Below are 129,076 nucleotides of genomic sequence, written 5' to 3' on the forward strand. Positions count from 1 at the left end.
ACAGTCATTAGATTTTAGCTAAATGTGATAATGCATCTTTCTCTGTTTGGGCCTACCATGCACACAGTGCCTGTGCTTTTTGATCATGGTCTCCCCAAAGGGTATAAATCTGAAAACAAAGGCTGCCTGTTTAAGCTTCGATGATGAGGAATTTCAGGAAAACAATAATCCAAGTCTGTCGAGATACGGCCAGGGGGTGTGTAGCAGAACTTCTCAAAGTCTGAGCAGCAATTTTAAATGCTAAACGACAAATGGATCATGAGTTAGGCTGTTTTTAAACTCAGCAAAGGTGATCACAAATAGCAGGAGGAGGCAGAGCAGATGATATAAGCCTCTTTCAGACATGCACTGAACTATGGATATTTTACTGAAAGAGGGTTGTATGTTAGAACGCAAATGTCTGAGTCAGTTGCACCTGACAATTTCCAGAACGTTTCCTGCCAGTAAAAATGTAAATGTCCAGAAATTTCTCAGCGAGTAAGTGGCCGTGTTGATGACGTTTGTAACACGTGGCGGGCGCAAAACTGATAGAAACAAAAAAATTCAAATATCTCAGGGTGAAAAAGGGGTGCCATACACATCGAAGACACAGATGAGGATGCAAACAGAAATAATGAGATTTTAGAGGTTTTAGTGATACAGGCCAACGGCCCTCTCAATATTCTGTAAACAAAAATACGTGACTTCTGCAGTGAAATTTATACTCGATGTCCTGCCTCCTTGATGCTCTACCTACATTATTGATTGGTTTTGTTTTTGCAAGTAAGCAGCAATTTCAAGTTTAGCCGGCTTAGTGTGGACGTTGTTTGAAGAGAAAACATGAAATCACTTATATTTTAATGGAGATGTGTGAAATAACAGGCCAAGCCTTGAGGCAAACTTCCAGGGATGGGTGTGAGTACATTGGGGGTGGAACACAGAAGTGCTGCCAGATCCTACTTAACATGCAAGTGCCAACGTTCAAGATAGGCCCAGTCTCCAGTCCTGTTCCCTGCCATTTCACACTGCTGTGCTGTGGATGGTGACAGCAGCGTCATTCACATGACAGCTGGCTGCCTGGCTCGTCACAAGTGGCAAAGAGCGAATGGCAGGGTCTGTGTCACTGCTGCGGTGTGCTCCTAGCAGTCCAGTTAACAAGATGGTGACAATAAGTACACACACAGAGGAGATAAAGGTCTGACATTAGAAGGGAGCTGCTGTCTGCTCCAAAACTACTAAATTACCACTAAAACCATTTACATAACCTGTACATACTGTATCACACTGTACCAACCCAGGTCTGCATGAGGGCAGAGAATCAAAAGTAAAGTGAAGCGGCTTTCAGTCGTGTACTTAAGTCTGGTCATTTTCCTTAAGTTATTCTGGAAGACTTTATAGCAGTTTTCAGACATGACCTACAGGTAAAATTCTGGAGAATAAACAGAGTAAATTTACTGGCTAATGGTGCAGGTGGCAAGAAAATAAATGACAGGACTGTATTTGAGCAAAAACCCAGGAATTGATCCCAAGTAGCTGTGAGCTGATCAATGATGAACATGAAGCACTGAGGCAGAGTCTGAGATAAGTTTCAACACCTGCAACCACCCAGGCAAAACACACACATCCCACACAATACCTGTAGTCAAATTACACATCCAGTGTTTTAGGTTTGAAGCACATTACTGCAGACACAGCAACTAAAACGTACAAATACTATATCACAACGATCCCCAGCAGGTAATGTCTATGTTGACTTCATAAGACATAACTGTGCATCAACAACAGCTTCTCTTTAAACTCTGATAGCAATTAACGATTAAAAAGAGCAGCCATTTCTAAATGATGAGCCCCTTCATGAATCCAAACATGCGTCTGAGAGAGAAAAATCTATCAGACCAGATGGAGAGTGACAGTATGAGCAAACAACAGTTGTGTGCTCTATTTTTAAACGAGGATGCATTTTGTGCTATGTGTAGAGTGTGTAGGTAACATTTGTCACTCAAGAGTGATTAGTGCAGGTATGGGAGGGGGGAGCAAGGAAGTCCTGTTCTATGCGGACAGAAAGTTCTACACATACGTCAGGACAGGATAAGAAATCATCGCAGACCCTTTGCTGTCCTGGCTCCTAAATGGTGGAACGAGCTCCCAATTGATACAGGACAGCAGGAAGTCTACACATCGTCCGCCACAGACTAAAGACATGTCTTCAGACTACACCTTGTATTTAAAAAAATAAAATGTATATTTTGTTTTAAATTTGGTTGCTGTCCTGGCTCCTAAATGGTGGAACTTGTAGCAGTTTAGCTTTTTTTTAAAAGCAAATTGTACTTACTTGATTCTTGTTGTTCTGGGTTTGTACCCTCATGGTTGAATGCACTTATTGCAAGTCGCTTTGGATAAAAACATCAGCTCAATGAAATGTAATGTAACATAAGGCCCCATTTATGAACCATGTCATTGTTATATAGTTTATATGGAGTAGCTGTTTGACCGATGCTGGAGAAAAGTCTGTTGACAGTGAAGAGAAGGCCCAATCAAGTTTTACTTTAAAATCATTTAAAGTATCCCACTGCAACAGAAAAGTAATGATATTTTCAAACTTACTTTCATTACATACACTTATATGACAGCTGACGTTATCATTCGACATCTAATGATGTTAACTATGCTTTATTTAATATTTTTATTTTGTTCCCAATAAGAAAAAAAGAGGTAAGATGACCTCTGATACTTTTTAATTTCCACTCCCTTGACCCTATTGGCTCCTAGAATCCAGTACCAGTCTGCCTCTAGCACAAACCGTACTGACCCCTAGGTTTTCAAAGCCTTTGCGCAACCTCCACTCTAAAAGCTTTGCTTATCAGTTGGTAACTTGGTTGACAGCCACAACACATAACATTTCATGGGTCACAGAGCCTCTAATATCCTAGTGCCAAGTGGGCCTTGGGTCTGATGACACGAGACAGAGCTGCAACGAGGCTAAAGTGTAGAGTCGTTTGCAGGATAAACACTTATTGATGTTAAGGAATTATCTGCACTGCAAGAGGTAGGGTTTACCATATTTGTACACAAAGTTATAGCTAATTAGAGGTAGAAGTAGTAGTAGAAGAGTAGTGTAGTAGTAATACTATTTGTATTCCTGAACATGTAAAAATTACTGAGCACAAGTTTGCAGAATGATCCAGTGCTTTTGTACATATAAGCTTTGAACTGCACCTAGAGTGTAGCCAAGGAGAGGAAACAGGGGAAGAGGGGAAGCTACACAGCATGTTGGGAAGTTCAGGAATCTCAGGATATGATGTAGTATTTGTCCAGGCCTGGAGGGGAAAAAACAAGAGTCCCAGTGGTCTAGACAGGGAGAGGGTAAAGAAATAAAACAGCTCTAAAAACCGATTTTGTCTAACTCAGAACCAAATAACATTCAATATTTTACCTTTTCTCTAATGGTGTTCAGGACTATGTCAGCAAAATTAAATACTACACAGGTATTTCCAGGACACTGCTGGTTATCTTTGGCTTAGTATCAGTGTCATACACTGTTTACTGTGCTGAAAGCAATAAAATGGACAATGACAATTTGAGGAAGCAGTACTGCAGTAACTCATGCTGAGCATGGATGAAGCTCCAGGCTCTGTAAGCTCACAGCCACTTCACTGTTTTGTCTTTGACACAGGACATTAAAGAGGGACCCAGAGAGCTTGACACGAGATCTGCAGATAAAGGGTCTGGAAGGATCATGGATCTACTGTGGGGCAGTGCTCACTCTTTAAGAAGAATGAGGAGCCCTTGGGGTTGAGATTCAGATAAATTTCATTTCCTCTACTAAAACTCAGAAACACACTCATTCAGCCTGTCCCATGTGCAAGCATGTCCTTATGACGCATGGCAGAAACTGGACTTAGGAAAAGATTTCCAAGTGAAGGTCAAACAAGTTCACCACTGTTAGACAAGCAGAGAAATTGAACACATTTTGAAAACACAGTACTAGAAAAAAATCCCAAAAGGTGCAATTACTTCTTACACCTTGAACCATAGTAATTATTAGGCTTCATTAGTAGTAAAACATAAAATACTGAAAAGTAAAAAATTCAGTAACTACTTTGATGCAACACTAAGGGTGCTTTTTACAACTATCTTGATTGGTCCGCACCTGCAGACTTTTCAGGTTATTCGGATAAAACTGAACCCTGATTTGATATATTTGCAGTGTAGAAAACTGCGGCCACTAATTCAAATGTCTGGAAACAGGAAAACAAAATTAAATAAATAATGAGAAATAAGGACAAAGTCAGGTATTAAATGCTTCAAAGTGTTAAGATGATTTAAATCTGACCCTACTGCAACCAATTCGGTCAAATTGAGAGAATTTGAGGTTTTGTGGTTTCTGACCAAGTGGACTACAAATGTTGATAGATTTGGCACAGTGTTATCGTCATGTGTTAAATACAGAACGCCCCGTATCATGTGATTAACTTCACCGCCGTAAACTGTCTGTGCGCCTCTACATCAACTGCACAACCAGCTGGACCTTTGGAACTTAAATAAACTACGTGCTGAATAATCTGAGCCAACACTACAGTCACCAAGATACTTAACTGTTCCCAGTGTTTCATATGGGCTCAGAGCACTTGGCGGAAAGGTTCAGACTTTGCCCCCAAAAGAGTGTGGCTTAAGATATTTCATGTCAAATTAATTATTATTAATTATGTAAAGCAGGTAGAATAAAATTGACAGTTACAAGCAGCTAAATGTGTCAGGATGAATGGCTGAAAACAGGGGACTTCCTGGGTGTTAATAGAACAATTTCTATTCAGCTGAACATGAGGCGGTATTGGTCATGCATATCAATCTCATCTCACTGCTTTATTTCTCCTTTCTACTCTTCCTCCCCCACCTGGACCTTTCGCACCGCTGACCCTTGCCTTGGTCTGGCCTACATTTTTGGTTTTATACCCCAGAGAAACACTGGCTCAGACCTAAAACATCACAGATCACACAGACACAAGACTGAAAGGCCTGGCTGAGACTTCAACTTAAATTAATGTGATTCTGTCATTTTCTAAGACCGCCATCAGCCGTGTAACTATGTCTACTGCCGTCACAGAACTGTAAGCAAACACCGGCTTTCACACTGTGAGTGTAGGTCTGTTTATTCAATGATGTCCATTGTCCACGCCAGATGAAGGAGCGGGTGAGTCATGGTCAGATCACAGACAAATTCCCAGCTTATGAATCTACTGTATAATGAAGCAGCAGAACTCTACATGAAAAGGACTAGACTACAAAAACATGCACAAATATTAACAGCAAATCATTTTCATTATCAGTCCTAAAATCAGGATTAGAGGAAAAGAAATGTAACTGAGACATTCCCACAATTTTTCGATGTACATTTATGTACAATACTGCAAGTAGAGTGGCACTCAGGAGAATGCTTTCCTCCACCAAGGACCAACAGTCGCCTTGAATTCAATCAAGCCGCATCAAATTGCACACACACTTGTCGATATCAAGGTGCAATATGTCTGAATTTTTTAAAATCTAAATTAGATTAGATACATAATTATCTGAGAAATTAAAGAAAATGTTGAAAAATGCTGAATCTCGCAATGTTAAAGAGAGTAAGAAAATATTCCTGGATCTGCACCAAAGTTTGATGGGATCTTCCCTGATCCATACTGAAACCTTACACTAAGATTCATGGTAATACATCTGGTAGTTTTTGCGTAATGCTGCAAACAAGCAAACAAATGTGGATGAAAACAATGTCCTTGGTGAAAGTAGTATGTCATTTAACTAGATTGGCAGAAAAAGCTATGGGTTTTGCACCCATTACATTCATGTGCTCGGGTTTAATGCAGCTGTACGTGTACTGTATTGTGTATATTGATTTATACTTATACAAATTTTATCTACTTATCTGAATCCTGTTCCTATTTAACATTCTGCTCTGTTCCGCTGCTAAATGTATTGCTGGGGATCCGTTTTATTTCATCCTAAATATTTGGCATTTATTGTAAATTAAATGCACATTATTACAGGGAAAATTCACTTTACATGTGAAAAGTGACCTCTCGTTTCGTTGAGCCTCTAAAGATTGGGCTCCTTGTATCAACACAATGAAGGCAGTTCCACATCCTGCATGAGCTCCCGTTAGACGTGTTTTCACTGAACAAACAGGAACCTTCTGTGGTAAAAATGGCACACCTCAAGAAGGAGTGGTGGGATCTTCTCACAAAGCTGCACACAACACAGGGCCGTGGACTATATTTAGACACATAGGTGGATTTGACTGTTGGTAAATTAAAAGCTAACTTAGACCAAGCTATTGTTATATCTACTTGAGTATTACAAGTAAGACCTGAACTTGTGTTTGGAAAAGGGGCAGGGCCCAGGAGCCGCCGTAGGACTGAAGACCGTAGTGTCATCTCGCAGTGGTGGACACAGACACAAAACAATACACCTAGCACTTCGAAAAAACTGTCATGCATCAGTGTCAACATCCGTACACCATTCCCCATGGAATATGGAACATGACACGGCACATTTTAAACTTGAGCTACAGAGTGCACAACTATTTTCAATATGGAGCTTGAGAAAAATTCTGTTTAAAGTCCTGTGAGAGTAAATTCTGGCAAAAACATGTTGATCTCACTCGTTCTTACTGGAACAACGGACAAGTAGGATAAACAGGACGTCATTCACAAACACAGAAACATACACACAGTATTACCATGTCTCCAGGGGTCCTTGGGCTCCACTGCTCCAGAGACAATGTCCTCATCTGACGGAAACGTCACCCTTTTGCCACTTGGTTTGTGTTTATCATCCGCCTCCTCCACAGAGGGGTACAGTCCAACCTGGTCCGGGGCAGGCGACTCTGTGCTGCTCGGCTGGCTATCATTGGACAGGCTTTCTGCTGTGCTGCCAGCCGGGACATCCTGAGACGGAGACTCCGACTCTAAATCGTTGTCTAACAACGAGGTGGCGTTTGTCGAATCAGCCTCCAACTCCGCACTCTTGTCCAGACTCAGAGCCACACCTGTGTCCGGGTCCCCTCTATCATGCCTCCCACCAACAACATCATTGTCTTTATCCTCCTTCATTTCCTCCACCCCGATATCACCCTTGTGCTCCTCATTAGAGAAGATGAAGTCAGTGGGGTTAGCTATCACAGGGGTGTTTTGGGCAGTGCTCGTCCCATTTCCATTGAGCTCATCAATTTCCAGTGTGTCTTGTACCTGGTGGTTATTCTCCTCAGCTGCCTGCAGGTTGTCGGTGAGCTCAGGCATCACGTACGTGTCCGAGGCCTCTGTGGGAACAATGCTTTGCTTTTCAGTGTTGCTATCAGTCATCAGTTCAGAGATCCGAGGGGTGACTCCTTCTGTGTTGTTGGTGGTGTTGTGATCATCATCCACGTTGCTTCTTGTCTTTGCATTGCATAAATCTAGACGCTGCTCTTCGATATTCATGGTGTCATTTCCAGTGAACCTCAATCTTTAACTGTGCCAGACAGCCTGTATATTATATTAAACAGTAACTAGGTGCTGGCTGATAAGGACAAGCCCGTCTCCGTCTGACAATGTGTGTGTGTATAGGCACCTTTAAGGGTCCTTAACTCACCGAGTTATATTCAAGTGCAATCTGATTATTTAACCTATATCTTGACTGGTTTATTGTACTTGGGGTGATTTACATTACAGTTTTTCACAAACCCCAATTCACATGTGACTTCTGTGCATCCTTGACAAAAAATTGGCTAATTAAAGTGCAGTTTTACACAAATGTCAATACAAAAAGAAAAATATATATGAGATACCTGTGCGAAACAGAAACTGTGTCAGTAATTATATATTAGCCAAACTTTCCTCAACTATCGCCCAGCAGGGCAACCACCACTCAATAATGTCTGCCAACAGAGTCCTATCACTCGGAGAGAACCGACCGAAGGCTGGTCAGCACATAGTCGACAGTGTTAAAGTGGACAAATGAAACGAACAAGTCGCTCAGGGTGCCTCCATTACCGCTAGCAAAGTGAGCTCCCTGCCCTCCACCGAACCCGACTCGTTTGCATGAATTTGAGCGAGCTAACGTTAGCTAGCTTGCTAAAGTTGTTGCCCAACAATGACATCCAGGCCCGTGTGCGGTTGCGTGCCTGCGTCCCCGACTGAGCCCGTCTGTTTACCCGCGACAAAGTCCATTCTCCCGTGCGGAGAGCTGTGTTTTCCGGCTGGAGCCCTCGTCGCTCCCTCTGTCGCGCTGCGGCTCGGTTCGCATCACAACCGTCGACCAACGGCAGCCAGACGAAAAACAGGCGTCACACTCCGAGCAGCGGGCATGTTTCGGTGGCTAGCGTCGGCGCTGGGGGGGAGCCGAGCCGGAGCGTGAGTTCCCGGCCCAAACAGCGGGGACTCCTCGGCGCTAAATCCTTGAGATATCGCGGGCGGTCAGGTGTCTCGAGTCTCTGTCTGTCCGGGACAAGTCCGCTGAACCTGCTTCTGTCCGGCGCTGCCACTCGTTAGCTTGTTCAACAACTGTTTGTTGTTCTCACGTCCTACGTCAGCGCGCAGTCACCCGCCGGGCTGCGTTCAACGGACGCACTGTTACAGCGGGTTGCAGAAAAACACACAGGTATGCAGGAGTATTTCCGTTAGATTTGGCTGTGTTCAATACCTTTGACGCAATCCTGCAAGTTATATAACTTTTTTTAGTTATATTGCTGAAAAAAAATTATGGATATAAACTGTCCTGTTTAAAAAGTTTGTATCAATAGCACATACCTCATCCTAAACTTAGCATTGTACTCTCTCTTAATGTTTACATCTTTTAAAATGAGTTTTCATAGAGGACTGTCATTGCTTTTAACATGTTCCTTTTATTTTCCATAATTCATTATAGCCACTGATTTCTATATGTTTTCATGTATGTAATTTGTCTTTAACCTGCTTGTTGTTTTATTATGTATATTAGATCTTTTATTCAGATGCTGCCCATCATGACCAAGACTCCCTGGCAGAAGAGATATTGTACCTCAATGGGACTTTTAGTTAAATAAAGGAAAAATATGTGTGGGTATTAAAGTGAAGAGAAACTAAATCTGCTGAACTCAGCTTTATTTGTGTGGCACCTACACAAATCACTGTTGTTCAAAGTCCTTTGCAGGGCACACTGAAGAAAACAGCCAAAAATAAAGTAATGATGCTAAAGTTGAATGGCACTAAGAATGAACCTTTGACAAGGCTCAACAGTCACCTTGATAATCAAGCTGCAGCAAATTTCACACAAATATACATCCGACCCCTAAACCAGCCTGATCTTTTCATCAAGATCCATGAATTACTCCCTGGGAAAAAGGCAAAAAAAACCCCCATCTCAATGTTAAAAGAAAACCCTTTACGTAAACCAAAATTGTAATGGCTCTTCCCAGACACAGATCACATCCTTCCAAGTTTCATGGAAATCTGGTCAGTGGTTTTTGTGTGGTCTTGCGTATAAACCAGGGGTAAAAATATAACCTCCTTGGCAGAAGTAACATTTTTAATGTTACTATAAAAAGGCATAGTCAGTGTACAGAGACATGTGGAGGCTTCAGAATACCCAAGCTGGTTAGTAAAGTTGATTAGTAAAAGAGCTAGTCAAGTTGAAATGTTCAATTGGTTGAGAATTGTATCCCACAAGGTAGAGCAGCCCTAGTTTAGCAGGCAACTGGTTCCTCATGCATCTTGGGAGAACATGACCAGGTTCAATGTATTTTGTCTCTTCATGTGATCCCAGACTTGACTCCATGATTGTTGAGATTAGGGCTCGGTGTGGGGGGGGGGGGGGGGGGGTCACACTTGTTTGCAGGATTTGTTGCAGGACTCAGCTGTATGTTTGGAGTCCTCGTCATGCTGCAGTATGAAATTGGGCCCAATCACATCACACTGGTGGCATTTTGTGATAAGAATTTAAACATTTACAGTTTCTGCCCCAAGACACACGTCTCTATAAGTACTGTTGTAGAGATTTCACCGGAAAAAGCTAAAAAACAACTACTAACACAAGCGTAAAAACATAATAGTTTAATAATAGTAAAACTTTGTACATTCACAATTAAAAATCTTGAGACTGAACGTCTTTGGCAGTGCTGTCATCTTTGGAGATCTTGGTTTTCTTGGGGAGAAGGGTTGCCTGGATGTTGGGGATGACGCCACCCTCGGAGATAGTGACCCCTGCCAGCAGTATGTTGAGCTCCTCATCATTTTTCACCGCCAGCAAGATGTGGCGAGGAGCGATGCGGTGCTTCTTGTTGTCACGGCTGGCATTTCCTGCCAGCTCCAGGATTTCAGCGCAGAGGTACTCCAGGACGGCGGCGAGGTACACTGCAGCACCATTGGCCACACGCTGGGCATATCGGCCCTTCTTGAGCAGCCTGTGGATGCGGCCCACTGGGAAAGTGATCCCTGCTCTGGAAGACCGGGACACTGAGGTCTTTTGTTTGGGTGCAACTTTCTTACCACGGCCAGACATCTTTAATCAGAGTTCAGGGAAGTACTTCAGTCTAGATTACACAGAAAGGAAAGAGATAGAAATTCAAAAAGGGTAATTTCAAGTCAATTAAATGCATTTTCACCAAAAACAAGTTACTGAAACAGTTACTGTGTTTGAGAATTTGGCCTCAGAGGGTTAAATAGCTTTATGAGCAGCTTCCTGTAGTATCTACATAATTAAAAAAGGACAAGTTAATAAATAAACTCAGTTCTCTTAAAGTATAACTTAAATCAACACTCACCAGTGTTCTGCGCTTCCTGGAAACTGAGACAGCATCTAACCAATGAACCACAAACTGGGACTTTTAAACAAGTCAGGTGGTAACGTGTTGATCAATGACACCTGGTTTCTCTGCTGCATAATGACGTCTCATTGGCCAGCTTTTTACAATTTAGCAGAACGTCCGACATGTGCAGGAGCCCAACTCCCCTCTCACATACATCGTAATGAATTCAAGTAGACATGGAGACGCTTCTCTTTCTGATCCGTTTGATTTGAATGTAGATGTTTCACTTCTTATCAAATGAGCCCAAAACCAAACACCTGTGTGAGCTGAGTCTGCAGAATTGTGAGGGAGGAACCAAACAAAAAATTTGTACGACAAGTTTGACTTTTTGTTCCTAGATTTTTACAATGAGAGCAGCAGTATTAGATGAAAACACTGGTGTTTAAAGTGTAGATTAGGTGAGACACTTCAATTTTAAAATGGGAAAATGGAGAGAGATTTCAACTTGTTTTAGTGGAAGTAAACAACAAAGCTAGAAGTGCAACCTTACAATCAATCAAGTGTTTTTAGCATCACAGTAGTGACTGCAGTAGATTACATTTGTACGCTTTGGTTGTATATGTAACTAAGAATAACAAATGCTGCACTTAATTACAATTTTGAGGTACATGTACTTGACTATTCCCATTTTACGCAACTTTACACCAACACAACATTCCACTCAACATTGCAGAGGCATGTTGTATCGCACATTTCTTATGAACTCAAAACTAATTGCAGATTAAGACTTTACATTAAAAAAAAACCTCTGCAAACCTTTTGTAAGCAGCAGCTCACATTTCAAGCACACACACACACACACACACACACACACACACACACACACACAAACACACACAGTTTACATTTGACTTTTTTTTTAAATAGTAATCAGTCAAAATAATAAAACAAGTAATACAACAGGGGCATTCTGTGGCATGATGAGCACATTGTCTTTTGACAACTGGAGAATATTTATTTAAAACATTTGTGTGAAGACAAAACACTATGGCACAATTACACCAGTTCATTTCTTTCAGTGTGCGAAGGTGAACATAAATTCTAAATTACAGCATAATAACGATTATAATAATTGAAAAATATGGTAATTTCCTAGTGAAACCTTCTTACGCGTGCACATGTCTACTTTAAGATTAACATTAACCTTAACATTCTGAGAGAGGTCTATTTCTTTTGTCACCTCCCAGTCATTTTGTATATCTCTTTTGGTAGTTTTGCATACACATCCTATTGTTTTGTGTCTCTCTGTGGTCATTTGACTGACTTCCTGACAAGAAATGTCACAACCGATCAGCCCCTGATCCTTTGGTCGCCATAGGCCTGTGCCCAGTGAGACCAGTCAGTAATCCCTCCATGAGTTCACCTGAATGGAAGATACATTTCTCCTCTTGGTCAATAAACTTAAAACTCACTCCACCAGCACCAGTGTGATAACAAAGATTTTATGTTTTAGGTATACGTCTGTCTCAGCATGCTACTTACAATATGTTAAATGAAGGCTGCCATTACTCATTATCAGTGTGTTGCAATAAAACCTGGACAGACACATTCATAGTCATGTTAACTAATTTTAGAGAGTTAGTTTTAAATCTACCATCGACATGGAGTAGCAGTATGGAAACGTGTCAGCAGCAGGTGGCAGCACAGACCTCAGATTTAACCTCCAGCCTGCAGCAGACTGTTTTATTTCTTTAATCAAATGAGAGATTCTTGATTATATAGCACTTATAAAACACACTAAGTGGTGTCGTGATGCTTCACTTTATGATTTGTTGCTTGGCTGTCTGTGTCTCACAGCGCCTGCTGTGCTTACCAAGGAACTGCTCTGGGGAGTGATGACTCATCTCCTACCAGTGTGGACAATTCAGTATCAAGTGTTTCATTCCAACACACTCAGAGATAAACACACATCATTCATGTTTATAGGTCTATAAGGAAACTCATTACCAGGAAGCCTAACTTGATTGCCCATGTTTTTATACCAGTGTTTGTGGAGGCACATGAGTCACTTGCATAAAAAAGTAATGTTAAGTGTTTATAATAATGACTTCTTACAACATATCTGTGAACTATAGTTGTATTATCTTAATATTATACATAATACCGACGCAGTGCCTACAGTGTATTATAAAAAAATTGAATGTGTACTATTATATCTTCCACCACCTCACTTTGCTTGGGGAAGCTGCACCATTAATTAAAATATTATTTTTTTGCAAACGATATTTATATACACTGGCCTTTGGGCTTAATTAATTGGACAGTCTTTACTATAACCTATTACCAGTATCGGCATTAGCTCTCTAAATGTGGTTTACAGCTTTTTATTTATCAAATATTTGGTCTATATTGGCCTATATAGAAATGTCCATAATGCCACATTGACTATCTTATAAAGAGGACATTTTAGTTCAAAATTAGTTTAATTACATAATTAAAACAATTTGTTTTTTTTAAAACAACGAATATTACCCCAAAATACAATTTGCTTAATATTTGATACATTTTCAACTTGATATGACAGCAAAATAAAGTAGATAATTTTAAGTTATATTCAGTCCAGTTGATAAAAGGCTCTGAAAGCTGCTGTTATACATGGATTCAGCTGCAGCACCACCCTGGAAATGTCCTCACACCACATTTATTTCAACTTGTTTTCTCAGTTTCTTTTTACTTTAATGCAATGACAGGTTGCTCTGTCATTGTCAGTATCCTCATTGCCAAATTTAAAGGCAACAAGCTTCGCCCTTTACACCGTTTGCCTTCTCCGCCATGTACCAGCAGTGAGAGATAGAGGAGAGGAAGAGAGAGGGAGAGACAGTGAGAGAGTGAGAGAGGGAGACGTTTTGACCGTTTGGATTCACTTTAAAATATGGCAAAGGGCCAACGGCAGAACAGCGGGAAGACAAATTAATCGGGGACCTTCCCATCAGGTCGTCCTTGGACAGATTGGATGTGGTTCTGTTCAACCCCTTGACATCCTCCCAACACTAGGAGGACAGGACGGGATTCACAAACTGTCATGGAGCAGACCCCAACACCCATCTCTGCAGCCTGACTCTCGAGTGCACGCAGTGTACTGCCAGGGTACACACTGAGCTGATGTGTGTCCGAAATTTGGTCTGATTTCTCAGTGTGTTAGACCGTAAGCTGTAGTTTTTCATCATGCGAGATGTCATCATTGAGACAAGCCATTTGTTTCTCCGAGTTTCTCCCGAGAGTTTTCATCTGGATAAAGCCTGAAGGCCTTCTGTATTTATTAGCAACTGTAGCTACTAACACTGAGATTTGCAGTCGGCTGCCGAGTGAGGAGAGCAGATGAAAGAGAGAGCGGAGGAAGCCGAGAAATGATCCAAACGTACGATTAAACTCAGAGATTGAACACAAAACCAGATCCTGAAGCCCCCAACAAGGTTTTTTTGTGTCTGTTAACTTATAATAAGATAAGATAGTATCACTCCCTTGTAAGGTATATATGGTATTTGTATGGTAGTAGATCTTTTTATTTATGCAAATGTAGCTTTCGGACGTTTATGCTCTTACCTAGACGTCAGTGGCAGACTACGAATATGGGGCCTGATTACTTTCAGTCATAAACATGCTCACACATGGAAGGAGTGGTGTTGATAGTTGAATTCCTGCAAACAACCCCACTGAAAATGATTGATTCTCTTGGTTTGTACCTCAACCAAGGGCAGTTATGTTCTCACCTGTGTCTGTTTGTTTGTTTATTGGATTATAAACCCCCAAATCTGAAAAATGAACACTGGAACAAACATCAGTGTGATAAGAACTGCCTTAAATGACAGAAACGATTTTTGAGAAACATTTATTTTATGTGTACTTTGATTTTTTGTTTGTTTGGACTATTTCTGCTATAATGGAGTAGGCAGGATTTAAAACCTATTCCACCAGGTGGCGATCAGGATGCTTTGGCTTCACTTTTGGGGAGCAGTCCAGTCATCCATCTGTATATACAGTCTATGAAGGGGCCCGGGCGTGGGAAGAACCCATTCAGTTTTTTTGCAGTTGTGAATTTAGAGGTCAAAGATCAAATAATTATTTCTCACTTTCTTTGAACAAGTTTTATGAAAAATAAATGATTTGGGTTATTGGACAACTTCCTGTAAAACCTAGACAATCATTTGAGGGGCTGTTCTGTTCAGCTCTTTCAACAGATAATAGCCTTTTTCATCCTCATTCATCCTTTTTCCTTCCACTCATTCATAAAGATGACAGGGAAATTGGAGCTTTGACAAAAGTGTTGAATAGGTGTGTCCACTCTAATCAGAAGTTAATACAGACTAAGTTAATGTGAGGTGTCCACACAGTAACTGCAGAGTGAGTCATGAGTGGACCCACTGTAATTATGAAACCTTATGGACACCCACAATGCAGCCTGGTGTCCCGAGGTCCCAGAATCCTGTCGGTCGCCTCCTGAAAAATATGCCTTTGAGGCTGTGATTATTTTTCCATTGCTTCTTCTGCAACAGCCCAGGCTCACTCTAGTTCCTGAGTCAAATGTCACACATTCTGTGTTTTTGAGTTTTATGTGCAGGTTTTCATTCATGTGAACATCAATCGTGTTGTTGAGCGGCTTTTAGAGGACATTTTGAACAGCAATAATCATCTCCTCTAACTCTCTCCATCCATCCATCAATTCATCCATCCATCTGGCAAGTGAGCCCCTGCCCCTGAGGGCAGTGTTGACCTTGTTGTTCAGCTGGATGCTACTGGCTCTCCTCACCTCCTGACGAATGCTCGGACGTTACCTTCCTCCACATTTAGTCTTCATCCTGCTGTGGTAAAGTCATAACATTAGGCCAGGTCCGTTTCCAAAAGTAACCCTTCCTGTTATTTCTATTTTTGGTCATGAAATTTTGTACCATCCTCTCCTCTCCTCTCCTCTCCTCTCCTCTCCTCTCCTCTCCTCTCCTCTCCTCTCCTCCTTCCTCTTGCATCACCCATAGGCATCTTTTATTCTCCTCAGGTCCTAAGGCAGCTGTGATGGCTACCATATGTCCATACCACATGTCACTGGTTTCCCAATAAAAAAACACTTCCCTTTTTAAACATTAGGAAAACACAGGGTGGACCTTGGGAGATATAAAGTGGAGGCAGGATTTGGTTTGGCACCGAATACCTGTGTGTGGGGATCAACCAGAAGAAGACAGGCACCGCAGATCCACTGCCACGTAATTAGACGAAGGCGGAAGAGCGAAGGACAAAGAGATTTTCCATCGTCCACCCTGCAGCCACCCATCCGTCCATCCCACCTGTGCACAACTCCCCGTTCCTCCCTGCTTTTAATTCCTCCATCTGTTTTTCTCTCTTTCCTTTCTGTCTCTCTTTCTTTTCAGCCATAACTTCTTCTGGCTCTCTTTCACACTATTCTCCGCTGTATAACTCTTTTTAAAAAAAAATGTAATTCTCTTCCTGTCCTCTCTCTCTCCTCCTTCCACCCATGGTACCTCATCATCCAACACACACACAGAGGCACTTACACATGAACGCACACACACAGAGGCATTCACACACTTCATTGCTTTAAATATTCATTTCCGTCGGTCTGTGATGTGTTTTGTGAAGTTTCCTGTTCCCAGCCCTCCCGCTTCCCTGAGAACCGCCATGTAGGAAGTGGCAGTCCTGGCACTGCTTACAGAGATGGAAAGAGAGGGATGGAGCGCCGCCATTGAGGTTACTCTCCATTTAATGTTACTGCGTTCTGGATTCTGTTTCAAAAACTGTTGTTGCAATACCATTTTCCCAGACAATATATCGCCCTCCTTACTGGACACCCCGCACAACCCTGCTCACTAATAAACTCAGAATATTACTCTATTTCACAGCTGGAGGTTTCTCAGAATTTCTCTAATTCTTTTGACAGAAACAATTCCCACGTCGTTACTCAGGAAGTTATAGCATGTTTTCCACAACATTAGCATGAGAACCTAAAACTTACTTGTGCATTTCATTTAAGACTGGAAAATATCACATTCTTTTGTGTGACAGGGTAAAGAATACTTCCATTTTATTTTTAGGTCAGATTTTAATGATTTAAACATTGACACCAAGGTATGGTTCGGGGGCGGCAGTGGCTCAGGAGATATTGCGTGCAAAAGGCCCGTGGAGACTCGACAAAACCTCAACATGAACATCTGACACATTCCAATGCTTCAAAGTTGAAATATTCAACACAGTCAGTAATTGCAGCAATAACTCAATTCAGTGTTTGTTAAATTGTACCAGAATGTAAGTAAAAATACCAAATATCATTTTATTTTGCTCAAGTCTATACTGCTGCTGCTAAAGGCGAGTTATCTTCACAAATGAATGTTTACAGTGTTTATTAATCATTGAACAAATTATTCATCTAACAATTTAACTGGAATATAACAGGTATCATAATGTTATTAAAACTCACTTTATCCTCACAGATGTTCAAAAGAAAGAAAGAAAAGAACTAGTTTCCATTTCAGTTTGGTCATTCTCCAAAGTTAACTTAATTTTGAAGCAATTCCATTGGAACTAATTGATTTTGCCAACTTGGAAACTCATTCAGACAAATTTCCATCTACTGGGAAACTTGTTGGGCCAATCACAATCCTTTACTGAGTTTGATAAAGTGACTGACATAGAACGACTACTGAGGCATTTTCATTAATAACCAATGGTTGATGTCAAGGTTTGCAGAATCGAATATGGAGCCAATATTAACCGTAACGGTATATTTTCTCTATTCTCTGTAGTTTGTTTACATTTTAGTAGCACATAATAAAGTACAATTCAGGGGAACAAATGTAAATTGTTACACCCCGAGGCTATGATTTTGTTGTAAAATTTGTTGTTTTACTTTAAATGTTGACCTCTGCTACACATCTGCTCTGTTCTGGGTCATAATCTGGGTCATAATCTGGGTCATAATCATCCTTTCCTCCAAACTGGCCCACATGAGGCTTTAGTCTTTCTCTACCAGTCAATATGTAATACATCGGTTGCAGGATTCAGGCCTGTGTGCTGACAGTTCAAGGCTATTGTAATGGCTTGTGTTTGTTTACGTGCATTTCTTTGTATGTTTGTGTGTTTTCGATGGAATAACAGATGCTCCTGTAGCTTCAGGCTTGCTTTTCTCATTCTGGCCACAAACAGACCTGTGATTTACGTTATTTTGCTGCTGCTTTGGCAAAAAAACAAGACTCGGGGAGGGATGAGGGCACAGAGGGATGGATGCAGAAGCCACTGGACAGAGGAAAGAGTTGATTGCGCAATTGTTTGCTTGGCGAGGAGCTGAGTGGTTAACCGCTGGTGCAGGCTTGATCACTGCTGGCGCACATTACTGATGTAAATGTGGTTTGGCTGTATTACATTGTTTGTGTGTAAAGAAATGACTCAACACCATGTGCTTGAATGTTCCTTGGAAGAAAGTGCGATCTGTTTGCTATTCAAAAACAATTTTGGAGGAAAAGATGACTTTCAGCTGTTAATCACGATGATTCACTCCATCTTATAGCATCACATAACTAATTAAAACCAAACTTACTGGAAAAAATTAACACTTGAACAAACATCAGCGTCATAAGAACTACCAAACGTACTGCCTTTGATGTTTTAGTTAGGCACATGCTAGATACAGGGTGGTGATCAAGAAGCTTTGGCTTCCCTTTTTCATGTCACCGATCTCTGTATATAGACTATGGGGAGAACATCCAAAATAAAATAAAATTAAACATGGATAAAAACAATTATCTGTCATTACCTGTCCAGCTTCTTTCAGAGATGATTCATCCTTCCGAACAGCTGTTGCATGAATTATTGGACTGTGGCTGTTTCAAACATTTGTTCCTCTTTGATTGACGTTTAAATAGAACCATAGTTGAGTGATTTTTATGAACGTTAATACCAACAGCAGTAGTTGCACATTAGCCTGAAAATGATATTCTTAAGTATAGAGAAATGTGTGATTTCTCTATACTTTATAACACGTGTGTAATGGATACATTCGCACTTCCTCCTGCTGTGGCTGCGATTGTCTGAGACTTCACGGAGCTAACCCTCCCAACCTACGGTTCCTGAACAGCTTCCTAAATATATGAATTCAAATGGAGTGTGAAGGATGTTTATATGACATGTTTTTGGTGTTTTCATGCTGTGATCTAACCACTATTTGGATGTCTCTCTCTCTCTCTTGCAATAAAACTTAATACTATCTCACATTAAGTCAGAATTTCTCAATGATGTTCACTCTGTTTTATTGCCAGGCATCCTTAGAAACAAACACAATTTGGACACCTGCTATAGCGCTCATTGTTATTACAACAGGCTTTGCTGATGTCCCGTAAGTAAGTGCTCACATGGAAATGCTCCATGGCCTCTTGGCTGGCTTCTCTTCTCTTCCTTCCTAGTTGCTGCTGTCGCAAACTGCCAAATGTGAGGTACATAGCATCCCAACATAATTACACTATCACTCACACACACACACACACACACACACACACACACACACACACACACACACACACACACACACACACACACACACACACACACACACACACACACACACACACACACACACACACACACACATACACACCTGATCTTGACTCAGACCAAGTTTTTTGGGGAATCTGTGGGATCATGCGGCATGTGGCGGTACATGCTTCCAGTAAACCAGTGATCTCGGCTGGACATCTGGTTGGTGGTGGAAAGCTGGATTTTGAATTAAGGTGAAGGTAGACCTTAAAAAACAGAGAGTAGGGGAAACACAACTGTTAAAGAAATGAGTGGAGCGTCAGCAGACCGTGAAGAATATTGTGTTTCAACAACAACGTTATTTTTAGAGCAGCCACCTAGCTAACTCCTTTGGGTACTGTTGCTAAGCACATCAGACTCCTAATTCTTTATGGCATTTAAACAATAGGTCTTTGATTTCAGACAAAAGTCATACATCTTTTGTGTAACTTTAGCTAAACTAACATTACCTCAATTATTTGGTCAAAGACACAAAGCCTTTCTCTGGAGAAGGTAGTAGAGTAAGTTGGCCGCGGCTGATTAACCTCCTAAATGGCAGTGCCCTGGGGAAAACATTTGTTGTTGGAATTTGTTGCATCATAGGGCTCAAATAATTGACTCAGAGACACAGATGAAAAGTTCAGACACTTGCCCTTCATTTAAAGATTCTGAAAGTGCAGGTAGGAGCGAGTGCTCAGGTGAGGAACAAAGTCAGCAGGCAGGCAGCGATCTTTACAAGTCAGGTAGAAACACCAGACAAAAACACCAGACAAAAACTAAGGTGGGCAGACAATTAATGACAGCATTTCCCTCACGTGTGGATCTCTCCGAGGTTTCTACCTTCTTTTTACCCGGTTAAAAGGTTTTTTTAGTAGTTTTTCCTTACTCTTGTTGAGGGTTAAGGGCAGAGGATGTCACACCCTGTTAAAGCCCTATGAGACAAACTGTGATTTGTGAATATGGGCTATACAAATAAAATTTGATTGATTGATTGATTGATACCACATTTATCATTTAAGCTATGAGTCAAGTCTTCTTCTCAAACTAAATTAGCGATGTTAATATGGGTTTTATGAGTAGTATATGTTCAAACCTCACGGCCTCCTGGGGTCTTTCTGTGTTTGCTGCTTCTCTCTTTGTGGGTTTTTTCTCCACGTACTCTAGCTTTGTCTCACAGTCCAAAGATAAAATATAAAGAAATGAAGCCAAAATATCCTGAATACAAACGCCACCAGCTTGTGCATTTGGATCCAGAGTCTGCACAGTAGCGATTGCGGGACGGAGGTGCAGCAGTGAGATCTCGCTGATACACACTCTTTACCAATCATGAGTCAGTGTCAGCTGCCAATCATAAACTGTTTGAATAGCATAGAATTAGCACTTTTATTACTATTATGGAGCTGTCATGTCTTCCATTTGTATATACAGGCAATGGTCACAACTGATGAAGATGTCATGTGAAAATTCAGCTGTGTTTTTTTTTTTCTTTATACAAATACCACACAGAGATTCAAAGATCTTGTGATTCCTGTGGTCTTTTACATAGTTGCAGCTGATCTCTTCATTTCCAGACACAATAATTGAATAATTGAGTCTCCACCAGCCCACCACTGTAGATTAGACGGTAAATATCTTTTCATCACTTTGTCCTCACACTGTTCCCACCCTTCCTCCCTTTGGAGTTACTGCTGCTGGAAACAAGCTCATAGCTGAAGGGGAAGGGAATGGAGGAAAACCTTTTCCTCCAAAACCAGGCCAATGCTCTCTTCCCAATGGGTGCATAATGGTGATGTGAACAGTTAGGAGGCATGTCGTCCCTCACTTTCGCTTGCAGGGATGAACAGACTGGAAGAGGGTGTTTAATGTAACACACATTATCAAGCCTTAAAAGATGAACCCTCTGGGAAGATGGGCGTGTGGATGCTGTAGCTTTTCATAGAAAGCCTGTGTGAGCTGACATACCAGCGTTTCGTGCTGTGAATTCACGATCAAGCTCAAATTCATGTGTGGGATTCAATCCCAGTTTTGTTCAAGATATGGGATTTTGAAATCCCTTTTCGCCTCAGCGCTTGGGTCAGGCCAGTTTTATGGTTGTCCATCCGTCCCATTGTTGTGAACACAATATCTTAAGAATATCTGGCTGTTGGGAATTTCTTCAAATTTTTACCAGTCGTCACTTGGACTCAAAGATGAACTGATTAGCACTCAAAGGTCATGGGGACCTCATATGGAAAGACAATTTATGGAGACTGAAACTGCACTGAGGTCTTTCTTTTGTTTTTAATCTGTCATACTTATTCAATTTGAATCATTAATTTCTTCTATTCCACACCATTTATATGAATGAGGATGAGCTAAACAACAGAAACACTCTATTTACAGAGTCAGTTCAACAGCAAAAAAAAACAAAACTCTAAAATGACCATGAAGTCGAATCAACACTTCTTTCTTAATCAGTTTTGACAAAAACTGGACATTAAAATCTTTATGACAGGACTGTATTTGTTTTCTGTTTAAGTCATTGAGGGGATTTCATTGAAGGTTTTTGGATAACTTTATCCTTCATTGGTTTCTGTTCAGGGGGTTTTTGCTACTAAAAATAAAAATGCGTGTAATAATGCACTACTACAATAGCCTTACCGTTAAACCAAAAGGTCATTAATGGAACAAAACCGAGCAGACTAACCACAAGAAAGGGGACGAGGGTGGACGAGAGAGAAGTGAAGAGCAGGGGAGGGGAGATGGAGTAAAAGAAAATGTGAGATCAGGCCCAAATCTGTGGGGAAGCGGTAGCTTGGGCCGGACGAGTTCACAGATGTTTTAAAGTGCTAATCTAATCTTTATGCCAGGCCTCCCCTCCCTCGTCTCTCTTTTTCTTTCCCCTCTCCCTGTCTCAGTTTTTCTTTCTTTTCTCTTCCTTTTTGTACTTCTTTTTTTGCAGGGAGGGAGTTTGGAAAAGCTGCGGCCTGTGTTAATGCATCTCAGGAGCATCATGTACTGCTGCTGCTCAGTGATGGGCCCTTGTTATTCATGCGTCTGTTATCAGCTCTGCTTTCAGACACATGTGCAATTGCAATGAAGGGGTTTAGAACTGAGAGACGGTATAATGAAAAATGACCTCGCACAAAGCCGCGTATACGAAAGGATGGAAGGGAGGTAAAGTAGCAAGAGGGGAGGAGGTTGTCTTTTCTATTTTAAGAATATCACCCATGGTGATCGTTCATCAAGTTCAATGACCTTTCCTTTATTTTACACTCTGACACCGTGTTGGTTCACAGACTTTTCCTGTTATTTAGGCTCATACAGAAGTGTATTGCGCTGGGATGAAAGGGGATTACACATGACCTCTCATGTTAGTGAAACTAATAAACTTCAGGCTCCACTTTGAGTTTTAACCTCTTCTCACTTTCTTTCCCTTTTGCTTTTACCCTCCTCCCCCCTCTTGCTGCCCGATTGGAAGGAGACTTTGGTGTCAGACACAGAAACACACCGACAGCTCCCTCCGATTCAGCAGATGTACTTGCACAGGAGTAAATTTCACCCTGCAGAATTTAACAGCAAATCCCAAATCCTGCGGTTTAAGCCTCTTTCTCCCGACACCCTGGATGAGATGGCCATGAGTTGGTTGACAGATGATATCCACATTGGGATTAACATTTATCCATTTAACTTTACTTTTCGACGTAGTGTTTGAGGTGATTTCAGGGGGAGTCAGTGGAGTCCTTGTTGTCAAGCCTGTGGTTTGGGTTTCTTGTGTTTTTCCGTCACAGGGCATTTTTGCCGCTCACTCCCGCTAGCTGACCATGTAGCACCTACAATGTGCAAGTCATAAAATACGCCACGATGAGTCCGACCTGGCAGCCGTCACTGGACCTCCAATCACTCACATCCCCGTGTCGCTCTCTCCCCAATGCTCTCTCTCTCCCTTTTCCTGTGTGTGCTGCTAAACATCTGGAGAAGAGTGATATTCTCCAAGTAAACAGACCAGCAGCTGTTCACCAGCTCCTCGGTTTCCCCTCGCCATCTCTCTTTTCCTTCACCACTTGATTCCTCCTCCTTACATCTCTCTCCCCTTTGCTTTACGGGCCTTTTGGCAGTTTCTGTTTCGGTCATTCTATCCCTTTATCTCTGTTTGTTTGTTTTCTTTTCGCTCATCAACGGTTCAGCATCAGTGATAGATGTGTTTATGCTGCTGTTACCCTGCTGCTATGGGATTTATAATACGAGTGACTGAGGCCACTGAGGACACAGGTTTAGCAATGGTTCCAGTTTAATGATGATTTCTTCAGACTACTTTCAAACAGCTTTCTACGGCAGCAAATTTTAAAGAATGATTCCAAGTTTTCGCAAAATTGAATCTATGTTTTACATCAGATATGTCAGAATCCAACCATGACAAGAGAGGGAGATGGGAGGCTTCTAATGTGTGGCAACCATTTGTGCCAACTAGCTCAGGCCAACCCCTAAACAAACTCTATGTGGTCAAAGGGAACCTTTAACGATGACTGTTCCAGGGGAGGTAAATATCCAGATCTCTGCCTCCGTCCTTAACATCTATCCCAGTAGAAATAAGCTTGAGAATATCTGCTCCCTTTTCTTGTTTCCAGACGAATAGTTCCTTCGATCCTCGAGTCTCAAAAGCAAATCAGAGGCGGTGAGAGAAAGCAGGAATAGCAGAGAGGAGGAAAGGAATGCATGCAATTTCCATTCAAGCAGGGACAGCATCCATATTGTGAAGCACCTGTAAAAACACAATTTTCATCCATGAGCTGTAAGGAAATACGAGGAGGGAAGATAGAGATGAGTTGAAGACATAAATGAAGAGATGGACAGATGACAGAGGACAGAACAGGAAGAAAAAGAGCCGCTGTTGATTCGTTCACTGTTCAAACTGGTATTGATTAAGTTGCTGTCTGGGGTTTGGATACATTCTGATTCACAAACTGAAAAGGATGAATCTGGGACCACAGCTGGTCTTTGAGCAACCTCTCGATCACGACATCAGAAGAACACACAGTTGGAGAAAGAGAGAAAGTTCAGACAGAAGGACAGACACAGCCGCCCTCCTCCCTGGCTTCGGGGGTCACTGCTCTGGCTCATGAAAGGCCTGCTTCCGGCCTGCTTGCGTGGCGTTTTGACGTGCTGCACCTGCCTCATTCTGCGACCCAGAGGTCCAGTTTCGCTCACTCACTTTCAGCATGACTCTGTCTTTGTAGCTCGGAGTTGAAACCCAAAACCCTCGCTATCTGTTTTATGTTTTCCAGACTGAAACCACCAACTCAGCAGCAGCAGCAGCAGCACAACTGGTGGATGCATCTACATCTGCTACAGTGATTTGGGACACTATCATTTTATTGTGTGACACACTATATGGATCAAACTGCAATTTAGTGTACTTAAGGGGTTAGCATGATTGAAAACTGTTTCTGATGTCCAAAAGGGAATCTTCTGGAGCCATTAAGGGTCCGTGACCTCGGCAGTATAAGTGATGTGCTGGTTCTCCTGCTGCTGCTGTATCACTGTCATCTTGGCTTTTATTTATCATTGCTGTTCAAAAAGCCAGCAGGCACACACTGTTTGTAGCTGGGCCTCTTTGCCAAGTCCACCATTTTTCACAAGTAGCGCCGATGTTCTCCCAGGAAACGTGGATAAAGATTAGGAGCAAAAAAAAACATTTATGGCGCAGAATAGTCAAAAGCGTTTCCAATTTTCGAAGCCTTTCAGTATTTTTGTGTATAAATTTATTCATCTGGCAAATAGCTTCTGACCGTATGACTGGTAGTGATCCAAAATACACTTCAGACAGGTGTCATTAAAGGTCTCATAGGTACATTGGGTGGGCTATGCTCAGCCGACCAAGCAGTTAGTCCTACAGTCTAACAAGGAGGAGAGAGTACGGTTGCTTCAACTGTTGTTGATGATATATGATACTAAATAACTGGGACGTGTTTCAAAGTTCAACTGTAGCACTTCTTCTTTGTTCGATTTATTGGCAGGTGGCAACCAACGTCAAGCTGCATTAACCGGCATCTACTGTTTTCTTCCTCTTCTTCTCTGCTCGGCCCACCAGCCACCGCCATCTCCAAACTGTAGCACTGCTGACATACTTTAAAATCATGACTCTACAGTTTAGGAGAGCTGTTTTTTTTCCAGTCAGTCTATTTACATCTTTAAAAATATGGTTATTTGATGAAAAGACAAAGTTAGAAGCCAGTGTGCCGGTACTGGTGTCATTAAAAACATATGTGAATGTTACATGTGGAACCTTTAGACCGACTGCTCACACAGACATTCATTGCAGACAAGCCTCTTTTTCATTTATGCTTTCGAAGCTATAAGAGTCAATTCTTCATTTGATTTTTGAAAGAACTTAGTGTTGCAGCTATTGAAGCCATTTCTTTACAGTCAGTCCAAAGACAGCATACACGTCTGCTCCATCTGACTGTTAAATTATAAATGTGTGGGGGTAGGAACCAATGAAACAACAGGGAATTGCCTGTGTGGGATCACGCAGCATGTTTACATCATAGCTGTGTCCCAATTCAGGGGCTGCAGCCTTTGGAAGCTGCATTTGAAGATCAAAGTCATCACAACAGCGTAAATGGCTGTCCCATTTCAAAGGCTCCTTCAAATGCAACTGAGAAATGCGTCCTCCCATTCCAGAGAAATGAAAGATTCAATGGATTTTTCCTTTTCAGGCCAACCTATCGGGTATTCATTGCACAATGGGGACAAAGCTGTCAATTTAACATAGCTACAGTAAGTGCAGCAGCTCAAAGTAGCTAACGATGCAATGTTAACGGTGGGTTAAACAGCAAACACACTTTCTTGAGCGTTTTAACTCTAAAACAATGCGTGCTGGGAAATCTTATGATATGCCAGTTGTGTTTCTTTAAAAATCAAATTTTATGAGTAGAGTGAACTCATCCATTCAAGTCAGAAGAAGTGAAGATAAAATAACAAATGTTCAATTTTTGTTTGAAAATTATTATTAAAATTTTACAATAAATAAAACTACACAAATTGAATTAACTTGAAATTTACAAAATGTTATATTATATAATATTGACGAGTTGATGGGAGAAAGCTGTTGTTCCTGTGCGATGTTTTGCAGTGTGCCAGCACTCTGGTTGTAATTAACTAATAACCCTCAAAGAGCACGACCACTCCTTGAATAACTCCCTGTAATGCGAGGCATCTGTACTCCCTCCTGCTCTCCCTCTGCTTATCTGGGGTACATCACAGATAAATCCAGACACCTGGTGAGAAGTGTGGCCATGGGTCCTTGCAGCCCAGTCACAGGGTGTAGCCCTCAACATGTGGCTCCTCTGCATGATTTATGGACTGAGGGGAGCTGCTGCTCAGGGTTGACTGGGTCAAGGCCGCTGCTACCCAGCCTCAAACAGACTCCACACCTGACAAGATAAGCCTGGTCATATCCTGTGTTTGTGATCCACAACCTCACCGTTAAGAATACACGACCAGAGCACCTGTGAGAGGAAGAAGACGAAACGTGTTTGAAACATAGATATGAGACAGAGACATCTGTCAACATGCAGACTCAATATCTAGGTATCTATCTCTCTTTATCTTCCTCTGCACAATATGCAAATTTAAAAAAAGTAAGAATAGAGGAAATACTTTACTTGCCCTTTAATCCCCTTAATGTTCATTTCCTTTTAATTTCAAAGCTACTCTATTGTTGGAAAAGTTCCAGATCATCTGACAATGTCAAACATATATTCCTTATAGTTTTAGTTCTCCTCCTGGTTGGACTAACCTGGTAAATCTCAGATGAACGGTGCCCAGGAGTGAATCTGGTAAGTTGCCCGAACCACCTCAACTGTCCCTTTTCGACGTGAAGGAGTAACAGTTCTACTTCCAAACTCTGGTGCCCAGCCAAACGTAGGAGAAAACAAATTTCAACCATTTTTATTCGTGATATCTGTTTTTTTGGTCACTACTCAGAGCTTTTGGATCATAGGTGAGGGTTGGAACGTAGACCAGCAAATCATAAGCTTTGCCCTGCGACTCATCTCCCTCTTCACCACAGAGGTCTGGCACAACACCAACATTAATGCTGATGCCGGATTCGCCTGTCCATCTCGTGCGAGAGTCAAAAATAAACCATAACACTTCAAGACCAAGAATCAAGTTTCCTTTTCAATAAGCTAACAAAACAGAAAAGGTTTAGAGTTGGGTTTTATTTGCTTTACCTTAATTTGTTTGTCTAAAAATATCTAATAAGTTGCATATACAAGTGTATGAACCAAGAGGTCAGGGTTTATCAATAATCTCTAGTCTCACTTCATCATATGGGACAAACACCTGCTTCTGATCTAGCTCCTGGGAAAAGAAGGACTCATCGGGTCAGGTTGAAAGAGGAAAAGTTTTGAGAGCGAAACCTGTGTGAGGATGGACAGGTGATTGACAAATAGGCTGAGATAAAAGTGATGATTTACAAAGGGGATGCTGAAGGATAAGAGAGATAGGAACGTCGGGAAATGTAGAATAAAGAATGAGTTAGGTGAAAGAGTGAGCAGGGGTCACGGAGGAAAAGGGTCAGAGGTCATTGCTCAACCATTCAGTGAAGCACGATGTGCTACAGCCCATGAGATCAGTTGTACTGGTTCCAAACCGGGAGACGCACCAAACATGATTAATGACACATGTGATGTACGCATCTTTATCTCCACACACACACACTCACACACAGAGACACACACACTCACACACAGAGACACACACACTCACACACACACACACACACACACACACACACACACACACACACACACACACACACACACACACACACACACACACACACACACACACACACACACTCCTCTGCTGAGATGCCAAGAACTACTAAATTTTTATTGAAGGTCTTCTTTCATAATGTAGCTGCAAAGCTGGTTTTGTGATTTTCTTGTAAATATTGTCAGGAGGGAACTTTGATAGATTGACCTTGTTTGATGTCGACCTATCACAGAGGAGAGCTCTGCAGCAGTGGAACTGTTGTTGGTGAACACAGGCTGGGACATGAAAACATTCAAAGGCCTTTTTTTGATTTCAGGAAACTCAGTGTCAGGACAAGACAGTCTCCGGTCTGCCTGCATGAGCAGCACTGAGACATATGTAATAAAATCTCATTTTTCAATATATACACAGACATTCCTCTCACTTCTATCTGGAGGTTTGGAGAGGACGCAGCACCCTTCCTGAACATCTGTGGCGGAATTGGTTTTGATTGGACAGGATTCAGACCAGACACTGCACCACTGGCACCGTATAGTCACAAACAATGTCTGGTTTATCGAGTATACCTTGCAGGCTACCTGAAAACTGGTAATGTTCAGGGAATATAAAGGCTCAAACATCTCAATATTTTATTTCCCACCTTAAATCTCGCGGAATCCTAAGATTTAAGTTCCAGGGTTTAGGTAAAAAATATCACCTTTAGCAGAAAATGTCGGAAACCGCCTGTTGCCTGCGATAAAATAAGGAATGTGGAGCATCTTGTTCAGTTTTCTATACTTAATATTTTTCTATAGGTTTCACAAGTAACAATATAATGTTACATCAGCAACACATTATCATAAATATCAGGACTAAAAATTGAGTCTATTCTGAAACAAGAACCGGACTTGGAGGAAATTACCTCTTTTGTTGAGGAGGAAATGCCTACAGAGGCTGCCATGCTTTTTACAGTAGCCCAGTCTGGACAAATTAAACACCTTTTGAGTTTTTGTGCTGAAGGTGACCACAGGTTATCTTTAAAGTTTGGAAGGGGAGGGTGAGGTGAGGGGTATTCAGCTGCAACATGCAAATCCACCACTAGGTGTCTCTAAATTTTACACACTGTACCTTTAAATGATGACTTTATTCTTGTAATATTATGACTTTCTTCTCAAAATCTCAGAATTTTTTCTTATTTTTTTATATGTTTCATTCTCTGCAGCTTGCACCTTATTTTTGGTGTGAAATCAAATCCCGAGCTTGTCCATCTGGTGGCAGTGGTGGTGGCTGAGATGTCAGCGTCCACTTCTCAATCATGCAGGAATGTGGAGGCAGAAGACACAGCTGAGTTTGTTTGACCTCTCCGTTCATAGAAAGAGGAATTGCAGAGGAGTGACCGCACATCCCTTCATCTACCTTTCCTCTTGCTCTCTCTGACTCTCTCGCTCTCTGCCTCCATGAGATATCTGCGATCAGGAAGTGTGTGTGTGCGGCTCGTGGGCGGTGGAGTGAACTGATACGGCGGTTCGCTGGTTTTGCCAGAGAGGAAGTGCAGCGGAGAGAGGACATTTCCTCCTGCATTTAAACCTTGATCTCAAACTTGCAGCTGTATCGATGTGAGAAATTGAAGCTACTTCCTCAGATAAACTATCATTTTAACAAACCTGCTCTGATCTGTGCTCAATGTGGGACATATGGCGAGGGGCGTTGCAGCAAGGGCAGGCCATTACATGGGGCCACTGAGAAAGGCTGATTACATTAGTCCACAGCAACAACGAGAACCCTCTTAAATTCCGTCATTTAGAGGTTTTGTGTAACAATAAAGTCTAAATGCAAGAGCCTGTCGGGACTTCTCTGGACCTGTCGTGACCTATTGGAACCCGTCAAGACCCAACCGGATTTGGAGAGAAATTACAGTTCATGTTCTTTTCACGATGGCCGGGCTATCTTCTTGATTTTTTATGCTGCAGTTACCTGTTATCAGGGAATACATCGGGCTCATGTGGAAATCGGACACACAAAACTAAATGCCTGTCGGGTTCGGGACGGGCTGGACTAATTCTCACTCAGGCTCGGTCAGGTTTGGACAGAAAATTGCAAAACATTAATATGTGTGCACAGAATGCACTAAGTTTGTTTATAATTTTGATAATCAAAGAATCGTTTTTTTGGTAGGGAGGTTATTTTGGGGCCCCCCAGGTACATCACTTTTGGCTGGGGCTTCCAAAGTCCTTTGAAACGCTCCTGCATACGACTTCCTTAATCATCCAGAACATAGTAATAAATCCACAATGTATATATGTAATATACTGAATGTGTTTTTTCACGCACTTGTAGGCTGCAGCAAAGAATTGCAAACATTGCATGAAGGATAAAACACAAAGGAAAAACCTTGTGACAGTTGGTGCTGTTTGCTTTGTTTATTAGAGGTATATTGTCAAACATTTTACAAGCTTTTGCTTAAATGTTTCCATTTAGAGAGAAAAATGCGACACTGAAAAAACAATTACTAAAGCTCAGCAGAGAACACGTTTACAGCCCCTGTTTGAAAGGCACTAAAGTCCCAGGTTCAATATCAGTCTTCCGTTTTTTTATCTTGACACATGCAGACACAACTAACAAAGACACCTGCTGTTACACACTTCAGTAGCTACAATACACAGAGCTTTCAGTTGACTTGTTAGTTGAGCTTTTGATGCCTGCTACCATGTGTTGGACACCAAAATATGTGCAATGGTAAAATGGTGAGGTTGAAGGAACTGTTAATTCAACACACTGAACATTTGTACGGATGTAAAGCTTCCATAACTTACTCCATGTCGACCGCGGTCTCTCCGTTTGCTGTAGGCTTTGTTGAGTGCAGGTATCTTAAATACTTTCAAGATTAAATACACCATATTGCTGCTATTTAAATACATATTGTGTCTTTTAAGTTAGAATTGCCATTCATGTTCATGAATTACGTATAATCACAAGACAACCGTCACTTGGATTTTCTTCACGTCTGCAAAAGAAATGTACAAAAAAAGTCTCTTTTTTTAAATAATAGTGATAGTAGTACATTCAAACAAATAGCATAATAGTTCCTCAGCATTATTGTTGTGGTTTTAAATAGCTTGTGATGTAGGGGTGCTTGTGAGCGACAGTCTGTGCCCTTACTTCTTGGTTCAAATACTGCAGAAACAACGCTGTCACACAAAGTTTAGATGCCATGCTGGTGCCATTGTCGTATTGCTAATTACAGTTCATCATCAGTGAGTCCATCAGGAAGACACAGAATTGTTTAAACTCTGCCTCAGAGCTTAAAATGCATTTCCACAACGGCCTCCGTTTGTCATCTCGTCCGCCCTCCACTGCAGCTACGCACACGCATGCCTGTCAGACACTGATGTGGGAGTGATGTGTGTCAAACACTGGAATATAGAATAGACAGCTTCTGATGTTAAAGCGCTGGTTTCTCGTGAGAGAAGAAATAGCTTGTCGGTTGATGGTGCACACAGCTGTATTGTTGCTAAATGGGAAAACAAGAAAAGTAATTCCTGGCAGTTTATCTGTGTTTTTCTTTCTCCTCTTCCACTGACTAATCGTCTTATCTCTGTGTGGTCGATCGTGTCTGTTTCTCTTCCTCGTCTATCTATGACACTTTTTCTTGCACCTGATAATGAGGATTTAGCTGCTATATCCATTATCTCCCTCCTGCTGCTACATTTGTCTCTATCAGTCTGTTTACAGTTATCAGGCTTTTGCACCATCTTCTTCCACCATCTGCCTTTTCGCGCTTCTGTCTTCTCCTTCGATTACAAATCTGTCCATGTCCCGACTCCCCCTGCTGAGTCTCTGCAGCCTACTACCGGCAGCCGCAGCCCTCCACCACCATGTCCTGGTAATTCTTCAGCACCACCCGGTCTTGAGGGTCCAGGTAGAGCAGGGCGATGGGGCTGAGGGAGGTGGGGACGCAGCAGGCCCGCGGCACTGCTCCATTCACTGAGTTTACCAGAGTTTGCACCATGGCGTGGCTCGAGGAGTTCATGTGGTCGGCCAGGGGGAAGCGACACTCTCCCAGGCAGAAGAAGGCGTCGTAGCCGCTGGGTGCAATGATCCACTTGTGCCAGCCAACATCGTTGAAATCTACGTACAAAGGATGGCGGCGGCATCTGTTACGAGAAAGGCGTTTCAGTTTCGCAGCACGCCCGCCATTTCTTTTCACCCTCCCTCGTTCGCTCCAACCAACCCCATCCTTATCATCCCCCCAACCCGGCACGGTGTAAACTGTTTTTTTGGCCCTTGCCCAGGCTTGGTCCCTACTGCGGCCCTTGCTGTTGCTCCTCGCCCTCTCTTTTGTCCCTTTTCTCCCTCTCATCCTTTGGCCGCCACTTGGGGTCCTCCTGCCATGTTTGACCAAAGGCTCTCCGCGCCCGTCATGACTATAAGTCACCAAGAGGGGTCTCTCCTGGGCCCAGCTATGCTCGTCTTGACCCACAGACCTGCATACCCTCAGGTGGCCCTTTTGGTGTTTCTCTGCCTCCTCCTCGCTGGCTGCTGAGGAGAGGCTCCGCTCAGGGGAGGAGGAGGTGCTGTTCTCAGGTCTGACCTCCAGGAGAAAGCCCAGGCTGCCACTACGAGAGAGGGCCTCATGGAGGAGCTCCGCACTTAGGGTAAAGGCCTCCCAGAAACCACTTGCTTTATGACTGTGGAGGCCAGAGGTGAGCAATCTTGTCTCCAGCAGGGTGGGCTCCTCGTGTTGCTCAGAGAGGTATAGGTTCAATCTGTGAGGGCCGGGGCCCAGGGAGGCTCTGACACTGCGGAGGAGCCGTAGCTCAGCAGAGAGCACTCTCTCATCCTGAGGGATGGAGGAAATATTGAAGAAAATGTGCACCCTCTTACGATCGTCTGCGGTGGAACTGTCTCTAGGGTGCTCTAAGAAAAGGATGGAGAGAGACAAGACAATGTGGGAGATCAGTGCGGTTTGGATTTACTTCATTTTACAGGAGATGCAAAAAAGCTGCAATATTTCTTCTTGTTAAGTTACCAGGAGAAAAACGATGGGAAGTTCATGTTGACACAAGTTTTGCTAGAAAATATCACCTTACCCATACAAACCGAAGCACTGCAAGAATTAATTTGTTCTAAAATGTGTTGGTACAAAGCCTGGTCTGGCCTTGGCTTTTTGCAAAAAGCATATAGTATGTTTGAGTAAGTGTTGAGTAACTGCTTCTAATTGTTATGTCCAATCTATAGTGAATTGTTTATTATATTTATTGTATCAGAATCAAGGCTAGATTACCTACAAGGCAAAGTTGGCAGCTCTGCTGGGGGCATTACACATTATAACAATAGCATTGTACCGGCTTATATTTGATTTATTGTAAATTTGTAAAGGAATTCCCTGAACCAAGGTACAATATTATGTAATATAAACTTCTAATAATGTTGTAGAAATGTCTTGCAGAGGGTGGCCGTTAATTATTCTCTCTGTGCTGCTCCAGGAACACCAGGGTTTCTAGTCATATCGAGCGACCTCAGGTGTTTCAGGTTTTTCTCTGTGTTCAAAGTCTGATGATAAACGCTTGAACTGAGTCAATCGGAGCCTTTAAAAGCCTTTACTTTGAGATCTATTATTTATACAAAAACATGCATTCAGTGATGCAACATCTGATACAGGGACCTTGCATTAAAATTGATTTGCAAGAGCTTTATCATTTTTTTTAATCTCCACATAATGCTTCTTTAATGCTCTAAAGTTTCTTGTAAAGCAATGTCTGATTAAATTAAAAGAGGAGATACATTTTATTCCAGAACTGGTTGCACTAAAGTTATTGGGACCTTGGAGGCCCTGTAAGAGGATAATACATATATGAGCAGAAGTGTCCATGCAGAGTGATAAGAAGACTTTAGTGATTGTGACAATCTGGCTTATGTAAGAAGACTGGATTTTATTCCACTTTTCGATTGTTAAGTGTGTCACAACAAACATCATCTGCTGTCATAAATAAAATCTTTATCCTGCATCTATGGCTGATAAAAGAATACAACAGTAAACAGTTTCTCTGGAACAACAGTTCAAAGGTCAAGCTCAATTCAAGACAATGATCCAGATATTTTAATCCAATAAAATAGTTTGACAGTATGATGTCATGACGAGCTTACCACTGTGGTGAAAGCTACGGACAGTGTTGGCCTGCTGGATGTGCTGGCTTGGGAAGCTGAATGTAGGGTCCTCCACTAGATGGTACTGCTGCTGGTGGAAGCGGTAAAGATCCAGGAGGTACCGGGGAACCGGCACTCCGGGCCGAGGGTCGGGCTGCGACTGGAGGCCCAGCCGGCTCAGGAGGAGACTCTGGATGGTCTGGGCCAGACTGGGCTCCAGGAGGGAGGCGGCGGGTGGGTGCGACAAGGGGGAAGGCGTGGGGGACACCCTGCCATGGTCGATCTCGCTGGTGTCTCCACCCTGGCGACCAGACGAGGCTTGAGGTAGCAGCAGGACCATGAGGAGCAGGAGGTTAGCAGGGAACATGGTGGACCTGGGAGGGGGATGAAGAGAGATGATTGTAGGACAGGTGTGGACATGTAATGGAAGAGAGAAAAGACAAAAAAAGGAAAACTCATGAAGGCAGGTTGTAAGGCACTTCTCTGTCTTTTTAAAGTCCTTTGAATTTGTGTGTTCCTGTTTTATACAGGATCTATGTAAAACATATGATATAATGACACAATATAAAGTGTTTGTTGGGAAATCTGCAAAAGACATAGCTCCTACAAATGCTCCGGGACTCTGTATATCATGCTTGTGTCTTCTCCTTCCTGGACACACTAGTTTCTCATTAGTCCTCAGCCTTCATGTGGCATATGTTCAAGAAATTGACTGTCCACATAGCCATGCGAAGTTGCTTGCTTGTTACTCCTGGCTGTAGAAACTTTGCTCTTTTTTCTCTGTCAATTTATGGCTTTTTACCCCCGAGACCCATACATCTCACAGGACACCTCAGCAGGAGTAATTAACACGTCTCTATCTGGGATTTAATCCTACAGAGTGTGAAAGAGATCATAGTCCTGGATATGACAGATAGAATCAAGGGCTGTGGACTGTGGACTGTCAATGACTGATAACTAGACTTTTACATCTCTCTTCCCCTTCAAATCATTGGACACTGTAAATAAATCTATTCTACAACTTCCTCCAACTCATTTCATCTAAATTAGAACCCCTGCGATATCAACAAATAAAACATTTCCAATACCAATATATCAGCCGATAAGTATATATATAAAAAAATATGACAGTGAATCCTAAGATGTCGTTATCAAACACAAAGAAATGTAGTTGAGATTAGATTTTACAGTTTGGCCATAAACTATTATAAATAACTATGAATCAAAAGAAAACACAAATACAATAGAATATATGAATTTCCTTCTATATTTTGTAAAGTAAAATGTAAACACGAATGAAGATCTTGTCTGTATTGTTTATCCTGTAAAATAAAAGTTTTCATATCTGTGAATATCGGCAAACATGACTGAATTGTATCAGTACATTTACAGTATATGAACATTTGTCATTTTATTCTGATATCAGGTATGAAAAAGAGTATGGCCATTTTTTCTATCAGATAAAGGAACTGACGACTTATTTTGCTTCAGAGGAAACAGCTTTGCTTGTATTCAGAATTTGTGGAAAATCTAAATAATGAATCATATGAAAACTATGAGCTTGGGTCTGAGGATCTTTTTCCTTTGAAGTGTGTCTATGCAATATGTTGAAGTTAAATTTCAAAATAAATATCATGTGGTAAAGAAACTGAGTTAAAGTTAGTTATATCAAAGGTGTCACATAATTGCATCTACTGTAGGATGAGTGTTTGCATTATAGTGTCTTGTTTCACGTCCAAAATCTGCAGGAAATGTGAAAATAAAAAGTACGATTCTTCAGGGTTTTGTGTGGAGAAACAGATTTAATACAGGATGATAATGACCTGGTACTGGGAAAGTTAAAATCATCTTCGTCTTTGCATTCAGTGGTAATGACAGCAATCCCACACTGCTCAACTCATTTGTGTGTTTGTGCACAAATGTGCAACTGTTGTGGAACAAACGTCGGTTCCTCTTTAATCTCCATTCTTCTATGCAGAAGTGTGTGCTGTTGTGTTATGGATTCCCTGTCACAAAGCAGATTTCCCATTTCACGCCGAGCAGAATTATTGTCATGTTCTGTCCCTGCATCATGAATTCTGACCCGCACAGTTTTCCTTTAGCTGAACTTTACTCTGTTAACTTTGCCTTTCTGCTGACTTAAAGCAAGAGATCAGCTTATCTCCCTCCCAGTGCGGGAACATGACCACAGACAGGGGTCACACAATTACCACTGTGACCTGGCTAACACCCTGCACCTCTGTAGTGCAGCTGTTAATAACTGAGCCAGTAATTAGAAACCTGTTAGAGTTAAGGGCCTTTTCGACATGAAGAGGTTGAGGTGAGATGCAAAAAAAAAAAAAAAAGGTCAAAGCTGTTGACCTGACAATCTGAACTGCAAATGAACTAAACTTCTACTAGCATCATGTCGCCCTGGTGAAGGAACAAGTATAAATGATCTGTTTGTTTGCGTCGATCTCTTTCCTTGTCCAAGCACTCTCATATCACTCCTCTCTATCTCTTTATCTCACCTCTGTAAGGGACAGAGGATTGATTAGGCCCTGTGCAGCGAGATAACACAGGCGTTTATGGCTGAGCGAACACATAATGACACTGTAATGACGGCTAATCTCATCACTCTGCCTGAAATAAAGGGTTAAAAGCAGGTCACAGGTGTGAAGGTGTATATATTTTTATGCAGGTGTAATTGCGTGTATGTGTAATTGCGTGTATGTGTGTGTGTTGGTCATGTGGTATGCGGTTCAAAGGGCAGCCCTGGGAAAATGAGCCACCTCCAAAGCGTGGGATCGACGCTAGCTATCCATTAAACGCTCGAAGCCACACCCAAGACTGTTTTTACCTGAGGCAACGTGGTGGAGGACAATTACAGATTAGACACTGTGCAGGACGGCCTCTCCCATATACTGCGGAGGCTTGTAAAGCAGATTAAGGACAACAACACCACCTCTCTCCTGTACTTTCCTCACCTAGAAAAACCACCCAGGTGACTCCGAGGTTCAAAGGTTCACACAACAAGGTCGTCACTCAGCACAGGGTGTGCCTCAGCATGGGCGACCGAGGCGGAGGAGCATTGACGCAAAGAGGGAGAGCGAAAGAGAGAGAGAGAGAGAGAGAGAGAGAGAGAGAGAGAGGAACGGAGGCCAGCTCGCCCTACATCGCTGTGACACACATGCAGCCTCTCTCTCTTCTCCCTGGGTGTTTGTGTTGTGACTGCTTCTATCTAATTTAAACCGGGCAAAGAATATCCAGGCCCAATTTAGCATCTTCATGCGTCATGTGCGTCAGGGTGCCCCCCCCACCCTGAGATCGCCTCATTCCAGTTAGCCAGAAAAACTGACATTTTTATGATTACAACTCCCCCAGTTCCTCCTTTTAGCTCAGACTTTTAAAAAATATTTTCATCTCTTTTAAGAATCTGGCATGAACACGGTCTAATGAAATGTTCTCGTGGGTGAAAGGAGGAGAGCTGAATGATGAATGGATCAGGGATAAGGTGGGATGAGGCTCAGCAGCAGCATTTGTTTTTTTTCTCCCTGTGTGCAAACATGCAGCTCAGCCTATTAGACATATTGGATGTGACCTGACCTCCCGAGCAGACAGTAGCGTGACCCTGGCGGGTGGCAGGCGGGTGTCGTCGCCGGCCTGCCTCGTGTCGTTCTGGTCTCGCTGATTAAAACCTCCGACCTCTGATGTCTTCTGTCACGCTCCTCTCTCTGCCTCTCTTTTTATCTGTTTATTTCAAACCCTGCTCGCTTTCCTCTTCCTCCTTCCTCTTTGCATTCCTTGAACTTTGTCCCATCGCTCTTTCCTCCATGTTGTCATACCCTAAGTGTTTTTGTGCTTCTCTGCATCACCTTCCCATTCCCTCTCTCCCCCTTCCCTCCTCCCCACATAAACGTTGCCCTTTTTTCCTATGCCTTAAATGAATGGTGTTTTTGCGGAAGAGTGCGGCCGACTGCTGTCGGGGCCAGAGGGCCGGAGTGTCACCGCAGCCGGCTGATTTATCCACCGCCGCTGTCTTCGTGTTATGCCTGGTCCCTCAACTTTCCCTTCCTGTTGTTCTTCCCGTGTTTCTTTTCCCAAATTCCTCCTCTTGCTCTCGCTGATTTCTCCCTCACCCCGTCCAGCTCTCATTTTTCTGTGCTGCCGTCTCCCATTCTTTCAGAACATGATACGGGCAGCGTATATGCCACAGGGTTCATTTTTTCGCTCTGAGCTTACCCGAGTACTTGACAACTATGTCATGTTGGACAGCCTCAGGAACCTGAATGTGATGCACAGCGTGCACGTCCACACCTGAAAACACTTCAGAGGATACATGTGCTCAGTGCGGCTCTTTTTCCACAGTGGCCCTCACACTGTTACATAAAATGAGCATGCTTGCTATAGTATAATCAATTGTGGGGTTATGACTGCATAATATTCCACATGTTTAACTAGTCATTAACGCACCACTTTGAGCTGCGGACCTAAAATTTAATGGGGGTGAGGTGAGAAGTGGTCCAACACAGTTGCGAGGGGAGTTGTAATTCTGCTTTCTGAGGCGTGACAGATGAAATCATTAGAACAATATTCCAGGTATACGCTGCTGTGTGGTTTTATTGGACTCTATTAGAACCGCACTTTAATTCATCCCAGCTGGACCGATTAGCTGGCTAATGACACAGACGTCAAACACACACACACACACACACACGATAAGAACACTACTGGGTTAAAACACATGCTAACAGCTGGGCGTCACTAACACGTACGCAGAAACACAAGCCAAGATGTATAACTATGGAGAAACTCGGTTGTTAATACATGACAGCAATTGGAAATAGATTTAGACACACACACACACACACACACATACACACAGAGAGAGAGAGAGAGAGAGAGAGAGAGAGAGAGAGAGAGAGAGAGAGAGAGAGAGAGAGAGACTGGTGGATCGCTCTGTCTTTGTTGCTGAACTCTGTAAAACTGTAACTTTGTGGGTTTATCTAAGGTGGGAGACTCCAACCTAAACCTAATCCTATAATACGTCCTCACCTTCAAACTTAATGATTGACGTTGTAGCGACTTACTTTTTGTTTCCATTAGGAACACAATTACCCAAAATGTGACTGTGTAAACATAGTTAGGTCCCTACAAAATCTGTAATACCTGGACCACACACACACACACACACACACTTATATTTTGGCTTTAGTCTGGAGCTGAGTATCAACAGGTCTCTATGTCTTCACAACTCATCTCCTTCATCCTCTCGCTCCTCTTTCCCCCCCCCCCCATCAGAATCTCTTATTGCCTGAGCCAGGGACGCCCGGAGGTCTCTGGGTGTCACAAGTGCATTGTGGTTAACAGGAGGCCCCCCACCGCTGCTGAGGCACATCGCTGCAGAGGCATCGGTGGAAATACTGAGATATCCACCCCGTGACTCCCGAAGGCTGCAGAGACTGCTCTCGTTGTGCGTCTGACAGCTAAACCGATGTGAAATACAGAACAAAAACACACCTCTGCTTTTCACATTAAAAGCTGCAGAGTGTGACGACTGACGGCCAGTTCAGACTGTGTATGTTGCAGAGGTGGTGAGTTACGTTTTGCTCTTTGAACTCATAATGGGCACATTATTCTTGGACAAGTTGCTTACCGGACAAGATTTTGATTGAGCAACACTGTGCCAGCAGTGTATGCATGTGCAATAGTGTGTGTGTGTGTGTGTGTGTGTTTTTCCCCAGAGTAACTAATGGGTTCAGCAGTTCTGTTCCTGTGGCCTGTGGCTTGACAGACAGACATGTGTGCATGTGTGTGTGTGTGTGTGTGTGTGTGTGACTGTGTGGAGAGGCATGGGGATGTAGTACTCACGTCCAGGTGTGGTGGGATGTATGCAGAGTCCATGGTTTATCCTTGAGCTCCAGTGTTACGATCCCTCGGCTCTCGCTCCCGCTCCTTTGGACAGAATGGACACAGTGGACTCTTTACCTCTAATTTTGCCTTCTCTCGTTTTCTTTTTCTTCCCTTAGAGCCAGTGTCTGTCTCTCCTATGCCTCCTATTTAAATGGCCTGTAGGTAATGCTGCTCGCTCCATGTTTCCCTCCCCTCGCTCAGCTTCTCATCCTGTTGTCAGTGTCAGATAAGCAAACTCTTAAAAACATCCACCGGCTTCCCTTCTGCCTGCCTGCCTGACCTCTGCTCGTAGGCAACTCCCTTTCTCTGTCGCCTGCACTTCCACCCCTTGCTTGTTTAAAACACCCTGGCACTGTCGCTGTGCATGAAAGCTGCAGGAGGAAGATGACTTGTGTCCATATGTCTATCAGTCTGTCTGTGCTGTATCACTGGCAACAACTCCCTCTTGTTCCTAAACCGCCTTACTACGAGTCTCCCTTCCTCTCCACTCAGTTCCTCCCTTTTGTATCTCCTCCCCTTTTCCTCTCTCTCTTTCTCGCCCTCTCTCCCACACACATCCACACACACACACACACACACCTTTTGGGTATTTTTTTTCCCGATGCCATTAAGCGGCCAGCTGGTAAACTCAGTTTAACTCTAATTGACTTTCTTGGCCACTCAGATCCTCCCAAATAGTGATGTCACTAAGACCGGTCCCAGTTCATTCACAGGCTGTTCGCACACACACACACACACAAAAGCAAACACACAAGCATGTCATCAAAGACATATGCATACCTGCCTTTACACTCAAATGAACACACACACACACACATACACACACACAAACATACTTACATGCACGCTTACACATGCACACATACTAAGATGAAACCAAACACACGAGTAGTTAATCAAAGACATATGCACACATGCCTTTACACCTTTTGCACACACATACACACACAGGTCCAGATAACCCTGAGGTCAGACAACAGAAGCGGACTAATTATTTTCCACATTTCATCCTTTGACAAACTCACCTGCTGCTTTTCATTGGGACCATTTTATGTTCTGGCCAACATGCTCGCAGACACTCGCCACACCGTCATTATAAATACGAGGCCCCATGACTCTGAATAAGAGCAAACAGATTCAGTTACAAGACAAAGGTATGAATGGATGACTCATAACAGCTGCCATGAAGTCACAACAGTTGAGTTTTGTGATTGGATGGAAGTAGACGTCGAGGTAAGAAAAAAAAAGGAAAACGCAGGCTGTACTTCTCCACTACGGGTTGAAGCAAGGTGCATCCGTCCTTCCAGTGCAGAGCGGGTGGCGGGGTGAATTTGTATTCATGGGCTGGGCCCATGAGAAAACGTCTCTTTGGGATGCATCGTCTCACATATTAGATCTCATCTGGAGAATCACTCGCCCACGTCCCCCTGCTCCTCCTCTCTGTCCCCTCCACTTGCTCTTCCCGTCCACTCTCGTACAAACACACAAAAACCTCATCCACAGACCTCATTCATCCTGAGGCTGAGTAATTGTCCCAGTGCAAAGCAACTTTACACACAAATATGCACTGCCTCTGCTCTCGCAACACACACACACACTTACTTTTGGGAAGGGCTTTCATCATTAAAGTTATCAGATTCAAGAACACACAGTAAATGAGTCGTTTAAAAGTAAAAGAAATGAAGGTAAAATGTTAGAAAAGCATTTTACTGACCGTTTGTATGATATTTCTGTGTCGACAGGTCGATCCACACTGCATTAAAGCACTCAGTATACAGAGAACTTTACATTACCATCAATGAACTCTCTGTCTGGAAGTTGTACTAAGTATGGAGTGGGCCTTTGTGTTGAGGTTTAAAATGTCAGGAAACATCCGTTGTGAGTCCCCGAGTCCTGCACCAGGTCAGCTGCAAGGATTTGTTTGATTGCGAAAGCCTACGACAACAACACCACCTCTGACACCTTCACTTCTGCTCAACCAAAGCTCTCTTCTGACACTGAACTAGCTCGTACATCACAATGGATGGAAATTCAGATGTTGTCAGTGGCTTTGCTGCTTGTAAAAAGTGAATAAATGTATTGACTTTTGATTGGCAAAAGTTAAGCACAGGTGCTGCGACGATTTAACCAAGACTTTTCCAAAAACACAACTCAACCACAGCAACTCTCTCACAACGTGAAGGTTCCCCGTTCAGCTGGGGTCTTTCTGTGTGAACTTTGCATGTTCTCCCCGTGTGTGTGTGTAGGTTTCCTCCAGGTACTCCAGCTTCCTCCCACAGGCCAAAGACATGCAGGTTGGGGCCAGGTTGATCATAGACACTAAATTGACCATAGGTGTAAATGTCAGTGTGAATGGTTGTATTGGCCCTTTTATGCGGTGACAACCTGTCCAGGGTGTACCCCACCTCTTGGCCAATGTCAGCTGGGATTGTCTCCAGCTCCCCCACAACCCTCAAAGGAAAAGCTGTACAGATGGATGGATGGATGGATGACTCAACCACTTAAACAAGAGAGTAAGGACGAGTCAGGTCACCCGTCATATGTTAACGTATCCAGGCAGGTCCGGATTTGACATGGAGATAATAGCGGGTAGTGGGGCCAGTATGGAGCTTTGCGTGTGTCAGCAGGACCAGGTTACGACACGTGCCTTGAGTATAGCCCCTGATGTCCTGCACATCTAGTTGTCCATGACCTTTGACCCCTCTTAGGAAAGGTTGAAATGAAAAGAGAATTTGTCCTGTGAGGTCAGTTGAGTGTCACCGCAGATAAGATTTTTGCTCTTGAGCCAGTGCTAAAAGGGGATATCTCAGGGCACACTGGCTCCGACCCAGGTTCACCTTATTATTACAGATACAGTTTGATACGCTGGTAAATCTGCTTGTTTGCCTTGTTGCAGTGAGTCAGATGAGAAGATAGCGCTCTCATATCCTCATACTTAAAGTGGAGCTACAGAGCCAGAGGGCGATAGGTTCAGGAGAGAAGAGGAAGTGGGAAACCACTGGAAGTCCTGTGCCTGGCAGATGTTCACCAAGAAGAATTTAAATGTGGGTTTTTTAATATTTCACCAACTTTTACAATAATACAGCTTCAATGTAATTACTTTTCCAACCTGCAAAGCTACATAGTTCAGTAAAACTGTATGTTATGGGGTTTAATTGGCTAAAACATGAAAGAATCACTGGCATGGTCCTTAAATGTATGAGCCTTTGGTGTGTAGAATGGGATAAAAAAAGGTCTGTGGCTACTCAGGGTTTAGACATCATAGCTGAGCCGCAGCTCAGGCTTCACTTCGTGCCTTCTCCAAATGAGCAGTAATTCCAACCTCCAGGTTTCCCATCCTCTGGAAAAGCCGTCGACCGCCTGTCCCGCTGACTTCCGACGGGGGTGGAGAGAAACTTTTAAAGTAATACCTCACCGCCTTCTTAACAAGCCATCCATCCATTCATCCTGCATCCCAGTGTTCCCACCTCCATACCGCTCCGTCCCTCCATGGACACAGAGAGAGAGAGAGAGAGGCCTCGTCAGGAGGGGGGGGGGGGGGGAGGAGGAAGAGGGTGTTCGGCTACCTCTCTCCTTCTTTTTCCTCTTTCAGCAAGCTGTCGCACATAACTACTCATTTATCAACATGGCCATCAGTCATTCAGTGGTGGTGGAAAGAAGAGCAGAAAAGCTAAATAGAAAGGTGACTTGGCTTCTTAGCAATAGCAGTAACAGCTGTGAAGATGCACACACACACACGCACACACATTCTGACTTTGAGTTATTACATGTAGCTCTGTCGTTTTAATAGCTCTGACTTTGAGTTTAACACTTTGGAGTTGTAGCGGCTCAGTGTGTGATTAAAGTGTGGAACATATTTTTAAGTTTTTACCATTCCTCATATTGTTGACACAATATCATATTAATATCTTTAAGAAGAGAGATTTGCAGCCTTTGTGTGGGGGTACCATAGACTGTAGCTACATATAGAGATGGATAACATGACGCTTCCCCTAAAGCGAAGCCAAAACATCTGCGTCACGCCCTGGTGGCCGGCTGCAGTATAGCTCATAAATCCCAGCTCCTCCATGGTAGTGGATGGGATATGGGCCAAACTAAAAAGTCAAAATACACGACAAAAATACACGAAAGACAGTTTCTGTAATTGTAGGTATATCTTCTTACACTGATATATATTCAAATGTTCATGTTTCTGACAAGGTTTTAAAAGACCTCAAATTCAATTGTGACATTTTTCTATCTTGTTTTAAAAAATCCAGCGTAACTTAATTAACCAGTCTGGCTTTTTATATTTTACATTTTCTAAATAGTAAGTCAGTGCTCAACCTGTAAACACTGTTGCAGCAGTTGAAAACATCTAAAAAATGAATCAATGTGAAAGGTAGAGAACTGTGAGCATGGTTTTGCTGTGTAGTGTTAAGTAAAAGAAAAGAAAACTTAAAATAACAATGCTTGCTGTCATATGTTATAATAAAAAACACTGAAGTGAGACTGATGAACATCAGCTTAAAGTGTTGTTTGGAGAACCTATGGAAACAATGAGCTTAATGACTTGGTCGTCTGTCGTCTCGTTCCAAAATCAAACTTTCCTGAGAAGAACACGTCACGGAGCAGAGTGAGTCATGAGAGCAAAGCTCCACAGTCCAGAATAAGTAGAGATTGATGTTCAAACACTTAACGTGATCGATGCCTCACCGGGAAACGGGCTGAATGATAAATATCAAGTGCTACAGAGTCATTTCTGTGACGACCTCACATCTACCTTCATTGTGTCTGTGTAATGACTCATTACTGCAGTGCCTTCGCTGTGCATCTATGAAACTTTGTAAACTGTTTGTCGCTCATCCTGTTTACAACAAGTTTGGATTCCTCTTCTTTTTTTAAAAAGTGAAATGCTGCACTTGTTTTTATCAATGACTTACACTAGTCAGTTAAGTTAAGTTGACTAATGCTGTTTGCAGACATTGTCCTGCTGAGGATCTCTGGAAAATTGAGTCTGGATTTTCTCAGCAGTTTGCCTGTTCTTTGGACAGACGTGTTCACAACAGCAACAAATCCCTCAGGTGAGGTGTGGTGCAGCAGACAGAGGCAGGAAGTAATTCTGATGCGGAGAGATCACATGATTCTGTTACATCGCTCTTATCACCACTGACTCTCTTGATGTCTTTGTCAGTGTCTTCTATGTGTATTGTGTATTTTTTTGCATCTGTCACCTGTGAGAAGCGACAGCATGATTAAAAAAGACAGAAGAAATATTGCTACTGCCGACTTTTCTGGGCTTGTTTCATACAGTTAGACCAATGAGGGTCAACAAATGGCTCCTTTCAACTATCTTTATATACTAATGATGATACGACAATATATTGTTTTCAGGAATTAGTTTTCAGTCTTCATGCTTTAAAACACCACTGCTGCTGAGTCAGCTGTACACAGTTCTATTTAGGCTACATATTACATAACTGGCTGTTATTTATACATCTGTATATTATTCTATGTCTATATTATATTGTACTTACATTACTGGACATTTACATTCCTCACACTTTCTGTATATTATTTTATCTTATTATTTACTCATATGCCCTTTTACCAGTGTTGTACTGATGCATGTGCACCTAAAGATTAAGGTGCGCACGTCAACTCCAAATTGTAACCACAACAAAGATAGGTCACCACACTGTTTTATTTGCTCTGTCAAACACTGTAGTTTGTAGTAATGAGATTAAACCAGCCTGATGATAAATATAAACAGATACTGTATATCTGCTGGAGCCCAACCAGTAAGAATTAAGTGCAGAAGTAAGAGACACAACAACTTGATGAGAAGTGTTTGGATGATTCCAGTAAATACTCAGACCCTCTTTATTGGACCCACTTGAGTGGGCCTTAGGGGGAAATGACACAGCAGAAGAAGAAAATGGAGAGAAGCAACAAAAGGAGAGAGAGACAGACGTGATTTCAGTAGGTGTTCACATGAAGGAATCCACATAACTGAAATGACCACACATTTTGTATGAGTGTGGACACAGACAGACCCACAGACACACACATACTGACAGACTATACACAGACACAGTAACACAAACAGGGTCTGACACTTTTCATTCACCAGCGGGGAATTCTTGAGGAGTTTTTGCAGCGATAAGATTTCATTCCTTCATCCTGAGGTCATTGTTTCTGGAGAGTTGGGGAATAAGTGTGTGTGTGTGTGTGTGTGTGTGTGTGTGTGTGTGTGTGTGTGTGTGTGTGTGTGTGTGTGTGTGTGTGTGTGTGTGTGTGTGTGTGAGAGTGTGTGTGTTTGTGTGCGTGTGTGATGCCATCATCTTAAGCCCTCTCTGCCCCAAGTCACTGAAATGTAACCAATCAAAAGAAAAACACAAGACTAAAACCCTAAAACCTTAGAATAAAAGCATATTTGTACTTCAGACCTTTTGAACCCTCGACAGAGAGTTTCAGTGATCTATTGAATTGGTTAGGTGTATGTAATGTAATGTAATGTTGGTAACCAACCTGTTGGGGTCGTAGATGGCTTCAACACAGAGGCAGTGGGTAAATACAACTTCCTGAGACCTGTTTTGTAATGACCATTGATTATGATTACCAGGATAAATATGGATAATTCAGAACAGAACTAAACACACCAGCCAACCGACCAACTAACCAGCCAACCAGCCAAGCAATCAGCCAACCAACAACCAACCAACCATTATATAAAAAACCATCAATCAGGAAATGTGATCAATGTAAGTAATCCCAGTGGTATACTGTATAACACACCTAAAAGTGTGACAGCTACTACTTTGGAAGGCAAGAAACTGTAAGCTTATGGAAGGGAACAGGACTAACGATAAAACAGATAATCACTTATATGTCACAAGAACATCACAGTCAATCATAAACCGTGGATATGAGAGCAAACACAAAGTAAATCTCCATAAACGTAAATCAAACACGGAATGAAGATCAAATGGAAACAGGAAGTCTTGTGGCAGCACTCCTCCTCCACATCTCAGTCATATCGTGTTTGCAGATGCTAAAAACAAGGTCATTGAAGAGGCAGATATGGACCCTGTGCACGTGTGGATGCGTATGTGTGTGAGAGAGAGCGAGAGATAGAGAGAGCATCATTTAAGCTGGTAGGCATTCATTATCTAACTCAAGGACATTTAACAGGGACAGACTTGTCTTTCATTCAAACGCCCACCTACATGCTCCAGAAACTACTACTGCTGCTGCACTAATTCATTCATTCTTCATTCAGTGCTCTCACACACACACACACACACACACACACACACACACACACACACACACACACACACACACACACACACACACACACATTACATCTGTTTTCTACTGTGTCTGGGACTGGTGAGTACCTTTGGCATTGTGAGAACATTGAGGAGCTGTTAAACGTGGTCAGTGTTTATTTTAGAAACCAGCAAACACAGATGCCAGACTTCTCCAGCACAGACACTTCTCTGAGAGGGTCGTATACAGTTTAACACAGATCAACTTGATCAGCACCGGCCCCTTATTTTGGTGCATGTAACAACATGGATGATGTATCAGTATCTGTCATAAATTTCCATCCAGATTTGGTGCAAGTTTTAAACAAATTCCGGATGTTCTGAAAAAGAATTGAAATTATATAAGTTTCCCTCCTCTACTGCCAAGGGAATTTTTGGAGTTGCATGAGTAGAGTTTACTGTTTCTTCTCTCAGGTGCTGTCAATCCTTTACAGAAGACACAACGAGATGACATGATGAAACACAGATCTGACGTCTTAGCCGCCATTTTTTGTCTTATTAGTGGCGCTTAAGTCACATGCCACATGTATTTCATCCAATCAAAAGCGTTTCTACGGACTTTGGGGGCCCAGACAAAAGTTTGATAGTTTGGACTTTCAGACCAAATTCAGAAAGTTGAGACAGCAATAGAAAGAATAGAAATAGAAAAAGAGGTGGATGCAGCTCGCTGGACAGCTTGTAGTCTTCTCCTCCGATCATATAATGTTTGAATGACAAGTACATTCATTTTGCTGGCAGTATTACCAGAATGACTTTAATTTTTTAAATTTTCAACTTTTCTTACTTACTGTCAAAGTGTGCTCAGGGAAAAGGGCCTTGCTTCTGATGTTCTGATAGAAGGAGTTCAGTGAGACCTTGGATCATTAACAAATGGTGGTGAAATTAATTACATAACTGCCCTGGTCATCATTAAAGCCCAGTTTATCAAACCAAACAAACAAAAACTGTGTTTGGTTTGTAGGTTTTTCTGCCAGTCATTCAGCTTGAGCTGCAGTGACACTGCTGAGAAGACAAAGCATGAAAACATGTGAAAGGAACGGACAGGCAGACAAGAGGGTCTGTTCACCACTACACATTTCTACAAGACAGATGCACACAATTACATGACATATATTACAGGTTTGTATATGCATACGTGTGTGTGGTCAGTAATAACAGGAAGCTGGTCCTCCGTGTTGACACAGACCTGCCCTGGTGATTGGCCGTTTGTAGTAAATAAACAAATAGAAGAGTGACCCACTCAGCCCACAGGCAGCAGAGCTCTCCACGAGACTAAAAATAAGAAACGCGACATCAAACCCAAACAGGAACACCTGCAGCTCACCCCTCGGTCGAGGCCGTGGTCATGGCAACCAACAGCGCTGCATGCAAACAGTTTATAGAAGGATAAGGATGGGTGGGAGAGGTTTCTGCAGATGCCAGAGGGCTTGAGCAAAGATTGTAGACAAGCTACGGCCAAACTGAGACACGGGCTATAAAATTAGAAAGACGTAAAGTGAAGGGGAGGGAGGAATGTGTGGAGAGGGAACCACAGATAAAGGAGACTAAAGAGGGAATGTATGGTGACCAAAAAATGAGAATTTATACAAGAGTGAGAGAAACACAGACTAAGTCTGGGATGTGGTTTGAGTGGGAGTCATTCAGAGTCAGCTGGTGGCTGCGGAGCACCAAGGCCACAATACTGACTGAAGGAATGTATGTGTATATGAACAGAAATCCTCCTGAAATAGATTCATGGACATGGTAAATGATGGCACAGAGGTAGTTCAAGAAATGTGCAACTTTTGATATGATTTACTGTAGTCAGTCTTTTTCTCTTTATAGACCAATTACTATTCAACTCATCCAATACCATGATTCTACAAACTCACTACACAACGTAGGTGGAGGTATGCAGGTAAGAAGAAGAAGAAGAAGTAGTAGAAGGAGAAGAAGAGAAATAAGTAAAAGAGCGAGAACAAGAACAAGATGAAGAAGATGTCAAACGATGAAAAGTACGTCTCTCTACAATAACTCTTGTGTCCCTTAGTCAGAACCAAAGAGTCGTTGAAAAGAATCTGAATGTCTAACTTCCCAGCATAACATACTGTATGATGAAGGAAAAACACACTGTTAGCCAATTAGCTCGTTAGCCAGTCAAATGGTGGCTCATGAGTATGGTTTTGCAAGCGTGGGTTTTACGTGCACGGATTTTGAAACGAAATAAATAACACATTCCCCTGTTTGTTCAAGGTTCGATGAAACTTGACTCAGTATGCAAAATGCCAAACTGGAGAATCAGTTGTTGTGACCACGCTGTTGTCGTGATCAACAACTTCACTTACAAGTCCGAGCCACCCCTGCTACGGAGCACTGGTCACCTGTTTATTCAAATCTTACTAATAGTGAACATATCAAATTCCCAAATCGCACCCAAGTCAACACTACACTTCTTTGGGCCCTAAATAATACACGTGCCAAGTGTGAAGCCGCTGAGATAAACGATTGATGAGATATGCGAACCACATACAGACAGACAAGAGATTTCTGGATTCATTGTCTGGAGAAGACACAATCAAATGTTAAATCTTTGGCCTTACTCAAGTCCACCACCGCTCCTCTAACCTGCATCGTCTGACAGACAAAACCCTACAACACAGATGATTTTGTATCTCTGGGTGGACCCTGAGGGACGCTCGGAGCTTTAATCTGGTATATCTTGTCCAGTGCTGTTAGTGGAATCTTCTGGGAGGTTGAAATGCCCGTCACACAGCTGCAGCACCTGCTCATATTTCTCCCTGAGACATGTGTGATAAAACACAAGTCTCCTTTCATACATAAAATAAAAACGCAGGCTCACAACTCATGAGATGGCAACACGGACCAGCTGCATGTGGAGTCTCTCTGCGTATGTATGCGATTACAGGACTTAACATGCATTTTTTTTCCCTTCCCGCATTGAAATACACACATGTGGAGACACACATGTACAAGGGCGTGTGTTTGCTCTTTGTTGTAGACGTGCATGCCTGTCTGCGTTTGTGTGTTCGCCATGGAGAACATACTGTACATATGTGAGTGTTATTTACGCAACTCCTCGCTGTGTCTGAGTGCTTCAGCTCCAGATGGGCTGGGGTCAGAGCAGGCCTGCCCTCCCCGGTCCAGATGTGTCCAGGTGTGGCCTGCGATGTCACGCCATGCAGCCCAGACTCTCCTTAGACCACGAAACAGGTTGCAGGGTCAGACACATTTTCAAAATTTGTCTATTTGAGAAGAACGAAATGTGAAAGAAAAAAAAATCTAACACGTAAGAAGGAACCACATGGACTACGTGTTAGCTTGTGCTAAAAGGAATGAACCTCTCTGGCTTCGATAAAGTAATCAAGTGATTCATCTCTCTGTTACTATGTTTGGCAGGATGTGACCGTCTGTCCCGTCAGGACAGCTGCGTCCATTGATATCTACAGCGAGGAGAACAGGACCAAGCTTAAGGACAGAGATCTGGCAATTTTACAACAGGAAAGGAGCACTCAAGTCTGACATTCTCGAGCAAGACTGGGACAGAAACAGATAAAGTTCAGAGTCTATGCATTGAAAGAGAATTTAATTAAATAAGGACAGATGTGAGAGAGATGGAGGGAGAGTTTGGTGTTTGTATGATTGGGGGATTTGGGTTTTTGGGGGCATCGCAAGTCTGTGCTGGAAAACACAAGGAGAAAGGGAAGAGGGAAGATGTGCACTACTTGTTATCTTTCCTCTCTGTTTACTCAGATTCCTACTCACAGATAGCATCAGCAAATAAGCTTTAGCCAAGTTGACGTGCTGTGGACCAAGCAACAGCTGACCTTTTGCCTCTGTGAACACACACACACACACACACACACACACACACACACACACACACACACACACACACACACACACACACACACACACACACACACACAAAACACACAGACACTACATTCTGCCCAGTTATAAACACTGAGCATTGGCGGGGGTTGAATAAAAACAACAACCCCGGCAACAGCGAGTTTCATTAAACTGTAGAACATAAACATTTTATATAGACAAGTTCATATTTTGATAACTAAGAATTTATTGTCATTTTATATAAAGATAAAACATATTAATCTTTCTAAAGTCTATAGTCTATAAAGGTTACATTCAGTGTATTTCAACCATAAACTGCCTTTCAAGCCAGAGTCTCCAGAAAGCGATGATGGGATGGAAACATGGTAATGAGGTCACACCGCTACATGCATTCAACCAATTGGGAGTTGGTCTCACCTGTCAATCATGGCGTTTGGCCTTGTTTTTATAGAATCAAATAACTAATTGAAACCAAACTTATCAGAAACATGGTCACTTGAACGAACATCAGTGTGATAAGAACTAGCTAAAATGACAGAAACCATCTTTGACAAATTTATTTGACATGTATTTTTATGGTTTGCTCCCATACACTAACACGGAGGAGGTGAAATTTAAGACCTGTACTGAAAACTTAACCTCAAGTTGTGTGGACATGTGCAGAGTCCTCACTGACATCTCAATGAGTCTCCAGTTAGCTTTCTTGTAGCTGAGGAGAGTTCTAATCAACCGGAATAACTGGAAAAAAACGTACAACCATATTTAATTTCCCGGAAAGGTGATTTCCATAATCTTAACTTCACAGTGTTTGTGCAGAAACAAAAGAGACATCTAAAAAAAGTATATCTTTTAAAGGAATAAGAGGATTTGCAGAATCAACTTATATTGACGTTCAGGCTCGGTATAAGGTTGGACGAGCATAATCCATTCACTTCCATTTTCTTCCTCTATTGTTCAATGCTGTCTCAACTTCCTAGAATTGGTCCAAAGTCTGAATTATCTTTAAAAAAAAGTGTTTTCACACTACAAACGAACCAAAGCATGGTTCAGTTTGATCCGGACCACGACCACCTCTTTTGATCTGACTAAATGTTGGTCCGTTGGTCCGGACTGTGTTCCGAGGCACCTGTTACTTTGAGTTAGACTGAACAAGGTGAAAGCAGAATAATTTCAAAGGTCCATCAAGTCTATAAATTCAACAATGAGTCCAACAAAAAGATTCACAAAGATAAATCAAGTCCTTCAAAAGTTCATAACAGGGGCAGAATCATGACAGTAATGGTGTGGGGAATGTTTACTCACTAAAATTATTGCCGATCAATAATCGTTTGAATGCCACAGCCTGTCGGAGTGTTGTTGATGAACATTCCTCTGCAGCCCCTCATTCACCATCTCCTACTGGCTGCTCCGAGTGTGATAATGATGAAACATGTCACAAAGCAAAGATTGGTTTCATGAACGTGACAGGGAGTTCAGTGTTCTTCACCACGTCACCACATCTGGTACCTTTGTGATATAGAACAGGAGATTAGCAGCATTAAAGGGATTGTTCACAGAAAAATAAAAATGAACTCGTTATTTACTCACCACTGTGCCGATGGAGGAGTGGGTGAAGTGTTTGAGTCCACAAAACACTTCTGGAGTCTCAGGGGTAAACTTTGTCGCAGCAGAATCCAATACAATTGAAATCAATGGTGACCAAGACTTGAGACGTATTAAAACAACAGAAAAAACATAAAATGCCTCCATACTGCTCGTGTGGTGTCATCAAAGTGTCCACAAGCCCTGACATTCATATTCAACTAAAACAGCATCATTTACAACATGTTTTTAGTCTAAATGTCCTATGATAGCGTCCTCCGAGGTGCGTTCATGGACCCTCAGACACACCATCGTATGGCTATGTCCGCTCGCTTAGCCACTTCCAGTGGACTTTTAGGCTACAAAACATGGTGTAAATGACCTTGTTTCAAGTCAAATATGAATGTCAGGGCTTGCGGACCCTTGGTTGACACCACACGAGCAGTATGGAGGCATTTTATGTTTTTTCTGTTGTTTTAATACGTCTCAAGTCTTGGTCACCATTGATTTCAATTGTATTGGATTCTGCTGCGACAAAGTTTACCCCTGAGACTCCAGAAGTGTTTTGTGGACTCAAACACTTCACCCACCCCTCCATCGGCACAGTGGTGAGTAGATGATGAGTGGATTTTCATTTTTCGGTGAACCATCCCTTTAACGTGCAGCTGATAGTTAAGGTAGGGCCCTGCTTAGTATTAGTGTGGGGTTCCCAAAAAAGTCCTCATGAGTGCATTTAAACATTTCAATCGTTGATTGAAGAAGCAAGAACAACCACCACATCCCTCATTCATATCTCACCTCTCCCTCTATTTCTTAATTCCTCTCTTTGTGCGACAGAGTGATGTGACAGTAGAGAGCAGACAATGTCGGGTTACCCTGGTAATTTGGGAAGGAGGACGGAAGTATCCTGGGCGGGCAGCGTCCCTCCTCCCGACACGGTGTGAGTCCCACTGATGATTCACCAGGCTGCACGATGAAGGTTGGCGACCCCAATTTGAGTAAGGCAGGAGGAGGAGGAGCGGCAGAAGAAGGCGGATGAGGAAGGGGGATAATAAGGAGGAGGGGACGGCGATGCCTACGTCAGTGGCACTTGCTAATAGGCAGATGTCCTTGTCCCTGACACAAGTAAATCATGTCTCTTGGGGGGGTAAAGAATAAAAGAAAGAGCAGAGGAGAGGAAGGGAGGAAACGAGTGAGGCAGAGATTGAGATTGTCGTTCGGGGGAGTTGTGCTGGACGTGAGTGCGTGTCTAAGTGAAATTATAAGCAATTAGTTCACCCTCTAAGCCTACTGTAGAAATTCCATTTTGATGAAGACAACAGGAGGAGGGAAGCCAGTGAATGGGAAACAACTCCGATTCAGTGTTTTAAGATGTTTAGGGTGACTGGGCCAAGTTGTATTTAAACCAGAAAGGGAAACAGGTGATCTGCAGAGCTGAAGGATGGTAGGGGCCAGAGGTGAGACAGGAGGAGGAAGTGTGTTCGACACTGTTGGTTACCAAAGTAAAAGTAGCAGTATTACAATTTATCATTACTCTGTAGCAGGGCCCTGTTGGTAAAATGTCCAAAATAAAAGAACTAATGTCAACTGTCAGATTATGTAATATCAAAGATATATTACAATTAAAATGACTGATGATGAAGCTTTTAATGTAAACTTGTCAAGAGTTACCCTTTTGTCACTTGTAAACTATATGTTTATCTCTCACAAGCTCACAAGCTTTTATCATAACATGTATCTATTTTTAATTATTTATATACCTGCGACACCGGATCCTTTTTCTTTGATCTACGTTACTACGCAAATATTGGAAAGATGGCTTATCAAGTCGTTGCTCTAAACACATAAAACAACACATGTTGCTTACAGCTTCCATGTTTTTTCACATTTCAACTTCAGAGCACATGAACTTACCGAATTCAGAACAACTTCACAACTCCGGAAAAACTTGGGACCTTCCGAGGAGCAGAGCAAGTACTGCACCTTTATTATTTTAAGTTCCTCTCATGTTTGGTATAAACATTACAATTTGAAATATAGCTGTCAGATGGTGGATTAGACGTATAAAGAAGCAGAGGATGGAAATACTCAAGTAGAGTACAAGCAGTACAAACCTGCATCTAAGCACGGTGCAGCACTTGAGCTAATGTACTTATTTAAATTCCCCCTGGTGTTCATCAATCTCCGTTCATCCTTGTGGGAAGCACCTAAGGTTTGTTGCAGTCGCTCTGTCCCACAGTCTCAGTAAATGACCACAGGAAGATAAACTTTCACAAGTATGTGATCTTCATCCTGATTAAATCGCTCCATACCAGACAACCACCCACTCTGTCAGGGCAGCTTCCCCTCATCAAACACCATCATCCAGCCTCCCTCACAAACACTGTGCGCACATATGTTAAAACTCAATGTAGTCATTTAAGGTCACGGAAACATTTTTGCTCACTGGAGAGCGACCATATGTTTTCCCATATAAAATGCTGATAGTAATAATATGATCCATTTTGAGTACGGGAACACACAGAAGTCAGGACTGGATGTGTGCCGGCAGCCGGCTCTAACGGGAAACCCCTTCTCAGATACTGCACGGCTACTTCCTATTGTTGTCTAATTAGAGGATTGTTGTGCTGAAATGAAAACGGCCTCAGAAGCAGGCACTGATCGACCAGGGTCAAGCTGCCGAGAGGTGAAGGGAGAAGTAATTTAAATGTTGAAAATCCAAAATATAAGGGGGGGGGATTTGAAATGAATTAAGATTACGTTTTCTTGGTCCTCCTGTGGAAACCTGTATGTTGTGATGGCAAATGTCAACAGAAAAGAGGAAAAATGTACACATATAAAGTAAATGCAGAACTCAAAGTCCAAAATGCAAAGACAATATCGGTCAATTGCTTTTGAACTTTGATGCGTCTGTGAAGGGGATGCAGAGAATTTCTTCACATTTTTGGTTTGATTGTGAGCAAGATTTCACAAAAACAACTGAACGGATTTCTATGAAACTTGGTGGAAGGAAGTGAGATGATTACTGTAAGAATCGAATAACTTTTCATGCGGATCTGGATCTAGAGGCAGATCCAAGATTTTAAAAAATGACTTTAACATTACGAGGTAATGTTTTAACATTTCCATTGTTTTCCAAGAGAATAAATCACGGATCTTTATGGCAAACAACCTGGCGCATTTAGGAGACTGATCCATGAGTGTGTGAAATTTGGTGCAGTTGGGCCTTGGTGGAGGTATGTGCTCTACTGAGTGCTGTTCTACTTTTTTCATGAATTTGGTCATAAACTAAAGTATGGGATATGACGGTGGCACTAGATGAAAAGGTAAGGAATCATAAAATTATTAGACACCATCCCAAGGGTGACATGAATGTTTGTGCCAAATTTAATGAAGATCCATCCAATAGTTGTTGGGATATTTTGTTCAAAGTCACACGAGTGACTGAAGGAAAAGTCAGAGAATCACCAAAGTCATTAAGATTCCTCCTCAGGAGAAAATTAATGTGTGTATGAAATCTCAGCAGCTGCTGATATATTTCAGACTGAACAAGTTATGGATCGACCAACCAGTGTCTTACCATATTCAGAGCCAGGCTGATAAAGTAGCTTAAAACAAGATATTCATTTTAATTACTTTAATAAAACATAAAATTTGAACATTTCCCACTCTCTCTCACAGTGATATCAACCGGTCAGTAAAATATCAGCCCTGCCCCCTCTGATTGTTTGAGATGATTGTTCTCGGATGATGAATCTGTCCAATCAGCGTGGACACTGGCGGCTCTTCAGAATCACAGACAGTAATTAGCAGCATCTTCCTGTGTTTACTCCTGTGGGGAAGGGAGTGGACCACAACAGGGTCGACACACTCACAGATACATGACGATAACTTTAATCTCACTCTAATTAGAGCTTCCCTTCTCCTCCCACCTCTTCATATGTCTTCCTGTCTAGACTTCTGCGTATCCTTTTCCCATATGATGCCGTGGTGTGGTCTTGATCACTAACAACCAACTGTGGCTCCTCATACTAGACCTTTACTTCACAGGTCATACTCTGACCTACACAGTCCAGCCAGCTTTCAAAGTCTGCTCGGCTTCATGCCCGAGAAGCTGAATATACAGTAGAATCCATATTATTTTCACCTTAAACACGGATAAAACATAATGCTTCATGGCCTCAGGGTTTGTTTATGTGTGGGGCCCAGGCCGCGGCTCAGTGGGGTCCAGCTGGCATGCTCCCCTGATTCTCTCTTTATCTCCCCGGCCACTTGAGTCGGGGAAGTGAGGCTGCCACACAGCGCCTGGCCCTCACAATCACTGGAGCTCCTCCAGCACCCCGCCCCCCCCCTCAGAAGGCAACTCAAACAGACCTTGGGACCGATTGTGACTCAGCCATTCCTCTCGTGTCTGCCTGTCTGGCTGCTACCAAAACATCTCCTGAGCTCAAACAGTAAATATTGTCATCATACCTCTATACTGATTGTACTGTATGCATTGATGATCTTTTTCTCTATGATAATAATAATCATAATAATAATGTAGTGACAATATCTCCATCAATCAGTCCATTATCTATCTTTTGAGGGTCACGGGAGCACTGGAGCCATAATATCATTATTGTTATTATTATTATTATTTAGTATTATTATAAGTAGTAGTAGTAGTAATAGCAGTATTAGAGACAAATATCAAAAACCATTCACATTCACTCCTATGGTCAATTTATAGTCTCCAATCAACCTTACCCCTGAAATTCAGACCCTAATGAAATGAATGATGAATTGGCTTCACTTATGGGGAGCCCTCATTTTATTCATCTTTATATACCTTCTATGGTCTGAACCAAATAATTGTACCAAATCATCCAGTTCATGGTGAGATATTTTACGGGATAACTGTAAATGTTGACCTGTTGGTTGAACTACACAAAGATTCGGGGGTCCCCAAAGTGGGTCACCTCTGTCTGGCAGAAGTTATGTTTCTGTGCAAATCTATTTGAAGGGAAATTGTTATTTAGACATTCGGTGGATAATGATCAGATGAATGAAGTGGTCGATTGATTAACAGCCGTGGCACACAGAGTTGTACTCGAAGGTTGGATTCAAAGGTGAGTAGACAAAGAGCACAACTGTCAAACAAGAGACCAGGTTTCACATCCAGAGTCCTATACGTGGTTTAGGCAAGAAAAGCACTTTGGTTAATGTAAGGCTAAGGAAAGACAATGGTTTTAGTTAAATGTTAGTAAATATGTTGAGTTAAAGTGTATCTCATGCTAAAAGATCATTCATTTAGTTGGAAAACAAATATGTTGTCCGTGTACATTGTAGTATTAGTTGATATTTCTGTCGAAATGGTCAGTATCAACTTATTTGTATTTTCCCATATGCTTTGCAACGTTTAGAGAAAAGTCCATTCGGCCAAAACATATTTGCTGTTGCAGTTTAGTTCTACTTATAGAGACAGGCCTGATTATTTTGGCTTCATCCTCTGGGGATCACGAATGTCTGCATTGTAATCCATATAATATTAGTTGAAATATGCATTACCCCCCAAAATAAGATGCAGAACTCATGGGAAAGAGAGGAAACTGCAAGTTACATTAAATTAAGCTGTGAATAAGCAAAAAAGTGAACTCTTTAAAATCTTATTTAAAAGTAAAGATAGTATCAGTAGACAACATACTGTACACGCTTGTTGATTCATGCAGCCCTGATGTGCTCAAGCGTATTGATCAACGTTGGATCGGTCTCATACAATAATACTTCATCACGTGAAACATCATTATCTGCAAATGTCTGTAATGAAACACGCTAAAAATACATGATCATGAGGTCACTGCCCAATTATTTTGGTCTGCTGGCAGCAGGTTTGGGCAAAAGGGTGATTAATTGGTTCTGTAAGTTATCAGACACTCGGCAGGAAGTGAGAGGGGGCCACAAACAGGAAGGAGCGGAATGTGCTTCCTGATGGCCAGCGGTGTTACAGGGCAGATTCCTTGTACCATCATAGCTGATGCACACACACACACACACACACACACACACACACACACACACACACACACACATAACACAAATTGATACTAAGAGGCAGGAATGTTTTTCCACTGGAATCAGGGAGAAGCAGACTGTCAGGAAAGACAAACAGTGAGGCGAGATAACATTGAGACAGTGTGTCCTTGTGCAGAGGAGAGCATGAATCCTGCTCAGGTTTTTATGCAGAAATGACGGTAACATTTTATAATACAGCCCGAAATTCATAGTGTGATTTAGTATGAATTAGGTTCCAATAAAATACTCAGTGGTTGGTGCTTAAACAAAAGGGAACGAGGGAGTAACAACCAGGTATTTAAGAGGAAAGGAGAAATAAATTATGCTCAATGTACTTTGTTAATACAGGGGATCTGTGGGGAAAGTACATGGAAAAAGAATGAAACATGTGTTAATAACATTGTTCTTCCTGTGTAATTAAAGAGGAAAAGGGGAGAACAGTCAACACAGAACCACCTCACATTATTCTACCGCCTGCAGATCTGGTTCTCGCTGTGTAACGTTCAAGTTTCATCTGGTGGGTCGGAGAAAATCCAATATTAAAGAGCGGCGCTCAGTTTTTACAGGTGTGCTGTCAGCAGGCGAGCTGCATCCACACCGCATGAATTTATTAACATGTCTTCTGCTTCACTGCTTTACTTGGAATACGTCAAGAAATGGGTGGGTAGTTTTTAAAGTCTGCTGCGAGCAGACCCTTTCCTCCAGCACTGCAGGCCTAACAATAATTGTGCAGGGTCCCCCCTTTTTCCCTGGGCCCCCAAAGTCTTTTGAAACTCCCCTGCTTATGTCATGTATATATAAACGTAAGCACTTTTAAGCAAGTGTTCAGCTAAGGAATGATTGTAATGTCATCTTATGCAGGAAACACATTTAACAAAAAGATGTAGGCAAATAAAGCATAGTTTGACTTTAAAGTTTAATAAGAAATCTAGTAATTATGTGGGTTCTAATATCAAGTGTCCAACTCTGTTTTGATCCTAAATCAGCATTTGTTCATCAAACACATCCGTATAATTGTGTGAGCAGCATTTCAGTTATGTAAGTGGTTGAGGAGGAGCTGATTTAAAAACTACTTTATGTATAAACAGTTTTGATTAGTAAGTGGTTAAAGGGTACCCCTTCATTTTATTTATTGTTGAATCAACATTTTTGCCACTTTCCTTTGTGATAATTACAGCCAACTATGTTTTCATCGTTCTCGTTCAAATTTTCTTGACTTTTCAGCTTCAGTTTAATGTTTATTTGCCACTTATTTATTTTGTTTTCTGAATTTTGTATTTTTTAAGCCTCCATGCTGGTGATGGCCAGTGGCCAAAGGCATTATGTTTTCAGATTGTCTGTCGGTTCGTCCCATTCTTGTGAAACAATATCTCAACGTAGCCCTGAGGGAATTTCTTTAAACTCGGTACAAACGTTCAGTTGGACTCAAAGATGAACTGATTCAATTTTGGTGGTTAGAGGTCAATGTCACTGTGACATCACAAAACCAAAATTTGGCACAAATGTTCACTTAGACTCACAGATTAACTGATTAGATTTGGGTCAACAGTCACGGTGGTCGCACAAAACATGTTTTGCTCTTGAACACAACATCTCTGTCTTTGGGGAATTTCTTCAAAGTTTGACCAGTTGTCACTTTGACTCAAAGATTAACTGATTAGACTTCGGTGGTCAAAGGTCACGTTGACCTCATATGAGTCTGGAAAAAGAAATGTATGAAGACTGAAACTGCACTGGATGGCGCAGGTACCCAACCGCAGGACAGTTATTCCAGTTTATATATATATATTTGTATTTGTGTGCTAAGCATTTACAGACAGATAAATGAAGTAGAGCAAAAGTACAACAGTTACCTCAGAGGAGAAAAGGAGTGAAGTATAAAGCAGCCAAAAATAGAAAGGCATATGTCTGTGTATGTGTACGTGTTCCTGCAGACGCTCGTCACAGAGGTGAGTGAGAGCTGAGGGAGCTCGAGGGCTGCTGGTCATAGCTCGCCCGTGTATATGAAATTAACATTGCTTGTCCTTGAGGGCTTCCTGATTGAATCGCGCAGGCCCGATGACGTCATGCGAGGTTTTAAGTCATATTTCGGATTAGGGAGGGCGAGGGAGAGAGAGAGGGAGGATGAGTCACTGCCTCATTGATGATTGTCTACACTGAGTGGTCAGATAATTCAGGTACAAAAAGAAACACAGGCGCAGCACGACCGCCTAATGGCACTCAAATAAAATGACTTATTGGGAACTTGCAAAATACACCTTTTAGGAAGATTAAATAGTATTGATGCCCCCCGCCCTCTCTTCCTCTCCTCCTCCATGAGGCCGGTGCTAAACAATGATGAATTCCTCTCTTCTGTATTTTATTTATGACCGAGGATTCAAATAACTAATATCTGTGCCGAGCTCAGTGTTGGCTAGAACATTACTGAACCATTCAGGGAAAATGATCAGACGTGCACCTGATCTATGTGAAACCTCAGTATATTTGAGGACCTATTACTTTAATCCAGGTTTATGTCACACTCTATAAAGGTTTAGGATCTGTGGCCTGATGTAATATTTATTTATTGTTCATCCAGGTGTAAGTGAAGTTCTGTATTCAGAGATAATTACCAAATAAGCCTAATGGGCAGAGGTTCAGGGGCCAGAGGGGGTCCCAGGGGTCTGAATGTTTGAAGTGTGAACATTCCCTGTTGGAAAGTCAATCAAAAGACTACAAAGTGACGAAACTACTTTTTTCTTCTTCCTTTCTCTCCTTAATAACATATGGGAATTACTTGAAGCAATTTCTGTATCTATGTATTCATTTATTTTGTATGTTGATGTATTTTCCTTTCTCACCTTATCAAGTTCTTGGGCCTATTGATAGGGTTGTGACAATATAAGCATCGGTCTAATGTGGGGTCATTGTGTGATTTTGGTGCTGTGTTGTTTTTTCTGTTTCTCGTTTTTGTCTGTTCTTTGGTCAGTCCTGCTAATAAAATGTTGTTAAAAAAAGATGCAAAACACAAAAACGACGAACACTCAGTTTGAGTGTTTTGCCCACTGTGAGATTTCAACTTATAATACTTGAACGTGTACATTTTTTGGACAAAGGTACTTAGATTCATATTTTTGTTACTTTTTAACTACGCAAAAATGCCAATTGATAAAATTCTATCCATTTACAAATTGATTATTATGGTCTCGTAAACAACTGCAGTTCTAATGTGAACCTCTGATGATGTACAAGAACTACAGCGGTAATTTACTTTTGACTACTCAATAACAGTTACTATTTGGGGAGCACGCAAGAAAAGAAAACCGACTTTGCAGTGGTAATAAAATTGTCCTTTTTATATATTTTTAAAAAACATTATAGTTTTGATGGATATTATGATTAAACAGATCAGTTAAAATGGAGCGCCATCAGTCTTAAATCAATCATTCATCTTTAATGTAAAGAACCACTCTAGTATATTAGTATACAAAAGTACTTAAAGGTTCAGTTTGTAGAATTTAGTGACATCTAGTGGTGAAGTTGCATGTTGCAGCTGAATACCCCTCACCTCACCCTCACCTTCAAAACATGATAGAGAACCTGTGGTCACCTTCAGTTGTTACAAAAACTCAAAAGGTGTTTAGTTTGTCCAGTCTGGGCTACTGTAAAAAACATGGCGGCCTCTGTAGAGAGGACCCACTCCGGATGTAAATATAAAGTATTTAGATATATAGGGCCCATTCTAGGGTAAAGAAAGCAATTTTTCCCAAATAACCCTTTTTTTTTACAATTTAGATGACATACTAGAGAAAACATTACTAGGATTATTTTATATTCAATTTCATTCCAATAAATCCCTTTCACCTAAACTATACACACTGGACATTTAACTTTATTTTGAAAAAAAAAACAAAATAAAAAACATCTCAAGTGCAACATTTAATTTGTCGCAGTTAAACGATTCAATGTCACAAGATAAACTGGAACAGTAATAAATCATCTCACCTTAGGAAGACAGAGGTGATGATGATCTAGAGGCGTCAGGGGGTAGCGGTAGAAACAGGAGACACTCACTGTTGTGATGCAACAGTCGATATTGTGTGATGTTTGTGCTTTGATTGTTTAATTTCTTGTTTCTCAAGGCAGCATTACCAGTGAGTTCACCATCTTTCTGGCTTAATAGTAGATTGTTTTACACATAAACAGGATGTCTGGAACTGCTCAAGCATCAGGTGCATTACAGGGATATTTAACTTTCTGAAAGCACATGTAAACCGTAGCAAAATATCATCTCTTTTTAAATCATCCAACATTAACTGTCAATAACATCATCTAAAGCTAGAGCAAGCTTTCGCTCATGTCAGGTGTTGACATTTACATTGAAACAAAGGGATAGGACTCCCTCTTGTGGTGACAAAGGGGGACTGTTTGTTAGTGTAGGATCTTTGCTACACACACATCATCAGTATGATCTAATGAACAATACAGACAGGACTAAAATAGCAATATTCAACAACTCTGTGCAGGAAGAACAAATATGTGAAGTATCTCACTTTGAAAATAGATCCTATTTACAACAACAAATGAGAACCTTTTCATACAAAACATGTTCTATTTAAACAGAAAGAATCCTCAGGTGTTCATGCATCAAAACTAAATGAAATCACATCCTGACACCTGATCAGCGCCTCTTTCTGCACCCCGATGGGCGTGTGCAAGCCCGACACCTGGAAGTTCAGCACGTCGATGTCCGATGCTCCAAACGTGGCCTCCACCTTCACCTTCTCATGCATGTGAAACTGAACCTTCTTGTTGGTCATGGAGAGCAGACACCGGAGGAAGCTCTCCCGCAGCACAGACCGTGTGTGCTGCTCTCTCTGCAGCTGCTCGGGGTCTGTCTCTGAAGCAGCTGAGGTGGAGATCGAGGGGCGACACAGAGCAATGAAACGGGGGGAATTGGGGTAAAATCCGCGGCTATTGGGGTCTGGTCCTTTGGGCAGACGGAGCACAGGCACCGGAATCGCAGTATCCATGTTGAATCTTTTTACCAGCACCTGTTACAAGAAAAGAAAATTCATTAAACACCAACCAGACAATAAACCCCACTGGAAAGAAAAAATACCTTCGGTTGAAAAGATCCTGAGTCGACTGAGTGTACACACTGATGTAGTGCATGGGCTAAACTTTGCATTCACAGGGATTAATAAAGTAAAGTCAGATCTTCTTAATCACATCTTAAATATTACCAGATTAAGACAAAATGGTGAAATGTCTGTTTCCCAAGTCCCATGGTGGCCTCCTCAGAAGTCTTGTTTGGTCCACAAACCAAAGATAGTCACTTTAATGTCATTAAAAATACTCACATTTAAAAAGGTGAACTCATAGAGTTTTGCCATTTTGATATAAAAAAAACACTCAGATTAATCGATTATCATAATAGTTGAAAGAAATTTAGTGGTTGGTTACTAATCGATTAATTGCTGTGGCCCTATATCACATTATTATTTCTTTTAAGTCAGATTTTTGCTCCTGAGCCAAGATTGTGGTTTTAAACTCTTCTTTATAAGCGGAGAATTATAAACACTTTACAAATCTGAGGTAATCAATTGTGTGTTATACCCCCTCACAGAGTTTTCACAATGCACAGGAATTATATCTATATATACTGAAATTTGGTGATATTTATATAAATGAATTATATTGCCATAATTAATGATATTGTTTTATTGCCCAGCCTTATGACTAAGAGTTTAATTTAGATTAGATAAGACAAGATGGAGAGAAATTCAATTCAAAATTCATCATTCCACTGATCTTTTCTTATCATTTCTAGATTTTGAACTTAAATTTGAATGTCCACAAATAGCCAAACCGGAGCAGGTGAACAACAATAATCAAAATTCACTCTGCAATGATGGATGAGGTGTTGCAGCAAAGAGCTGTTGCTTCTTGTAATTTGTGATTTATAGAGCTAGATTATGATAATATATAATATTAATGTAATATCCAGTGTTGAACTGTTGACAAAAGAATCTGAAGACATGTATATAAAACTGTTTTATAAGTGGCAGAGCTCGCAGATGTAAACACACTCATTAGATAATAAAAGTACAAAAATAAATAAGTTTCACGACAATATTTACGAGCATTACAGAGATGAACACTTTTGAACAGCGTCAGATTGAAAGTGTTCGTGTCACTGATTAAACGTGACACAACCCAACACGGTGCGACGACATTACACGACTTTGTTCACAATACTTTTCTCCTTATAAACAATTCACTGTTGTTTTACTGCGGTTTGATTTCTCACCTCTTCTCTCCTCCTGTTAGCAGCATTAGCATTAGCATGTAGCCTGGCTTCCTTTCCTACGTCTTCTTCTTCGGTCTGGCGGATGAGTAATCAGCGTATGTAAGCTTTATCGCCACCTACCGGAGAAAAGAGTGGGTAGATTCTGATCGTTCAGTTTATTTAGTTAAATTTAAGCTGTAAAAAAGACTCAGTTGCAGTTTTATTTGTTATGTTTATTACATGAAGACAAAGTTATTGTTCAATCATACAAACATACTGAACGAACACAAAACAGGTTTTCATATTACAAAAAAAAGGAAAAAAGAATCATACTGAAACACAACCTTGACAAGACGGAACTACATTTCCTTCCAGGGAACTGCTCTCCCACCCAGACTGCTGGGAACCTGACTTGACTGTCAACTCTCCCTGACTGCCAACATTACTGCAACATCGCGTTCCTGTAGATTCATGTTGCACATCAGGAGAATACGTCCCCTTCTCACTCAGAAGGCGGCACAGGTTCTGGTCCAGGCCCTGGTCATCTCACGCCTAGACTATTGTAACTCCCTCCTGGCAGGTCTACCTGCTAGTGCCATCCGACCTCTGCAGCTCATCCAGAATGCAACAGCTCGACTGGTCTTTAACCAACCTAAATTCACTCACACTACTCCCCTCCTCCGGTCCCTTCACTGGTTACCGGTGGCTGCCCGTATCCGTTTCAAAACATTAGTAAACTAAAAGCACACCTCTTCAGACTATACCTTGAATAAAAGTTTAAACTAACAATTTAGTAGCACTTAAATGGCACTTACTTATAGCACTTTGTAGTTTGGCGTTCTTGAAGAAATTGTACTTTCTTGATTATAGTTGTTCAGGGTTTGTACCCTCATGGTTGAATGCACTTATTGTTTTATTGTATTCTCCAAACATGAAGCAGAGGTGGATTGTGTCAGCTGCAGTTATCAGGCCATCATGTGAAACACCAGGAGTGAGAGAAAACATCTGCATCTGTGAGTCATTGGTAATCTGTGGGATCATGCGGTGGTACATGCTTCACTGGTTACCGGTGGCTGCCCGTATCCGTTACTGTTCTAATGTATAGTTTCTTCAGATGTACTGTGTTCTTTTGTGTACTTATTAAATTAACCACACACAACAAACAAGATTGTGCATGCTGTTACGACCCCACCCAGGAGAAAAACCAGTCGCAACATGATACATGAGTCTCCCCTTTTCTCAGCAAATTTACAGCCCATTTAGGTTTATTAATTATTTTTGCTTCAGGGTAGGCTAACAGCAAAACAACAACAAAAACAACCTTAAGGCGAACAACCTAAACTTCCCTACTCAAATTAAAGAGACAAAAGGACATGCTACTAACCTAACTCCTCATCCAAAAACAGGAGAAAACATGGGTTAAACAAAAATGCTATCCACCCCTCCCAAAACTTTACAAGGTGATTCAGGCTGGAGGTCTGGCTGGCAGTGGCAAAAGAAGAGACCGGAGGAGTTGGGGGAAGCTGTCCTCTTATCCTGCAAGCTTGGAGGCTGGAACCAATCAGCTCCCTGGAAACAAACCCAAACACTCAGTCACTCATCCACTCAGTTAGACATCGAGCCAGACACACCTGAAACACACCACACACAAGCATCACAGCAGAGAGAGAGAGAGAGAGAGAGAGGGAGAGAGAGAGAGAGAGAGAGAGAGAGGGAGAGATATCCACACCACAGGCACAGTAGATAACAGCACATCACATCAGACATGTCCTTGCTCAAAAAGATGCAGAAAAACTCATCCACGCCTTTGTTACATCCAGACTTGATTATTGTAATTCCTTATTATCAGGCTCCAGCAGTAAGTCGTTAAAGACTCTGCAGCTTGTCCAAAACGCTGCAGCACGTGTCCTGACAAGAACAAAGAAAATAGACCACATTTCTCCAGTATTAGCTTCGATACACTGGCTTCCGGTTAAATCTAGAATAGAATTTAAAATTCTCCTCCTCACCTTCAAGGCCCTTAATAATATGGCACCATTATACCTCAAAGAGCTGATAGTACCTTATCAACCCACTAGAGCACTGCGCTCCCAGAATTCAGGCTTACTTGTCATCCCTAAAGTCTCTAAAAGTAGAGTAGGAGCCAGAGCTTTCAGCTATCAAACCCCTCTCCTGTGGAATCATCTCCCACTTTCAGTTCAGGAGGCAGACACCATCTGTACGTTTAAGAGTAGGCTTAAAACCTTCCTTTTTGATAAAGCTTATAGTTAGAGCTGGTACAGGCTTGTCTTAGACCTGCTCTTACTTATGCTGCTATAGGTCTAGAAGGTCGGGGGACACATGACACTCAGAGCTTCTCTTTCCAGCTTCTCCTTCCTCTTCTCAATCGTTATCATATCAAAGAAATTCATATCTCATCAATACATGTTACTGACTTGACTTCTTCCCTGGAGTCCCTTTGCCTTATCGTCCGCAGATCCAGGGCCCCAGCTGTGGCCACATCGTGGATTATGATCTGTGGATCGCGTATCAGAGTTCGTAATGGTGGATCCAGTATAGCGGATTCTGTATCGTGCTGGCTGATCGTGATAATAATGGCAGATCCTTTATCGTGTTGGCATCTGATAATGGTGGTGGACCACGATCGAGGTGGCAGCTGATGATGGATCCTAATGGCGGCAGTGGACAATGACTGTGGACTATAGTGGCATCCGATCTTGATGGTGGATCATGATCTTGCTGGCTGCTGACCATAGACTATGATTGCAGCAGGACTGCCTGATATATAGTATTTCTCCTCAGATACTCGACCATTACTGACAATAGTCCATCAATTCATTGACCTTCAGTTATGCTTCAAAATGTTTACCCTTATTAATGCTGCTAAAACCTTTATCTTGATGATGTTCTCCTTTACACTTGACATCTATTGCACTTCTGTCCGTCCTGGGAGAGGGATCCCTCACATGTGGCTCTCTCTGAGGTTTCTACCTTCTTTTTACCCTGTTAAAAGGGTTTTTTAGTAGTTTTTCCTTACTCTTGTTGAGGGGTAAGGGCAGAGGATGTCACACCCTGTTGAAGCCCTATGAGACAAACTGTGATTTGTGAATATGGGCTATACAAATAAAATTTGATTGATTGATTGATTGATCACCGATGTATAGAACCTTTCACACGACCTCAGGGTCGTTTCAATGCTTAGTCAGAAACAACAGAGGGAGCTGACACCCAGCTCAGTTAAAGATGCATTCCACAGAATTGCTCAATTCTTGTCACGGTCCAATTAGCTAGGAGGGCGGAAGAGAGCTCCTACAGCTTGAAGAACTTCAGATCCTACCGGATGCATGTGCACATGCTCACTTTACAGTGTAGTTTTAGTTTTCAGCTGTAAAAACTGTTGTTGTAATATAGGAAAGGATTTTGTAGGTTTTATCCTTAGACTTTTATTGAACCATAAATCAGAACAAAACATACAGGAATGTGTTAAGGATGTAAACAAACTATTCAGGAAACATATAGTAATCCTGTTTATGTAGAAAAATCTGATTAGGGTTAAATAGGGTTTTGTGTGTATAATATATGTATATAATAGATAAGAGAAGATAATTAAAAAATAAGATAAAAGAGCAAGGGCTTAAAGAGGCATATATTAAAACAGCAAGAAAAATAGTCTATAGATTCAGATTTGATTTTTTTTGTTGACAGTATTCTCAGGTCAATTAAAAAAGTATTTTGATTTACAGTATCCAAACTTTGTGAAACTTTCATTTCTCTCCCTCTGCAATGACATGAATATAATAAAATCCCAATGGTAACAAGACCTGGGGACACCTATTCCTATAATAATGGGAGACCATGAGTAGCACAAATTATTCCTCAAAATGTGCCAAATACAATTAAAGATTTTATGCTAAACATATACAGAAGCTGAACAAAATGAACCCTAACATGCAGCACTTATGTTGGCATGGCTGTGCTAGAAAAGGATCTCTGACACGTTTGTTTCGGGACTGCCCAGGAGTAGGGATATTCTGGGAAGTATAGGTTTAATAATGTTGGCGTTCTGATGAGTGTAAAAAAGAGAAAGAGAAAAAGTGAGAAAAACAAATGTTTATTTTGGAATAACTTGCCAAAGAAATTGATAGAAATGATTATCATAGGGCCCTGCGGGAGCATTACAGACACAATAATTTACTCTTATAAATGAATATATCAGGAAGAAACATTTAGATTCAGGGTCTGTTTAATTTTGTCTATATATTGTATAGGAGAGATACAAACCCTGTGGGCAGAACAAAGAAGCACTGTTATAAAGGGTTGATAATTTTGGCAAGTGACTCACATGAGGCTGTGTGTGTGTTTGTTTTCATTTCTCCAAACCAGAAGCAGAGGTGGATTGTGTCAGCTGCAGTTATCAGGCCATCATGTGAAACACCAGGAATGAGAGAAAACATCTGTATCTGTGAGTCATTGGTAATCTGTGGGATCATGCGGTGGTACATGCTTCACTGGTTACCGGTGGCTGCCCGTATCCGTTACTGTTCTAATGTATAGTTTCTTCAGATGTACTGTGTTCTTTTGTGTACTTATTCAATTAACCACATACAACAAACAAGATTGTGCATGCTGTTACGACCCCACCCAGGAGAAAAAACCAGTCGCAACATGATACATGAGTCTCCCCTTTTCTCAGCAAATTTACAGCCCGTTTAGGTTTATTAATTATTTTTGCTTCAGGGTAGGCTAACAGCAAAACAACAACAAAAACAACCTTAAGGCGAACAACCTAAACTTCCCTACTCAAATTAAAGAGACAAAAGGACATGCTACTAACCTAACTCCTCATCCAAAAACAGGAGAAAACATGGGTTAAACAAAAATGCTATCCACCCCTCCCAAAACTTTACAAGGTGATTCAGGCTGGAGGTCTGGCTGGCAGTGGCAAAAGAAGAGACCGGAGGAGTTGGGGGAAGCTGTCCTCTTATCCTGCAAGCTTGGAGGCTGGAACCAATCAGCTCCCTGGAAACAAACCCAAACACTCAGTCACTCATCCACTCAGTTAGACATCGAGCCAGACACACCTGAAACACACCACACACAAGCATCACAGCAGAGAGAGAGAGAGAGAGAGAGAGAGAGGGAGAGAGAGAGAGAGAGAGAGAGAGAGGGAGAGATATCCACACCACAGGCACAGTAGATAACAGCACATCACATCAGACATGTCCTTGCTCAAAAAGATGCAGAAAAACTCGTCCACGCCTTTGTTACATCCAGACTTGATTATTGTAATTCCTTATTATCAGGCTCCAGCAGTAAGTCGTTAAAGACTCTGCAGCTTGTCCAAAACGCTGCAGCACGTGTCCTGACAAGAACAAAGAAAAGGATGCACATTTCTCCAGTATTAGCTTCGATACACTGGCTTCCGGTTAAATCTAGAATAGAATTTAAAATTCTCCTCCTCACCTTCAAGGCCCTTAATAATATGGCACCATTATACCTCAAAGAGCTGATAGTACCTTATCAACCCACTAGAGCACTGCGCTCCCAGAATTCAGGCTTACTTGTCATCCCTAAAGTCTCTAAAAGTAGAGTAGGAGCCAGAGCTATCAAACCCCTCTCCTGTGGAATCATCTCCCACTTTCAGTTCAGGAGGCAGACACCATCTGTACGTTTAAGAGTAGGCTTAAAACCTTCCTTTTTGATAAAGCTTATAGTTAGAGCAGGTACAGGCTTGTCTTAGACCTGCTCTTACTTATGCTGCTATAGGTCTAGAAGGTCGGGGGACACATGACACTCGGAGCTTCTCTTTCCAGCTTCTCCTTCCTCTTCTCAATCGTTATCATATCAAAGAAATTCATATCTCATCAATACATGTTACTGACTTGACTTCTTCCCTGGAGTCCCTTTGCCTTATCGTCCGCAGATCCAGGGCCCCAGCTGTGGCCACATCGTGGATTATGATCTGTGGATCGCGTATCAGAGTTCGTAATGGTGGATCCAGTATAGCGGATTCTGTATCGTGCTGGCTGATCGTGATAATAATGGCAGATCCTTTATCGTGTTGGCATCTGATAATGGTGGTGGACCACGATCGAGGTGGCAGCTGATGATGGATCCTAATGGCGGCAGTGGACAATGACTGTGGACTATAGTGGCATCCGATCTTGATGGTGGATCATGATCTTGCTGGCTGCTGACCATAGACTATGATTGCAGCAGGACTGCCTGATATATAGTATTTCTCCTCAGATACTCGACCATTACTGACAATAGTCCATCAATTCATTGACCTTCAGTTATGCTTCAAAATGTTTACCCTTATTAATGCTGCTAAAACCTTTATCTTGATGATGTTCTCCTTTACACTTGACATCTATTGCACTTCTGTCCGTCCTGGGAGAGGGATCCCTCACATGTGGCTCTCTCTGAGGTTTCTACCTTCTTTTTACCCTGTTAAAAGGGTTTTTTAGTAGTTTTCCTTACTCTTGTTGAGGGTTAAGGGCAGAGGATGTCACACCCTGTTGAAGCCCTATGAGACAAACTGTGATTTGTGAATATGGGCTATACAAATAAAATTTGATTGATTGATTGATTGATCACCGATGTATAGAACCTTTCACACGACCTCAGGGTCGTTTCAATGCTTAGTCAGAAACAACAGAGGGAGCTGACACCCAGCTCAGTTAAAGATGCATTCCACAGAATTGCTCAATTCTTGTCACGGTCCAATTAGCTAGGAGATCGGAAGAGAGCTCCTACAGCTTGAAGAACTTCAGATCCTACCGGATGCATGTGCCCATGCTCACTTTACAGTGTAGTTTTAGTTTTCAGCTGTAAAAACTGTTGTTGTAATATAGGAAAGGATTTTGTAGGTTTTATCCTTAGACTTTTATTGAACCATAAATCAGAACAAAACATACAGGAATGTGTTAAGGATGTAAACAAACTATTCAGGAAACATATAGTAATCCTGTTTATGTAGAAAAATCTGATTAGGGTTAAATAGGGTTTTGTGTGTATAATATATGTATATAATAGATAAGAGAAGATAATTAAAAAATAAGATAAAAGAGCAAGGGCTTAAAGAGGCATATATTAAAACAGCAAGAAAAATAGTCTATAGATTCAGATTTGATTTTTTTTGTTGACAGTATTCTCAGGTCAATTAAAAAAGTATTTTGATTTACAGTATCCAAACTTTGTGAAACTTTCATTTCTCTCCCTCTGCAATGACATGAATATAATAAAATCCCAATGGTAACAAGACCTGGGGACACCTATTCCTATAATAATGGGAGACCATGAGTAGCACAAATTATTCCTCAAAATGTGTCAAATACAATTAAAGATTTTATGCTAAACATATACAGAAGCTGAACAAAATGAACCCTAACATGCAGCACTTATGTTGGCATGGCTGTGCTAGAAAAGGATCTCTGACACGTTTGTTTCGGGACTGCCCAGGAGTAGGGATATTCTGGGAAGTATAGGTTTAATAATGTTGGCGTTCTGATGAGTGTAAAAAAGAGAAAGAGAAAAAGTGAGAAAAACAAATGTTTATTTTGGAATAACTTGCCAAAGAAATTGATAGAAATGATTATCATAGGGCCCTGCGGGAGCATTACAGACACAATAATTTACTCTTATAAATGAATATATCAGGAAGAAACATTTAGATTCAGGGTCTGTTTAATTTTGTCTATATATTGTATAGGAGAGATACAAACCCTGTGGGCAGAACAAAGAAGCACTGTTATAAAGGGTTGATAATTTTGGCAAGTGACTCACATGAGGCTGTGTGTGTGTTTGTTTTCATTTCTCCAAACCAGAAGCAGAGGTGGATTGTGTCAGCTGCAGTTATCAGGCCATCATGTGAAACACCAGGAATGAGAGAAAACATCTGTATCTGTGAGTCATTGGTAATCTGTGGGATCATGCGGTGGTACATGCTTCACTGGTTACCGGTGGCTGCCCGTATCCGTTACTGTTCTAATGTATAGTTTCTTCAGATGTACTGTGTTCTTTTGTGTACTTATTCAATTAACCACATACAACAAACAAGATTGTGCATGCTGTTACGACCCCACCCAGGAGAAAAACCAGTCGCAACATGATACATGAGTCTCCCCTTTTCTCAGCAAATTTACAGCCCGTTTAGGTTTATTAATTATTTTTGCTTCAGGGTAGGCTAACAGCAAAACAACAACAAAAACAACCTCAAGGCGAACAACCTAAACTTCCCTACTCAAATTAAAGAGACAAAAGGACATGCTACTAACCTAACTCCTCATCCAAAAACAGGAGAAAACATGGGTTAAACAAAAATGCTATCCACCCCTCCCAAACCGGGCTGGTACACTAACAACAGATTTTAAGACACTTTACAAGGCGATTCAGGCTGGAGGTCAGGCTGGCAGTGGCACAAACACACACACCCTGAGCATCAACAGGTCTCCATGTCTTCACAACTCATCTCCTTCATCCTCGCGCTCCCCCCCTCATTTTTTTCCTCAAAATTCTACACACAATACCCCATAATGACAAAGTGAAAGAAATTTGTTTAAAATGTTTGCAGGAGTGGCTTCCGTCTGGCCACTCTACCATACAGGCCTGATTGGTGGAGTACTGCAGAGATGGTTGTCCTTCTGGAAGGTTCTCCTCTCTTCACAGTGCAACGCTGGAGCTCTGTCAGAGTGACCATCGGGTTCTTGGTCACCTCCCTGGCTAAGGCCCTCGCTCAGTTTGGCCAGGTGGCCAGCTCTAGGAAGAGTCCTGGTGGTTCCAAACGTCTTGCATTGACGGATGATGGAGGCCACTGTGCTCATTGGGACCTTCAATGCTGCAGACATTTTTCTGTACCCTTCCCCAGATCTGTGCCTTGATACGATCCTGTCTCGGAGGTCTACAGACAATTCCTTGGACTTCATGGCTTGGTTTGTGCTCTGACATGCACTGTCAACTGTGGCACCTTATATAGACAGGTGTGTGCCTTTCCTAATCATGTCCATTCAACTGAATTTACCAGAGGTGGAGTCCAATCAAGTTGTAGACACATCTCAAGGATGATCAGTGGATACAGGATGCACCTGAGCTCAATTTTGAGTGTCATGGCAAAGGCTGTGAATACTTATGTACATGTGGTTTTTTCGTTTTTAATTTTTTATAAATTAGCAAAACATTTTATGGGTTATTGTGTGTAGAATTTTGAGGAAAAAAATGAATTCAAACCATTTTGGAATAAGGCTGTAACATAACAAAATGTGGAAAAAGTGAAGCGCTGTGAATACTTTCCGGATGCACTGTATGCAGAGTCCATGGTTTATCCTTGACAGAGAAAAAGGAGGAGCTCAGGAGCTGAGCGAGAGAGAGAGAGAGAGAGAGAGAGATTTTTTTGATATTTAAAACATTTATTTTCAAAATGTATACAAAACTACTGTCAATATTTCCCTGACAATAAGTGGATATGTACAGTACAGTTCAGAGCAATATTAACACCTACCTAGAAAATAATATTAACTATTAAAACATTGTCAATCACACAACATATTACGTCATTAAAACACCACTGTTTGATGAAACCATCCATGTTCTTCATTTCTTTAAAAAATCTAAAATCTACCCAGACTCTAGCCTTCAGCAACGAGATAAAAACAGCAAGTGCTTCTTGCCCTTTCCTGTCCTCTTCTCTGTTTTTCCTGCTGCTGTAGATGGACAGTTTGGCTTCTCCTACTATCCAGTTTAATAATTTCCACTTGCAAGCGTTGGATTTTTTATATCCAACTCCTAGGATGAAGGCACTCTTACTCCATGGCTCATCAAACTATTAAAAAACATTCTGAAGTGTATTAAAAAGGTAACAGAGTCTTTTACAATCATAAAAAGCATGAAAAACTGACACAATAATTTACTCTTATAAATGAATGTATCAGGAAGAAACATTTGTTTTCATTTCTCCACAATTGACAGATAGGTGGATTGTGTCAGCTGCAGTCTGTCACACACACACACACACACACACACACACACACACACACACACACACACACACACACACACACACACACACACACACACACACACACACACACACGCACACTTATTCAGATCTTGACTCCGACAAAGTCTGAGTCATTGGGAATCTGTGGGATCAGTGAATAGCTTGTTGTTCACAGTTGAAGTTGATTCACTCTAGAGCTCATGAGACAGCATTTAAACATCATGATCACGATGACTCTGCAACATTTTGTGCTCAGTACAACACCAGACGTGACGCTAACAGTCAGGACTCAGTGTTAAAATGACCGGAGCGACACGCAGACATGGTCCGACACCATCGATTCAGAACCAAACACATGACCGTATTGTCACCTAAATCATCCCAATAAAAAATGGAACAAATTAATGTGAACGAGTTCATTTTAATCTGCATGAACTTAACTCTGAACTAGTTCGTTTTAGGTGTGAACTGGCACAACACTGACTATATCTATATATAAAACTTTATAAGCTGTGTTATCAAATATTCTTTGCGGCTACAGACAAATTGTCATTGGTGGAAGAGGGGGCAAAATGCCTCTTTTGATAGTAAAGGTTACCGACCCCTGATCTAGTCCAAGGAATATCTTTTGAAATACCTTAAATGTTTTGATCAGTTCTTTTGGATAGCTGAGGTGGAGCGCGTACTGTATCTCAGCCCCATTAGCAAGGCACATGCTCTTGGTACATTTAGGTCTTGCAGGACTTGTGTTCCCTCGATCACTCTCCTTGGCTGTGTCAGACATTAGGGCACCTCTGTTGACGACAATCTTCATCACCTCATCGGTAGCCTGCACTTCACCATCCTCGTATAAATAGGTCATAACATATTCATCATCCTGTGAACAAGAAAAACAATTATTTTCGATTGATCATCCACAGACCCCAGGGACTTTTTGGATTTTAATCAGTTGGGTGTGTTGCGTATGAGTAAGTGATGGCGAAGTGTAATGAACCAGGACAATGACACAAGAGAAACTATAATGCCAGGAAGAGAGAAACCTGCAATTACAGCTGCAAGTCTTTTGTGGTAGGTCTCTACGAGCTTTGCACATCTGGGAATGTTTGTCCATTCTTCTTGGCAAAAAAGCTGAAGCTCAGTCAGATTGGATGGAGACCGTCTGTGAACAGCAATTTTCAAGTCTTGCCATAGATTCCCAATTGGATTTAGGTCTGGGCTTTGACTGGGCCATTTTAAGACATTACCATGCTTTGATCTAAACCAGGGGTCTTCAACGTTTTTCAGGCCAAGGACCAAACTGATGGAGAGATGGAGCAGGGACCCCCTACTATATATATTGTATAAAATTGTGTTTTATATTAAACTGGGCCTAGTGCCATGTATAAACATAGCTACCCTGTTATTGTGCATTCAATACTAAGCTATTCAAATAATACACAGGTTCATATATTCATGTTTTTATTATGTGCAAGGTATCGGAGCTGCAGTGTGTGCATTGCTGACTGAAAGATAACATCTTTTGCCTCCATTTATCCGTTCGCTACAATATGTTGGATTCATGTTAATGTGTATCTAAAGACATTTAAATTTGTGGGGAAAAAAATTAAAAATTAAAAAAATGGAAAAAATTGTCTAATCAACCAAAAATGTCGTGACCCCCCTGTTGAAGACCTCTGATCTAAACCATTCCATTGTAGATCTGGTTGTATGTTTAGGGTCATTATCCTGCTGGAAGATGAACCTCCGCCCCAGTCTCAAGTCTTTTGCAGACTGCATCAGATTTTCTTTAAGGATTGCCCTGTATTTGTCTCCATCCATCTTTCCCTCAATTCTGACCAGTTTCCCTGTACCTGCTGAAGAGAAGCATCCCCACAGCATGATGCTACCACCCCCATGTTTCACTGTTGGGATGGTGTGCTCAGGGTGATGGGCAGTGTTGGGGTTCCGCCACACATAGCGTTTTGCATTGAGGCCAAAAAGTTCAATCTTGGTCTCATCTGACCAGAGCACCTTCTTCCACATGTTTGCTGTGTCTCCCACATGGCTTGTGGCAAACTCCAAACGGGATTTCTTATGGTTCACTTTCAACAACGGCTTTCTTCTTGCCACTCTTCCATAAAGGCCAGATTTGTGCAGTACACGACTAATAGTTGTCCTGTGGACAGATTCTCCCACCTCAGCTGTGGATCTTTGCAGCTCCTCCAGAGTTACCATGGGCCTCTTGGTTGCTCCTCTGATTAATTTTCTCCTTGTCCGGCTTCTCAGTTTTGGTGGAAGGCCTTGTCTTGGTAGGTTTGCGGTTGTGCCATATTCTTTCCATTTTCTTATGATGGATTTTATGGTGCTCAGAGAGATGTTCAAAGCTCTGGATATTTTTTTATAACCTAACCCTGCTTCATATTTCTCCACAACTTTATCCCTGACCTGTTTGGTGAGCTCCTTGGTCTTCATGATGCTGTTTGTTCAGTAATGATCTCCAACAAACTCTGAGTCCGTCACAGAACAGGTGTATTTATACTGAGATTAAATTGCAGACAGGTGGACCCTATTTACTAATTATGTGACTTGCAAATGTGACTTGTGAATGCAATTGGTTGCACCAGATCTTTGTTAGGGGTTTCACAGTAAAGGGGGTGAATACATATGCACTCAACACTTTTCAGATTTTTATTTGTAAATAATTGTGAAATCCATGTAATATTTCCCCCCACTTCCAAATGATGCACTATTTTGTGTTGGTCCATTACATAAACTCACGATGAAATAAATTTTAATCTGTGGTTATACCATGACAAAATGTAGAAAAGTCCAAAGGGGGTGAATACTTATGCAAGGCACTGTATTTACACCAGTGATTGGGAAGGGGGAAATGTGAGGCATAACTAATGTTAGAGCCGAACTAATGTTTTGATGACCTCATCTCTTTAGATGAGGTAAACAAATCGTTCTTTCTCCCAGACAGCGCACTGTCTGGACCCACACAGGTCCCGGGGCTCCGCCCCCACTCACTTGCTCAGAGACACACACAGTGAGATCAGAGCTCGTTCACGTGAAGCAGCCGGTCATGGACAAACAAGATACAGTGATCAAAAACCAAGTTGAAAAGAAAGTACGATGAAGCCTATCTTGCTATTGGGTTCACAGTGAATGAAGGAGGACATGAGGAGAGACCAGTGTGTATTTTAGGTCTGAAAACTCTATGAGACCCAAAAAATTAAGAAGACACTTAGAAACATTACACCCCAGTCACATGCATGTGTTCTTTTTGGTTGAGCTTTATCATCTTTGTAACAAAGTGATTATAATTGAATTTATTTTTTCCCTATTTTTGAAAAAGTACAGACTGATGGAGGAATGTAGTGATAAATGTCACCAAAAGTACTTCAATTAAGTTGAATTTAAGCAAAGTTATTGCACTATTTTTTGAAAAAAGCGACAAATGTCACAAAAAGTTGTTTGAAAAAGGGTTTTTATTTGCACATCAGAAATTCCCTAAAGTAATGTGAATTTAATGTTCATGTGTATGTTATGTAAATACACATGTTAAACTTGGCCCATTTGTCATCATTTTGTTGGGGCAGGGGAGCGGGTGGGGCATGAAAAATATTCTAGCTCCAAAGTGGGGCATGACAGAAAAAGTTTGAGAACCACTGATTTACACTGAGATTAAATTGCAGACATTTTAACCCTATTTACTAATTATGTGACTTGCAAATGTGACTTGTGAAGTCAATTGGTCGCACCAGATCTTTGTTAGGGGTTTCACAGTAAAGGGGGTGAATACATATACACTCAAAACTTTTCAGATTTTTATTTGTAAATAATTTTGAAAACCATGTAATATTTCCCCCAACTTCCAAATGATGGACTATTTTGTGTTGGTACATTACATAAATTCCCAATGAAATAAATTTTAATCTGTGGTTATACCATGACAAAATGTAGAAAAGTCCAAGGGGGGTGAATACTTATGCAGGGCACTGTATGTCTGAGGAGCCGCAGACACTTCCTCCAGACCACCGAAAGAGGAAATCAAGAGGGCTGTCACCGTCATTAATAATCAATTATGCATCGAATGGCAATATTTAAATAGCACACTGACACTTACATGTAGTTTCAACACTACTTTTAGTTTTCTAAGTAAAATTTAGTACTATTTGAAGATAACAACTAGCATTTCAAGGCTTTTTTGGCATCTCTAATCTTCTCTAGTGAATCGATTATAGAGGTGAGGTTGTCAGAATTATCAGGGATCAACGTTACACAAGCATCTTTAGTAAAATTTAGAGTGGCACAAAGGCCACCTGTTTTGGCCAGAATATAATCAAGTGCCATTTCATGCTTCAAGAGTGTTAGACGATGTGATTTGTCATTTGAAGAAAGATACTTGAAACCCCTAATTGTTTCGTTTGCGAACATGGATAAAGAATAAGTCATGTTGTCTATATGGTCAGCTAAAAATGTGACACCATACCATGGTAAAAGGCCGATTCCCCACTTCTCGCCAAGGGAAATTCGCCAATGATATGACTCTATCGTGGTAAATTGTGCCATGTCACGTTTAAATCTAGAATTGGAGGTTTTTGTGGCCATAACAATAATATTGGAGATTGAGATATTCACTAGGGCACAACAACCTGACCAATATTTAGGCAGATAAGGATATAGTGAGCCTTTCCCACATTGCCATGCAAAATTAGTGAGCACGGAGCTACCGTTGTAATTGATTACCCTTCCATTTGAGGAGACACCTTTATCATACAAATAAATGTCACAAGAAGCATTTCCTAGGGATTGGCCTGTAGAAACTTGGCAATAACACATCTTGTAATGTCGTGACCGTAGATCTAATTGGTGTGTCATCGGGTATGCGGATACATTTACTGGCTTATCTTTAAAAAAGGTGGATCTCGCGGAACAAACTAAAGAGACGCAGCTGGCATTCCCCATAAAGCCCATGGAGGCTACAGTAGTCAACCAAAGTGTGAGTGTATAGGTGCAGTGTTGGGAAGCCATACGTGCGAATAGAAGTGTGGCATGTTCATACGAGCAAACACTCTCTGTAGCTGCTAAGGAAAACAAATCATCATATCGCACAGGATGCCTGAAACCCAACAAAACAGACTGGCCTGGGAGATTGGCTTGAACGGTCCAAAGAAGAAATCCGTACCAAGAGTTATCAGTCAGTGGGAGATCACTGTCATCATCAGTCCAGCTCCAAGGTTCCCAGGGGGTCCTTACAAACAATTCTCTTTTCTTAACATTAGTGGTGAGCTTGTCATTATCAAGATTACAGAACATGAGCCAAATAATAGGAACAACAAATATTACAGTCATCAATAAAAGAACAGTTCCTCTACTGCCACTCAGGCCCAGCTGACTGAAGGGATCCCACGGAGGTCGGTGTGTCATCGTCGTCTTCTCGGTGGTATGTGTATTATGTGATTCCCCGAAGCAACTCTTACCAACAGCTGTGCTGGTCAACGCTGCACCCTCTTCACTGATCCTATGTTTTAAATATTCAGTGTGGGTGCAGCAGGTGGATGGTCTGGTTCTGGGACTCTCTTGCAGTGACTGGCATGAATCCACATTGTCCTTTCAGCGACCTTCACTGCCGTGTGGGTTGTTAACAGGATCTGGAACGGTCCTGTCCAGCGTCTGTGTCGCCAACTTTTTTCCGCCTTAGGTCCTTCACTACCACCCAGTCGCCGGGCTTCAGGTTATGAAGTGGTCCAGTCGCCGGGGTAGGGAGTGCGTCTTTAACCTTGTGATACTGGGTCATTATTAGAAGTGTGAGCATCACATTTACATACTGCAACCTGTTCGGGGAGGAGGACAGCATCAAGCATCTGAGACACTAGAGCATGATGTGCAATTGGTTTGCCTGATGATGTAAGGAATTCTCTGTGTTTCCAAATCGTGCCAAAATCATGTACTACACCAAATGCATATCTACTGTCAGTGTAGATATTAACCCTTTTCCCCTTAGCCAATTTGCATGCTTCAATGAGAGCAGTGAGCTCTGCTGCTTGTGCAGACAGAGAAGCAGGGAGAGGTCGTGCAATCAATGTATCATGTGCTGTTACCACAGAGAAACCAACTTGATTTGCTCCCGTGTCTGAATTGCGAGACGATGATCCATCCACAAGTCTGGATTCTTCAAAGGTGTTTCCTGTAAATCTGGTCTGGGGGAACAAACTTCAGTCATCGTTACTAACAACACAGTTGTGTTGTTCACCATCTCCTTCTGTTGGAAGAAGTGTAGCCGGGTTAAGAACATTACATCTTTTCACAGTGATGTTAGGCATTTCCAACAGAATAGCATGATATCGAAGCCACCGTGCAGCAGACAAATGAGATGTCTTTTGTTCTAACAAAATCATAGACACAGTGTGTGGGACCAGCAGGGTGAGTGGGGAGTATCCTACTAAATCCATGGATGCCATTACAGCCTTCTCTGCAGCTGCTACAGCTCTGAGACAAGTAGGCAGGCCTGCAGCAACAGGATCAAGTTTTGCTGAGAAGAATGCCACAGGTCTCTGTTTGCCACCATGTTCTTGGAGTAGCACTGATGTCATGTAGCCCCCCTTCTCGTCAACTGCCTGTGTAAAAGGTCGGTCAGGGTTCGGTAGTCCTAAAGTCGGGGTCGTTTGTAGGGTCAGTTTCAAGTCAGTGAAATCTTTCTCTGCGTCATCAGTCCATGTGACTTTACTATATGCTTGTAAGCCTTGCCTGTGTGCGATTGCGCTGAGGGGCGCCTCGAGGACAGCATAGTTAGGAATAAAAAACCTGCAATAAGAGCACATTCCCAGGTTTTGGAATATTTTGAATTGCTAATACTCTCTTAGGGGAGAGGGATTTGCCCTCTGCTGTGATCACATGCCCTAAAAATTTTACAAACTGCAATTTTTTCAGGCTTGCTTTGTTGTTGTTTGTATCATGTAAATATGCATGTGCATATTGGGTGTCTGTGTGTGTGTGTCTGGTACCAGTTGAACAGTTCTGAATGTGTGAACAACAGATGTAAATCGTTTTCTATACACTTTCAAAAATGGATTATACTGAACCACAGGATCTGATGTTTTTTCCCAAACGTCAGCATTGACACATTTTTTGATCCACTGTCCCAAATCTTGCCATTCATCATTTTTGTGCTTTGACAGTGAGACATGTGGATGGGAATCAGGAACGTCAAAAAGGGAAGCAGCCTGTGAACATTTGTGAAGGAACTGAGAGGGTGACTTATTTTCTGGTTTGGGTAAAATTACCGAAATAGCACATCTATGTTCATTCCAGAAAATACAACTTAGTGTTAACTTCTCTCTCACACAATTTTCTCTAAACCATCTTTTCTCAAATCCTGAATCTTTCCCTTCGTGTATGTGTGCAGTGCAGTGTAAATCTTCTGGATACATATACGTGGTGTCTGTTCCTAGTGTGACTGAATGTGCCTTATCCACTAGATCTGTGTTGATTGATGTGACAACAGACGAACAGAGCTTCCATTCATACACATATAGCAGTGAATCAGCATTATACTTAATGCACGTATAAATCTGTGGTGGATCAAGATCAGCCGTTCGGACCACTACGACTCCTGTTGGGGTGGAAATGAGAGAAATGCCCACAAGACACATTACATCTCTTCCCATCAAATTAATTGGACAACATGAGGATAGCAAAAATGAACACTTGAATTTTCCTGTGCCGCTATCACTACATATTAAGGGAGTCGTGAATTTTTACGTCAGGAGGTGGAGTCAACCCACTGTGAGTGTTGTGAGCTTCGGTTAAGCGAGTCAAGTAGTTGTGAACTGACTCATCTTCTTCTTGCTTACACGCTGAAATCTTTGTCATGTCCATTCGCACTGGGAATGCGGCTTCAATGCGTCTACACAGATTATTAATGGAATTCATATACACGGCATTCGCGGCGTCATCCCAGTCTGGATGTACCATCCTAAGGTCTTGTTGTGGATATCCTCCTGCTATTTTTGCCCATCCATTACCCATTTTAGCCATGAGCAATCGTCTCAGTTCAAAGCTTGTGGGCGGAATTCTCTGCAGAAGACAAGCAGCTCCTCTGCAAACTTCATTCCCCCTGCATTTGATGGGGAAGGGAGGTGACTCATTGCTGCTTGGATATCACTGGTTGTCCACGGCCTGTGAACAAGAATGGCAAGTCCATCCGGTCCTGCCACTTCAACCATCGGGAGGCACAAAACATTGTGGGCCGGATCCTGTCCCGGTCCGTATTGTCTGCCTCGTCTGGTGTGAGGTGGAGAAAGGCGCTGCGGGTCTGGAATGTTATATGGTGGAGGAGGTGGTGGAGCTTGGGCTCCTGCCTGTGGAAGATCCGCGTGTGGTGGGGCTTGGGGTTGGTCTGGTTGTCGTCTTCTTGGCGGGACAGAGTCGAAGGTCGGAATCCTGCATTTTGAAACACTGAGACACTTGTGAGGGGTTATCTGTCCTTACATATGTTTGTTTTTTGTCCCTACGTTGCGCTTCTTCTAACCACATTCCATATCCCTTCCACTCTGCCTGAAATGTATGTTTTCCTTTTTTGGCCTGACTTACTTTTTCTTTCTCCTCCAGCTTCAGTCTCAGTTGTTTTAGCTGTCTTATACTAAAACTCCCCCCCTCTGGAAACCCACATTCTTTCATCCACACTTGTACCTGGCTTAGTGCTGTGTCACCATAGTTCCTTCGCATGAAGTTCATATTAGGACTACTCAGATCAGTTCCATTATCCAAATCATCAAATTTGTCTTTACTGTTACTTTTACCCATATTTAAAAAAAAATTATGTTAAGTTTGAGTTACCTTAAGTCTTTAATCAATCTCCAAAATGCTTTCGTAAGGAGCAAATAGGAAACTCAGTAATACTAATATCCTCAAAATATTGTAATATCCCCTATATAATATAACCAATAGTAATTTCCTTTTACTAACTTGGTCACTGGTAATTTCTCAATTTGTCTCTTTTTTTTTTTTTTTAACACACTTTCAAAAATCCTGACCAACATGAATCATAGTGCCTTAAAGAAGTTCTCTATTTAGCATGCTTTTGGTGAGTTGCCTGACACAATGCAAATACAACTCAGTATTATGTCCTCTCTGTGGTTGCAGTCGAAACAACTCTATAAAGGTACCTCGTCAGTCTACCTTCCAGGTTTCTTCTAAACCTTGGTTAAAAATTTGCGGGGTCTTTCACCCGACTGGAGGATCCAATCCTCTTAGACCAACTTCTTCGTAACACTATGTCTGCTGGTAAAAAAAATAAATAAATAAAAATACACTTGAAATCTCAGATCCTCACCAGATAAATCGCAGCGCTGAGACGATCCGGGCTCGGGTCTCGGTCCCTCCGTCTCACCCGTCCTAATGGGGAGGTTTAAGGTTGGAAACTATTTTTCCAAGATGATCAGTCAACCGCTGACACCGAGTCCAGATGCGTCCAGTCGTGCGATCCCACTTCTGACACCAAATTGTGATGGAAATCTGGAAATACAAGAGGCTGGAAACACCAAAGTTATCCACGTGTATTTTAATAGGGGCTTTCTGCAGAAAGGATCAACACAGAGAGTCACAAGGATCTCAGAGTGAAGATGCAGGACACTCAAATGCAAGCATCTTATATAGGAGGACTAAGGCTGTCTCTCAGAACCAGTTAAGACTGGTTCTGTAGATGCAGGAGAGAGAGGAATCTAAACACAAACAACTGATTTACATGTGTTTCCTAAGGAAATAAACAGACATACATTCCGTTCTTTGGAGGGTAAATAAGTGGCAAAAGGGTCTGGCAGTTTTCAGGTCATACACAGTTCAGACCATAAAACAGCTCAGGTCATAAAGCATTTGAACAGTTTGTTTATATATGTAGATACAGGTCATAAAAGTCTTTAGACAAGGTTGCAAAAACTTACTTCTAATTCCAAAATAGTTTGTCAACCATACTTAGTTAATTTTTCTACTACAGATTCATGTTGAAACATTACTTCCTTTTCTCGTGTTATAGTGTCACACTATATAAGGAATCATGATTTCTTAGTGTGCCTGTATAATATCATGATTCCTTATTGCTGGAACTATGGGAAGGTGCAGGTGGCCGGAAGCCAGCCAGGAGACACACCTACAGGAACAGGCGTCGAAATGAGGACCCACAGAAAAACACCTACAGGCATGGATCCAAAATGATTAAGAAACAGTCCCTGCAACAGTCAAACTTTCCAAATAAATCCGGTTATACAACTTTAAATCAATCCTGTGAAAGTTCATTCTACCAGAAGAACAAAGCATTTAAAGGCAACACCACAGTGCTGTGTGATGAATACCTGTGTGATGATAACTCAGTGGTATTCTGAACTCCCCTCCATTGTATTAACCTGTAGCAAACAATAATAATTAAAAAAAACATATGGACTCTCTGTTTGTGTTTATTTTGGGCTGTAGCATGTGACTGCCCAGGTTTGAAATATTATGAGGTGATATCATTTGGGAGGAGTGGCTTAATGATGTTATTTAGTCTCATCTCTGCATCTCACTCAGTGCAGAGGCTGCTGCTAGATGCTTCAAAAGAAAGAGCTCCAACATGGCTCCACCTTGGATTGTTGGATTAGGTATGGTTACAGGCGCATCTTCCCACAAATACCACTACTTTTGGTTTGGTTGATATAAGAAGATCTAATATTTTTAATTTTTTGCATTCTTTCAGTGTGGCTGATTTGCAGCTCCATCACTCAATGTGGTAAGTACAGGGATTATTCATTAACTACTGAACTTTCTTTAATGATTCATGTCATAGGGCCACTGAAGCATCACTTTGAAAAGTTTGTCTGGGGTGGGGTGGGATCCTGTTTCCCACTGTAAACACATTTAGATCATCAGCAACACGGTCTGGTCAAGCCAAGGGAGCTCCATGACTCCAATGTACTTGTGTGTTTATTGACAGAGTCTGTCAAGGAAGCTAACGCAGTCCCTAATAAGAGCTGTAACCGGTGAGTGTTCACCTTCTTTTCTGTGTGTGTGTGTGTGTGTGTGTGTGTGTGTGTGTGTGTGTGTGTGTGTGTGTGTGTGTGTTTCTGTCAGAGGCTATCTGTGGCGACAAAGTTCAGAAGAGTAACCATGTAATTGAGGACGAAAATCTAGGCTCCGTGGTTAAAGTTAGGTTAATGTTTAAAGGTTATTTATCCTGATTATCTCTATTCATGTGATCTAATATATTTTATTGTTTCTATTGTTCCTTTATCTTACTCTCATGTATTTGCCTTGCATGTTTCTTTTTTTTTTTTTGTAACATTGATAAGAAAAGGTTAATGAATTGGTTTATTATCATTATTTTTGTCTCCATAAATGAATGCAAGCATATCCCCACGGGTGAAATATGCCAGTGTGTGTGGGTGTGTAGGGACCAAAACTTGTTTCATAGTCACATATCAAATATCACGTTTTCAAGTCCACAGGAAATCAAAATGAGTCAATGTAATGTCCTCTAAGGGCATGGAGACAGGTTATGTATTATGCCAATGAATTTCCTCAAAAAGATAAAAGTACAAGGTTGTGTGTGCCTGCATGTGTATGATTAGTGAACCTATGCCATTTTTGTAGTTCCAACCTCATTAACATTATTTTGGTTTGTGGTTACCCCAAAACTAGTACTGTTACAGTTGGGTCAGGTTTTTTCCTCTGTGATATGTTCACATATACAAATGTGTCGAGCTCTGCAGCGTGAAGTGTATAATGCGGCTTTCCTGTGTAACTGTTCACTTGTCCATCAGAGGGCAGCATTACAAAGCAAGTGAAATGTATATTGACAAAATTCAACAGTCAAATAACTTTTTTCACATATTTACAATGATGTGTCAATGATTCCTTGTCCTGCAGTCCATCATGTATGGGAAAAACATATGACATTCGCGAGGCTGTGTGCTGTGAGGATCAACTTCATACAGAGCCAGGACTGTCATGTTGTGGAAAACAGCCTTTCAACCCTGCTCTAGCCACTTGCTGTCAAGTAACACTTGGAAGCACATTATCAGGTAATGGAAATGAAACCGGCAACTAATGTTGATTTTGTTTGTTTAAACCAGGAGGAGAGCTGTGTAACTTGTGAAAAGGGAGAGAATTCAATCAAATAAACTAAAGCACTAAATAGCATGAAGAAGAAAATGCTGACACTTTCGATGAGAAATACTGAACATACCAAGAAGCTTTGTCAGCTGCATATCGATGTTGCCAAATCCCTTTTTCCAATACATTCCAAAGGCTTGTTATGTTAGATGTGGTGACTAGGGAAGCCCCAGGAAAATCCCTGAACTCACTGATGAAACCAGTTTGAGACGCCATTAAAATAAATCATGGTCATGAAGGAACAGGCTTTAGCATTCAAACAATTATTGATTGGCATGAAATATCCAAACGTTTGAAAAAGTTCCTCACATCCATAAAACCAGCAGCAGCAGCAGCCTGGACTGTTATCACAGGGCAGGCTAGGCCCATGTTAAGACGCTAACCAAATTCTGACCTTATCGTCTGTAGCCTCAGTGGAAATCCAGATTCATCAGACCATGCTGCTTTTCTGTTAGCTTCAACCTGTCCAACCCGCTCACATGGGTATTTGATGGGTAACTCTGAGGCTGTTGTGTGAAAATCTCAATCCAGCTCGTCTGAAACCAACAACCAGGCCCCAGTCAAAGTCACTGAGATCACTTTTTTCTGTCATCATGATGTTTGAAGTATCTGATTGATATTATACATTGGCTGATTACATAATCAGATCAATAAGCTGTCTTTTGTTGTGACATGTTGGTATCAATATGTTATTATTCTAACTATTTAGTTCACATGATGTTCTCAGGTTCTGTACTTAGATCATGGGCCTCCTTCTAACGTGGTTAATTTCTTTCTTGAACTCTGCCTCTCTCTGAGTGTGGAATTTTCCCAGTGCTGACGCAGCACTTTCAGCATTTAACAATGCTGGCGTCTGTATCTTGACCTGATCTCTGCTTTCACCGCCAAAGTAACACAGGATTTAAGTGAAACAGTGTCAGCCTGCTGTGGACTGGAGGCTTACAACCCACTCAACCAAATGTGCTGTGATTCAGCCATTGTAGCCAAACCTGTTCCGATGGCTCACTGTTGTGGAAAAAGTGAGTAGAGTTGCACACTCCATCTATGGATGTGAATCATCATATAAACACACTTACAAAACACAAGTGCAATTTATATTATGCCTACTAGAATAATCTTTTCTAATTGACAAGCGTTGTTGCAGGACAGTATGACCAGACACATTTCAGATGTTTGTTTACAGAGTATTGAACTGTGTTACCTCTTTTACAATAAAGTGTAAGTGTTTGATGGTTCAGAGCAGGAGCTGATTAAAACTTGTGTAAGCAGTTTTTTGGAGTTTTTTGTCCAATGGAAAAGGATCATAGAACCTATGGCAGTCATGTTGGATATTCCTTACAGATGCAAGTGATGCAACTGTTTTATCAAGTCTTACACAAACATATGTAACATATTCTGCTCTGTTTCATTCTATCCAAACACTTTAAGGATATGCAGTAACATATAAAATTAGTTATATCTGAAGTAATTTGATAATTTGTAATTACAAAATCATGGCAATCTTGTTCACAGGGGCTTATGATAAGGAAAAGCAGATGTGCTGTGGGGCCGAGCCCAACAGGATGGTCCTGACAAGCACGTCTAATAACCACCGGTGCTGTTCTCACAAGCAGTTTGACACCATGACTCACTGCTGCTGTGAAATGCCTGATGGTCTCAAAATACAACCCATTCTATCATCTTGCTGTGTGAAAGAGTCAGGTGAGACTGGAGGACTCTCAACTCATACAGCTCCTATACACTGCAGGATAAGAGCAATATAACACATCTAACATACATCACACTGTCATATCTATTCAAACATTAATTGCAATTTGTATTAGTCCTGAGGCATTTCAGATTGAGCAATCAATGACTGTTCTCATCTCAATATAAATAGATGTAAAAATCTGCAAGTACAGACAAGTCGATAAACTCCACTTGTGCTGTTTCCATTGTAAGAAAACAACTTTTGCTTTTGTGCTGGCACCTTTCTTCTAACTTAATCAGAGAAACAACATAGATAGCATATGGATGTGGGCCACTTCAGGCTATGATGCGGCACTTCTGGCCTTCTCGTGGCCTGGAAGTGAGGCCTAAAGTGGGCCCTCTTGTAAAATAGCAAATAGTGAACAGGAGCGGACCGTCCAAGTGCCATCATTTCACGCAGTATGTGGGCCAGATTGTTTGGTGTGGGCTAAATCTGGGTCAAAACAATATTATTATACAAGCCTGTGTAGCAGGGACGGATACAATAGCAGGGGCCTAGGTGAAATATGATTGGCCCCTGAAGTGCCCCTGTCCTGTCTGTAGTCTTTAAAAAAACTAGTCACTTACTAGAAATACTAATAATTAATATGTGATAATTTTTCTAAATATTTTCAAGAAATTCTGGCAAGCGTGACGAAAACTGCTCCAAAGGCCCAGTACTGTGATAAAGGTGAGTAGAACTGCAAACAAAATGTCATTATGTAATGACATTTTTAATTAGCCGCTATGTATTAGATACAAATGTTAGCTAAAGCTGTGCACTGGATTCTGGAGATTTTTTGCATTTTCTCCGAAGGAGGTGCATCTGTGAATGCAAATGTCCAAGTGAGACCCTCACGGATTATCTGCAGAGTTTCTCCACCTGGCCCCCCTATAATAAAGTCTGCAGAATCCGATGTGAGCGAACAGCAGACGATCCCCTGCTGCATTCACCAGTGAGCGAGTGGGAGGCTTGATAACGCTTTCTAGCATGCGGAGAGACGCAAAAATGAAAAAAAGCAAAACCAAATATCTCCCAGAGAAAAAGTGGCTTCATACACGTAGAAGAAACCGACGAAGATGTCAAGAGTGAGTGAATGTTTGTGGTGATAAGTGGTCGACACTGGTGTCTGTGTGTTTGTCAAGAAAACGCACGTGAATCTCGCAGCAGCCGGGATCAAAAGTATCTGCCTGCTGCTCCACGTCTCACCTGAATAATGTGGAGGATTTGTTGCTGTTTTGAACACGTCTATGCAGACAACCTCCTGCTGCGTTGTGCATGTGTGAAAGGCAAACTGTGGATGAAGTCTGGACACAATTTGCTGGATTTTATGTCATGTCTGAGAACAGCACGTTATGGTAGAGGTGACATTGATACAGTATTTCATTCTGATCGTCTCTGCAGACGCTTTTGATCCGGACACACACCTGTGCTGCGGTCCGGATCAGAAAAGGAAGATCCTGCCCTGGAAGTCCAGCCACCACAAGTGCTGTGGTCAAGAGCAGTATGACAGTAAGACTGAGTGCTGTTGTGAGACTGAAGTTCTCCAGATAAAACCCATCAATTCCATCTGCTGTGCACACGAGTTAGGTACGTGACGGAGTGAGCTGAATATGTTGTTTTTGGTTTGTTTTCAAAACAGTTGATGAGTCACTGACAAACAAGTTTTATCTTTCTTGCAAATAATGGTGACGCTTCCTATCTTCCACATTCACTCAAAATGTTTTGTGCTTTGTGCCCACAGGTGTGCGCCCGCAGGTAAGAAATCCCCCAAAACTCCTATCTTCAGTTTACGTAATTTATGTTAGTCATGAAAGACAACAATTACTCAACTGCCCAAACTTTGCACCGTAACAATAACCTCCCACGTATGTCGAGGCGGTATACTGCAACCCAAGGCGATAGATAAACTCCACACTGATTGATTTTTGTTGATAACAATATTTGAATAATTAGATCAGTCAGTGAAGGACAGTTGGGGACATTAACATTTTTGTGCCTCATTTTTTTAGACACTGATTCCTCAGCCCAAGTGGTAAGTCAACCAAATGTTTTAAGCCAGTGTTTGTGTGATTTGTTTTTACCCAATCTAACACTGGTTATTTTGACCCAGTGTTAAACACATCAAGCTCAGGTTTTACACATAAACTGTTGCAAATTTATCCTAATGTGCATGTGACATTCAAAACTATAAAGTATTCATACATTATTCATAATCAGAAACAAATAGTGACATGTAGGTTTAAGAGGAACTACAGAAGAGTTCACCACCACACTGGTTTGAACCATACAGTGTATATAAAGATGGACGACGCGTCTCCACTTCAGCCCACTATCCAGAAACAAAGCTAAAATATCCTGGACATTAATGCTGCCATTGCACATTTGGGGCCAGAATCTGCACAGTAGTGATCGGGGGATGGAGCCTCTGTAGAAAGGTCCCTTCAATACATGTCCGTGACCAGTCACAAGTCAGTTCCAGCTGATAATGAAGTCAGCCACCAGGGGGAAATCATGATGGCTTTGCTTCACTTTTGGGGAGTTGTTATGTTGTCCATCTTACTGGGTGAATAAAATGTCTGGTTGAGTTTTCTTGCCAAGAAACAAAAGTTTACAGTGAGTGTTACCCACCAGGATGCATTGTGTGTCCAATAAACACATTGAACATGTTTACTTTCTCATGAAATATTTGCACCGCTGAGTTTGAAGTACTTTACATCCTGAGTTATTTACATCCAAGTTTATGAGCTAGCAGTCTTCTTCTTCTCTGCTGTCGTTGGTGTGTTTCTTCGCACTTTACTGCCACCTGTAGATCAGTGGGATACTATGTAACCATTGACAGGATTGTGTAAATATGCATCTGATATGACTTTTAGTATCTTAAAAAGTGTGTTGAACACTTTGCAGCTCACATAGAATACTGTAAAAAGCATTATGCGATCATGCTTTGTGTTATGTGGTAGTGCTCGTGTGATTTGATATGGACTGGTCCTCTGTTTATTTATGCTTATCTTTGCACATTTACAGCACTGAGCCACACACACGTGTCTGTGGTTCATCATGTTACAACCCCCATGAATTGCAGTGCTGTGAGAGAGAGCATACAACACGTCACTTCAACTCAGGTATGACTCAAGATTTGTGTTTGTCTTATCTGATGCTTCTGATAGAGGAAGAAGAAGAAGTAAGACATCCATGCAAATTATCCTTCAACAAGCATTGCACCTTAGTATGTAGTTACATCTCCCCCTTAAAGGAATAGTTCACCCAAAAATTATAATTCACTCATTATCTACTCACCAATATGCGGATGGAGGGGTGGGTGAAGTGTTTGACTCCACAAAACACTGCTGGAGTTTCAGGGGTAAACAGTGTAGCAGCCAGGAAGCAGCCGAATCCAATACAACTGAAGATGTTAGGGCTTATCTTCAGACGTAAAATACATAACATGCCTCCATGCTGTTCCTGTGGTGTTATCCAAGTGTCCACAAGCCATGACATTCATATTCGACTCGAAACAAGGTCATTTCCACTGTGTTTTACGCCTAAAAGTCCACCATAAGTGGCTAAACTAGCTGACGTTAGCATTTCTGACGGTCCCTGAATGCACCTCGTCAGAAGATATCAGCGACATTAATGCTTTAAAACATGGTGTACACCACAGGAGCAGTATGGAGGCATGTTATGTTCTTTTTCTGTGGTTTTTTTACGTCTGAAGATAAGCCCTAATATCTTCAGTTGTATTGGATTCGGCTGCTACCTGGCTGCTACACTGTTTACCCCTGAAACTCCAGTAGTGTTTTGTGGACTCAAACACTTCACCCACCCCTCCATCAGCATAGGGGTGAGTAGATAATGAGTGCATTATCATTTTTGGGTGAACTATTCCTTTAAGGGGACAACCTAATTAGATTTTGTTGCATTTCATTGAAGATATGAACCATAGACTGTAAATAAAGGTGGTTGACATGTTTCCACTTTCTCCCGCTGTACAAAAATGAGGCCAAACAATCTGCTGCCATCTTGTTCAGGGTGTAGAAATCAACAGCATTTAGTGGTGAAGTTGCATGCTGCAGCTGGATAACCCTCAATTCACCTTCCCCTTCCAAACATGAACCTGTGGTAGACTTCAGTTCAAAAGGTGTTTAGTTTTTCCAGTTTGGGCTAGTGTTAAAAACATGGCGGCCTCCGTAGAGAGGACCAAATTTCAATGTAAATATAAAGTTCTTAAATATAAAGGGCCCATTCTAGGGTAAAGAAAACCACAATTGGTAAAATTCAGAGGATTTCATACTTGTGAAAACATCACTAGGATAATTTTATATTGAATTTCTTGAATATACACTGAACCTTTAAGGCCAAGAGCTAAATGATTGTGGTAAACGGAAGAAGCCACCGCCCCAGCACTGGAAACTACCCATAACAAATCTTGTAATCTTGGATGTCTGCTTTCTGGAAGAAAGAATGGAAACTTCAGGGTTATTAATTCTACGCTGGATGTTTTTTGCAACCATGTTTCAGACAAAGTTTCCATTCACTAGATTTATATCAGGGCAGATTGGCTGTATAAGAAGGGAGGCTCCTTGTAGCAACTATTGCTTAGTTAATGCCCTGGAAAAAGCTCCTTCGCTGTAGGCTACAGATGCTGGCAGCTCCTGTTCATTAAGCAATAACCCATGCATCACCTGAGGTGATGTCATCCCAACAGACCCAACAGGTTATTACTTGCTGGTGCCTCTTTCAGGACAAATTTTCCGGCTCTTTTCTTGTTGCTGTTGAGGTAAAAACCAGTGAAAAAGTGGAAAACCCAAACCCTGATCTTTAGTGTCTCATTTACAGTATATGTACAGCTTAAAGCAACACTGAGGAACAGGAGAGGGATAAGAGTCTCACTAGCTGTCTTCACACATATACTGAAGTATGGACATTTGCCGAAGTGGCTGTATGTGAGAATGCAAATGTCCCAATCAGTTGCTACAGACATTTTATAAAATGTTCCTGCCAGCCCCTGAGAACATTACAGTCGACACTTCAGTCTCACATGAATGCTTACGGAACAGTTTAATCCCCAAGTATGCATGTTCTCGCATTCATACGTATTGTGTCATCCTTCCTCCAACTAATAATTCCCACGTTTTCTGCCTGTTTTACTTTTTTTATATTCTACAACTGCTCTGCCCTGTATCCACTCTCTATTTAGGCAGATGTGATGCCACCCCCACAGTGTATGACCCACACACACAAGTCTGCTGCGATGGATGTTTATCAAAGAAGGAGCCCTGGATACGTCAAGTAATTTCCACATCCGATTCAGCTGGGTGGAACATTTAGGAAATAGTTTGGGAAACTTAAACCACAGTTTCCAGTGATGTTTATAGGCTCTGCAATAATCAGTTTTACCTGCAAAAAGAAAGAAAAAACTTGAGGCAGAATCTCTTTTGTGTGGCTGCTTGTGGAAAAATAATGCAGCACATCTAGTGAATATAATGAATACAAATAATTCTGTACGAGTCTGAGAACTAGGACAAGTACATCCCAGGTTTTTCTGGAGAAAGCAAAATAAAAAAAAGATTTGGACTTACTGGACTAAAAGCCCTGCTAAAGTTAGCGTCCCTACCGTTTTTGCATTTGCAAAAGGAAGATATAACAACATCCTGGTAAGACTTTAGGAAATTTATATTTGCAAAGGTCACTGTTTTTCTAACCTGCATTTATCCTTATATTCTTATATGCATATATATGTGCCAGTACAGTGTATATGTGCAGTGCTTGTGTGTGTCTGCGTGTATATACATTGCTGCACACTTATAGATGTATTCTCTCTGATTCTTGAAGTGCTGTGGACAGACGGCGTATGGCTTTGCAGAACGCAGAGTTCTGTGCTGTAACGGCACCTTGTACAAGGACATAGAAGATGGAGAGGAATGTTCAGATGCCAATATTCCTTTTAATCCTACTAAAGGGACTCTATGTTGTTCTCAGTTTCATGGCTCACCTGGACAACACTGCTGTGGGACAGAAACGTACCTGCCTCAACACGAGATCTGCTGCGATGGTCATAGGTGATTATGTCTGCTCGTGTTTTCATGCTAGTCTAAATAATCATGAGAATTCAGTTAGACAGTCGCACATTTATTTTTATCAGCTTGGTATGCTGCAGCTTCTGGTATGTGTCTGCTCTTTTCCAACTATGACCCCTTAAAATTGTGTGTTCCATAGTTGAGCAGTGACGATGTGTGAGCCCCACTTAAACAGGCACGCCAGACTGTCTCTGTGAGGATTCAGTCTAGACTCTGAGACAAACAGATTGTCTACATTGAAGCAGTGTTATTTTTTCAGATTTCTTTTAAAACACACCCAGATACTATACCGGGAAAGGGCTGTTTCTGCCGTCTTGATTCTTGGATTCTGTTACTACACCCACCCTGTTTTACTGCCACAGTGAGGTCAGGCAGTTTTATTTCAATTTATATTAAACTTAGCAAGTTACTTGTGTCACGGTCCCGACCTGCACAATTCCTTGGTCTGCATCCTGAGGGGACTGAGATAAATATTTCTGTTGTAAATTAGCAAGATCGGTGTATAAACAAACATCACTAAAGTATCTTTGTAAAGGGTGGGGCTTAGCGTATCTTGATAATTACTCTTAAATCTTGGTGGTTATCTTCAGCTCTTGGTTGGGAATAGGCCTACCAATGATTTCTCAGGCCGACCCATATAGGGGTAGATAGAATATCCGAGCGGGATTCATTTAGTTCATTTGGAGCCAGAGCCTATGCATTAGTATTCATTGTGTGGAGCCACGGTTTCAAGGTCCAGTCGGCACATCATCAAATATCAAATATCTAATTAAAACTTAGCCAAACTTACCGAAAAAATTTGCACACAAACAACATCTGAATGATAAGAAATGGCTAATATGACAGAAATAATATTTGAGAATTTTTTTTTTTACATGTACTTTGACTTTTTGATTTAGCTCGTGTCCCATCCACTAAAATGGAGGAGGCGGGATTTATGAGCTTCTTCTCCGTTCGGTTTATTGGCGGGTGGCAACCAACGTCAACGTGCAGTATAGGTCATGCTGCCGCCAGCCACTGGGTGGCGATCAAGAGGCTTTCACGGAGCGGTCATGTCAAGTCTATGGTTAAGACCAGCGTATTGCCGCTTGTCTGTTAATACTAAAAATCAAACTGACTTTCTGTGCTGTATCTGAATTTGACTCACTGTTGCTATTTTATTGTTCTGATCTGACGATGGGGTCGTAGAAAGAATAAGTAATTTATTAAAAAAGAATTATGCATATTTTAATCTCTTTCGTATTTAAAAGTTTTTCAAATCCTAGAGACAATCAAATATTGAATTGAAATACTTTTATTGAATTCAAACATCTCTGGAACATCTAGAAGTGATTTTACCCTAACTGGATAAAATAAGCATCATAAAGGCCTGAATATAAGATCTATTTATTGTAATTGCTTGAGAAATGTTAATGATATTAAATATAAGCTCTGTTTCTCCATCCAGACATCGTAAAGGTGAACACATTCATTGTTGTGGAATTCACGCATACAACATTAATGACCCGAGGAAGTGCTGTGCAGGGACACTCCATAACCTGACATCATTAGGCAGCTACGGGAAAGACGCCCAGTGCTGCGGATCCATTCTTCAAAAGGTGTGTTCGTAAATAATCATAATAATACTGGCAGTTTACAGTCTGAAAGGTTTATTGCTTATGTCTGTTTAAAATATATCCATGACCTTAAATATTCCTGGAAAGGGAACTCCGTCTCTTCCTCCTCCTTATCACAGGCTGGACGTGATGAGGAGCTGCTGTAGGCAGCCACTGGCCGGGGCCATCATGTTTTTCGGTTGTCAGTCCATCCATCTGTCCCATTTTTGTGAACATGACATCTCAAGAACTCCATGAGCGAATTTCTTCAGATTTGGAACAAACATTCAGTTTGACTCAAGAACGATCTATATCAGAATTTAGAGGTCAAAGGTCAATATCACTATGACTTCTCAAAACCCCCCTTTGCCTTGTGAGACTTAGACTCAAAGATGAACTGATAAGGTTTTGGTGGTTGAAGGTGTAGGTGACCTCATGTTCTTGTGAAGGTGATACATCAGGAACACCTATAGGGGATTTCATTGCATCTGGCACAAACCTTTTCTTGGACTGAGGGTGACCTGAGTAGCAAATTGGAAGTCAAAGGTCACTGTGACCTTACAAAGCACATTTCTTTGCCTTCTTAAGAACGAATTAAGAGAATACCATCACATTTGGCACATATGTTCACTTTGACTTATGGACTAACTGATTAGATTTGGGTGGTCAAAGGTCAAGCGCATGGTGCCCACACAAGGCATGTTTTTAGCCTCTTGAACATGATATCTCAAATCTGCCTTCAGGAAATTTCTTTAAATTTTGACCAGTTTTCCCTTGGACTCAAAGATGAATTGAAAAATGTCTCTAATATGAAACTCAACACAACCATTTAGATTTTTTATATAAAAAGAATTCTGGCTAAAATGATCAGTTATTATTAATATATATCATATTAATGCAGCCATCTGGTTTGGTGCACAAATCACAGCACTTCTGCCCGTAAGTGTGGGGACATCCATCACTGTGTCTTTGACCTGTTTAACATATACATCTTTACTCTATGTCATGGACAAATGCAGTGATGTCAGTCTCACTAATCTCTGAGGGTTTGATTTCAAACAAGCATGTTAATGTGACTTTCATTTTGTTCATAATTCTATGCCGACTTTAGAACCAAGATGTTTGCTGCTCAGGTGTGGACAAGGAGGTGCACTACTCTAAGAAGAGCGGACACAGATGCTGCGGTCACCTCTACTATGACACGTCTCTGTGGTCGTGCTGTGCCGAGAAGCTGAGTCCTTTACACCAACCAGGACAGGCCAAGATGAATGATGGTCAGTTTCTATTTTGTCCCTAACTCACAGAATAGTACTGGATCTTTGTCATTCTATCTTGATGCATATGCCAGTTTCTCCATCTTAGCAGAAATATGTTTTTATAATTCTCTTTTTCAGAATTCAGGTATCTGTCAGTGAACAATCTGAACTCTGAAGATCTTCGTAAAGAAAGTAAGACACCACTTTATAACTTAAAGGTTGTTTTTTTTAATTTGTGAGCAATTGCTGTCTCTGAAAAACATTACACATTTTTCTTTATGTCCTTTAGTGAATATCGGGACCGTGGAAAGTGTATCTCTGCACAGTGTCGTGTTCCGCGATGTGATGAAAATTGACGCAGTGAGCTGCACTGCCAAAGCTTTGGCGTTGCCTTACATCCTGAAAACACCTGATCGTTGCAACAAACCTAAACTGATCCCTGGCAGGACCTACTTCTTTGATGAAGTTCATGTCTTCCCTGGTTCCATCCACAACCCTTTTCAGTGGCTCCATTTAATTAGTTCCAAATGTCTTACCACTTTTTGACATTGCGGTTTTTCTGCTGAAGAACATATTTGAATAATATCATCACTCATCATGTGGTTCTATTCTCAGCAGTCGCACAGCGGATACTCTTAACTAAGTGTGGGTGTAGAACAAATCTAAGTTATTTAACCGCTATTTATCAAGAGGAAGAAGAATGCCTTAAATTGTTGCATCTGACCTCGCAGGTAATCTGACCCGAAAGCAGACATTAAGAATAGTTTATAGAAAAAGGCAATTTTCTCCCTGATTGTCTCATTTAACGTTGTTGGTCATTAAGATGCAGTAATATTAGAACGAGACTGTTTCATAACCAGTTAAAAACTCTTTGGCTTTAACTGCAGCCTCTTGTCAGATAGCATCGTCATCACTGTTTCCTTTACGGACCACCCAGCCCCACGTTTTGTGTGACGAACTATTTCTTCTTTTGTTACATAACTAGTAGCGTTAGCACTTTTAATGAGAACACCCATGTGAAACACGATGCATGTCTTTTTTTTTTTTAAACTGTTCTCAAAGACTATGAACCTGCCTTTATTTAACATCTCATGGAGGAATTGTATTATTGTTTACTTCTATTATCTACAGCTACTGAGTTTCACTTAGCAATAACTGACCCTGCTTTTCACTGACGACATCAATCACTACTGTATCGGTGCTTTACATTGTGACGTATTCATAAGACTGCAGTATTGTCTCAGAATATACAGGTAAAACCTCGAGCAGTAAAAGCTGTGTCCTCTGCTGAAAAGTTCAGTCTCCAAACTAATGTTGATTTCATCTAAGCTAAACAGCTATCGGTGAATATTTCTCAGAGTCACTCTTTATTAGTTTAATGCTAATCTAATTCTTATATTACTGTTTGTCTGCATTTATTGTTCCATTTTATCCTCAGTTGCATTCAGATTGCATCATTTTTTCAAGTGAGTGTCTGCTATTATACATAGTCATAGGAAACACATGTTTGTGTTTGATGCTTTATTTTTCTTAGTCATAAAACTATTTATACTACGAATCAAAAAATGTGTTATATTTTTAACAAAGGTGCTGTCTAGAGAAAACCTAAATTTAGTGGATTTATACATATTCTATTGCATGTTGATTTTTAATATGTTAAAAAAGCTTTGTGCCTGTTTCTGATAAATAAAACTGTTTTAAATAAAAATCAAACATCTTGTGTTGTATCTCACTTATCTGGGACCATAATGTAGTATCACAGGATACTGAGGTATAAGCTCTACTGACTACAAATTGTAGTTAATGAGACGGTCACTGATTTACAAGTTTATTTACAAGAAACCCTTGGATGCTCCTCATCACCCTGCCCTCAGATTTAATCCTGGAGATCATTATAAAACATCTTTGTGAACTGTATGCCAAACTCTTTGTGAGGTAGGATATACAATTTAGTGGTTTTACCATTAATGTTTGCACTGATCCCACGCCCCAAAAAATGCACTGTGTGGGTGTGAAAGATAGCAAATATTCAAATAACATTTCTCCAAAGTCATAGCTGACCTTTTGTTTTATTTTTATTTTTTATTTGCCTCCATAAACATATGCATGTTTTTGAGGTATGAAGGGGCCTGCACAACCATGTTTGGAGGGTTTGGAAATGGATTGTCTTTAATTCTAATTTGACTCCCTACCAAACCGACTTCAATGGCCTGTATCACTAAACACAGTTATATGAGCCCTTTCAGGTTTTCATTACCAGGTTCAAGGTTCACATTGCACAGAAAGAGGAGGAAACCAGCAGAGAACGCTCTTAAGACTTGTGTTAAACAAGTTAGAAAAGTTTTGGAGTAACTTGAGGGTGTCAGTATCACTGAAGCAAACTAAGGCAATGCACACACAGTGCAGGGTGCTTCATGTTAGGCTACTTGTGTTGTTCGCAAAAGATTAAGACAGAGCAAGCGTGCATATATTTGTGTTGGCTCATCATAAAAGGAGAGTAAAGATGGATTATTGAGCTGGTGATAAGCGATGCACCGATCGTTAAAGCCTCTGTTGAAGCCACCTGCAGAAGCACAGTAACCTGCACAGATTCAGACGAGGAACATTGTGAAGCGCTAGTTTTGTACTGAATAAGATAGAATCGCATTGATTATCTAATTATCAAATGAGGGAAGAACTCATTGGAATTCCAGCTGTTTGTCGTATGGGACCTTTGTATTGATGGTATCAAACAACTTAGCAGATATCATCTACCTTGTTGCTGTTGCTTAACACATGAAAGAGACAATGAAGAAAGAGTCTGTGTGCTGCTGCTTGTCTCTGATCCCCAGCAGGGACACTGTTCGTTTCTACCTGCTCGGCGTGCTCATTGCTCTTTACATGCTGGCTGGAGCTGCCATATTTTCTTCCTTGGAGAGACCGGCGGAGTTACAGGCACACCAGCTCTGGGAAAAGAGGCTGAAGGACTTCATTCGCGAGCATAAAGTCAGTCGTGAAGACCTGAAAAAGCTGCTGCGCCACTATGAAGAAGGCAGGACAGCGGGCATCCGGACAGATGGAGGACGAGCTTTATGGGACATGTCTGGTGCCTTCTACTTTGTGGGAACTGTCGTCTCCACTATTGGTGAGTCACGATGAGTGGGCCACTTAATCTACAACAGATTTGGGCTGAATTGAGTGTTGTTTAGTTTAAACAGCATCGTCATGATTATGTTCAGCTGTCGATTTGTAAGTTTTTTCCAGCTAGGATGTTCAAAGTGACTCAACAACACATGGTTGAAATAATGAAACTTGGCGTGAATATTAGAGAATCTCCAGACATTTTGGAGCTTTGGGGAACAACAGCCCTGGGGTCTCATTTATCAAACATTGCGTAGGATTCATACTAAAAGTGTACGCCCTCACTCCTCTCTGGGATATTATTTGGAAAGTGTCTTCATTTCTTGTCAGTGATCTCCAGGTCGCTCTGTGCGCCTGACGGCTCAGTCCCGTTCACTGCAGTGATCTAATGATACACGCACAGTGTTAGAAGATATTATTAAAACCTATTAATGACTCGGCTCCGTAACTCCGCTGTTAAATGGAATCTAAACATAATTTGCTGTAAATTGATTTATATATGTTTTAATTAAAAGGTTCGTGTAGAACAGAAATGTCGCGCGATCAAAACTAAGCTGTTGGTTTTAATGTAAATGATGAATTGGATCAATAATCTGGCTTCAGTTCACCACCTCACATCTGTGTCACCGCGTATGTTCGTACGCATGGGTCAGAGTTTGCGTGGAAATACGCAAATTTTCCCGTCAAGTTTGTTTTTATAAATCCCAACGTTTGCGTGAGAAGTGGCGTACGCACGTTTCAGGCCCCGTTTTGTGCGTACGCAACGGTGATAAATGAGACCCCTGGTGTAGAGAACTGTTTGCTGGTTGCGTGAACGGAAAGCCAGTCTCTACAAAGTTAATGCCGAAACATTCCTGCCTGCTGAAAATGAGAGAGAGAGTGAACGCTGTCCTCCTACTTTCCAATCTCATTGTGGTTGGTATTAACTCTGGGCTTCTGATCTGCCCTCATCTCCTCCTGGTTTTGATTTGGGTCTCACCAACACAAATTTTGTAGGAGAAGGTGGTTTCAACTTTTAAAAATAATTCTGATTCCACGATTTGGGTAGCGCAGTAGCACTCACTATAGGATGCACACACAAATTCTCTGAGGGCCTCCCCCTTATCCTCCTGCAAATCAGTTACTGACGATAAAGTCACCTTGATAACTAAATACATTGCAGTAAAAACAAAACCATGGTTACTGGAAACTCAAACATGTCATCATCTGGAGCAGAGTTTAGTGTTTAGGCTAAATTATTGTTTTACTTCCAATTTTACTAAATGCGTGGATGTGTGTGTCTTTGTATTGTTTATTTGTGCTAAGTAAATGTAGATGTACTTCTTTGTTTGTATATATGTCTTTATGTTATTTGTATGTTTTTAACCACCATATCTAAATCTGGCACATTTACATGTTGGACTTAAGTATGCATGTGCAATATTACTTTTAAATAAACATACCCAGTGATTACTGCATCTTTCTGACAGCTGCAGCCTAAATGTTGTGCCATACTTACATGTTTCTATTTTTAATCTGTCTCTTAAGACATGTGTAGGTAAAGAGAGGATCCATTTAGAGCCAATCAACACTGCGTCCAAGTAACATGAGTCTATAACAATCACACATAATTTAACTAATCATGTGAACCTACATGAACATATGGAGTCATATTGATGTGGGGAGGATGACAAGGGAGAAGTGTTTTAAATACTCAGCGAAAATCAATTTTATATCTGAACATATGAAGGACAAACATGCCTCTGAGATAAAAATTAAACGAGCCTCATCCTTGAGAATCAATTTACAGCCTTTCCTATGCTCGACAATATCTGTTGGCACTCTGTCACTGTGGAAACTCAGGGATAGGATCAGTAATAACATTACAGCCCAGATCAATTTCCTTTTTACAACCACTTCCATATTTACAGACGGCAGTCCTTTCACGACGAAACAACACATCTGGGGTTAGTGCACTGTTAAAAATAAAAAGCTGTGTCAACTCAAAATTATAAGGCAACAAACTTCAGTAAAATTTTAAGTTAGGCAATTAAACTTAACATTTTAAGTTTTGTGATTCAGTTTGCTCAACTTTCAATTCTAAGTTGTCATAACTCAACTCCTAGTTGATGTAACTTTTAATTTTACATTATAGCAACATTGAATCCTTACTTCTGTTAACTTGACTCAGAGTTGACAAAACCTATATTTTTAAAATTGTAATAACTTTAAATCCTTACTTCTGTGAACTCAACTTCAAATTGATGTGGCTTATAATTTCACATTGTTGCAACTTTTAATTCTTACTTTTGTTAACTTCACTCAGGGTGGATATAACTTATAATTCTTAATTGTAATAACTTAAAATCCTTACTTCTGTTAAATCCACTTCAAGTTGAAGTAACTTATTATTTTAGACTCTAACAACCTTAATTCAAACTTTTAATGTCGACTTTATTCTAAGATTAATTCAATCCACAAAATTTCAGTCTGATTAGTCGAGTAACGTAAAATTGTACAATCAAAATTTAAGGTAACGAGTTCAATTCATTTCCATTAGATGTGTAATTAATTACAAATGCAACGTTAACATTTGAAACTCTGTTTATTGAGTTCAAACCTTTCCAACAAGGTCAAGTAAATTGGAACTGCTGAGATCCAGAACTGTACCAGTCTTACTACATAACCTGTTTTTATACTATCACGCATCACAAATTGTGGTGATGTATTCACATAGCATGTACACCGTCACTTTAGCTGTGGAACTGACGAATCTGTCAGACAATAACACACAAAGCATCTTAAATTCAGAACTATCAGTCTCAAAATTATCAGAAAATGTAAATTGTTACACTACTTTATCCTAACATGTCATTCTCAACATAACATGGTACAATTGACCTACTGATGGGCAGGTGGGGAGAAAATAAAGAAATAAAGAAATAGAGAAAAGAAGTTAGAGGTAGATAAGTGTTTGTGACAATCCAAGTGAAAGTTAAATCTCTTCTGGGATTTAAAACTGTCCCAGATTCAACATCACCAGCTAACCAGCTACACAAAAGATGTGCATGTACTGCAGGGTCTAAAACATACACGTTCAAAATTTCACATTAAACACTGGGCAAGACGCTACCCTTCAAGTCCTATTCCACTGCTAAACTTCTGCTTTTTGTCCAGGCTGGTTGCTGCTACAGTGGTTTGTCAACAATCAAGCAATAAAATATTCACTGTTACAGCCTGAGATTGCAGAAGTAGAAATGAATTTACTGAAGCAGTTTGTTTTTAAAGGACCTGACCCTTGCAGGGAGATCCTTTCCAAGTTCCATGAAAATCTTTTGAATGGTTTCAAAAGTGTGCCTCACTTCTTTTGGGTACTGAAGGTGTAGAGAGTAGATCAGCCCAAAGAGGTAAGCAAAAGCGGTTGGCAGGTCAGGAAGATCCTGAAGGACGATGTTTTCCTCGATAATAACAGCGACGTTCACGACAGTGCCATCAACCTCCTCCAACACATTGAGGACACCCGCAACAAGGCCCTTTGTTTGCTCCTCATCTGGGTCAGTTGCCTTGCAATAACAGACAGGAAATGACAAACCCATGTTTAGTAAATCAAACTGAAAAATAATTTTGGATTGAATTAGTTCGGATGATAATAAGCCATTACTTAAAAGAATAAAACAAATGTTTAACTTAGAATAAATTGATATTCTTGACATATTGACATTTTTATCTCACAACCAAAAATTAAGACACCCCTATATACAGTATAAACAATGAAAATCATTGCTCCAGAAAGTACATGGAAATGGATAGTAAAGGTTGAAGTCAAACTTAAGAACAGGATTCTAAAAATCTTGTATATATATAATTTGTTCAAATAAGTACTCACAAGACAAGTCCTGAACAGCTTCTCGGGACGCGGAGATACAAGGGAAGGCCCTTCAAGGCTGCAGTTTGTCTGTGTGTCATCAAGTCAGATGTCTGAAATAAACATAGTTGGGCGAAACATTACACCATTATGTAACTAACATGACAAAAGCTAGGAGCAAGCATTAAAACATGTTCAGTTATGTTATAGGGTTCAATAAAATTCTGTTAAAGCTGCATTAACTCAACAAACAAACATTTAATATATTATGGCCTAGTAAAGTTGCTAATTCTCTCATTCAGCAAATACCTGCTGAATGCAAGTAAAATGTAAAAATTTTAAGTACGCTTGGTCTTCAAAAACATTATATAAATCAGGGCATTAATAACCAATGGCCCAGTGCCAGCAAAATAATATAAAAATGATAAAAAGTAAAGAACTACTGTAAATATGCTCTAATTTTATAAGACTTATTCCCTGCGTCATCTAATCATGTGTAAGACAGAGAATGTTTGTTTGAGTGTGTTAATAGGGAGTCAATCACTATTCCTACACTGACCATTTGCACTGTGCTTATCACTGTATATAAACATACTTACTCACATTAAGAAAAATATTTGTGAATGTTGAATGTGAGTAAATAGTTTTAATTTGCAAGTAGTACTGGGACTCTAATATTCCTTCCTACCTTTGGTACATTTGGTAAAACTGGCCAAGCAGGCCATTTGGGAAAAATTGTTACACTGAAAACTGTAAATATATTAATTTTTTTAGCAGCTAGCTGTTTCACTTTCTTTACCACTACATCACATCTTTGTCTGTTTCTTAGGTAGTGAACAGTGGGTTCATTCTGAGGATTTGTCACTACAAGCAACACCTTACGTTTGACCCATTGTTTATACAAAAATACTGATTAGTGCAACTTCATTATAGGAAAAAAAAAATATGTCACACTTACTCCGAATTACTTGTTACTTGAATTACATGCATGTCCATAATGTCAAGAATTATGAAATTATTCTAAAATGTACCTCTTCATCCAGTCTGTTAAGTAGGATGTCCATTTCTGGCGGAAAAGCTGTCCTTCTTGCCCGATAGAGTGTTAGGAGCCTCGGGGTGTGTTGATGAATGGCTGCTCTGAAGCTGTCTATCAGGTTCTTGTTGGTGATCCGATAAAACTCTTCCTTTATCTGTTGAAAAAAAAAAATAAGAAAACAATAATGGAAGTTAACAACTGTATAATTTTTTTGTAAAGACTATATCAGAAACACATAATATATTGTTTACTCAGCTGCTTACCTTTTTTCTGAGACAATTAATTATTTAAATTATTATTTTTTAAAGTCACCACTCAACACACTATAGTGTATTCTGACCCATCCACTCATGCATTCAGTTGTACCAAAGCTCATCTGGAGAAGGAATTGGGGAGGTTAATTTTAAATCGTAACTTGTACAGCCACAAGCCACAAGCCACTCTTCTTTGTAGGAAGTAAACAACAATAATGGTATTTTATCCCTTGGTTTCTCGAGGGGTTAGGTGATGTGGTTGAGATGGGGGTGTTCACTTGGTCAAGATGTCGTCCTCCAAGAAAATGTGATTATTATTTGAAAAAAACTCTGCATTACCACAATATTTCGAACAATTATCATTACAAACACATACCACACAGGTTGTAGCTTTTAATAAAAAATTCAAAAGCAATATAAATATACTCACTGAATAATGTCCTTTAGTTAAGTTGTGAGTGATCCCAAATTATGACAAAATAACAATGGTAAAACAAGGCTTATAGGTGGATTTCAGCTGTAAATCTCTCACCCATTTTATCTTAAATAATAATTTAAGTAATTAATTACTACTAATTTAAAAAATCCTCAAAATTATGCTTAATCAACTTTTTTTAAATTGACGGTTGTAGTCTGACCAAACGACGATTTATGTGTATATAAATATCGGTGACCCTACACTCCACACGGGCGGTAATTCATTATTAACAAGAATTCCTCAAAATTATGCCTGGACATATTTTCTCAATGAGGGTTGTAGTCTGACCAGGAGGAGACCATTTGTGTATGAACTGAGATGTGTGCAACACTTCAAAACTTAAAATACTTCTTTAGGCCAAAAAATTAAAGTTGGATTTTTAACAGTAATGAAATATACAGCACATGCTTTGAACTTCTTTTTTTGTTACGGGAATCATGATGTCTCCTACTTGTGTTCTTCCTGATTCCCTGCCTTTCCTTCCTGTTACAATAATGACTGCACTTATTATAAGACAAGAAAAAGAGTCTTCATGCTGAGGCTTTACTTGGGTACAGCAGTGTGTTCACAATGAAAATGTCAACATTTCACACCTTAACATCTTAATTTAGTGTACTAGCCTGCTAACATTTAAAGCTTGACAAAAGGTACAGCTGAGGGAATGGTTTTAATTTGGTCACAAACCAAAGTATTGTACAGATCATATTTTATGGTTTTTGAAAGTTAAGGGATCAATATAGCTTTTAATGTCCCCCCTGGCCAGGGTCTGTCTGAGTGGATATGGCAGATCCTGACCCTGTTCTCCCTGTATCTGTGTGGGTTTGCTCCAGACACTCCAGGAAGGAACTGCCAACCGATAACAATGACATAAAAGTGACGTTATGACCAAGGGGACCGATTTGCCTCTTCCGCATGTTAACTTTTTAACAAAAAGAAGATGACAGAGGATGTGTGATTCATACACATGAAAAGGGAAAGACGCACAAAGGAAATGAGACATTGTTTTCATGATTCTTTCTCATTATGTGAAGAACCATCAATTTAGATAATTGTGAAGAACTGTTGGCATTGAGATGACAGCTCTCCCAACAAAATCCAACATCTTAAATGTTACTAGGGGAAGGTCACAAATTCACCTACATTCATAGATTTCCTTTTTCCATGAAGATGCTTGCCAAACTTCAGTCTGGTCACTACCGCGTGAAAACAAACAAAGGGAAGGAAGGAGGGAAAGAGGTACGGAAGTACATTCCCTGTAGCTTGAGTGAGGTAGTTAATTAGGCTTTTAGTTGACAGATAAGCAAGTCACAGTAAGTTCCGGACAACTTGGAGGATGTGATTCATAGCTTGTGAAAGACATAGACTGGACTTTTACAATCATGATTATAAGAAATACAGCTTTGCCCATTTACCAGTTATGATATGGAATATCAAAGGTAGATTTTTATTATTTAGTCAAATTTTTATAAAGATTTTACCTTTCTATGCCTCCGTGACGGCAACAGCCAGTGGACGGGGTGTCTATCTATCTATCTGTCCATTTATTCATTAGTCCCATTTTTGTGAAAACGATATCTCAAGACCTAAGACCACTTGAGGAAACTTCAATTGAACTCATGGATGAATTGATTGGATTTGGGTGGTTAAAGGTTAAGGACACGGTGACCTCACAAAACACATGTTTTTATCTTGTGATCGCAATATCTCAGGAACACCTGGCAATAATCTTAAATTAGTTACAAACATGAAATTGTTAGATTTCAGTGGTCAAAGGTCACAGTGACCTCATATGAGTCGGGAGAAATGTATGTAGACTAAAGCTGCATTGGTTGGTGGAGGCATACAACTGTTTTGAATTCAAGTTTTGAGTGAAATGTTAACAGGTTAACATAGGTTCGGTGGCAGGACCAAATCTATAATCACCTGTCAAGTTAAATAATACCCGGTCAGCCCATCATTTTCTGTTTGATTCAGATTTCTCACCCCACCCTTTCCCTTCCCTCCATCCGTGCATCTGTCATTCCTCCCTCTGAAGCTATAGTTGGTAGCCAGTTAGCTTAGCATAAAGACCACAAGCATGGAAACAGCTAACCTTGTGCAAACTGAAGGGCATTAAATCCACCTGCCTACACATCTAAAGCTTAAACAAGTATCAACATAAACGCTTATTTCGTTAGTTCTGTTCAAAAAAACTAAAGACAATCCAGCTTGGATACTAATTTTTCATAAACATTGAAATACATTATTTCATCTGTTTTCCTTATCTTGTGACAACACCAAAATGTAAACCAATGTTACATGTTTCATGCATCTTCACATAAGAAATATGTTCACCTCTCTTGTGCAACATTAAAACACATTGCACAGAGGTTGACATTATCTGTGCAGTGAGAGTAATATTATGACAGTAGTGACCTTTGATCTACATGTTTCTCACAGGATTTGGAGTGACTGCCCCATCCACTGTAACAGGGAAGGTCTTGCTTGTTTTCTATGGGTTGCTGGGCTGCTCAGCGACACTGCTCTTCTTCAATCTCTTCCTGGAGAGAGTCATAACGTTTCTGAGCCTCCAGATATTCTGGTGCCACCGAAGGAGAAGCAGAGACAGCGGTGCAGCGGAGGGCAGAGCCAGGGAAGGTAAAAGGAATGAAGAATGGAAACCGTCTGTGTACCATGTCACACTCGTTCTTCTTGTTGTGGTCTTGCTGGTTGCTTGTGGGGCTGCCTCCATCTATGCAGCCATGGAGGGTTGGAATTACTTTGAGTCGCTCTATTTCTGCTTTGTGGCGTTCAGCACCGTGGGCTTTGGCGACTTTGTTAGCGGCCAGAGGGAGCACCATGAGGACACCTGGGCGTACCAGGTTGCTAACTGTCTCCTGATGCTCCTGGGAGTGTGCTGCACTTACTCCCTTTTCAACGCCATCTCTGTGATCCTTAAACAGGGACTCGACCGGATGCTGAGGACACTGGCCCGGATGTACAGGGGAATCTGTCACTTTCGACTTCAGCTCAGACTTCTATTCAAACTCACTTATTCCGACTCTGAGACAACTCTATGTTATTCTGAGGATGACACTCTGCACAGAAAGCAGCTGCAAACAGTTCCCAGTTCAGCCCACAGCATGCCGTGGCGCTCCCGTGCCCCAAGTGCCATTGGTAAATGTCTTTGTGATGAAGCCGAAGTGGAAACAGTGTGCCACTTTGACTATGACAGGACAGAAAAAGGGCAAGATATTAACTCATATGAAAATAATGTTGTCTATATTAGACCACTACCCACCTGTGTAGATTAAAATATTTGTGAAACGAAGTGACAAAATTTTATCTGAATAACTTTTTCTTTAATTTCAGGCTCTTTTGTTGTTCGGAGGACATTTATCATAATGATAACTTTATCTTGAACTGTAAGGGTTAAGAATCGCCAATTAAAACAGGTGGGAAGGACACATTCTTCACAATGAAGAGCAGTGTTAAACATAGGGCTGGGCAATAAGACAATCATCTCAATATAATTTTCTTTAATAGCCAAATAAAAGCAAACAAATATATATCAATATGATGCTTATACATTAGCCAATTGAGGAGATGTAACATAAATTGAGGAGATGTAACAGATGTAACAAGTTATTATTTAATATTAATAATAAAATATTACTATTTAATATTTTATTTTGATAACCAAATTTATTGAATGCCGAAAGGCACACCATTTTATGGTATTACGTTTAATGCATTATGGCACAACACTGGATAGACATGTTGCATATCAATTATCATGCCTGTGGTTTTTCAGGCCGACTAATTTCGTTGAGTCATCAGCAAGTTTGAACACATGGCTGCTACATCATACATCAGCAGTCAATTGTATATAAGATAAAAAGATTAGAAATGTTACGACTCCAGTGAGATCACAGATGCTATTTGGAGGACAAAGCATCACTGGGACTCAAAAAATCCCCTGTCCAGTCTGTGAGATTTTGATATCTTTCAAAATCATATAGGGATATGGCTGGTTATTGTACAGAGCAGAGGCAACACTGGAACACTCATTGCACATCTTCCAGTTTTTTGTCATTTGTTTCATGTCCATCTTTGATCAATGTATTGTCGACATCAACGATAGGCTGTGAATAAACTTAGAGAAATGACAGCTCCACAAAAGTGAAGCCAACCTGGTGGCTGTCTGCAGTATAGGTCATAAATCTATGTTAGTGGATGAGACGTGGAGTATACTAAACTGTTTAAGTTTTTCTCAAAGATGTTTTCTCTAAGTTTGCCTCTGCCTGCTGCACCACCCCTCACTTGAACAATCCCCCGAATTCTATGTTACGTGTCTGAGTGCATTTTTCCGCTTCATTGTAGATGTGAGACATAACCCTCTGATGAAGTTGCCGATCATATCTACCAAGCTCATTCCACACCTTGACTAGGTGGTTTGTCTTTCCAACAAGACATGTTGACACATGTTCACTTCAAGTGGTTCACCTTAATCTGTTATCTGACCAAGCAGCACTTTGATGACAGACAATCTTCAGCTAAAAGACCACCCTGTCTTATGTTTTATAAAAAACAAAACATTTTAAAGTGTGAAGCCTTGTGTATTGACCTGTGTCTGACACCGTTGACCACAGAGTTTCCATTAAACTGTTTACATGTTGACCCTGTGTGAGTGTTATTCTTTCTCTTATATCCTGTGTCACCTGGAGATGAATCTGGACTGGGGTTGTGGACCAAAGCTGACTGTTATTTTGATCCATCATGAGGGGGAATAGGGATCTTAGTAATGTCTGAGAGCATGCCGCAGATACCTGAAGGGTTAGGGCTCACTCTTTCTCATGTCTGACGCAACGAATGCATCACTACACGTGATGTCACTGTCAGCATAGCTCTCTCAAAACTAGAGCAATGTGCCCCTCTGCTGGAGAGCTTTGTAACTCACATGAAACTATGACTCACCTCTTGAAAAAGCAAAGGCCTCATCATTTCATAAGGTTGTTGTCAAGGTTTTGACCTTGTATGTGGTGAAAGCCTTGAAAAGTTGTCATTGGTGAAATGATAATAATAAATAATCACGATAATAATAAAAGATCACGTAGGTTGGGGGGGGGGGGGAGGATGTACAACATTCAATACAATGACGTTTAGATGAATCAGTGGTCAACAAAGTTAAAGAAAATTCTTGTAAAACCATTAGAAGGCATTACAATTTAATTTAATTTAAAACTGGAACATTGTAGTTGAGTTTTACATGAGAATGTTTGGGCTTTTAAACAAGAGGCCAGCAGCAACATTAAGGTGAGTAGATGGAATATCTAGGTATGGCAAGATCCCTTATCATGAAGGGAAGATGGCCAAGAAACCTCCAAAGAGGTAAAGGTCAGAAGAACAAAAACTGACATGAGAGTGTAGAGCTATGTTTACAATGGTGCGTACACACAGTACTGTATGAGTTCTATCTGTGAACTATGGTGTTAAATATGCTAAATACCATGTTGTGTTTTTATTAACTGGTATTGCTAACAATAGCAAACCTTGCTGGAGTAAACCCCACTTCCCCCAACCCATAAAATAAAAAAGTGGAACATGATTTGACTTCTGAATTCAGAGGTCAAGTGAGTGCAGGATTACTACTTCAACTTTACGTTTGGTTACATATGTTTTCTTCTTTCCTTATTTTTCTTCCTGAATACTTTCTGTAAAATCGTCCTTCTGGGCTAAACTAATTAAAGATTTTTTTTACCAGTGCTATCCAACACTGTTGATAGAATGTATAGAGTGCTTCATGTCCTACATTGAACACCTCAGTCATACTACAGCAACTGATGACACATTCAACAAATGCTCCATGCAGAATTTAATAATACTTGACCCATCAAACATGTTTTACATATTGGTGAGATGCACCACACACATTTCAAGTGGATGCAGTTAAATCATTTGGAGAATAGTGGTCATAATCAGGATTTTCTAAATCTCAGGAGGTTAAAAGCAAATCTTTAAACTAAATACATTGATAATCCAAATCAGTGATATGATGTTATTTAGACAACCACGTGCAGTTATTCCTTTATGCAACAAGTAGGAAAGGCAATAACCAAATGTAGGCTATTTACACATTGGTGGAGGAGGCATGCAAAGGTTTTAAAAGTACCAATATACTTAAAGTGTTAAAGTAAGAGTACTTGGCGAGTGTAACCAATGATCCACTACATCACTATGGCTGAGTCTTGGTGTTGGCCTCTTCTAAATCTTCACCAGTGATGGTGCAGGTGTGCCTTGCTCTCATTGAAGGAGGGCGGGGTCTAATGGGCGGGTCTACTCCCCACTCTGATTGGATCAATGGACCAATTCCATTTATTGATTACTTTTAAAAAAAAGAAAGAAATCTTGAACCTAATATATAAAACATTTAATACAAATGTAGTGAAGTAGAAAGTACAGATATTGGCTGCTATATTTAGTGGAGTAAAAGAAAGTACCTGGAAATAAATCTACTTAAGTAAAGTACAGATATATAAAACATTATCTTAAGTACATAAAAAAGATTAGATTTACCTAATCGCATCCAACCACAGTATTTACAGTATTTTCACATCATGAGATTTCCTTCTAAATGAATTAACATGATATTTTATACATTGTTAATAGGACACTGTTAATCTTCCATACTTTCTCCCTTCTCGAGACTTGAGTGATGGGGCGGTATCTCTGCGCGCTTCATTTATATAGAGCGACAGGAATTGTGGTTTTAATTGGTGTTGTATCAAATAGATGAGTATTAATAAATCATGAATGTGAACTGTAATTAAAAAAGTTTCTATGAGTGCACTGCGGTGTTGAGTATTCAGGCGAACGCACCTACTAGTGAGACGACCACAGGGATACATGCGGAGGGATACGGTGCTTAAACCGAGGTTTAGCTGCACGCCGGCGTCGAATTGAGGTCTCCGGGCAACTCTGCTGCTGCGCTGACACACACACTCTCTCTCTCTGGTTTACCGAAGCGTATTTGTTTTAACCGAGAGAAGGAATCCTTCAAATACGTAATTAAGGGACGTATCTCGTTTGTTAGTTAAATAAAAAACCGTACGTCGGACGTCTCGTCATCTCCACGGAGCTAGAAAAGTCACCGGGACAATGGTGAGTACAGCTAACGTGCACTAGCGAACGTTAGCATTGTAGCGTTAGCTTCCACTGCATCTGGTTTCGAAATGAAACAGCCTCCGATGCGGGCAGACGTCTCACCGCCGTCTTCTGTTGCTCATCGGCGAACACGATGTTTAACTCCGGACGAGCTAACTGTAGCACACACGAGTATGAGTTAGCTAGAAGGTGATAGGGAATGCTGCGGTGCAATTATCGGACGCTAAACTCTTCACACATTAACCCGAAGCTAACTAATCACAGTTGTGCTCGGGGCTTTTCTGTGTAATGTTGACCAGCAGATGAAGATGATGACAACGATGATAATGACAAAAAGCCATTTATCTTGAGTAATAAAGCAGCATGTGTCAACTGCGCAGCGGAGGGAACGGGCGATGCGTTTCCTGCTGTGTTATAACGTGTCATGTAGCTCAGTTAGCTCGGGTTAAATGGTGGATTCTTTTCACATCGAGGTTTGCAGCAGTCTTTTTTTTTTATCGTCTGCTTTAAGTGGAGGGTGGGCGTGGTGCTGCTGCTGCTGCTGCTGCTGCTGCTGGTGGTGGTGAAAGGGGTGCTGTGTAAAAATAGACCGTCCGGTGTTAACGTGATCTTGAAACCCATCTCGCTAATCTTGCAAGGCGGACACCAGGACCGTGGCTCGACCTGCTTTTGGCTAACCATCCTCCCGCATGACGAGTTGCTGCAGCGCGGGTCGCAGCTCTGGCAGGCTCCTCGGCACGGGGGGGGGGGGCATCGGATGAAGTGTGACATGCGCAACAAGCGAATGAGAAAAAAATAGGGTTGTAATCGCCACAGTTTGCGATTACGTAAGAATACAGCTCACAGGTTGTGGTGTGATGCTTCACCATGAGCAATAAATTGGTGGTTTTTGCACGGATTCCAAGGGGGGGGGGGGGTGTGCTCTGCTGCTTCTGCTGCTGCTGCATCATTTCACCGTGTTGTTCGCAGCACCACCATGACAGCATCTCTTCTTTTACGTATTGCGCCATAACGTTCAACCGCATTCTGCTCCCGTTGAATGATCCTGTTTGCCACCCCTCCTTCCTGCCTTTCTTCCTTCCACCCCCCCCGCATTGAACCAAACCATGCCATTGGTGCAGTAGGCTGTCAGGACCCGCAGTGCACCCTCCAAAGGGGGGGGGGAGGGACGGACTAACCATATCCCCAAAAAAAAGCACCACAGGCGAATCATCTCCACTGTGCCTCTTTATCCTTTATCTTTCACCTTTCCCTGTTCTCTGTCATGTACAAAGAACACACACGTGGTTTTCTGATAAATATTGGCGTCTGCCACATCAGGAAACTTGGATCATGCTACCCTGGCACGCTGCCCCCACAGCTTTTTGGAGTTTACTGTTCTCCTAGTTGAGATTGTGCGATGAGCTGAAATCCTCCAATATTGTTCTGCTGAGCCATTTCTCCACGGCCGACTGAACGCTCAACTGTGCTTTTGCCCTGATCCAGACACTGCTTGCTTCAGCACCACAGGACAGAGTGGATACTCTGCAGTCTGTCTTGTTCCCTTCTTTTTACCCCCTCCCTCCCTCCCGCCACCTGAAAAACCAACATGGTGACTCATTGAAAATGACTCGAAGAACACATGCCGTTACCACCACCCCGAGCTACAGGAACCTTAGCTTTCATCTCTTTTGCTTTTGAAAAGGGAAATATAATGTTAGAAACTCATTTATCTTGAATTTGTGATGCAACAGCAAGATTGTTTGTTTGATGCATCAGCTCTGGAGTACAGATTGCTACTTTTGATTCAAGTTGAATATATGAGCCATGGCAATCCATCACTATCAGCTTATTTTCATTACCTAGCTTAACACCATTTCTGTGCTGTTGTAGACCGGTAGAATTCAATTGTCCAATGGTGCCAGTTGTTTCCCTTGTCATCCAAGAACCGTACCCTGACATTATGAAGGAATACACACAGACACAAAGCAACAAGCTCTGTGAGGCAACAGTTGGCACAGATGTTAGATTATGATAATGAACTCAGCCATACTTTTGTTCAGCTAAAAAAAAAAAAGAGAGATAAAGAGGTGGTGAGTTACTGTGATATTCAGTGTGCTACATCGGCGACCCTGTTCGTGTCTCACTAATTATAGCAGGCGTGTGTATTTCGGGCTGTGGAATATTTATACACGTCCCTCATCACATTTTCTCAGCCTGAAGTGGGCATGTTGCCTGACTTAGACAGGCCTGGTAAGACCACACGAGGATGACAGAATGAAGTTGAAAAATTCCCGGGCTGTGTGAATGCAAATGTGTTCCTGTTTTGTGACGAGGTAAAGTGGTAAAACCTTTCTAAGAGCAGAAGGTACGGACATTAGTGAGTTTCTTTTTTTCTTTGGATAAGAAACATGCACCTTCTACAAGTGTATCTCTTTCGCCTTACTCCAATAATGCAACAAGTCTGACATTTTACATTAAATGGAATACAAGAGGTTAAATCCTATATTGTGTAAATTACCAACTTTGATAGAATACAAGGCCCAGTTATGAATTTTGCCTTTGTTAAACACCTAATAAAGGAGAGTGAGGTTAATCAATAGTTTGATAGTCTTATTTTTATTGCATCTGTAATGATACTCTTTAACTAGGTCGTAGGAAGTATCTGAGTCCAGCTGTCAGTTCATGTCAGTCTGTTTTGAATCGGTTTGTTTTGGAAATTTGCATTGGCAGATTTGTTTATATTGTTACCTCAGCCATTGGGGTTGTGTGTTCATTGCAAAAACTACAGAACAGATTTCCTATGGACTCTCCAGCCTCTTATATAGTTTACACAGTTGACTTTGCTTGAAGGTCCTCCTCACTGGGCTGATTGTAAATGTAATTGTTTGATTTATTATGTTGAGTCATATTTACCAAAACTTTTGAGCATTAAAGGTCTTTTTAATACCTGGTATTAACATGCGTCTCGGGTGATTCTGTCACAAGTGGACAGCTCTAAATACATCCGTCCACACCTGGCATTAGCATGTGTCTACACGCGTGTCTTGAGGGACCACCTGTGATTGATCTCACACCCTGCTGTATGTGCAAATAAACAGACACATCATGTCTTAGGTGTGCTCACGACTGTACAGTTATCATCTTGTGATCAAATATTCAGAGATTGGACCCAAGTCGACCTCTGTGAGATGTCCATTGAGTTGATGCCACAAAGACAATTTTTTTAGTTTAACATATGATGAAAAGTGAGTTGTGAATTTTTCGTCTTTCTGTCAGTTGATGCAGTTGTTCACAGTTTGATATCAGTTAGTTAGTGCTTCACATTGAATTTATTCTGTCTATGGTGGCAGCTGCAGGCAGGTGATTTGTTTCACAAGGTCAAAGGTTGATTATTCTGAACCAACTTTTTCATAAATACTGAATGATTTAAAAAAAATTTTTTTTTTTTAAACGGCAACGTTTACAGGTCTGCCAAAAGATCATTTTCATTTTTGACTTATCAATGCTTTATCAAAGTCTTCTTCTTTTCTTAACAGGCTGATCAGCTGACTGAGGAGCAGATTGCTGGTGAGTGCATACTGGTTTAATCCACCTTTAGCTTAACCCACAGCCAAACCATAGAAACGTGTAAGGCCGGAGATAAACTTGCTTTTACTAACACGTACACACATCATTGCTGCCTCACGTATCCTGTGTACGTTTAATGTGGCACTTTTGCACATCTCAGAAATGAACATTGTGTTAGCAAGATGTAGTATTATTAAGCATACTCATGTGTGTTATATCTGTGAATGTACAGAGTTCAAGGAGGCGTTCTCGCTGTTTGACAAGGATGGAGACGGCACAATCACAACCAAGGAGCTCGGGACTGTGATGCGTTCTCTGGGACAGAACCCCACTGAGGCTGAGCTGCAGGATATGATCAATGAGGTGGATGCTGATGGTGAGGAGGAAAAGTTTCAAATCCCTAAAGTCATTTTCTTGTCAAATGTCCAGGGAAGATTCACCAGTACATGTCGTATGAAGGTTTTTTGAGTTAAATCATGTTCTTCAAGAAGAGTTGATTTTCTCTGTTGGTTGCCATTGTCTACGAAATCACCCCTCCTGCTGCAGATGTAAACAACCCTTAAATTTAGTGCTACTAAATGTTACACTAGAAACTCAACTTAAATGCTTCAAAATGGTTGTTAAAAAAGACACAGTGGCATCAGTTAGCCCTGTAACATCCCAATGACCTTTCAACAAAACATCTTCTTCATAAATGATATTTAGATTTGAAGTTGTGCATTAAAATCCTCTTGTAATTCACTTGAATGTCACTTAAATGTCAAGCAAAGATATCTAATTAAATTTTGATGAAGTTATGTTGATTTTAATTAGATAACCAAGGCCAAAATGAGGACACTTTGGATTAGAGTCCAGGCAAATTTGATTTTGATACTTGAGAGCAAAAATAAGATTCTTCTCATTCGGTTATTATTAGCCAAATGTCAATTTAGGTTGTTATTAATTATGATCCAGATTCATACTGCTCAGCACACTTCAGAGTTGGCAGATACACTGGAAACGTCTCTGTACTCTGGTGGCCGAGCTATGTAATGTTACACATCTGTTTTTGGTCATGAATAAATCAATAAACCTTTTTGTGTTTGTATGGCTGTGTAGGTAATGGCACAATTGACTTTCCTGAGTTCCTGACCATGATGGCCAGGAAGATGAAAGATACAGACAGTGAGGAGGAGATCAGAGAAGCCTTCAGAGTCTTCGACAAGGTTCGTTAGGACTGAGCAGAATGAGAATATAGCAAAAAAAAGAGGAGCTCTGTGTTCGCCATAGATTAGTTGTATCCTTGTGATAAGTTCACTCTGGTCCATTAACAGTAGGTGTCTTCATTTGGTGTTAGCTCTCATGTCGAAATGTAAAATAAAGTCAGTAACACAAGCTCCTCTGTTGGATTGTAACGTCTGCAGGATGGTAACGGCTACATCAGCGCAGCAGAGCTACGGCACGTCATGACCAACCTCGGGGAGAAGCTCACAGACGAGGAGGTGGACGAAATGATCCGTGAGGCCGACATCGATGGCGACGGGCAGGTCAACTATGAGGGTGAGATATTCTTTTCTTTCTCGTTTTTCTTTTTTTTAAATTTGCAGGTGTTAAAATTAACAGTTACGCACTAATTAAAAACCTGCACCTGCTACTTGTTTTTATCACACCTAAGTGTGCTTATGATGAACGTTTATTTGAAAAAGTAGCACATCTATTGTTTTATAAGTAAGACAGAGACTTGTAGAAATGTAAATCAATCAATCAAATTTTATTTGTATAGCCCATATTCACAATTTGTCTTATGGCTTAACAAGGTGCAACATTATCTGCCCTTAATCCTCAGCAAGAGTAAGGAAAAACTACCCTAAAACACCTTTTAACAGGAGAAATTAAAAAAAACTTAAGAACCAGAGAGCCTCACGTGAGGGTTCCCTCTTCCAAAGACGGTCTATCTGTGTATCAATGTTTAAAGTATTTCTACAAAAGAACAGTTGCACAGAGATGAAGGGAGCAGTAATGACAGTTGTAATGATACCTATTGCATATTTAAGGCGTTTATTTAAACAATGTAGTTGTAATCATAATCTACGTTCAGCTGCCACCACAATCACGATCCTAAGTTTAATTTCGTGCAACAAAAGTAAACGCATTCCAGAGTTTGACCTTTTGAATCTGTCATTTACAAACCGTTTTGTGCTGTTTTGCAGAGTTTGTCCAGATGATGACTGCCAAGTGAAGAGAACACTGACACTCTCTCAACATCGCTTGTCCTCCTAAGATCACTGTCTTCAAGAACCAAAAAAAGGAACAATTATCAAATGAGAAACTAACTTCCCTCCTCAGAATCACTTACCTGTAGAATTTTGCAATTTGTGCTTCAGTACATCCAGCTACTTCAAAAGGTATCTGTTTAGCAAACACCAACAGAGCAATCCTTTAGAGAAGTTAATGGACCAAGCTTTAAGGGGACCAGGGCCCCCGTCCTTCCGACCAAGATTCTGCTGAGTTACCCAGCTCCTGATTAATTTAGAGGAAAGAGGAAACACTGAGAAGGCTGAGGTGTATGAACCCACGCCACAGTTGTTAAAGTGAAGTTAAATTCTTTCCAAATAATTTCCTACCAAGACTATTTGACTTTTCTCGCACCAGTGGCGACTCTCCAAACAATGAATTGAGTACTATTCTTGCATGCAGCCTTTCTGTGGCGCTCTCTAGTCACAACGAGGAGGCTCTGATTCCATCAGAGGTAGCAGTCAGATCGTGTACACACTGGAGGTATATACATAAATATATAGCTATATATATGTACAAATTTGTGTCACTATTGATTATTGCAAGGGCCAAAAGTTGCATTGTAGGGTGGTCGATTTTCGGATGAGATTTCTAATACCTTGAAGAGTTCGGACAAGAATGAGAGACAGGAAAGAGCTGAGGGGGGGTTTTCTCTCTTGAAGATGTTAAATTGTCATGTGTTGAGTCGCGGGCTCTGCCTGCAGCACTGACTGGAGACAGTTGTACGTTGTATTGCTTCAGGATGACTGTCGTGAAAACACAACTTGAGGACTGCAGTAAATACATTTGTTCTGCAAACAGATATCCTGTTGATACAATATTGATGTAATGCTTTATAAATGTGTTCTCGATTATTAATATATTGATGACAAACTTTGGTCACCAAATATAGCTCTCTCTATATATTAGTGTATCGTAAAGTTTGCATTGCCTATTGTTGTAGTAAATGACCTGTGACATGTTTTCTCTTTGGTTTTGAAATGTGCCATAATACTCTTTTAAAAAACGCCTCAACCTTCTTGCAAGACTCGTAGTTCATAAGAATATAATCAATCTATTTAATAAAACCACATAATACATGCAGTTGAACATATATAAACTTAAACCATGTGGATGTTCCAAAGGTTTTGTTCAAAAAGAAGAAAAAGAAACCAGACGTCACTGTTGCTGCTATAACGACTCATACGTTTCACTCCCATCTCGTCCTTGTTGGTGTCTGATCTTCAACTTGTAGTTCGGTGAATCTTCAATCTGCTTGCTGTTTTAATGAACATGAATACATACTCTATGTTCACACATAACTAGTTGTGGTGGGGCGTCAGAAGGGACGTTCGGGAGTTGTAGCAAATATATCAGCTTTAGGTGTGAGATCAGATTCAGAAATTGCAAAGCATGTCAGCTGAGGTGTCTTTGATTCCTGGATGTTTGAAACGTAGACCCTGCTCTGTTTAAGGCGTTAAAATCGGTCACCTTCGAGTCAGAGGTTTGGAAGGAAACTGAATGGACTGTTAACTCCTGAAGGTATCTCAAACAATGTAAAGATGTGATATATTTTCCATAAATCAATAAATTGACTGAGCTTTACTTCACCTACTCTTCACTGTCATGTTTAATCCAACGCTTGGAGTTGATTGTAACTAAACCACTGACTTAAATAGAAATGCACAAACGCTGCTCTGTGTTACTGCTCTATTTCCTTTCTCTGCCAGTGTCCCTGTGCCAGTACGAGAGCTCTAATCTCATCCAGACAGCTCCAGACTGGGTCAGGGCAGGTCACACTGGAGCCTCCGCTGGAGAAACTGTCCCAGGCACAGGCTATGTTTAGCAGCTCATGAGATTGCCACAGGAGCCGGCGGTAATCCAGGTCAGCGAGGGTCACGACCTCTCGCCCACACATACTAAATGCAAACAAGGTGTGCTGGCACCCCTGCTGACAGGCAATAACGGGAGCCAATGGGTTTCAACTGGAGCAGGCAGATGTGATTGGAAGAGGGTTCACCTGACAATCGTGTGGTTAAGTAGGTAAAGTAATTTATGAAACCGGAGCACACTCAATGGGACAATAAGAGTGGCAGGCACAGGCAGGTGTGATTATCCCTCTGTGGTTGTGTAATGATTCTCACAGAGGCCAGTGATGGATTCACTGTCTTCATCAGCTTCACTTTGAATATGAATCAAACATGTCATGATGTTCACTGTTAATGATTTTGAGATGAAATGAACATGTTTAATCTTTTTTTAGTTTCATCTCCAGTGGTGGAAAGAGTTCAAGTTCATTTACTCAAGTACTTTACTGGAATACACGATTTCAATGTACTTTGCATATTCTCTTCTACTTGATTTCATGTCACAGGAGAATGTTTTACCCACTGCATTTAGTTCACAGCTGCATTTAAGTACTTTGCACATTACAATTTTACAAACAAAATATATGATGACTTTTGAAAATAGAATTTAATATCTTAGATTAAAATAACAAAGTTTACTGTATAAACTGAGCTTCACCTTAACCAATTAATATACTTGTTTATGTAAAATATTCAATTAATGATAATTATGAGTTTCATAATGTTAATTATTATACATTATATTGATATTAATACTAATTTTATATAGTACATTTCAAACAGCCTTTACAATGTGCTTTACAAAGAAGACAAAGAAAAGAATACAAAATGTCTTAGACAATAGGTAAAATAATACAATAGCATTTAAAATTAAAGACAGTTAATGATATGATACAAAATCTGATTTATAAGACAATACATTAAATAATACAACAGCATATAAAGTAATAGCAAAAAAAAGTAAATTACCATTACAAATATGATAAATAAACACAGTATCAGAGCCTTAACGGACTGATTTAGAGGTTCAGTACTGATGCAATCATGTGAACCAGAAGTTGTAGTAAGTCAGTAATCTAAAATAACACTAGTAACTATAAATGGAATAAATAGTACAACATTTCCCTATCGAATATAGTGAAATAAAAGCAGTTACTGAGTTTGAATATTCACGTACATCAAAACTGTATTGAAATATTATATAAATATATAAGCTCCTAGTCCACACTGTTTCCTCTGTACCTTTGACGTGTTACGTCCAGTTGGCCTAAAAACACAGACATGATGCTAATAAGGGATTTTACCATGACTTCAACACTGGGTGGTGATGTTTCATCAAATTCTACCTGAGCTGTCTGTGTGTGATGAGGGTCAAGAGCAGCACAGACAGAACAGAGCGTCTGTCTCAGGAAGGAGATAAGACACCAAAATTGAAAACAGGCAAAAAGATTAAGTGGATTTGATACAAAACAGCTTGTGCATGATTTTCTCAATGTGTGTGTGTGTGTGTGTGTGTGTGTGTGGTAGTGTTTGCTTGGGTGCACCACGCCCACCACTCATAACCGTGTCTATGTTGCAGTTATCCTGGTGCCTGGGGCTGGACCGTGGTGTAAACTCTGCAGTAGAATCTATAAATATTGTTTTAGCATTAATAAGTTCGTATTGTGGATTCACTCAAGATGCAAAGTCCCTCCACTTTCAGAAAATGTCAGAATCTCTCTTTGTGTCATCGTCTTTTATCTCCATCACATGCTTCCTTCCACTCTTACCCACTTCCCACGTGACCAAACTAACGCTGCGATCACTTTTGCTCTTCCCTGCACACGTCCCTCTTGTCTCTTCAGAAGTTAGTGGTTGGGACATGAACCAAACTAAAGTGTCAAAGTACACATCAAATCAGTTTTTCTCAAATAATGTTTCTGTATTTTTAGCATGTTCTTATCACACTGATGTATGTTCAAGTGTTAATTTTTTAATAGTTATTTGGTGCTTTGAAAACAGGGTGAAATGTCTTGATTGATGGTTGAGACTGGCCCGTGATTGACTGAGTGCATGTATCGACTAGACATCGGCTTCATCTCCTGATCGCTGCTGTGTAGACTCTGGCTCCATCTTTGCAAGATGGCAAGACGGGAGAGATCAAATCCCAAATTTTGACGATTGTAACTTAAATACATATGTTTAAAAAATAAAAAAATATATCTGGAATGACACTTTCGAGCGCACACCTCCACAAAGTTCCGACAGTCGCCTTAAATCCAATCAAGCTGCACCGAATTTCACACACTCATAGAAATCAGTTCCCTTAATATGCCTGATCTTGATTTTTTTTATCATCAAGATCCATCAATTAAAAAAATATATATCCCAAAAAAAGGCCCTATCTTGTTAGAGATATAGTTAAAGAATGGGATAAAAAACAATCCTGGATCAGCCCCTTTGTCCAGATCCATGCCAAAGTTTAATGGGTTCCCGTCCTTCCACCAAGTTTCATGGAAATCTGTTTGGCAGTTTTTCACGTAACCCTGTAAACAAACACAACAAACAAACCAGAAACCGAAGTAATGAAGGAGGGAAAATGCTGGGGACAGCCCGAGACATGTAAGAAAGCCAGACAAGGAATGAATGAACGACACTGGGCTGGTATGACCACTGCTGGGCCAATGAGTGAATGGTGAACAGGGGAGTAGGTGGATGTGGGGGTCAGGTGACTGAAACAGCAGGTGTGGTGGGTCAGATGCAGGTCACAGCAGCTCAGATGTGAAATGACCGAAGTACGACGGCCGAGAGAGCTGAACGCACTGCAAATAGAAACAACACGTGCGACTTAAGAAAACAACACACATGCGACACATGTGCTGCAAAAAGTCACAACTCATGCGAATTCAGAAACACACCATGAATTGCGAGAAAAAGTGACGAACTTGGCTGTAGTTCAATGTTCGTGACGTTATTGAAGTCTGTGACTCATCAGTGGTGATGGAGCTTCACAAATCATTGAACTACAGCATGGCTCATTTCTGTTTTAGCATGTGTTGTGACTTTTGGCAGCTCATGTGTGTTGTGTTGTTCATTTGCACATGTTTTTTCTATTTGCACGTGTTTTCTTCGTTTGCAGTGCGTCGATCGCTCTCCGCCACCGTACAGAAGAGTTGGTGAATGAAAGAACACAGACATGGATGACGTGAGCAGAAACGTCGTCTTTGTACAGAAGTCTTGATCAGAAATATTCATCACTTGCTTGTAATAATCTTCACATTCTTGTGAGGTGTCATACCAAGAGTCAAGATAAAGTAGGACACGGCTGCACGCGTGTGTGCTCACATAATGAGTCAAATTTCTCCTGCATGAAAATGTTCAATCATGGTTGTGTGCTATCCTGGTCTGATTTTGTTATATGTGGTGACAGAACGTCATGCCAATAAAACATTGTGTGACTGGAGAACGACAATGGTGTTGAAAGTGAGATTAGGAATGAGTCGGCCCCAGACGACGATACGCTTGAATCGATACAAATAAATTCATGTGGGAAACTCAAAGAAACCATTAGTTCTGAGGAAATCCTCTCTTGGCCTTAAATGGATGGTTCTCAGTACTTTATTATGATCACTTAGCAATACTTAGTGGTTTTAGCACTGAAATTAATTTCTAATTTCAGACCACAATGATGCTGTGGTGTCTGTCCGGGAAGAACCCAGACATATTTTAGGAGAAAAAAGTGGATACTGAAAACTGTAGAGGTTGTATGGTGTTGGTTCTAAATTCACTTGTCCTCAATATAATAATAATCATTCTATCCAGCCTCCTCCATGTTAGTGGAAGGGACGTGGACCACACCAAAAAGTCAATGTGCGTATGAAATACATTTTCCTCAAATATGAATTCTGTCATTTTAGGTGGTTCTCATCACATTGATGTTTGTTCAAGTGTTAATTGTTGCCAATAAGTTTTGTTGTAATTCTTTATTCAATGTCATAAATATGTACCTTTCTGCTGTGGCTCCACCCCCGGATCACTACTGCACAGACTCTGGCTCCAAATGTGCAACATGGCAGCGTTACTATCCAGGATATTGTTTCTGGATAGTGGGACAAGTAGAGACGCGTCGTCCATTATCATTAAGAGTCTATGCTCCATCATCAGAAGGCTGAAAACACATACTTAGCATGACTGAGTCAAGTGAAACCATCAGAAAGCAGCGGTCAGGACAGAGCCTTTCGCTAAGTTCATGCAACTTCAGTAACCTTTACTCGTAAGATAGAGTGAAAGAGAACAGACAGAGAATTGAAACCGTCTTGCTTCCCCTAGACTCGAAAGGGGAACAACAGCACACACAACCTTTCTTTTTCCGGCCTTGGAGAGTGAGTAGGGCTGAAGAGATATTTCACTTCAGTCTGCGTGCTGACACTTTCACTGTGTGGTTCCTAATGTAATTCCCATTCGGAGCACATGTGCCTACAGAGGTGGTCTCCCCTCTCGTCCGTGTCATCTCTGGTGTTTCATTTTTCATTGCTCGGTCTTAATCTCACTACGCCTCAAAGAAACTAAATAGGTTTATTTGCCACATTAAAAAGGCTCCAGTGTTGATGCTCTAAGTGCTCTAAATGTGCACACCCGCTCATCACTATTATCTGTTTCTGAGTATCAGGTGTCTTCTGTGTGTCCAGGCACATCTCGCTGCTGTGTTTGTCGTATTTTTGTTTCATGCTGTTATTTAAACTGTCAGACGCAGCACCTCGAATTCCAACCTGGAATATGAAAGTCAACGAAAGTACACACCTAAGACTCGGAACTGAAAAATGCCTTTGTATACTTCTGTTTCCCTGTTTTAGTTTTTTGCTGTGTCATATATGATACAATGACGTGATTTTGTTTAAACATCTGTAATGTTGTGTTTGGCAATGCACTGTAAAGAGAGATCTCAAAGTTTTTCCATTACTGTTTACGTGAGCTGTGATCGACTTCTTGATTTCCCCTCGATGTGTGAGCTCCTCGGCCCGACATGAAGCCAAAACCAGCTGAGGCCTGTTTGGACACAGAATACAGCAGGTGAAGCATCTCCTGAGAAAACAAGCTCTGGTAGCAAGGTACATTTTCAAATTCCATTATGGTTTGAATAACATCAAACCAGATGAGCCAACACAGACCAGGTTCATTATTTATGTCTAATAGGTGCCTGCTTATTGTCTGCAAGACTGGGCAAAGCCAGGTCTGCGTTCCACTCTTCCATAACTAAATGTGTGGGTGTGTTCCTGCCTGTCACACGTTTGTCGTCGCTCCACAGTTAAGCATTCTGAACTCAGTAGTTCATTTTGAAGCAATGAACTGGGACGAACTTAAATGAAGCTATTGTATTTATTTAAATATTTATACATGGATTGTTTTTTAACATAACGACATTTGTCATATTTGCATGATTTAGTTAAGTGTACGTGTTAAGTTTGAGGAGTAAAAGTTCACAAATAAGCATGCATTAGAATATGTGTGTTGTGGCTTTTAAGCATTTTCATGTATTTCATACTGTGGAGAAGTCACATTTCTATAATAAATCAATAAATTGGTCTCATGTCACTGGATGTTATGCTCAAATCAGGAGCTGTAAGTTTAAACTTACACAGTAGTTGATTTTAAGTCATTTATGTTGACACGTGACACAATGTATCCATTTAATTTCAATTTCCATTGATGGCAAACATAGAAGTATTGTGCCACGTTGCATAAGAGTGATACTTGAATCTGGACTCAAGATCTCACTTTCTGTTGATCTCATTAATGGCACTTTATAGGTTTGACTCAGTTGAAGCCTTTTTTCAAGTGACCAAGCTGTTGAATGTTGCAAATAAATACAGTACATTAAAACGTAAAGTGAACGTGAACAATACAAACTCATACTCCGATATCATAAGTTGCTAATCGTCCGATAAACACACTTAGGACGAGGTCACAGCTGTTATTGGACTGTCACCAAGTCTTAACAGTCCCCTCAGCTCTGTGCTCCCTGGACTGTGTTTACCATTGCGGATGTTAAAACCAGTTTCGCGTCACTGCTCATCTCAGTGTAAAAACAAACACGAAAGAGGGATTTATAAACCTGAGCCTTCCACGGCCTCATGACACGCACGGCTGAAAACGTGCCGGCTAGTTACATAAGTTGATTATTAACATTTCCATGACTTAGACATTTGATACTTAGCAGTCAATGAAAACACACACGGTGCTAATTACACAGACCAGGCTGGACAAATAATGTACAGGCCATCGCATTAATTAAAAATAGAAGGGGAAAAAATGCAAAGACGTGGAAACCTCTACTCTCTCTCTCTCTCTCTCTCTCACAGACACACACACACATGCTGCTGTCCTTCTCCTTGGGGACAGGTTTCATTGTGGGGTTGGACCTATTGTGAAATACGATAACATACGCACACAATGTAAGTCACGACATACACACACACATATATATACGTCAAATGTGACCTTTTCCCTAACTTAGTCCGAGCATTGTGAGAGCTTTGTTCAAATTCCCACAGATTTCAATTAAACCTCGACTTTATATTCAGCTCTCTCACCAAGATCAAAATTCCCTGAGCTTCTTTTCTGGTTTTTCTGGTCTAATGTTAAATTCCAGTGAGTTATGAGTTATGATTAATGCTATTTTTACAGAACGTGGGTCCTTTCCTGAAATGACCCCTTTAGGTCATTTACTTCCATTTTTGCTACTGTCCTCGCGAGATCGTCATCATCCATGTTCATGTTGGACATCAGCGAGCAAAGACTGAAGCCAGAGGTGGACACGTGACACCTCACTCATGTTCCAGTGACCTGGTCAGTCTTCTTTGCAATTCAACGGAAAGAGGGACTTAGGAAAGTGTTGACATCTTATGGTGAAGCAGCTTCTATTCATGTGCATTCAGATCTTCAATGTGCCCTAAAGTAGCTCTGTCATGTCTAGCAACCGCCCATTCTAACTAAGCATTACATATCTGTCTGTAAACAACATGCATCTGGAGTTTAGTTTAAGTTTTGAAATCTGTCCTCCAGAAAAGAGTTCAGACAAAACCGTCCATCCGTCAGGACAGTGTGCAGACAGACAGACCATCCATCCATCCATCCATCCATCCATCCATTTATCCATCCATCCATTTATCCATCCCTCTACATGCAGGAAATTACAGAAACAGACTGAGAACTATTAAGAGGAAGAAGACTCTGTGGCCAAGAAAGAAATTCATTCTAAGTTGATCTTTTTGAGTGTTGAGTTTGAGGAACCCTTTTTTTGTTTTTTGATTAAGAAAATTACCAGAGTTGCCTGTTCATCGTAGAATAAAACTTCACCTTCTTTTTGAACATTTGATTTTTGCACTACCCCACCCTAGCTTGCCCTAGTGACCTCTCATGGCATAAAACACACATCAACAGCTCAATCATCCCTTGTAATAAAGACTTTATTTACAGAGTGAACAATGTCGAAGTTGGTATTTCCACAGACTATTCTTGTATTTGTTTAGAGTCTGCTGTTTATTTAAAGGTACCAGCCTGGTTTGTTTTATGGGCAGTGCAACTGTAAACAGCGTGAATGTCTCAAAG

General features: G+C 41.0%; 7 protein-coding genes and 2 long non-coding RNA genes across 10 annotated transcripts in view; 3 read left to right on the top strand and 6 right to left on the bottom strand.

The window, feature by feature from the left end:
• Positions 1-8,614, bottom strand: part of ppp1r37 (protein phosphatase 1, regulatory subunit 37) — a 40,715-nt gene extending 32,101 nt beyond the window's left edge. The window contains exon 1 of one of the 2 annotated variants that reach the window (XM_034604035.1): positions 6,713-8,614. In XM_034604035.1, coding sequence (XP_034459926.1) covers positions 6,713-7,451 — 739 coding nt within the window. In that variant the 5' untranslated portion in view covers positions 7,452-8,614. The remainder of the gene's footprint in view (positions 1-6,712) is intronic. The other variant, XM_034604036.1, reaches the window with a different exon arrangement.
• Positions 8,615-10,025: 1,411 nt separating this feature from the next.
• LOC117773264 (late histone H2A.2.2) lies at positions 10,026-10,884 on the bottom strand. Its single transcript, XM_034605023.1, has 2 exons — positions 10,751-10,884; positions 10,026-10,519 (listed from the first exon to the last, which is right to left on the bottom strand). Exon 2 carries the CDS (start codon positions 10,486-10,488, stop codon positions 10,072-10,074), a length of 417 nt encoding a protein of 138 aa, XP_034460914.1. The 5' UTR covers positions 10,489-10,519; positions 10,751-10,884; the 3' UTR covers positions 10,026-10,071.
• A 19,559-nt stretch (positions 10,885-30,443) lies between these two features.
• On the bottom strand, positions 30,444-40,568 carry bmp16 (bone morphogenetic protein 16). The gene is made up of 3 exons (XM_034604633.1): positions 40,046-40,568; positions 34,196-34,569; positions 30,444-32,965 (listed from the first exon to the last, which is right to left on the bottom strand). The coding sequence occupies exons 2-3, from the start codon at positions 34,560-34,562 to the stop codon at positions 31,896-31,898; spliced, it is 1,437 nt and encodes a 478-aa protein (XP_034460524.1). The 5' UTR covers positions 34,563-34,569; positions 40,046-40,568; the 3' UTR covers positions 30,444-31,895.
• Positions 40,569-51,675: 11,107 nt separating this feature from the next.
• On the bottom strand, positions 51,676-62,704 carry LOC117773221. Its single transcript, XR_004615879.1, has 4 exons — positions 62,355-62,704; positions 56,726-56,737; positions 52,888-52,889; positions 51,676-51,690 (listed from the first exon to the last, which is right to left on the bottom strand). It is a non-coding gene; the product is annotated as an uncharacterized LOC117773221 (long non-coding RNA).
• Positions 62,705-62,972: 268 nt separating this feature from the next.
• gemin7 (gem (nuclear organelle) associated protein 7) lies at positions 62,973-65,266 on the bottom strand. The gene is made up of 2 exons (XM_034604939.1): positions 65,180-65,266; positions 62,973-63,920 (listed from the first exon to the last, which is right to left on the bottom strand). The coding sequence occupies exon 2, from the start codon at positions 63,897-63,899 to the stop codon at positions 63,507-63,509; it is 393 nt and encodes a 130-aa protein (XP_034460830.1). The 5' UTR covers positions 63,900-63,920; positions 65,180-65,266; the 3' UTR covers positions 62,973-63,506.
• Positions 65,267-85,618: 20,352 nt separating this feature from the next.
• Positions 85,619-98,811, top strand: si:ch211-195m9.3. Its single transcript, XM_034604820.1, has 17 exons — positions 85,619-85,774; positions 85,870-85,902; positions 86,107-86,152; positions 87,039-87,193; positions 88,169-88,303; positions 88,797-88,985; positions 89,650-89,703; positions 90,418-90,603; positions 90,758-90,771; positions 91,026-91,048; positions 92,041-92,138; positions 94,214-94,305; positions 94,849-95,075; positions 96,541-96,691; positions 97,800-97,962; positions 98,083-98,136; positions 98,234-98,811. Exons 1-17 carry the CDS (start codon positions 85,747-85,749, stop codon positions 98,488-98,490), a joined length of 1,905 nt encoding a protein of 634 aa, XP_034460711.1. The 5' UTR covers positions 85,619-85,746; the 3' UTR covers positions 98,491-98,811.
• Positions 98,812-100,731: 1,920 nt separating this feature from the next.
• si:ch211-261a10.5 (potassium channel subfamily K member 13) lies at positions 100,732-109,969 on the top strand. Its single transcript, XM_034604910.1, has 2 exons — positions 100,732-101,068; positions 109,116-109,969. Exons 1-2 carry the CDS (start codon positions 100,732-100,734, stop codon positions 109,967-109,969), a joined length of 1,191 nt encoding a protein of 396 aa, XP_034460801.1.
• LOC117773198 lies at positions 103,989-106,203 on the bottom strand. The gene is made up of 3 exons (XR_004615874.1): positions 105,940-106,203; positions 104,930-105,021; positions 103,989-104,606 (listed from the first exon to the last, which is right to left on the bottom strand). It is a non-coding gene; the product is annotated as an uncharacterized LOC117773198 (long non-coding RNA).
• A 3,462-nt stretch (positions 109,970-113,431) lies between the features above and the next one.
• On the top strand, positions 113,432-121,231 carry calm3a (calmodulin 3a (phosphorylase kinase, delta)). Its single transcript, XM_034604913.1, has 6 exons — positions 113,432-113,816; positions 117,338-117,368; positions 117,601-117,744; positions 118,467-118,573; positions 118,772-118,907; positions 119,558-121,231. The coding sequence occupies exons 1-6, from the start codon at positions 113,814-113,816 to the stop codon at positions 119,584-119,586; spliced, it is 450 nt and encodes a 149-aa protein (XP_034460804.1). The 5' UTR covers positions 113,432-113,813; the 3' UTR covers positions 119,587-121,231.
• Positions 121,232-129,076: the final 7,845 nt, after the last annotated feature.

The sequence above is a fragment of the Hippoglossus hippoglossus genome, chromosome 13 (genome assembly GCF_009819705.1).
Source record: "Hippoglossus hippoglossus isolate fHipHip1 chromosome 13, fHipHip1.pri, whole genome shotgun sequence".
NCBI classification, from domain to species: Eukaryota; Metazoa; Chordata; class Actinopteri; order Pleuronectiformes; family Pleuronectidae; genus Hippoglossus; species Hippoglossus hippoglossus.

Bases quoted from the DNA above. Each gene is read 5' to 3' on its own strand.
- LOC117773264 (XM_034605023.1), bottom strand. From the start codon at position 10,488: ATGTCTGGCCGTGGTAAGAAAGTTGCACCCAAACAAAAGACCTCAGTG.
- bmp16 (XM_034604633.1), bottom strand. From the start codon at position 34,562: ATGTTCCCTGCTAACCTCCTGCTCCTCATGGTCCTGCTGCTACCTCAA. The intron at 32,966-34,195 runs GTAAGCTCGTCA...TCCTTTTCTTAG, and splicing joins CCGTAGCTTTCACCACAGTG to AGCACCCTAGAGACAGTTCC.
- gemin7 (XM_034604939.1), bottom strand. From the start codon at position 63,899: ATGGATACTGCGATTCCGGTGCCTGTGCTCCGTCTGCCCAAAGGACCA.
- si:ch211-195m9.3 (XM_034604820.1), top strand. From the start codon at position 85,747: ATGGCTCCACCTTGGATTGTTGGATTAG. The intron at 86,153-87,038 runs GTGAGTGTTCAC...CTTGTCCTGCAG, and splicing joins CCTAATAAGAGCTGTAACCG to TCCATCATGTATGGGAAAAA. The intron at 91,049-92,040 runs GTAAGTCAACCA...GCACATTTACAG, and splicing joins CTGATTCCTCAGCCCAAGTG to CACTGAGCCACACACACGTG.
- si:ch211-261a10.5 (XM_034604910.1), top strand. From the start codon at position 100,732: ATGAAGAAAGAGTCTGTGTGCTGCTGCTTGTCTCTGATCCCCAGCAGG. The intron at 101,069-109,115 runs GTGAGTCACGAT...TGTTTCTCACAG, and splicing joins AACTGTCGTCTCCACTATTG to GATTTGGAGTGACTGCCCCA.
- calm3a (XM_034604913.1), top strand. The intron at 117,369-117,600 runs GTGAGTGCATAC...GTGAATGTACAG, and splicing joins GACTGAGGAGCAGATTGCTG to AGTTCAAGGAGGCGTTCTCG. The intron at 117,745-118,466 runs GTGAGGAGGAAA...ATGGCTGTGTAG, and splicing joins CAATGAGGTGGATGCTGATG to GTAATGGCACAATTGACTTT.